Genomic DNA, 108,373 nt, shown 5'->3' on the forward strand with positions numbered 1-108,373 from the left:
ATCGAAGAATGAAAATAAACGTTTGCGTACATAACATACACATTCCAATAATATTTACGACTGCATTATACATGTTATACAGTATCGATAGAGAAAGGTGTGTGGCCGACGCACGCAAGGAAAAACGCGCTTAAAAAGCGTCACTACGTGCTCGTTACATACGCGATGCTATCACTACAGATAAGACATCGAAAGAAGCATAGTATAAACTATACACAACCATAGTTTGTGAATCAGTGGATAATTACTAGCAAGATCATGGAGGTATACGTATTAACACCTTCTTCAGTATGTCTAGTAAGGCAGTTGGAAAATTCTTGAGGTTGTTGGATTTGTAACGACCACGCACCTAATTAAGCATTCTGTTCCAGAACTTCCGTAAGCTTGTTCATAAAACCTGCATGGATGACGCGATTTCTCTGATCCTTGCTTCCCACCAGCATTTCAATTACTACCGGGTCAACGGTCACGATGAATGCCCGAGAAACTTTACCAGAAGAATTCTAAAGAGATGAGAAATAAAGCGAAAACATCAAGATACCTCACAGTGTTCATTTGATACTGATGTGATGAAGCGTTTTGGACGTGCTCAATTCACAATAACCCAACTACAAATACACCTGTATTGCAATCATTCAAAATGATGTCTGAAGAGTCTGAAAGGTAGGAGCTGCGGGTCTTAGTTAAAATGTTTTAGTATGATGTGTTTGGTTCACTCCCTGATATGATAGACCATGTCGGTCCACAGTGGGTGCGCTGTGGTATAGTTGATAAGTCTCTCGATTCCCAATCGGAGGACTCGAGTTCGAATCCCGCCCAGTGCTTACGTCCTTGGACAAGATGTTTTTACCCACCATGTCCCTCTCTATCCAGGTGTATAAATGGGTACCTTGCAACGCTAGGGTAATAATGATGATGGCAGGGCCCTGTGGTAGAGTAGTGCCAAAACTGAAGAGGCTACCCTGGGTAAATACGACCCTATTGTTATTATCATTATTATTATTATTATTATTATTATTATTATTATTATTATTATCATTATTATTATTATTATTATTATTATTATTATTATTATTATAAAATGTGACGTGGAATGAGGGGCCTTACTACTTGCACAGCAATCTCGTCCTCTGTGATGGACCAACTCCTCCTGGTCTTCGAACGGAGGCAGGTGAGGCCTTTGCGCAGACAGCGCTCGATGAGAGCCGCCTCCTCGGGCGAGGGACTGTCCCCTGTCTCCTCGATGTACTTGGAGAGAGGGAGAACACGCTGGGTGGCGGAGGGTAGGTTGAAAGGTGTCAGTAGGCACTGGGATGTGAGGATGCGGTGAAACTCCCGCGTTCGGGTCGAGTCATCTCGGTCCACTGTATTCGCAACCCGAGACACGAGCCCTGGTGGAAAGACAAAAAAAAACAACAACAACCCCAAAACAACAATTCAAAAACAGGAAAAACAATTCACACCCAGAGTGCAATAACTTGTCAGCATGCTGTTGTACATGTTATTATTGAAAGGTTGTTAAAGGGATGTTATAGTATTGGTTGAGGTGAGGATTCAGCTTTAAACTTTTTGCGAGATACTTAGAAATAGCTTTGTGAAATGCTAAAAAGCGTACAATTCTAAAAGGATTTAAAAGTTTATTTGATGAAAATCGGTTTTGAAATGGCCGAGATATCCGCAAGCAAAATAATACACAGCGATCCTAATAAAATGTTGAAAAGCACGGTTCTACATGACACTACAGGACGTCCTACTCGGTACCCTGCGTCACTACGAGGCGCAAACAGGACATTACAATGTACCGAGGCAGGATGTGTCACTACCAGGATGTGCTACATGACGTGACTATGGAGTTTCAGTATAGTATCTAGCTCCATGTATAGGGGACCTCCTGTGAAACGCTTCTACCACTTTTACGCTAGTCACTTGGAGAATCACCCGGAAGATTCAACTTAGAATCAGATAAGGAATACCCGCCAAAATTTCTTTCAAACAAGCGAATGAGCTCCCGATTCAAATTCTCTCGTCAGCTCTTCTGCAGTAGAAGTATACCTTATGGCGCATGCAAACGACCCAAAGGACGTTGTTGGATACATGATGCTGACCACTTTTCACCCGGGAGTTTTTCAGGGACGGTTTGCAGGTTAGATTTCTAAAAGGGCATTTCACCCAGCATTTTACCCGCGACGCCTTTCCCTCCACAGCATCATCATCCGGGAGATCCTGGGAAATAGCGGTGAAATTTGCTAAGAGTGAAAGGAATATAGTACCCCTCTGACCCTATAGTCACGGATTTGGGGGGGGGGGGGGGTAACAGGGAGATTCAAAGGGAGAAAGCGAATGAGCCTCTGGTTGACTATCCCTAGTCTGATCTTCTGTAATGCAAGTACACATCATGGTGCATGTGCGAAATGGCCCGCAAGACGTTGTTGGCATGCTGACCTTTGCTTTTCACGCGGGGGGAGTTTACACGTGATGTCTTTCATGCTACAGTGTCACCCGGGGACTGTTGGGAGTTAACCAGGGACGGCTCGGTGGCAAGATTTTTAAACAGTCACCCTCATTTTACCCGGGGTTTTACCTAAGATGCCTATCATGCTACTGGGAATTCCCAGGAGATCTCAGGTTAAACGTCAGCGATGTCATGGACTCCTTCGGACCTACGAAAACAACTAAGCATCGGTATTCTGACAAACCTTGCTTACATGACGAGTGCCACGGAGAAGTCCAAAGAAAGCACAAAGCCTATAAAACGTGGCAGAAGGATCTTACAAAAGATTCTTGGGTCTTCGACATTATACTTCAAATCTGAGTGCTCTTCGACGCGTTTGCGTGCAGTTCTTACAGCAGCTACAACAGCAACTCAAACATGTAGGCAGCATGCAGTGGTGGAAACTTGCTAAATCTATGCTGGCAGTAATAAATTCTCTGCTGTTCCTCCACCAATAAGTGATGGTCAAACTCAATGAGAGACAGTCAAGGCTGAGCTGCTGAACAACACCTCTGCTGTTAATGCTCATCGGCAGCTTGATGATACTAAAAAGTGTACCGACAGAAGTCCTCTTACCTTTAATACCACTGAAAGTTAGTGAATCCCTCCTAACTTTGCAATTCTTTAATACCCCAAAACATTCTCCTAAACCTTCGTGGCCGCTTCCTTTGTGGCTACTTCCAAGGCCAATGAGATATCAGCGACTGTACTTAAAGAAAATGTGCATCCCGGCTTGCCCCAAACTTTGCCAAGCTGTTCCAGATTTCTCCTGAAACATAGACATGGAAATCTGCCCTTGGATAGCCGTACCTAAAAAGAAGGAAACAAACGAGACCCTTCAAAATGCAGGCCCATATCTGCTGCCAATAATTCCCGGATGGAAAGCCTCGTATACGTGACCATGTTAGAAAACCCCTTGACAAACGCTAGCTTCGTTGCGACACTCAGCATGCATTTCGTGAGGTCGATAAATGACATAGTTTCTCATATCACCCTGCGGTGGAACGATGCTCGTGACTCCCAGCTAGAATGCTCGCGTTAGATTTTAAGAAAGTTTTTCATCATGTTCTACTCCTGTCAAACCTGACTTCTTTTGGTTTCCAAGGAGACCTAGCTACATCGGATCTCATCGTTTATAGCTGACAGACAACAGTTCCTTGTACTTGATGTATTCACTTCTTCAGCAATACCTCTATCTGCAAGAATGCCCCAAGGGAATCTTCCTGGTACTTTACTTTTTCTGATGTATATTGATGACCTAACTTCGCGCTTAGAGAATGCCCTCCACCAGGTTGCAGATGACACAACTCTTAACGTTGCAACTGAAAAGCTCAGAGACACCTTTGCCGAAAGTCTACAGCGAGACTTGGATGCAGTTGAGAATTGGGCTTCTGACTCATTCAATGTCAGCAAAACTCAGATGATCATCAGCACGAAACCGGTACAGATACGATACACCCTACTTCAAATACAAAGAACTGATACCAAGCCAAATCTTAACTCTTCTTGGGATCATCATCTATCAAAACACACACTATTGACGTGGACTTCTTTCATCAAAAGCTTTGTCAGGAAAACTGCTAGAAGATTAAACATCCTGGGGGACCTACAAAAAACCTCCTCCTACTCCAAGCACAAATCACCATCTAAAAGTCATACATAGTACGACACTCACGGAGTACGCTTCTCTTATGTCATAGCAAAAAGCCCAGGAGGCACCACGGCTCTCACACTATTAGAAAGTCTGCAGAGGAGGGCTCTTTGATTTTTGAAAATTGAAGATCCAACTAAAGCAGGAATTCCGCAATTGAGTACAGGAGGAAAGTTACTGTAACTCTACTTTACTTTGCTGTAACTTCTTCATGAAACTATCCACCAAAGGTAGCTCGAATCCTGCCTAAGATCTTCTGCGAATAGCAGACCTATGTCACTCCTTCCGCTCAACATTCCCAATATCACCCATCTCCATCTCCTACTCTTCTTGCATCCCAAGAACCGCCAGGTTATGAAATTCTCTCCAACTAACCTTGTTTCCTAATATGGACTGTTTAAAGTCAGAAGTGCACATTCGTCGAATGATGTCATCGATGTCATCAAATGAAATAAGAAATTGGTTTCTTGAGATCTGCATAGTCATTGAATTAGCTTGTATTTAAAGGTTTTAGCTAGACGATGGCTCCACTAGGCCCAGATTCTGCCACTATTAAAGAAAGAAATGCAAATGACTCGGGAGAGTAGCTGCCTTGGCTTCGATGTGTCAAATATTAAACACGTTATGCCAATTCATGTAACTGTTATTGTTTTGGGTTAATCTTTTTCTCAGCTATAATACGTACTTGTCTCCATAACGCCATCCGAATCAGTTTTCAACTTTGCGCGCCGACGCACTCGATGGCGTTGCCAAACAGAGGATAGAGTGTAGAGATAGGGATTTAGCGACGAATTGAGTGGGAGAATGAAAACAGCTGTCCAGGCGTAGACATCTGCAGGGATCTCGACAACTCTGATGGCCGACAGGAATCCCATGATAATGATGGGCATCCAGCAGATGAAGTCAGTGCCTACGATCAGCGCCATTTTGGCTGCCAATTTGACCTGTACTTGCATACCACGCCTACAAAAAGATGAAAAGCAGAGAAAATGAATAAAGCACAGTTAAAGAACAAGCATATTCAATTCGTTATACTGAATTTCACATTTAACCCTTCCTAATCCCACGAAAAGATCATCATTATAGAAAGGCGTCGATTAGATTGCGATTTGCTAAATTCTTTTAAAGACTACAACTTAGGAGTAGAAATTCATCCCGAGTATAAATATTCATTGAAATGCTTCTTTCTCTATTCAATGTTACATTGGTCATTGATTGATAAATGACGACATAGATGACGACTCTCTATGGATGAAGCAAATCAGCTTACTTGGTATGTCTCCCATGATCTTTGCTCTTCGAAAAAGTGGCGGCGGATCTGCGAACAGCCACGAAGATAGTGATATAGCAGAATGCTGTCACAACGAAGCATACTAAGTTCAGACCAAGAAACAGAGTAATCGAATATTCCCATCCAGGCAGTCGTTCTGTCGTTAGAGGGAGCCCTAGGCACACGCTGGATTTGCTGTAGAATTGCTGAAAGTAAGGGATTGGGACCACTGCTGGAGTAAGTGATATGACAAGAGAAATTATCCAAACAACTGCGAGCCATATCTTGCAAGATTTATTGGAGAAATGGATTTCCCGATGGTTGACAAACACAATACACAGGATCCGATCTAGACTGATTAGCATGATGATGAAGACGGATACTTCGCTGGATAAGGTGGAGATGAACCCTGCTAAGCGACACAAGATGCTGCCTCGCCACGCATCAGCATGGATTGCGTAGTCGCCCCGGAAGTAAAAATCTGCCCCCGCTATGACCATCATGTAGCAGCCCATGAAAAAGTCGGATATGGCTAGATGAGTGATCAGTCGTGACTGGATTCGACTGGTTTCAACCTGATGTCTACGGATTGCGCGCAGTCCGATAACGAAGATATTCCCCGCCATGGCGCTGATGCCCAATATCCACATGGAAATACGGAGCACAGTGTCCTTCAGAAGGTCACTGCATGACGAAAATTCGTCCACCGGTGCGAAGCAGCCAGTTGTGTCATCCGAAGCGGCCGGTTTCAAATCCATGATGCAGCATATGGTGAAAGTATCTGCGTAACTGAATAAAAAGTGAAGCAAATCAACTTACTATGCTTTTATCTTCTGTCCGCTAGAGAATAATAATAGCGGTTTGCAAAGATTTAGGAAGCAAAGTTAGAGTTCTCATGACATCTTTTACATTTTATCTAATCTCATTATAGATTATCATGGACCATTCCAAATTATTTTTTTATTTAATTTACCATTTGGTTACATAGCGAATCATCTCAATTCCTCGTTTGAAATTCAAGATTCAAATTTGACATGATTAGTGTGGCGTTAACTATGACGAAAATGCATGAGTAAAAATGTAATCACTTGGTGTTTACATTGAATTGACTATAAACATGCACACATGGAAGTGTAATTACTCGATTCTTTTCAATCTGTTGGAAAACATCTAAAATTTGCTGTAAAGCAGAGGTTTTCAAAAATGAACTTACATTGAATCCAAAGATTTTATTTCCTGCAGAGCTTCACGTGTGTCGCTGTTTATCGGTAGGTCGGTGTCGCGAAGGTCCCTAATGTAGATTTAAAAAATACACAAACGCAAAATTGCGGTAATTTTACCGGAAAAGGATTTAAACCTGGACCAGAGCCTAATTTCATAAAAACTACTCTATATAGAATGAAAACTGTAATTATGACAACTCTCACTACAAAAATATGTAATTCGTCTTTCTTTCTTTCTTTCTTTCTTTCTTTTTTTTTTTTTTGGGGGGGGGGGAAGGGAGGGCTATAGTGGCTTGTGGCAAATGTGTTGTCCTTCCAGATAAAGAACATGATCATGATGATCGTTTCACAGGGGAAACAACGGAAAGCCAATGACAGGGTAATGTCTTGAACAAAACCTTTAATGCCTTGCGTGTTCGATCTAGTCTCTACTCTTTACGAGCACTAACACCAATTCATCATAGCGCCGTTTTATAATTGCTAATCCCTCCCAGTAATTCAGCTGTTATTTTTTTTTTTATTCTCAAATACGTCCAGCCAAAAAGCGTCAATAATCAGATATCCTTCGGAAGAAAAGTGACAATATCGTGGCAAGGATGAGAAGATACAGTCAAATATATCACTTGCATTCAATTTGGTTTTCGATGTATTTATATAATATATGCCATTTTACTTTCTTTGTACAAATAAAAAAAAAAACCATTGAACATTTATTCAACATCTATTGAACTGAAGTACAACCGCAGCTGCAGGATGCAGTCATTTATACGCCGTCATCATTCCTCCTAGTCAACCGTGTAAATCTTACAGTTTCCGTAGATTCTTAAGGTTGCTAAATGCGCCTTTCTCGATTTTCGATATGGGGTTTCCGAATAATGATCTGAAAAGAGAAATAAGAATTGAAATAAACGTTTTTGACATTGAATTCAGTTCACATTTATTTCCACTATTACGTGTAGAAATGATGATACCATATCAACACACTGACGTCTGCATCATAACCGGCAATGGTGGGGTGAAAAGCACATAACAATACACTTTGCAACTGATTGACAAATTGCCCTACATCGACGTAAATAAGCACTGAATTAATCAGTGTTTTAGTAGTAGCCATGATAAAAAATCATGGGCGTACATACTCGAGCAGGATTCGAACCCACGACCTCCTGATCACCGAACAGGCGTCATCTCCACTAGACCACCGAGCTTTCGCCCGACAGCAAGTGTTGGTTCTAATCCTTATAGCATGCAGCGGGTACTGCTTTTGTTATTCAAATTTATGAAGTTCTTCCGTCGTGATGTTTTCATTGCAACTGATTGACAAATTGCCCTACATCGACGTAAATAAGCACTGAATTAATCAGTGTTTTAGTAGTAGCCATGATAAAAAAATCATGGGCGTACATACTCGAGCAGGATTCGAACCCACGACCTCCTGATCACGACGGAAGAACTTCATAAATTTGAATAACAAAAGCAGTACCCGCTGCATGCTATAAGGATTAGAACCAACACTTGCTGTCGGGCGAAAGCTCGGTGGTCTAGTGGAGATGACGCCTGTTCGGTGATCAGGAGGTCGTGGGTTCGAATCCTGCTCGAGTATGTACGCCCATGATTTTTTATCATGGCTACTACTAAAACACTGATTAATTCAGTGCTTATTTACGTCGATGTAGGGCAATTTGTCAATCAGTTGCAATGAAAACATCACGACGGAAGAACTTCATAAATTTGAATAACAATACACTTGTTATCATCATAGGCAAAAGTAGAGTTTCAGTTTCAGTTTCAGTAAGTTTTCTTTCTCCACTTATTTAAAAGAATAAGTATGACAATATGAAACATTTTATTCACAAAATATAAAAAAGAGTTCACATTACAAATATATAATCATGTGAAATGATGATATATTTCACAGCAAATCTTTAAATCTTTAAAAACAGGTGTAGAGATTACTAGTCTTGAGCATATTCAACCTAATAGGTACATAATGGGGGTAAAGTATCAGAAAATATCGTGTTCATGAGATTTCTTCAATACTACTTATTTCTATTTCTACTCATTCTAGTGAAATTTTACTTTTAAAATCTAATAACTTGTACAGAACTTGTTCGAGATAAAATAGAGGTAAATAGATATCAAGATCGAAAGTATGACCTCTCCTATAACAACAGTCATTACGATACTCACAGACTGTACAGATCTCCATTGTTGCTAAATGCCGCAGCGGGTATGAGTTCGATGTTAGACGACACAAGTTCCCTGTTCATTGATAAACGATATGAACATCGCTGTCACAGACGATTAGAAAAGCAAACATTTACTTCTGACAAACTACTACATGTATCAAACAATTCAAGTCATTCTTGTAATATATCCCTGGAAAAAACACACTGTCCCACAGTGTGTTCACAATGTGTTCACATAGTTGACTATTTGAAAATGTTCCAATTTAACAGTGTGAAGATAATTTCACACTGTGATGTGGTTTTTCACAGTGTTCACATAGTGATGTTCTGTTTCACACTGTGAATTGACGATTCACATTGTGAATAGATGATTCACAATGTGTTCACAATGTTAAAACGCTCGAAATTAAGAGTGTGAAGAGATTTCACATTGTGTTTCACATATTCTTTCACACTGTGGCATACTGTGTTCTTTCCAGCAGGAATATACTTTAGACATTACAAACAAGAAGAGATTACTATTCACAGAGAGCCAAGCGAAAATTGCATTCTAATGAATCAGAATACTGTACCTGTTATAGCACAGAATATCCCCCCTTTTTTTAGTCAAAAGTTTCAATCGATCTCCCTTTCAAAAGACACAAAAAGAAAAGAACTCACAGTTCGGCAAGGAAAGGGTAGCGTGTGGGTGAAAATCCGGCCAGCCCATCAACGGACACAATGCCCTCATCGGCAGTGTGGATTGGGGCTGTGCTTCCGTAGACTGAGGATTCGTTCGTCAGAAATTGCAAGAACCCACACCTGATGATGCTGGCGAAAAAAATTTATTAAGTATTAAGAGATTTCTTCCTTAGAGTATCTCGCAATGCGCCCCAAGCAGAAACTCTGTACCAGCATGTAATGTATCAGTCTGTCATTCCTGAGACGAGCAAAACTAAGGTACTCTACATGTAGGATTGATAGAAATGTATCCAAGAAAACATTTTGCACTGTACAATTATGTAAGTAAACATATACGTTGGAATTATAGTTTCATATGTTTTGTCCAAAGGGTATTTTTCCATAGTTTTGTATTGAAATTAGAAGTGATCATCGTATGATTTCATTTCTATTTTCCATTTATTAGGAAAAATATTTATTTAACGAATGTAACAAATATTTCATAACAAACAAGTCGCAATTTCTGTGACAAATGAACATGTTAACGTATCGAAGTTTTCAATTCTCCAATTTATCTGCATGTCTGACATTGACATCATTTCTTACTTTATATTTCATTGTAGGTTGAACTTAACGAATCTGATGCACAACATAATACAATTATTGGAAATGAATTTGCCTCGTTTGTGATAAATGTTCCAAATATATCTCGCAGTAAAATGTGCCGTTTTGATTTTGTTAAATGTAAATACATTTTCATATTTTTTTGAATTCATATAACAAGTTCGCTTTTTTAACGGGACTGCAGCCCCAATGCCCAGTCCCCTGCAAACAGATATAATGAATCATTTATTTTGTTTTAATTTATTATATTGCATAGTTTTAAATTATGATTGTCAAAGCTGGAGTCTTCTGGCCTTAATGATAGAGGATAAGGGTAATATTATTACCAATCTTTTCTAAAGAGGTCAGTCAAGTACTCTTTTATAATACTAGAAAAGTGAAAATATTTTGAATTGTCTTTGCATAATTCTCTTCATGTCATTGTTGTGACGTAACAATAATTTTGTAGTCTTCTCATCCAGCGATGGCTGTAACGAAATTATAAAATTTCACAACTTTTCAACGGATTTTCATAAAATCTTTCACTAATGTGTTCTCCTGATTTTTCTGCATTCAGTCAAGCCACATGTTTATTTATGCTTAATTCACCTTTTAACTCTTTGGATTCTTGTTCTTTTGATATTAGACGCATATTCAGATCGACGCAGAGAGAAGCAATTGAATAATCTACAGGATTCCTTTGTTGCTCACATAAGTAGAGAAATTAAGGTCCTCCCACAGGACGCGTACAAGAGGACGAGTATGCAAATGAGGAGACGAAAAAATAACTTACATTTTCTTCGCAGATTCTGGCAAGAGTATTTCTTTGTCGATGTTCGAGCTTCTTGGACTGATGCAGATGAACGCAAGACCAATGCAAATGCAATCTGGAGGGCAGTCCACACCTAAGTATACACGCAAACAAACAAACATACCCTCATATACGTATGTTTGTATTATACGATTGTATCTACAATTAAAATATGAATTTAGAAAATACATGTGATTCAGTAAAGTTCAATATGCCGTATAAAATATGGACACATTTGTTAACTGAGGAATTCACAGCCAAAAATCATTCAACTTTAAGAAATAAAGTTGTCATCAATCCTGCTTCGCAACAATAGTCACATTGGAAAATAAATGTAATTAATAATTCGTTATTCATATTGAGCATTCCTTCTCGGATATCATAGATTACATCAAGTTTAATATCCTAAATAGACAGGCACTGTACAAAAATACAAATAAACACCTCTGAATATTATTCAAAATTAAGACTTTAAGACTTGAATTAGACTTTTTAAAAAGTCATTACTTCATGATACATGGGCAACATGACTGAATTAACTGAAAATTTTCACTAAAAATGTTTCCAATACGGTGGCTGTAACCATCCCAATGAAAATGATTGTAATATTTCTCAACAATAATTGCTTACCACAGAACTTTTCGTCATCCCTGTCAGGGCAGTGGGCGAAGCCGTCGCACACCTCGCTCTGTGGTAGACAGACTTTGGACGAGTGGCATTTGTAGGTACCCCTCGGACATTCCACATAGTCTGAATTTACGATATGGACATATGTATGCTCTCTCTCTCTCTCTCTGTATATATATATATATATATATATGCATAATATACATATACATATACATAAAATAGGCCTAGATATATATACGATTAGGCAAGTTTCATGATAAAAGAGTAGCTAACAGAAAAATATCCAATGCAATGGCATAATTTTGCTTTAATGACGAGGTATTAACTGCATGAGAAACGGTGGAATACATTTTCTTTTTAAATCTATATATTAAACTTTCAATTCTAATCAAGTGTATACTGATAACCCAGATTTGTATCTAATTATCGAAGTTAGACTTCAATTTCTTGTGAGACTAAAGCTGGAGTAGTGTGAAACGACGCTATTGCTTTTTTACGTGTCTGAAATGTCAACAATATTCATCACCAGCATCTCTACATTATCATGCTCATCATTTCATTACTGTTATCCCAAATTATAACTATTGACATTATAAGTTCTAGATTATGCTTTCATTGAATAGATACAAATCAAAAGTAAAGTTTGAGAAAGTCTCTTTTTCACTGAATGCTTTTGATACTCGCCGGCAGCCAATGAGGGGGATGGCGTATCACAGTTCAGCTCATCTTCCCCTGCGATGCAATCCCAGCGACCATTACACCTGAAGCGCAGAGGTATGCAGTACGAGTTTGGACATTTCAGCATGTACTCCGGACACTGAAAATCCTCTGAAGGAAGCATGGATTCAAGACTAAGTCTTCATGATTATAACCACCATCATCATCATTAACTGTCACAACCATCACAATCTTCGATATCGTAGCCATGGTTAAGACATTACTGACAATGAAAGATGCAAAGAAACATGACATAAACCATGTGGAATCAGAGCCATAGTAATTATCTGGGAAATACAGAATATAACAATATGGCCACGGTGATTCTCCAGTGTGAAGACCGCGGTTTGACATTACATTGTAATGTCCGTTCTCCTGGGTTTTCTTTCTCTGTGATGTATTCTCTTTCTAACACAATGTTTATTTATCTTTCAGCGTTCGCTCAAAACTTAGTTTTGTAGGCATAGAATGCAACTATACTTGCCACATGATCTGAGGTGAGAAAGATCCCGGCAGCCTTTGACGTAGCCACTCTGACTGATATCGTAGATGCAGAGGATATCTGCACTCACACAAGCGCCGTTATTGCATTGCAGTTCTCCTTCCCCACTGCATGTAGGCCTAAGATTCTTCTTGCGATAGGCTGTTAGGAACAAGGCGTGAACATATTTTTATTAAAGAATACAAACCAAAAGTGTAATTTGTCAAGATACAATAAAGGGCTCAGTATACATAGTATTGGATCTGCAAGCGACGCTCATTTGTCTGTCTGGCGTATACATTTAGAGGTGCGTCCACATCAAGATTCCCTCTTCCAAGGATCATTTAAATCACTTAGTTTTAAGTGACATGAGTTCCGCATTGGATAAAGGCATCGCGGATACGGATAGGTTAATTGTTTCAAAAGTTTATTTTCTGTTATCAATATTGCTGTTACTACAACAACAACAACAACTACTAGTACAATCCCTTCTCATCCTACTGCTACTGCTACTGCTACTATCACCTCATGACTCCCTCTCTCTTTATAGTCGAGACAACCTTAAGAATGTATGGCAGCTGTGTAAAATACTATAGCTATTCTGTACTTGCAGAACCATCTTTCCTGAGATAGCCTGCTATAGTTAATGAGAATGACGACACTGTCAAACACCTAGAAGGAAACTGTTCCTCTTTTTTTTTATCATTGCGAAAAAAGTTTGATACTGTTTACATTGCAGGACGGTATACTGACTATAAAAATACGTTTTAAAATTGTCCTTGCCCAAGGGAAAGGATTATTCGTTGATACAGTTCGGAAAATTCAATAACATTACAAAAACGTTCACGAGCTTACAGATTCATCAGGTCAACATTTTAAGATAAGAAATACATTTTGTCTGAGAGAAATACGAAATTGGCAAAGTTGGTGAAGGAGCCTACCACAATCTTCCGGCTCATCTTCGAACGAGCCACCGATACAGTCTACAATACCGTCGCACTTGGCCCATCGCGGATGGATATCACCATTGTAGCATGCAAAGGATACGTTTGACGCTTCTGGTGTGCATTGGAAAGATATAAAATTTCATGTTATTCATCGGCTCTTATCAATTAATGAAATGGCGCAAAAAGAAAAACAAATCGGAAGTGAATTGATTATTAACAAAATGAGTGAAGCAGTGTGGTACAAGCATACGTGGAATCACACCATCCTAACGTAACAGGCAAACGTACCCGATAGTTGAGTTGGCTTGATGGAAAAATAAAAATCCTTAACAAATCACAAGACTATAGTCTTGTGATTTGTAAATTATTTGTAAATCATTTATAAATGCTGCAATTTGACTTTCTGTGAGTTTTTTTTTAATCAATAGCATTGCTATGGATGTATTATCTAAACGATTTGTACCAATATCTGTGTAATTAATTTGATTTGATTTAATTTTCATTTAATGAATTCACGTTGCGTTTCCTGTTCAATTTCAGAATTCTTGCGGTAAAAAAAAACTACGCGGGTTCAATGGAGTAATAGTGACTACATACGCGGACCACTGTTAAGTGCCAAGAGATGTTTAATGCAGTTCTCTTCATCTGAACCGTCAAAGCAGTTATCCACCAAGTCACAATATTGACTGAATGGGATACATCGACCATTGTCACATCCAAATCCGCTGCAGTTGTACGGTTCTGAGATTATGGAAGAAACATTCAGAAAAGTCTAAACACGCAAATCACTTGTAAAATATACACTGTACATATACATATATATATGCCTACATATATATATACATATATACAGTACATATACATATAAGGCTACATACATATATATATATATATATATATATATATATATATATATATATATAGTGTGTGTGTGTGTGTGTGTGTGTGTGTGTGTGTGTGACTTGTCATAATTCCGGGAGGTGTTGTCCATTGTCATAGGCCCACTGGAAGGCGTTTTGCTCCACTCCAATCCATCCATTCATGACAAATTTTCTTTTCAAAAATTCCACGCTAGCCATCAGCCAACTTAGACCACATAAGGTAAAGAATATACCAGAGAGATGGAAAAGCTCATGAAAGAAAGGGGAATGGATAAGTATAAGTTAAGTATAAAGATAAGACATGTAAAGATAAGTATGTGATATGCAGAGGAGAGCAAGGCTCTACATGGAAAGAGAAGGCAGTCATGTAGATGACTAACAAAATGGAAAGTCCCTCTGAGAACTCATTTTGTTTGGCGGCGTATAATAGAGGAGACTTTATTAAACCGAAACACGTTTAAAAATTTCACGGATTTGGGTATGGTGGACCATTATGTTTGAAAAAGAAGTAGCCGTGTCATGTCATAATGTTTCTTTTAATCGTGCTGAATGTTGTGTTCTTTCTTTGAAAGAGCAGACTTTCGACACGACGACATTTGACGATGGGGGAAAACTAGTTTGAAAGAAAGAAACTTACCACAGTTGTGTTCGTCTGAGTTATCTGCGCAGTGTTTCACATTGTCGCAGTAGTGTGATATTGATATGTTGGTACCATCGTTACAGAAGAACAGTGTGTCTGACGTCTTAACTGTAAAGGAAAGATAAAGAAGGGATCAGTTATGACTGACTATTCTACAGCATGATACGTTTAATCATAGGGGAAGTTATTCTGAATATGTGGGTTCACTGACTGCATGCACATATACACATCAGTAAAGTTTCAGGAAAAACCGACCACATGTTCAACAGTTATTTCTACAGATCGGCGCGGCGCAGCTCCAACTTTCTGTTGGGCTACTACAGCACACTGCTATCTTTTATTCCAAATATTACAGATTCTAGTTGCGCAATCAGAGAAAAATAGTGGTTTAGGAAATTCGAAATAATAAAAGTACAACATTAATTTTAATTCATCTGGACTTACTGTTTTAGTTCCGAGGACGGTTTCACGTCCGATCGTGGACGCTTCATCAGCTCGTCTGATTTGATAGCGGGAAGGCGTCGTTGCCAATCGGCGCAGACGCACTACCGACGTTATTGTTCGAAGTCAGTAGCCGAGGAATTCTCCGGATCACAGAGCTGTACACCCGGGAGGCGTTTTTTTTTTTTTTTTTTTTTTTTTTTTTTTTTAGACGGCTCAGATTTGGGCATGGCGCGTATTAAACTTATGGGAAACACGTTGGGTTAGGATTAGGGTTTAGGGTTAGGGTTAGGGTTAGGGTTAGGGTTAGGGTTAGGGTTTGATGGTTAGGGTTAGGGTTAGGGTTAGGGTTAGGGTTAGAGTCCCCAATCTGTGCCGTCTTAAAGAAAAAAAAAAAAACACGCACCCGGGAGAGGTTGTGTCGCAGTCCCCCACCCTTGTTAAGGGAGGGGTTTTCGGAGTTGACGTAGACGGCTTCCTGGACCCCCTTCTCAAACCACCGAGGCTCCTTGTCTAAAATGCGCACATCTTTGTCATTGAAGTTATGTTTGAAGGTCTTCAGATGGGAGAAGACGGCCGAATTGTTGCCCAATGTACCTGGTCTTCTATGTTGATATAAGCGCTTATGTAGCGGCTGCTTGGTTTCGCCAATATAGTTCTCTTGGCAACCTTCTCCTTGACACTGTATGGCGTAGACCGCGTTGCTTCTCCTTTCCTTCGGTACCTTGTCTTTTGGATGTACCAGTTTCTGTTTGAGTGTATGTGAGCCGGTTTGAAGTAGACAGGAATCCGGTAGCCTGAAAGAATCCGTTGGATTTTTTTCAGAAAGTCCGCTGACGTAGGGTACCGAGACACCTATTTCCTGGCGCTGATCTGTTGGGCGTGTTTCAAGATCGCGATATTGACGTTTACGTGGGCGGATGGCTTTCTCGATGCTCCATCCGTGGTAACCACAAGCGCGAAGTGCTTCCCGGAGATGTTCCTGTTCTTTATCTTTTGCCTCGTCAGTGGAAGAAATGTAGGACGCCCTGTGAAAGAGTGTTCGTACTACAATGTACTCCCAATTTGTGAATGAGGGGGTGGTGTGAATCAAACAGAAGGTACTGATCTAGGCGCGAAGTGCTTCCCAGAGATGTTCCTGTTCTTTATTCTTTGCCTCGTCAGTGGAAGAAATGGAGGACGCCCTGTGAAAGAGTGTTCGTACTACTCCCAATTTGTAAATGAGGGGGTGGTGTGAATCAAACAGAAGGTACTGGTCTGTGTGAGTGGCTTTTCTGAAGACAGAGGTAAGGAGCGTCCCGTCGTCTTGGATGGTGATAAGACAATCTAGAAACGCTAGTTGCTTGTCTTTTGCTGTCTCAACCGTGAAATTGATACACGGGTCGCAGTTATTGATGTGTGTGAAGAAGGCTTCTAGTTCTGCAGTCTTGATCTTAACCCAGGTGTCATCCACATACCGAAACCAGTGAGAGGGTGATTGGCCTGCGAATGAATTCAGAATTCAGAATTCCCCGGCGACTGACTTCGAACAATAACGTCGGTAGTGCGTCTGCGCCGATTGGCAACGACGCCTTCCCGCCATCAAATCAGACGAGCTGATGAAGCGTTCAGGATCGGACGTGAAACCAACCTCGGAACTAAAAACAGTAAGTCCAGATGAATTGATTTAATGTTGTACTTTTATTGATCGTTACCTGGATGAATCAGAACTTACACCATTTGGTTTAGAAATACACACAGTGGTGGTTTTTGTAGGATTTGCAAACTATTAGTCAGTTATGAGGGCAACTATCAACAGCACTACCATCAGACCATGTTTAATTAGGAGAATTACACAAAATCACATCCAAAACACAATATTGCGCTGGAATTTCAATCCATGGACAAAACAAGAGCGAAATGGGCGGTTACATACGTACATACCATGCATATACACATGTATGCAAGCCAGTTTGCTTTCATTATTGGATATCTATTGCGTTATCGAAATCTGCATAACGTATGGGTTGGGTTTACACTGCCTGTGTGAATTCTGGCCTATGAAGATCGTAGCCATCTGTCATCACGGACATATGACTTTCCACCTGACCTATTAGGAGTCATCAATCTTTACCATTCTCGCATGATTGTTCATCGCTCCCATCCCGACAATCCGTGAAATTGTCACATTGATAGAAAAGGTGAATACATTCTCCCGAGTCGCAGCTCAACATTGACGGTGGGCATGCAGGAATGCTTGTGGGCTGTGTGACGTTTATCATCTCTTGCAGCTCTTCTGAAAAGTCAAATCCATAAATCCATAATATTTGACTTGATTCAAACAAGAAACTTGTATGGGAACAAATCACTATTATGTTTTGTTTACTCCACAGCTTTAATCACTAATAAAGTCTATTTTTATTTATCACACAGAGTTTAGCCATATCGAAAACAGACCACTAACTAGGATATTCTTTCCCCCTCCGGATGACTTTCTCGTTAAAAAAAAGAAAAAAAAAAGTATTTCTAGTTGCAACGTCATGTGGGAATTTCCATTGGTATTATATTGTACTTGCAGAAAGTGTACAACTGATCTATATAAATTTGCAGTGGTGAAATAGCAAAGTTTAAATCCAGACGTCAAAGTACTTAAAATAGAAATTGTATCTATCTGTAACGACACATGTAGACGACTGCATTCGATTCCTAGTAACTTTATGTACTAACCGGATGTTGAGGCCGAAGTTGCAGCCAACTCGCATATGAACTGGTCAGTGTCCTTGGAAAGGCAGGGAATATCATTCCACAGAGCAGTTGACCGAATGCTGGTCAATCTGATGGTCACACAACCGTCCAAGCGTCCTCCATCTGGCTCATTGGCCGGCCGGTCGCTTGTACTGTCAGCTGACCAAAGGTCGCTTTAATAGAAGGGACAAGAAGAAGCGTCAGGGGCAAGGGTTTCATTTTCTTAAAATGTCAGTATCCTCTCAAAAATTTAGCAAATACTCCAAATGATTTTACTTTTTAAGTTTTAGGGTGATAGAGATTTCACAAAGTTTTACAAAACAGTATTAAGTGACTACTGCAGTGTGAGTAAACTGAATATCATGGCATGATCAACACCTAGATTGTTATTGTTAATTACAAGTATCTTTCTTTATTTTCTTGATTTTTTTATTATATTTTTGTCATATCTGTAATTCCATACGATGTTTATACTTTTGAATACATGAAAGATTTTGTATTGTTTTATTTATATGCGGTATATATTTGTTTGTTTTTGTCTGTTTATGCTGATCTAAATGTACTTAAGTGATTGTTTCTGTGTTGCTAAGGCCCCTGAATCTGAAATAGACACCCATATGTGTATGCACGATATTTTTTCCTTTGCTGTACTGGATAAGGATGATTTTTGTTCTTTGTTCCCTGACAACAACCAATCACATCACCAGTCCCCTATTTCATTTTGTACTTTAAAGAACCTTGAATATTTCACATCCCATTTAGCAGATAATGAAAGTGAAAGTAAGTTTGATTGTGATTATATAGATTTTGATACAAATATTGATACATGTGATTATTTTCCTTCAGACAGTGAATTTGATATTGATTGTAATTCATTTAATGTGATGCATTTTAATTCTTGCAGTTTACATCATATTTTTATTTTTTTTTTGCTATTGATGAGTTTATGTCTATGTTACCTTGTTCATTTTCAGTATATGGATTTTCAGAAACCTGGTTACACTCTGATAATGAACACCTAATTCATAAAGACGGTTACTCGTTTGTGAACTTAAATAGATTAAATGGCAGAGGTGGTGGTGTGGGATTATTTGTTAAGAATAACTTGAGTTATAGTGTTCGAAATGATTTGATGGTGGTAAGTGATTTATGTGAAATTTTATTTATTGAACTTGATTTTCCTTGTAAGAAGAATATTGTTATTGGTATTTCATATAGAAAACCGAATGGAGACATACAAACATATATTTCATTATTTCAAGAGATTATGGACAAACTTAACACTGAAAATAAGATAATATATGTAATGGATGATTTCAATATAAATTTATTGAATCACTCACAAACGTATATATGTGATTTTTTGGGTATGATGAATACAAATTCTTTAATTCCATTGATAGATAAACCAACACGAGTAACCCGACATTCGGCATCATTAATTGATAATATATCTACCAATGATTATAATTCCCGTATCATTCCCGGTATACATTATTCAGATATTACGGATCTTTTTTCCTATTTTTTCAATTAGTTCAGTTGACATCATATATTGTTATGAAACCGCAACAATTTATGATTCTCAAAATTCATGTCATAATACCAACTGTTTGGAATGTATTAGAGAAAAATTATGTACAATAGATTGGAGTGAAGTGTTGAATAAGGAAGATCCCGATATTGCATACGATTTATTTTTGTGTACTTTTGAAAGCACTATTAAAGATGCATCTCGCCATCTTTCCTTTAAGGAAAAGAAGCATAGTAGTAGAATTAGGAAACCATGGATTTCATTTGAACTATTGTCCCTTATTAATAAAAAACACAGATTATTAAAGAAAAGTATTAAAGATAATAGTGAGAATGTAAATAGGAAGTATAGAGAAGTGAGAAATAAGGTAACTACTTTGTTGAGAAATGCCAAGAAAAAATATTATCATGATAGACTTCACAAATATTCAAATGATTTAAGAAAAACATGGTCCGGGATAAATGGAGTGTTTTATAGGGAAGAAAAGGTCAAGTTATCCTTCATATGTATTACATAATGGTCGGCAAATAACAGATGAAAGAGAAATTGCAAATTGTTTTAATTATTATTTTGTTAATATAGGAAATATTGTAAATGAAGATGAATATGGTTATCTTTCAGATCCATTGACTTTTGTTTCTCATCAGTCAAACAATTCTTTTTTCTTTTTTCCTGTCAAAGATCATGAGATATATGATAACATATAGTTAAAGGGATGAAAAATTCTGCAAGCACCGGAATCGATAATTTATCGATAGTTTTGATTAAGCAAGTTATATTTTTATTGTTGAAGCCTTTAATTCATATATTTAATTTGTCATTAGTAACAGGAATTGTTCCAATGAAATTGAAAGTTGCTAAAGTTATTCCAGTATTTAAAAAAGAAGATAAGCATTTTGTTAGAAATTATCGACCAATATCAATATTACCATGTTTTTCAAAAATCCTTGAAAAGATTGAATATAACCGTTTGCATGTATTTTTGTCATACAATATTTTATGTAATTCTCAATATGGATTTCGCTCTAATTTTTCAACTGAAATGGCTCTCGTAGATCTGCAAGATAGTATTCTTACTGCGTTGAATGATAATTTGCATGTTATTGGAGTTTTTCTTGATTTGTCTAAAGCTTTTGATCTGATAAATCATGAAATATTGATTAAAAAGCTTGATTGTTATGGTATTAGAGGTCATCCATTAAAGTGGTTTAGAAGTTATTTGAACAATCGAACACAAGTTACATTATATAAAGATACTTTATCGGATACATGTGATATTTTACGTGGAGTCCCCCAGGGTTCCATATTAGGTCCATCGTTATTTTTGATATTTATTGATATGTGTGATATTTAACGTGTGGTTAAATTTGTTTTATATGCTGATGATTCTACTTTATTGATTTCTCATTCTGACTTGAATGTGTTGATAAATAATTTGAATAATGAGTTATTCAAATTGTCGAAGTGGTTTTGTGACAACAGATTAATTGTTAATATTGAAAAATCAAATTATATGTATTTTTTTAAAGGTAGGAAAAAGATTCCAGAATTGGGACTTTATGATGTAAAAATGAATGATGTAAAATTATCTCGAGTAGAATATACACAATTTCTAGGGGTTTATGTTGATTGTAATTTGAACTGGAAAAAACATATAACGATAATGAATAAAAGAATTTCGAGAAATATTGCAGTAATTAATAGGTTAAAAGGTATTTTACCAGCAAAGGTTTTGATTTTGTCATACAACAGTTTGATCTTATCTCGTTTAAATTATTGAAATGCTGTATGGGCGAATACTCCTCAATCAAATTTACACGACACTTTTATCCTACAAAAAAAGCAATACGACTCTGTACAAACTCCCATTATAAAGCGCCGTCAATGCCTCTGTTTCTGAAAATCAATGTTTTGAATATATATCAATTGAATAAGTTTAATATTCTTATGTATATGTTCAAGCATAAAATGAATTTGTTACCTGAGATGATTTCTGGTATGTTTAAATCTAATGATCAAATTCATAGTTATGATACTCGCATTAGTAATAAATATCATTTATTTAAGGTAGATAAGATGTATGTAATGCACACACTTAGACACTCTAGACCCTCATTGTGGAATTCTTTACCAGATACAGTTATAAATTCTCCAACTACAAATATTTTTAAGAAAAATCTGAAAAGACACTTGTTAGAAAGTTAGAGTTGTTATATTGAAATACACTATGATTATAGATAATTTATGTTTTTTTGTTTTCTAGGGGTGATATGAGTAAACACTATAATTTCATTAATGATCACATATATTTTGTGTATGTTTGTTTGTTTGTTTTTTGTAATATTTTCACCTGTCCTATATCTTGATCGTAATGCAATATTATTTCCTGTTATTCTGTTCTGTTCGGAACTACCCTGATAAGACTCCTGTCTTTTGTAGTTTCCATGTTTCATTTATAGTTGTTATTATGTTACGTATGCATATTCATGTACTCGTTTCCTGTCCTCAGTTTGTCATTGTACAAATTATATGTTTTTTAAATGAAACAGAATAAAGTTCAAGTTCAAGTTCAAGTTCAAGTATCTTTCTGCTACTCCTCCCACCCCGGCATTCCACTTGGTAAGTGCTAGAAGATATTGTTCTTTCCGTAAATGTATTTGCACACATACAGATGCATAGACAGACAAAATATAAGGTAAATTATCTTTCATTTAGAATGCAGAAGAGAAAGTCTTTATCGTATGTGACTACTATAGGATCATGTACATGTACCTTGAAGGTATGTGCCAGTCTGTATAGGTCATGGGTGAGTCATCCGTCCAGCGAAATATTCCTTTTGTATCCCGATTTCCAAGACCTATATACCAGACGACAGGCTATATAAGTTACCCTGTCAATTGGTCATTTGATGAACATAATCATTATCAATAGATATAAAATCTGTGTATGAATTGCTTGTATCTACTAGCCTGCAACATCTGTAGTCACAATCTGCTAATGATCTAAGACACAAATCACTGGAATTGCTCATTGTCTATTTAGAGGTGATGTAAAATATTGCTTGATTGTAACCAGGAAACTATTACCCGCAGAATGAAGACAACTGTATACCTTACATTTGGGTTTTATGCCGCATGCATTTTCAATACAATAGCAACTATTTGTATATCCCTGTGCTTACGCTAAGTGCAAATTGCATGTACTGTGCTATCCTGTTACGCTTTCAGTACTTCTTGCCAAAGCTACAGAGAGAAACTGTCGCAATTTGTAATGCGATACCATGTTAACGTGGATATTTTACATATTCCCTACCTTCGGAATAATAGCGGTCTCATCAAACTAGGTCGTAAAATGATAAAGTTACGGAATTATAAAGACTCATATTTTTTTTTATCAGATAATGAAACAGGAGAGGCGATCATGTCATCACCTCACAGATCACCGGTCCCTCTGAATGTTACACAAATGATTCTATAAAATCATGTCTTTGGTCAATGATTTCGCAACTGCAACCTCTGTTCTTCAAAGAGCTACATATCGTTAGTTGTCGGCCAAACTTACGATAATGTCAAACGAAGCACACCTGCAGTTCTTCTCGATATCATACCACGAAAAACATTTAGTGAAGATTTGGTTGCAGTTCAGCAATGTTCAGTGCTAAACTTGTGAGATGAAGACATCATTACTCCCGTGATTTGAGTATGTGGCTGCGACTTAAACCACTGACATTAATGATTCGTGAAAACGTGACCAGTTTGAAAATTGTATTGCTTTCTTCTTAAAGATATCATTTTCCAACATTCTAAAATCATATCATTCTGATTTTACATCATTCATGTTGTGACATATTATTTCTGACCGATGTACGTGCTCGTCCCGCCTTCCGTCCAGTTCTTGACCATTTTGGCGTGGATGAATTTCATCTCTTTCTCGTGCCCAATGCTAACGAGGTGACATCCGGGTGCCAAACTCCGACAGTACCGATCAGCATCCGCCCATGTCAACTTCTGAGAGTAGTTTATAAATCGATAACACGAGTCGGCAAACTTCATCCAGCTGGGTCCATCGGCGTCAGGACAATACCAGCCTAAGGGAAAGTTATTGCAAAAGGTAGTTTCATACAATTAAAAGAGATGCTGCAACTAAATGCCCTGTTGTTGCAGTGGAAAACAAAATCAAATATGATATAATGTTGCCCTATCAATGATTAATATGGTTTTCAACTCGCAGTTTCTGGCAGTTAGCGTTTGATAAAACTTGCGTAAAATGCTCAACTTGATGCATATCAAAGATATACAGTCAAATCCGCCTCGGCGGCCACCTGTATGTATAGTACGTAGTAACCTAGCTCCCCCATCCCGACAGGAAAACCGTGTTAAAGACACTGAGTGCAGTAGCCATCGGTCTAACGTTCGTAATCAATCATTTTAAAATTTGCAAGGAACCTTTTTTTCCTCGAAATTAGAATACACCCATTACATACTGTCGTCCACGAGTGAATACTTTTCACCAGATAGCCACTTGTTGGGAATTCAGGTAATCATTCAAAGACAAGTCTAAATAAGCTTTTTAGTTTCTGTTTGTAATAAGCTTTTTAGTTTCTGTTTGTTTGTTGTTTGTTTGTGTGTTTGTGTGTTATTGTTTTTTGCTACAACAAGCACACCTCTCATGAGATTCTCCTGATGTTTCTAAGTGGTGATCGATACCTTTAGGCTTGTTTGGGATGTATGGATGTGTTACCCTGGATTATGATGATCGGGGAGAGTTATTTTACCCTCAAATGTGTCGTCGCTAGGTTCCTCCAAACTTGCAGCCTCGAACTCGACCATAATCACCACGTCGGCGTTGCTGTTTAGCTCAACATCCACTTCGTTTAGGAAGCTCTCGACCACGGCAGTGGACTTCGGCCTCCTATCTCGGCAAAAGTGGCCGTGAACGAAGGAATCGCCGTTGATGACTTCAGAAATGCGAAGATATGAATCCTCGCATGAAGACATGTTAGAGAAAGTGCTGTTGGTGATCCGGAAACGGATGAAAGAACCCTTTGGTGTGCGAACATTCCAGTGGCAGGAAGCGTGGTCGTGGGTGGTCCACGGGTAATTCGGTGAGGTAATAACACCAGAAGTTCCCTCACAGTCGTAAGGTGATGAGTCGCAGGTCTCCATTGGTGTGACGACACACGCGGGCTTTTCTGAAATACGCAGAAATATATATATATATAGGAGACGAGTTGGTCCTACTACTTTAAACTGTCAATAGCTCCATATGCCTAATGAGACATTTTAAACCCCATTTTCCAGCACATTCAGAAACAGCAATAGAAGATTTTTTGCTATTGTCACATTGTTTTGGTCTACTATAGGTTTCCGCGGCCAATTTCGCACTTTAGTCAGTCCATCTGATAGAAGGTTCATTCAATTTAGCCAAAATCCACGTTATCACACAGTCTGTCTTTAAAAATTGCAACTTGTGCGTTCAATTTAGCATTTCGATCAATGAGATTGCACAGGTGTCTTTCGAATTCGTAAAAAGGGTATTCAAATTGGCTAGTACTCTACGTTCATTCAAATTTGCCATCACTCGCCGAAAAGGGTAGTTGAGTCATCCAGTTTCGCCAATGGGCAGTCATATTCCAAACATGTTCATTCAAATTTACGTTTTAGTTTTTGTTTCATCCACATACTGTTTAGCAATAAAAGTATCGTATTTTATAGTTGGTTAAATTGTTCTGTAACGCCCTTTTCTTTCATACATGCAATGTCATTATACGCGTATACATGTACCAGTACTACAGATAAACTTCATCTTCTTACAGTCAAATCAGTACAAGTTAGAGACAAACGTATAACTCTAGAAGACAGGGAAAGAATTGTAGAAACATTTAAGGATCACAACCTTGACTTCTTAGAACTAGCCGACACACTCAGAATAAAGAACTTAACGGGGAGATTTTTGTGGCCACATGCACTATCTTTGGAAAGGGAGACTCAATAACACATTGAAAAAAAAACCGTCGCCAAAAGAATGTTACGGTGCTTACAAAACAATAACTATGATGAAAGAAAATAAAGAAAGAGCCAAAGCATAATCATGTCTACTAAATTGACTGCAGATATTGTTAAACTGGATGCCCAAAATGAATTTGAATGAACGAGCGTACCATTTACATGATCACCTGACTATATCATTCTACATTGAATGAACGAATAATGAAATGGTGCTTGTCTTATGAATTTCAGTTGAAAAAGAATTATTTAGAATTGGGTCAGAGGTATTTCAATGCTCCAAAATGAATTTGAGTGAAGAGATCATAAGACTGAAATACCGAATATGTCATCTAGGCTAAACTTTGCTAAATTGAATGCAGCAATAATGAATTGGATTGAAAAAGGTGCGAAGTTGGCCGGGAAACCTATACTAAAGAAAGCTCATAGACTCACCATAAAATTTGACCTCAGCCTTAAAGCCACTGGACACCATCTCGAAACCAGTTTCAAGCTTTACGTAGATCTTGCTGGCGTTGGTGAAGAAGACAGGCGGCCGATCGTCCCGACACACGAACTTGATAGGATGGCTCCAAACTGGGGAAGTGAAGATGATCTTATCTTCACATTTACCCAAGGTGGGATCGCGAATCTGATTTTAAATACGAAAACAAAAGATAACAACCTAAAATATAACAAAATAAAAGAGTGAGCAACCTCACATTACATATTGTAACACAGAAAAAGGTGGTAACACGTTTTAAATATCTCACTATGGTCATTATTGTAAAAATGTTACATCGATATAAACGGGCAGAACTTGAAACAATTTAGAGATTAGTGTGAAATTACTTCCCAGTAACGATTTGTGTTTTCAACATTCCCTGTTTTTCTGTATGAGGTAGATGAAGTTCTATCTAGTCATCGGTCTAGTGCACGTCAATAGTGCAATCAAAGGAATATATAAATCATCGAAAATGTAATTTTGGTAGGTACAACGCTGTCTAAAGTATGAGCAACCCTTCAAGGACACACATAAGATGAATTAATTGAAGTAAAGAAAACTTATCACCATACCCATTATCAATCACCGTTAGCTCTCGCGTTCCATGGAAATGTACCCCTGTACTTTTTATTGATCTGATATTATTTGAATGTTATCTGAATTGAAACATTACACCTCAGTGGATGAAGATATACAGTCCGAATAGAAACTCGTGTTGTAGCTATAGTATTGTAAAATAGTTGCGTCAGCATTCGTGTGACGTTTCAAGTGGATTTCCTCTCCATTTCAAGATGACCCAAACAGTGACCCCCTAAGAGATTTCATTAAAATGGGTCTAGTTTATAAAAAAAAAATAATGGGTGTTTCATTTTGTTTTCTATCAAAAAAAAAACGATTAGCGGCAAATACAAAATAGTTGAGGAAATCGTATCATAGACTCATTGATTTCTAACAGACATAAAAAGGCTCTTCTGGAATTTCTGGTAACTGATTTTTCTCTCCTCCTAACAATGTCAACGCCGGGTGAACTGTTTCGATAGCAGTCATGAAGACAACGTCTATTGTGAGAATACGAACAAATCGTCATCTTTTTCCCCCCGTAAATAGGATGTTCAATGCAGGCCACATTACCTGATATTCAAGGAACTTTATGGCGATGTATAATGTATCCTGCGGAGCATCGATGGTAGTATTGCAGGCGCTAAAGGCTTGTAACTTGGAGGGAAAGTTCAAGGTACGTAGAACTTTGTCTGATGGGTTGTACTCAAGCGAAGTCGAACCGCAGCCAGGAGTGCACTCAATCCGTGAACAATCTAACGTTGGATATTAAACCGAAAACGCATACACCAAATTATGATTAATATGTGATTGATCAATGCACTTAACCTAACTCATGTTCTGGTGATGATGTTTCATTATTTTACCTTCATGTTCAGCAATTCAGTTTTCTTTTTCAACAACATTGCAATTCAAAAGTTTTGAAATGTACGTTTATGGGGATGATAGTGAAGACATGATTTTATATCTGATTAACTGATGAACTGATTACAAAGCATAACACGAAGAGGTATAATATGAATTCACAAGTTTGGGCACTATTGAAAAGGCAGAAGCGCATTAAGATATGATCCTCGTGGGACTTTATGCTCACCTCAGCTTCAAAATGATTTTGATATTGATGCAATATCCCAGTGTATATATACATTTTGAAGGTTTTTTTTTTCTCATAAACTTAATTGTAACCCATTCTCTATGTATAGTTGCTCAAACAATTGTAATGTATGATTCTTTGCCATTATGAACATTTCAACAAGCAGGTACAATTCTTCATAACTTGCCCATTGCCTCGAATATCATGCTGAACCCCATCGTGTCCTGCGCTCGATCAGTTCTCAAGATGCCCATCATGCCAATGGTGACGTTGATGCTTACGTTACGGGAGAGAAAGAGGTTAAATCCTGGCGGAGAGCCGCAGATGTCTGCGTAAATGTCTGATGAGGGGTCAGATATTTGGAGATGGTCGATGCATCCTCCCTCTTCATCAGACAAGAGGTTGATCCAAAGAACATTCAACCTGAAACAGATTATATACAATGCACGAATTCACTTACGTGGGTAAAGTCCTTTAATATATATTTCTCGCATTCTCTGGCTTTGTATATAAAGAGCTAACGGCATATCATGGTAGGAATTTGTCCCTTATCATTATTATGAAAATTCATTTTCTTTAATGTTACGACATTACTTGTGTACTTACCTTATCATGTTAATAGTTTATTCACCCCCTCTGCACTTATAGTAACACACTTTGCACTCCCCTTACTTGCACTATTGTTAACGAATGGCCATTAGGAAGCAATATGCACTTTTCAAAGGAATTCATATTTAGGCTACATGGTCTCTTTGAATAGTCAACATAGATTTAAAGGTTGTCAATTTTACACTATTCAAGAATTTTTTTCCTTCCCAGGAAAGATACTGATTTAAATGGTCTTAAAGATTGTTCAAATAGTGATGATCATAGACTTTTAAATACCAATTCAATAAGTATTCAAAAAGAATGGCACTCATTTGAAGCACTCCCGCATTCCCGTTTCGTTATTAGAATATTCCAAACCTGGCTACACGCAATTCCCTCAGTATACACGAAATTTTATATTTTGATTGAAACAAGGAAAGAGGAATGATAATTTCTTTGTTTGTCAAAAGGAAAAAAAAAACATTTAGAGTAAATAAAAGCCATACATATTGACAGATTCTGATTTTTTTATAGAAATGAATAATTAGTTGGTAAAAATATCATATGTGGACATTTATAGGGTGCACGTCACGGCCGACACCCGCGAGTCATACAGCTCACGAGTCATAGAGCTCACGAGTCATACAGACAATAAGTTATATAGTTCACGAATCATACAGCCAATGAGTTCGACACTAAGCTAACAAGGCACATGAGACCGTCACATTAAGCCCCGTGTTGTATCTGTCGAACTCGTGGGCTGTTTCTGTATGACTCGTGGGTGTCGGTCTTGCGGGATGACCATCATTTACATAGGCCTCCAAGTAAAATGATTTTTTTTCTTGGGGGGGGGTGGGGGTTGATGAAACCTTGGATGAAAATTCCTGAGGAAATAAGCATATCTTTATCCTGCAGATTTTAAATTGACTTATTGAAATCTGACTTTCGTTCCACAAGTCTATGACAATAATTCAACTGGACAAAAGCTAATGATAGGATTAAAGATTTTGCATGCATTATTAGTATTTGATTTAAACTATTGATAAACTAAGCAGGATAACCACATCATTTTCATCACATATTGACAATATATTTACGATAGGCCTACTTTTCATAAAGATAGTTTTAGTGGTATTCTTTATTATGATGTATCCGATTACTTGCTATAGGTTTTGTTATTATCTTCACAATTAATTATTTATTGTTAATCAATCAGTAAGAATGATACCAAACTAAAATCAGCAATGCATAGGAAAAAAGTAGGCTAACTGAAAATGTTACGACTGTAAATGATGATTGAGTATGATATGAAGAGTGGTTGGATGTTTATGACGAAAACAATGTAAACAGGCCAAGAGTGTACTATTAAATTAAAGCAATGTTATGATAAGAATTGTACTTCTGGTAAAATTAAGACTTTAAATCCACACTGAAAATGTTTTTACCTTACCAAAAAGATGCTGAAATTGTTATAAATTCCACCTTTATAACACCAACTGATCCTCTCTTTTAGTAATTAAACGTTCTCAAATTAGATGACATGAATACCTTACCTTTCAAACAGCAATATTTATGTTTTTACCTCAAGCATTTAAAGATCATTTTTCAAACATCAAAAATATTTAATCCATATCCATCCTGCACCTGCAATAAAATTAATTTAAATAAGCGTAGAATCATGTTGCCTTAGAATTAAGACAATGTATATAAGGAGATGAGGTATGGAATGCTCTCTCTAATCATCTGAAGCAATTCATATCTTTCTTAAAACCCTTTCGAAAAAAAGTTCGAGTTATTTATGATAGATGAATATTGTTTTTAGATGAAAGATTATTAAAAGATATTGAAATTTAGTGCGGTATTCACAAGTATACAGAAATGCATAGTAATGTTAATCTATGATCCTTTGAAGCAAATCGTGTTCCTTAAAAGAGTCAAATCAAATCAAGCCATTCGTGATTCCTCCCTCTCCCCTCCCCCTGCACTTCCACCACCTCCTTTTTTAATCCTTGAGAATATTGTTTTGGCCTTTGTGTCAAGAGGAAAGAGCTACTATCTCATCAAACATTATTACGCATGTCTATTGTGATTGTCCATGCAACGTGTATAGAAGATGTCATGAAAGAGAAAAATGCAACAATTCTCTGTATTTTGTATCTCAATGATTTATTGAATTTGTTTCTAACATTGATTTTTCCTATGAATACTAAATTCTATCTTGCAAAAAAAACCCTGAGTTATAGCTGCATTCTGGTTTGTCGGTATTTTTCAAAAACAAAGAAGAGATGCAGAAATAGATTGAAATTTGAATTAAAAATTGAAAAAAAAATGACTGGATTCAGAATGCTATACCTTCTATGATCATTTCAACATTTGATCAAAAGTACAAACACACACACACACAAAAAATACACATTTTTTCTGATGTCATTATGATATAGGAATCAAACTCTACTATCAGTGTCCGTGATAAATCCACAAAGTTTGTAAAGAAAATAGAACGCATTCAAGAATTTAGATTTAATTTTTGAGTTTGGATCCTCATAATGATAAAATCAAAACGATGACATCATGCACATTCAAAAAGTAGACAACCCGTAAATTGCGATTTTCGTGATACACTATCTTGAGGAAAAAAAATAGCTATCAAAAAGCAATCAAAAGCCTGGTTATTGAAATATCTAATGCAACCAAAACATTAACTCGAGGAACTCTCGTAAAAGGTTAGTCAAAATCGTTACCATTTTTCAATACGTATGTAATAATGATTTATATTAATAATGATAATGATTTATATCAATAACCCTACATTTTGCAAAATCATTCCATCAATGCCAAATATACATCTCAATTTTATATCTAGATTTTACCTTGCGGCTGTAGATTATTAAAAAAAAATCTACATACAGACAAGAGAATGCTACATACAAGAAAAAGGAAGCAAAGTCTGTGCACAATTCGTTGTGAATTTAACTGATTAGGCATATATTCTTACCAAATGCTCAACCTTTCTTCAATCGGGAAAGATACATGAAAGTGTGAGTTCGTTTCAAACCACGGGGGATACTGGTGTAGGGCGATGTAACCGAACTTTTCGGTAAAATGTACCGAGTGTTGTCCTTCCTGCAGCAGTTCCTCAATCAGGATATAAGACATATCTGCATGGCGGCAATGAGAAACACGTAGATATACGCAACACGTGCTTATTGCAACGGATTGGCAGACAAATTGGCCTACAACGACGTAAATAAGCAATTTGTTTACGTAAGACGCCTAGCTGTCCAGATATTAGGAGGTTGTAGGCTCGAATCCTGCCCTAGTATGTATGCCCATGATTTCTTTTATCAATTCAGTACTTATGTAAGTCGATGTAGGACAATTTGTCAATCAGGTGCAATAAAAACAACTCGATCGGCGGAAGAACTAATTCATTAATTTGTACACTTCCCACAAACTGCATGCATGTATGCAACTTTTTCTTATTACAGAGATACCAGTACCAGAATGTGTGAATTGTACACAAATCCACGGCCGACGCCACGTTTTTATTACATCACTTATAGTCAAAAGAATGAAATCATGATGACGGTATTACATCCCTCGATAGTGAAATCCTAATCAGTGGTTTGTCTATGATATTTTGTCATGCGATCGATCGTAACGTCGCTCTGGTCTTGATGGTGCTGAGGAAAATGCGGATGGAGTAAAATGTGCTACAACGTGTTAGCCATTCATGGTATACAGTGTACTTCACCATGCTATCGAAAATGTTTCATCGATAGTGATATCGGTTTCGGCCTCATAGACTATAGTGTAAATCACGTCCACCGCGGTATAGTACTGAACGTCTGTGCTGCACTAAACGTTAAAGATGCGTTGAAGGGCTATAAAAAGCCACTAGTGAAATTATTGATTCCTCGGCGACAGGAATCTGAAGAAAATTGGGCACTTTTCCTGCCATCTCGAAATCCATGATTTCAACCAGAGCCTTTCAGTGCATGGTATATTTGTTTACTAGTCTCGTCATTCAGACGCATGTCAATAAGTTGCGTGAGTGATAATAATTAAGCAAAAATAATTACTATTAGAAATAGATATAATGAAATCAACATTAAAAGTGTGGATTAATACCAGTGCATTGCAAATTCCCGATCGAGAGGATGTGATGGTTCAAATCAAATCAGGAAAGTTAGGCTAGATTTATATTTAGATAATCCATGAACATGAAGATGAAGATTTTGGGATGTTCTATTATTTTCTTTTTGTCATAAAAACGTGGTCTAATCTACCCAAACTTTAGAAACAGGATTCCAAAAGTAAGTGCCACATGATGATTAACACCATCAATACAAGGAACGTTGTATTAGCGTTTAGAGACTTGTTAACATTAGGACCTACTGCTTCCAGCATGTCCAGCGTCCTTGGCCTTGTCAACACCAGGACTTGCTTCTGCATCCAGGGTCAAATTTACTTCCCCTTTGACATTGTTTGATGGCGGACTCGGAATGAATTGTTATTGCTGCCCTTTCCCTCTGTAAATATTATGTCTGTGAACGTGCCTTACTTTTTATACACACGTAGTTAAATTTGCGATTGCATTGTTGCCTCCGAGCAGAGGAGCTCCCGTCTTGAGAACACAGGACTGCTGAGTCGAACGAACTCCCCTCTGGTGTAGATGTCGCCGCAGCACACGCCATACAGTGGTTCTCCATCGGAAGGTGTGAGGACTCCTGTAGTGTGGAATAATACAAATTATATGGAATGGTTTAACAAATCAGTGTAGAATGGCAAAAGCTCCACGGAAACCGAGGTATGTTTAATGTGTTCTACAATTAGCGTGAATAGTTTATAGACACAACGCTCCTGCTGTCTGTGTTTTCACCAAGTTTATTTCTGTTCTGAATTAGAAGTAAAGAGTTAATGTCGAGACATTTGTAGTTCAGAGATTAACAGGCAATGATGCAAAACGGCTTAAAGCACTAAGAGGGGACTGTGGAGCCGGGAAATGTGCAAACGCCGGGAAATGTGCAAACGCCGGGAATTGTGCAAACGTCTCGCCGGGAAATGTGCAAACGCCGGGAAATGTGCAAACGTCTTGCCAGGAAATGTGCAAACGCCGGGATATGTGCAAACGTCTCGCCGGGAAATGTGCAAATTTCATCAACGGGAAATGTGCAAACATGACGCCGGGAAATGTGCAAAAGTTCGATTTTGCCGGGAAATGTGCAAAACGTCGCCGGGAAATGTGCAAATCATTTACTTTAGCGATATTGTGTATAAAGATAGTAGATAAACTCCATATCAAAACTGCCCATGAACTTCCACCATTTAGATTTTCTTAATGAAATCCTTGACAGATTTTCAACAAAATTGGCAGGTAGCACGATTATGGCAATGGGATCTCAATTTGTTTATATAGTAGCCACCCCCCCCCCCCCGAAAAGGGGAGGGGGCCTCAAAGTCCCAGAACTACGGTATTATCGAAATTCTTCTTGTATTATATAACCAAATAAGAATGAGATAGGGTGGTTCTTTGAAGATATTGATGACAGGAGTTCACGTTTAATGGCAGATCCAGGGATGCAGGGCACGGGGCCATAAGTGGGGAGGAGTCTTCAAATTGAAGCCTCAGAGTCCCTAAACTAGTGCTATGAAGACATTAATGACTGAAATTGCATGTTTGATTATGACGGATCCAGGGGTGTCCGGATCGCAGGGGGGGGGGGGTGAGGAGAGGAGAGGGATTTTCTACATTGTTAGTATCTTCTTGAAAAGTCTAGGACAGATTTTCACTTAACTTGTCAGATAGCCTCATTACGGTGATATGATCTTTATGAATTGAAATTAGCCCCCAATCCTCCCCCACCCCACCCCCGGCCGAAAAAAAAGGGGGGGGGGAGTTGAAGCCTCAGAGTCCCTAAACTCTGGATTTTTAAAAATCTTTTTCTGTCGAACAAAAGAAAAAAAAGATAGAGCTAAGTTAGTGCCTTGAAGACATTAATGACTGAAATTCCATGTTTGATTATGGCGGATCCAGGGGTGCCCTGATTGGGGGTGGGGGGGGGGAAGTGATGGAGAGGAGGGGGATTGTCCACATTTACTGCATCTTCTTGATAAATCTCAAGAAGGATTTCACCAAACTTGGCAGATACCATCTTTACGGTGATATGGTCTTATATGGTAAAATGAGCCCCACCCCCTCCCACCGCCAAGAAGGGGGGGGGGGGGGAGGAGGAGTTGAAGTTTCAGGTCCCTAAACTCTGAAATTTGTAATCTTCTCCTGTTGAGCCGAAGAATATGGAACTACGTTATATGAAGACACTATAGTTACTAAAATTTCAGGTTTGATTATGACCATGATGACGGGTCCAGGAGTGCCCTGATAAGGGGTGTTAGGGGGAGGAGGGTAATTTTCCACATTTTCTGCATAGTCTTGTAAAATCTATGACGGATTTTCACCAAACTTGGCAGATACTGTAGTATATTTATGGTGATTCGATCTTAATTTGTTAAATTGAATCCCCCCCCCCCCCCCCCGCCGACGAGGAGGGGGGGGGGGGTTGAACCCTCAGAGTCCCTATTCTCTTGATTTTTTTTTTTTTTACTTCTGTCGAACCGAAAAAGTTAGTGCTGTAAAGACATTAATGACCGAAATCTCATGTTTGATTATGGCGGGTCTAGGGGTGCTCTGATCGGGGGTAGGTGAGGGTGAGGGGGAGGGGGTGCTGTTCATTATTCCGAAGGTTCGCTATTCCGAAGGGTCGTTAATCCGAAACACGCAAAGTCCTTATACCTAGAGGTTCGTTAATCCGAAAATGAAAAAGGGTTCGTTATTCCGAAGGTTCGTTATTCCGAAGATTGGTTAATCCGTAAATGAAATTCGGAACAATGAACCTTCGGAATAACGAATCTTAGGAATAAAGAGCCTTCGGAAAAACGAACCTTCGGAATAACGGGCTGTAACCAGGGGGGAGGAGGGGGATTTTCAAAATTTTCTCCATCTTCTTGAACAATCTAAGACGAATTTTCAACAAACTTGGCAGATAGCGTCTTTATGGTGATAGTACTGTAAATACAGTTAATGCATGATGTAGGTTCAAGTTTACTATGACAGATGAAGGGATGCCCAAAAAGGGGAGTGGGTAGGAAGGAGGCTTGATTTTCACATTTTTTGTCTTTTTCCTGAAAACTCAAGACGCATCCCTCGGATAATAAAATCATATATCAGCTTTAAAAAAAAAAAAAAAAAAAAAAAAAAAACCTTCTATGCAAAAATGATGGAGCTAATAGAGTGCTGGTGCCTGTTATGGTAAGTTAATTCATGAATTAATGTTAAGTGCGGCGGAGGCAGATTTGTCACATATTCAGCTTCTTCTTGAAACCCTTATATAATAGATATTTGCCAAGCTTGAAACGTAGCGTAGCGTATTTATCTGGTGATATGACCTCAATTTGTCTAAATGAGCACTGTCCCAACCCCTAAGGTGGAGGAGATGGAGCCCCCCCCCCCCACCCCATCTCCGCCCCTTGAACTTGAAAGGGACCAAGACGAGGGGGTGGGGTCGTTCGGGTGGAATTCAGAATTTGATTGAAAACCCTATACATATTCAATTCAATTCAATTCAATTCAATTTTATTTCCATTTCCATTGAATAAACAGAAAAAATATATACAATACATTTACAGAACAAATTTATAACAATTTCAAAGAAAACGTACAAAAAAAAAACGTACAAAAAAAAAAACCTTCTATGCAAAAATGATGGAGCTAATAGAGTGCTGGTGCCTGTTATGGTAAGTTAATTCATGAATTAATGTTAAGTGCGGCGGAGGCAGATTTGTCACATATTCAGCTTCTTCTTGAAACCCTTATATAATAGATATTTGCCAAGCTTGAAACGTAGCGTAGCGTATTTATCTGGTGATATGACCTCAATTTGTCTAAATGAGCACTGTCCCAACCCCTAAGGTGGAGGAGATGGAGCCCCCCCCCCCCCACCCCATCTCCGCCCCTTGAACTTGAAAGGGACCAAGACGAGGGGGTGGGGTCGTTCGGGTGGAATTCAGAATTTGATTGAAAACCCTATACATATTCAATTCAATTCAATTCAATTCAATTCAATTTTATTTCCATTTCCATTGAATAAACAGAAAAAATATATACAATACATTTACAGAACAAATTTATAACAATTTCAAAGAAAACGTACAAATGGTCACGAGTAACAACAGAATTTCGTTTCTAAGGTATATACCTAATACAAAGATTAGAATGGAAATGGAGGGTCCCACTTAAAAAGCAAAGCTTGTAGGGTATGGGACCCTCAAAAAATACGTACACAAGGTCAAAGAAACCAATGTCAACTGACATGATGAAAAAACGGAATACATACTTTTTAAAGAAATTTTCTATACAACCAAGAGTAATAAAACACAATTTTATCACATTTTTAGAAGGTAGATCTATACTTTGATGCAATTTCACGTCTGCTTACTAAATGACGTGGGGGCTACCCTGGTCTTATCCCTAGCTTTGGGGAAGAGGAACAACTTGGACTTGTTGCCCCTTCGAACAAAGTGGGATTCTATTACCCTAGAGATGCTACCTCCCACGTTCGGTGAAAATCCGTCAAAGATTTCTCAAGAGGATGCAGAATATGTGAAAATCCCCCCTCCTCCCCCTCACCACCCCCCCCCCATAAAGACACCCCTCGATCCGCCACAACCAAACGTGAAATAAAATTTCAGGCATTAATGTCTTCATAGCACTAACTAAGCTCTCTTTTCCGGTTTGACAGAAGAAGATAAAAATTGAGTTTAGGGACTCCGAGGCTTCAACCCCCCCCCCCCCCTTAAGCGGTGTGTGTGTGTATATATATATATGGGAGGGGGGCTCATTTTAACAAATTAAGTGCATATCACCGTAAAGAGGCAATCTGCCAATTTTGATGAAAATCCGTCGTAGATTTTTCAAGAAGATGCTGAAAATGTGGAAAATTCCTCTCCTTGCCCTCACCCCCCTCGATCTGGAGACCCCTTGATCCGCGCCATAACCAAACATGAAATTTCATTCATTAACGCTGTGTCTTCATAGCACTATCTTTATCGGTTTGACAGAAGAAGATTAAAAATATTCCAGAGTTTAGGGAGGCTGAAGCTTCAACCCCCCGCAGCCCCACCCCCCCCCCCCTTCGGCGGTGGGGGAAGGGGGGGGGGGGGCTCATTTGAACAAATTAAGATCATAATTATTACCATAATCTTGCTATCTGTCAAGTTTGGTGAAAATCCCTCATAGATATTTCAAGAAGATGCTAAAAATGTGGAATATCCCCCTCCATCCATCACCCCCCCCCCCCCGATCTGGGCACCACTTGATCCGCCATAATCAAACACGAAATTTCATTCATTAATCACGTTAATGTCTTCATAGCACTAACTTAGCTCTATCTTTTTCAGTTTGACAGAAGATTTAAAAAAATCCAGATTTTTGGGATGTTAAAAGTGAAGCTTTCACCCCCCCCCCCCTTCGGCGATGGCGATGGAGGGGGGGGGGGGCGCATTTTAACAAATCAAGATTATATTACCATAAATATGACTGTATTTCACAAGTTGGGTGAAAATCCGTCCTAGATTTTTCGAGAATGTGCTGAAAATGTGGAAAATCCCCCTCCTCCCCCTCACCCCAGATCAGGGCACCCCTGGGTCCGCCATAATCAAACATGAAATTTTAGTCATTAATGTCTTCATAGCACTAACTTAGCTCTTTCTTTTTCGATTCGACAGATGAAGAAACAAAAATTAAGCGTTTAGGGACTCTGAGGCTTCAACTCCTCCCCCCCCCCCCCTCCTTAGGACTGGTGTGTGTGTGTGTGGGGGGGGGGGGGGCTCATTTTGACAAATTACGATCACATCACCATTAAGATGTTATCTGCCAAATCTGGTGAAAATTCGTTGTAGGGTTTGCAAGAAAATGCTGAAAATGTAATGAAAAAAAAACAACAAGACAGATGGTCGCTAAGACAGGTGGTTAAGATGGTAATGGTTTGTGCGCAGCTTTGATTGAGAGTTTCTCTTCCATCTCTACATAATATAGGTGAAATGAATGGTTTGCACATTTCCCGGCGACGTTTTGCACATTTCCCGGCAAAATTGAACATTTGCACATTTCCCGGCAAGACGTTTGCACATTTCCCGGCGTTTGCACATTTCTCGGCGAGACGTTTGCACATTTCCAGGCGTTTGCACATTTCCCGGCGTTTGCACATTTCCCGGCTCCACAGGGACTTGGGAATGGACTCTCTGAACTTAACGCCTACAGCACAGGTGATCTAGAGAGGGTTTTTTGTTGTTGTTGTTGTTGTTTAAGCACGTGTATTGTGTTTGCGTTCATTCTTACATGATTCTACTCCTCAAAGAGTCTATAGTGACTCCCTGTCTACCATCATTCCCTTTTTTGTTCATATACTAGTCAAACGGATCTTTTTACAGGATCGAACAGTTCGATTTGTATTGAATAAAGACAATTTACAAACCTGCAAGTCGGCAACCTCTTCATTCGTCGGTAGCCGCGCCTCTAAGGCCAAGCAGTTCTCAAGAGCATCCTCCAACTTGTCAGCCAATCTGTACTCGGACACACACTTTCTGCCGCCCCGTACAGTCCATTTATGTTCTTCTTTCCTGGCGCTCGCACAGACATCTTGGAAGTTATCAAAGAATACCTTATCAGATCAGCGTCATTCACATGTATCATGTATCATGAATTATAATAGCGGTTCATGTTATCACTTTGAATTGAATTGAATTGAACAGGTTTTATTAAAAATCATGTCTGGCAGCCAAAGGCTGAATTGCACATGTTTTACAATCATAGTCATAAAAACAGAGAGATTATTTCGGTGCTCTGTACAAACAATGATATAAAGACATGATATTAAAGAAGAACAAATACTATAGTGGTCACATGTGGCAAATCACAAGAAGTGATCAATCAATGAGGATACCAGTGCAATTAATTCTAAAATTGCTTTTACAAAAACGAAGAAAAAAAAAGGAGAGATGGAAATATCCTGTCAACACGGCAACACTGCTCAATACTGGAAAAATAATATCATTACTATTACAACTGAAAATTGAAACTTTATCAGAGAGGGTACCAGCCCGATCAATACTCAGATTACTTTATCAGAAAGAAAAAAAAAAACGAAAAAGAAGAAATGGGGGAAAGGGGAAAAAATTCACCATCGACATATCATTGCACAGCTAATCATTAAAAAATATCGTTACTTTCATCTACATAATATATTGATTTTGATTTTTAAAAAAAATAAAAATCACACACCTGCACATCATATTCATCACATATGCCAAATTTCAGTAAAAATGAACAATATTTCTTTTTTTTTTGTCATAATTATCATCATAACAGCTCATCTTTCTTTTTATGATTATTATCATGACAGTGATTCTTCCAATGAATAAAACATATCTTTTAGGCCTAATGAATAAAACATATCTTTTAGGCCTATATATAAAAAAAAATATCCATCGGAAAAAACTGAATCTCAAATCAAAATCTGAGATATAAAGAAAAATATCAACCCAATCCACACTCATTGTTTTTCTTTAAAGAAAATGTGGTCACCATAAAAACATAATATTCAAAATTGAAAAAAAGGCGAAAATTACCCGTCTCTGCTATATCAATCAAAACACTTATGGCTCAAATACTGATAAAATCAGCTAAATCATTACGATTGTTTCATATATACCAAACATCCGGTCATTTACCCAAATCCACAATATACTTTTCAATTACAAATAATACCATACATTATAACAAACAACACAGCCAAATAGACTGATTATGCCAGAAAGATTATGCTTAAATGGCTACTTATACAGATGCATAAAAACGTCTAATCCTTATTATTCAGTAGATTAATGAAATGGTATTGCACTGTCCTGAAACCGTTTTGTTTTACATTTGTATTATTGGTACCTTGTGTTTGAACGCAATGCGTATTGATGCCCTTGGTGTTTAGCAGGGAGCCAGTGGGAGACGAGTGGGTTATTAACCATGCGACAAGCAAATTTTAGACTCAGCTGTCTTCTCTTGTCGGCTAAAGTGCCCAACTTGCAGGTTTCAAGAGCAGTAATGTACGATGTGTAATTTTTGCCTAATATAGGTTTTCCCGCTCAATTTTAAACTTGTTTCACTCGAATTCACATAGATGCATTCAATTTCAGACGCTATCGCTTAACGATCAATATCGTTCTTTCAAATTTTACATCAAGTCATTGGAATTCATTTCGAGAACACGCGAATTAATTTATGAGCATCAAAATTCATTAAAGGGCAACATTATTTCAATTAAGATCGTTCCAATTTTCTTTTTCCTCATTCGATTTATTTTTAGAACATTCAAATAAGCGATTTTTTTTTTCTTACGACTTCGTTTACGTGTTATACGGTTTGACATTTCTTGCATTAGATTTCAAATTCGTGCATTCAAATTGAGAAAGTACCCCAGAGGAGCCTGTTTGGGCATTCAATTTCATTTTGTGGATTTCAATTTGATTTCATATGTTCTTTCATAATTTTTAACAGATTTTGTGGTTTACAGTGTTGTGTGTTTCTTTATCTCTGTAAGTATAATGGTGTCTGTAATATGTTTTTAAGAAACAGTCTTGAATATATTGATAAATATATATATATGACTTTGTGTGCCATATACCTATTTCTCTATAATGTATTCATGAGTGTGACTTTTTTTCGCATGATTATACATTGATTTTATATATATTCATATTGAATTATGTCATAGAATATATATATTTTCTTTTTTTTTCAGCAGTTTCTCTTCTGCCGTCTTTTTTTTTTCAAAACGATAACATGACAACGTTAGGCCTATGTCTCGTAATGGATTATAATTATATATCTAGACATAATCGTGTTTTTTTTTGTGTTTAAATTTTAATCTAGTTTGTGTGAAAAGGGTCTTTTCTCTTCTGTTTTATCTTTACATCCTTTATTTATTTTCATATGGGACTGACAGTCCAGGGTATACAACATCATGACATATTATCATGATTACGTCTGAACTATGGAAAGATGCACCTTAAATCTAATGCACTTATTCAAAAGATGCTTGCCCTTTTATGAATTTGAATGTATGAACAGACGTCTAGGCAGTAGGTTTGTGAATTTGAATGAAGATTTCTTAAACTTAATGCTTTTTATTTGAATATGAATGATTTGTTTAAATTTTCTTGTAAACAAATAATACATTCGAACTAGAGAAAATTATTTTGTAAGCACATTCTTGAAATCGTTTGCTTTTACTTAAATTTTGGGTGACTCATTCGTAGAATTGTTTGTACCGAATACATAATGAGAATGAAAGAAAAACGAATTTGAAAACTCATTCCTTAAATTGTAAGATTGTTTTCGAACTTTGGATGCTTCATTCAAATTTGTCTTTGCAAGGATAACAAATTCGAAGGAAAGAAAACGAATTTGAATGCTCATTCCTTAAATCGCAGGCTCTCAATGCAAATTCGCCTGATCAATTTAAAGAGGCTCTTGCACGAATAACGAATTCGAATAAACGAAAAAGAATTTGAATGACGATTTAGCGAGCCGATCACAAGTCTCGTAAATTTGGATGCTCTGAAAGCTAAATCGAATGACAAAATATCAAAATTGAACGGGAAAACCTATCTTATTCTGCAGGCTCTTTTCTGAATTATTTCCAGTTGACTTTCAAGTTTCTTTGTGAGGGAGCCATTGAACACTGGGCAGCCATACTCAAGAACAGGACGTATGTCTCCTGGGTATACAGTAACTAAATCAGCTGTGGAGAGGTTAAAACGTTTAAGGCAGCGTAGCATATATAACTTTTTGTTGCACGTTTTCAGGACCTGAGTGACATGACCATCCCATTTCAAGTTTGACTGAATCACAACACCTAATATTCTTGCATGAGTGACAGTACCTAGTTCAACATCTGCAATGGACAAAGCATTCTGCAGGGGGGGGGGGGTTACAAAAAGTTATTGTCAATGCTACACACTTTGAGGGGTTCATTTTCATATTGTTGTGTCTGGTCCACTGGCTAATTTCATCCAAAGCGTGCTGCATGTTGGATGGTTGAGTCATTTTCCTACTCTCAATCAAAGTCATATCATCCACATACTTTAAATGCTGGACTGGCACATTTGAACATGCATCATTGATCATTATCAGAAATAAGATTTGGCCAAGTTTAGTGCCCTGGGGGACACCTGCATTTATGTTTTTTCCAGTCCGATAGCTTTCCATGGTACTTAACACATTGAGTACGGAATTCAAGAAAACTCACGATCCAAGAAACAAGGCAGGGTCTTACGCCGCGTTCATGCGAATTTCGTAGCCAGAATCACAAACATGAACTAGAGAGGGGCCGTCAAAGGCGGCAGACCCACGCCTAAGTACAAAGTCGGGGTAAACATAATGTGCATTCGGTCATCTACCAGAATTCGGCCACTTAATTGCCAGTGTGCTTTATCACCAGCCAGTGAGTTCTACCAAAGATCGTACACTGAAGTGTACGATCTTTGGTTCTACAGTCACATCACACGCAAATCACATAATTACACATACGGTATTAACACTCATTCACGTACAGGAAAGTCCTTAAGTCTCCTCCAAAAATCCATCGAAAATCCCAAATTCCACCGTCAAAAGTGCAGAATCGGAACTTTTCCAAGCGCGCGCGAATTAAGTCCAGTTTTAAGAGTATTGTCTACGCGACGGGTCGCGGAAAAAGCGCTAAAAATCGAGAAATACGCCGTTTTCTTGCGGGATATTTTGATTATAGCAAGCCGAGAGTGTGATGATATCAAAGGTCGTATGAGTGTACGATCTTTGATGGTATCCACAAAAGCAAAAAAGAAAAACAAAATTTACGTACCCCCTAGGCAATTACCCCTATGATTAGTGTCTACGGGAATTATTCAATGCAAGGGTTGAATGCAAATGTCTACTGCACCAGTATTCGGCCACCAACGAGCGCCGCAACGTCCCCGGTGCAATTTTGCACCAACAGTGTAGAGCGCGATGCATTTTCAGCGGCCTTGCACACGCATTGACATTGAGCACGCATATCGTGCAGTGTGACTGCGACCGAGCAAAATGCTCCTCCAACGAAAAAAACAATCAATGTTAATTTGAAAAATCATCAAATATCAAAGGTCGTATGAGTGTACGATCTTTGATGGTATCCACAAAAAGCAAAAAAGAAAAACAAAATTTACGTACCCCCTAGGCAATTACCCCTATGATTAGTGTCTACGGGAATTATTCAATGCAAGGGTTGAATGCAAATGTCTACTGCACCAGTATTCGGCCACCAACGAGCGCCGCAACGTCCCCGGTGCAATTTTGCACCAACAGTGTAGAGCGCGATGCATTTTCAGCGGCCTTGCACACGCATTGACATTGAGCACGCATATCGTGCAGTGTGACTGCGACCGAGCAAAATGCTCCTCCAACGAAAAAAACAATCAATGTTAATTTGAAAAATCATCAAAATACGGGCCAGTTTGTGATGACGGAGAACGAACTTTCATAAATCTAGAAGGACATAGTCCCTCAAATAGGCCTACACGTAAATTTCGGAATTCTTACGAACATTTGAGCAGCGAAGTCGGATCGTTGGGGAGTTTATGTCTTCGTATGGTAGCGGAGAAACGGGAAATTTTCGGAATGGTCACTATACCATGGGGTCAAAACTTCAAGGTCACACAGAATTTGCAAGGGTCAACCGATTATCACCAAAATCTAATCGATTCTTTCCTGTCATTATCCAAACATTCCCTGAACATTTCGTGCAAATCCGTTTACCCGTTCTCTTGTTATCTTGTACACAAACAAACAAACAAACAAACAAACAAAAAAACAAAAAAACAAACAAACAAACAAACAAACAAACAAACATACGGAACCCTTTACATAACCCCCTGCCGATTTTCATCGGCGTGGGTAATCATGATTCAAAACGGCGTTTCAAATCACGGTCTCAGCGGAAGAGCGTTCATGCGGGCTTTCGCAACGCTGATTCTGGCTCTGCTCATTCTTTGCCATTGCGCAAGCATACTGCGCAGTTTGACCTTGTCTGTGCAACTCGAGCCTGACCACCTTATGCCAACTGATCAGTCAGTTTATTATAGGCATTTACGTTTATATTTCGGTGAATACTTTCCAATAAGCTGTGGCATTCAGGCTCTGCCCACAGATCGAAAAATCTTAATTCTTCGTCTCTCCAATTGTTTCCCTTGGTAGACACAGCGCTACAGCCATTACTATTATCAACTCAATCGGAGAGTAATTACATGAATTATTATATTAAACAGCTAGATACTAGCATAGAATCGGTGTATGGCGTTGATGTAAACCAACAAATGCAAATATGGTACCGAAACACACGATTCATAAGACGTTACACAAGCGCGCGAACAGAACAAGAAGCTGTGGGATACCCCATGAGACACGCATGCGCACAGCGCACTATGACGTCATAAAATCATGATTATAATCACGGTTGCGTTCATGCGGATTCTGCGATCGTGATTCTTGCAGAATCATGATTCAAAACGCCCTTTTTTCCGCGTTTCAGATCGGCGTTTTGAAACGCGGTTAATTGGAAAAATCGCATGAACGCAACGCAACTAAACACGTTTCAGCGACTAAACGTGTTTAGAAACGCAATTCTAGTTTCGAATGAACGCAGCCTTACACTCATGTCAAGCAACTTCTGTACAAGGATGTTACGGTCAATGTTATCGAATGCCTTGGAAAAGTCGGTCAACACAATCGTTGATATCCCCTTTGAATTTTCAGCATTTGTCAGTATTTGGTGAAGCAACTGGATGAGGTAGTGATTAGTTGACAAGCCTTTCCGATTACTGTACTGGTTGGGATCAATATGCTGAGTTATGTCTTCAACTAACCATTTAGTAATGAACGATTACTATTCTGCCCTCTGTGATATAGAAAGTATGCGCATGCAACATTAAAGCAGCTTGACACTACTTCCGAAATTCTACTAGGGCAGATTAAAAAAAGCAAAAACTATTTATTGCTTACAATATGCCCTCTGTGATATAGAAAATGTACGCATTCAATATAAAAGCGTCTTGAATTCATTTCTCAAATTCTAATAGGGCAGATTTAAAAAAAGAGAAACAACGATTTATTTGTCCATTTATACTATGTTGTTACACCATTTTTAAGTGAAAATTGCACATTCTCTGCATGTGAACGAATCACTGAATGGGTGAAAAGGAATGATCAAAACGAAGTTCTCACCTGTACATGCAAACTTTCTTTCAGAGTGTTCAGTGCGATATCCCTCCGGGCATGCGCAGTGGTAACCTCCATCATGATTCACACAAGTGTGATTGCATTTCGGAGTGTCCGTTGCACATTCATTTATATCTAACACAATTTAGAAGATATGATAAAGACAAAAAGTATACTAAGGGCTTCAATCCGTCTTCACTGTTGGGGTATACAAAACAGAGGATAATATTTGAAATCGAACGAAGGGAGCAAGCTGAAGAGGGTGTGGAAGGGAGCATCCCCTCTCACACGAGGAAGCGTTACTTGTCATAAATGAAATCAAACGATCTGGAGCACATTTTCTTGTGAGGAGTAATTGGAAAATTGTCAATCAACGGGTTAAAGATAGATATTCAGGAAAAATTTGAATGACTAAATCGTTAATTTTCATTCTTTTAAAATAGCAAAGTGATACCAACTTTAGAAAAATAAAATGATGAGAGATCACCATTCATTTCGTACAAATCACTGGCCCATATCTATCTTGCCATATATTTCTAAGAATCTTGTATGGAGAGGATTATTCACGAGCATGAGTTATTCATTTTCCTAGATTTCAATGATTTGTTTGCTCCCAGCCAATTTGGTTTTAAAAATAGAAAATATTCTGCTGATTATGCAACCATTAATGGTCAATTATTAGATAAGATGACGTATTGTTTCGTGAACAAAGAAAAGTCGATTGAGATTTCTATGAATTTATAAAAAAGGCATTTTAAGCCATCGATTACATTACATTACATAAATCGATGATATTATGGTATGTGCGCTATTTGTGCTTTATCATGGATCGTTGATTATCTTCGTATTAGGAAACAATTTGTAGTATCTCGTATTCCAAAAGCTGTTTAGAGACATATTGCTAAACCAATATATGTTTAACGATCGCGATTAGAGCATGTCGCTAATTATTCATTAGGTTTATTCAAAGGCATGATTGGCAGTGACGTGAGTTCATGAGTGGTTTAGGAATAATACCCGTATCTCTAATTAAGTATACATCGATAAATACAGTGAGAAAGTAAGAATATCGCTGTGTCGGTTTATGAACGAACTAAGGGGTATCTCACCGGGCTTGACACTAGCTCGCGACTGCAGATTTTGCTAGTTGCAGATATGTCTCCGAAGGCCTACGACTCTGAGACGTCTATTGTGAAATTACGGTGTCGCGAATTAGTTTCAAGTCCGGTGAGTTACTGCTTAATTCGTTCATAAACCGACACATCAACATTCTCAGTTGTTACTGTATTCATCAATGTATACTTAATTAAAAGTACGGGTTTTATTCCTAAACCATCTATTGCCTGGCCCGTTACGCAGTGATAAAACCTTTGTTCATGATTATTGTACTGTCATGGACCTACTACACATGGACGTTCATCGCTCGTTAATCAATTCATGCACTTGTTTCTGTCAAAAGTGGCACAAAAGCATTTTAAACATGCTTTCCTGCTTTGATCTTATCATTTTCGCCGACAGTCAGCCTAGATAGAAACAAGACAAAGTTTTGAGAATGTAAAAACTACATGCGCAGAACCTAGTTATCCTCTTAAATCAATAAAAATGCATGTGCAGTTTTAGTGTACATTGAGAAATTATCGCTCAAGTAATTTCATTTGCGAAATGCGCGTACTTTACAAGAGAAAGCAATTATTTTCGCAGGTTGGTTGTGATTTGTAATCTAATTTTTCCAATTTTTCGCACATTGTTCCAGAGTTAACATGGACATTAACCGTAGCCATGTTAAGCCATGTTACATGCTTGTCCACAAGACAAGTGTCCACTTCAGTAATTTTCAATTTTGTGATAGGAAAATTGTCATGCTTTTGGGTTTGCTGCTCCCTTTCATCGGTGTTTATTCACAGGCAGCTGAGTGTGAACAGGCACCTCAGCAAAATAAGGCCGCAATGAGAGAATTCTTTCTTTTGTCAGTGTCGATGCACGATGTCACAATCGTCATTATCCCAGCACATGAACATACTAATTAAGATGCACATAATCAGGTGAAGGCGGTGATGATGGGATCAAAGAATGACCTTCCTTACTAGTCCATGTGTGTAGTAGGTCCATGGTATTGTATACGACTGAAGGGTTACCCACCAGCTTGACATATCGTTGACCGTCCTGCCGGGAGGCAGTTGTACAGCTCCCATTTGGAGCAGGATAACACGTTGATGTACGCGCACTGCTTCGTCGCAGTGTCCGCGTTTGCGTCCGAATCATATCCGGATGCAAAGTTGTTGTATGTATATAAAGCTGACGTATTATCAGGCCATCTGCGTATAAAACACAGGTGAACAAACCAACCAATAAATGACAATCGCAGCGAGTCTTTACTTATAGATTATCTAATGATATCGACCTAATACTACACATGGACATTCATCGCTCGTTAATTAATTCATGCACCTTGTTCTATTAAAAGCTTCACAGTATTATTTTCGACATGCTTTCTTGCTCTTATCTCATCATCAGGGCCGACAGCCATCCTTGATAAAAACAAAACAACGCTTTGAGAAATCTAAAAACTATTATGCGCAGAAGATAACTCTCTTATACAAGAAAAAAACATACATGCAGTTGAAGTGTATACTTGAAAATTATCTCCCAAGCATTTTCATTTGTGAAATGTACGTACAATGTACTTTACAAGAGAAAGGAAATATTTTGGCAGGTTGATTGTGATTTGTATTCTGTTTTTTTTTTCTTCAATTTTTCGAACATTGTTTTAGTTTTAGAGTAAACATGGACAGTAACGGTAGACACATGTATTCCTCACCATCAAGCAACGGTACGTGCACACGTGTCCACAAATGTTCATTTCAGTAATCACCGTTTTGTGATACAAAATTTGTCATGTTTTGGGGTTTGCTGCTCCCCATCATTAGTGGTTATTCAAAGGCAGTTGAGTCTGAAAAGGCACGTCAGCCAAATAAGACAGAAATGACGGAAAACTGAGGATGATTATACAATCTTCAATTTTCCAAACATCTGAATGTACCCATTAAGATTCACTTTATCATCAGGTGGTGACGGTGATAATGGATCAAGGAAAAACCTGCGTTCATAGTTCATTTAGGTAGTAGGCCCATGATCGGAAATCACCTGGAGTTGTTTCCGGTCACCGTGTAACCGATGACCAAATTTGAAGAGTTTGCTGCTAGTGTGGTAAGATGCATGTCCAGAAATTCTTGCATTTTCTTCGTCTTTACAGCCATCGCGTAGCTGCCCGGTCGGAATATCTTGTCACACGACCCCTGCGTGTCGTTCTTAATGATTCCCAGACAGTAGCCTTCGTAGAAGACTTCATTCGATACACACATAGTCTTGGGGGCTTCGGACAAAGCATCAAGACAATACAGAGATGTCAAGCGCAATAACAATCGCGCTAGAGGTATCACGCGAGTGCGGTTTGAAACCTAAGAGAACAATGAGGGTTTAAGCAGGCAGGTAGAAACACCTCCCTGGTTTAACAAATCCCTACGTTTTTATTTAAAAACAAGATACAGAAACAACTCGATACAATAAATATTAACTTGAATGAATAAGTAGTGCCCACTGCAATGAAGGGTTAAAACCATCACTTGAAATCAGCTGGAAGCTCTGTGGGTTCGTGGATATGACGCCTTTCTAACATTAAGGTCAAGGAGCTCATGTGATTCGAATCCCACCCGAATACGCTTCTTTTTTTTCAAATCAAACACTGAATGATCGAAACAACAAAAAACAAAAATATAAAACTCATGAAAGAACTTTTCAATTCCAGTTAGGCTTACGTTGTTCCGGCAAATTTTGTCTGTGAATATGTATATTGAAAATGATAATTAAATGAAACTGTTATATCGCTCCTCCATGTTTACATGCTTTTTGCGAGGTAGAAGCCATAGAAACGATATATTCTTCGCCCATATCACCGCTTAATCACTAAATCAATATAGAAACGTGTGTATGTCATTGTGCCTTTTTGACAAAGTTGTATTAACTTCAGCTATACTGAAGTTAGTTTTTGACCGATGTACCGAAAAAAGCATTGTCATGGTCAAGATGAATCGGAGGGCCCATTCATTAATATTGAAAGTATATTAAGGCAAATAGGTATTGATATTTTTTCTTTGGATGAGCAGACTACTTGTGATTTTACGTTGTACTTCGTATAACGATATAAAGAGAGAATTTCCAAATTTTTTTAACACGAAAAATACACATTCCCTCGACCTGTTCGCTGAGATTATTCCCGTGCCCTTAAGTCAAGCGAAATATGAAGAGATTATGCTGAGTTCTGTTTATATTTCCTTAACATCGTTGTTCAGCAGTGACGTTACAAACTGTAGATTTTTGCCTTTTCATCCAGCGATGGCAACAGTGAAACTTTAAAACTTCATAGCTTTTGAAAGGATTGTCCGATTTTCCTCAAACTCTCACCGATGTGTTGTACTCATGCTGCTACATTCACTCAATCCACACATAATCATATTGGGTTAACTTGTTCTCAACTGGTTATTTGCCGTTTGTACAGTATTTATTTAAAACAAAATACAATAATTTTCTTTCATTTTCTTACTCATTATCACATGTATTTTGTTAATTTACGTTTTTGCAATTATTGCAACATATGTTCTGCTTATACATTGTATATATTTTTCTTTGTTTATTTGATGGATATGAAAATAGATTTGAACTTTGAACTTCGAACTTAGGCCTACATTATGCATGTTATTTGGTTATTTGCTATTTATTTCATGTGCATATAGTGTATACGTTTACATTTCATTTTGTGATATCATTATATGTCTTATCACCTGCTTGTGCATATGACTATTGTTATTTTGTAAGAATTTCATATTATTTGAAATAAATGAAATGAAATAAAAATAAAAAATATTCAAGTTAGATGTGCAACCCCCTCCCCCCCAAAAAAGCAGATAAATGCACAGTATTTGCAATCAATGCCCCATAAAATGGTCATAAATACATTAATCACAATAAAGAGTGAAACCTGTTTCTTCTGAAATATCAGGAATTGCTGCAGAAAATTGACAAATTTATCCATCAATATTGATACTCCTTAACATCCATAATTCTCAATGTTAAAACATTTGTAAATGCTCATATATTTCACACCAAAGTGATACTTGTTAATGTTATGCATCTGTCGCAGTTCATCAGAATGCTCACAATATCTCATACAACTGCATGCTATACCACTACGATTGTATCACCTGTGACAACATATCGGTGCTTAGTTGTAACATTCTTTCATGAAAATATTAAAAATCAATAAACGTTGAAGATATAGAAAGACTCAACGAATCTAGACTACTATAATTACAAGTACATCTACAACTTACCACCTAAATTACAGCCGAGCAGTTGGAACCGGACTCCACCGGAAACATCCATTTCACACTGAAGGAGAATCCTCAGTTTAGTGGCTAGGATGGGATGTAGCAAGTGGTTGATTGTCAGCGAAAACGGGTCTTTAAGCCCTGTAAAGACCTGTTCGTGATCGGATAAGGCCAAAAATGACAGAGTTAATTTATCTGTTAAAATAGCTTGTTCCGTCAAAGGAGCAAATTATTCTGTCGTATCTGACTGCATGTAAAATGTATATAAAAATAATAATAATAGTGAGACTCCTATAAAGCGCACATTTCTACCTAAAAAAAGATACTCAAGAAAATAATAAGACAATAATAGATGCATAGTAGATGATTGAATACACCGTAAATTATGTATATATATTATATATTATATATTATATATTATATTTGTTCTAGATTTGTCATAAAATTCGGATACGGGCTTCAAATTGAAAACTGTAAATGAAAGGATTGATGTCGCCAAGGATCTTAACGCTTGATGAAAGAAAAGTAAAAATCTACTGAAACACATATGCACTTACATAAGCCGTCATTGCAATTTATTTGTGCATCAACGGATGAGCTCTCATTTTACTTATCTAATCAACAGTCTCATACGTTTTAAATGTGTGTATACACTTATAAATACACAAATAGATAGATGTGTGTGTGTGTGTGTGTGTGTGTGTGTGTGTTGTTACGACCAAAATCACTCCAAGAATGATCGCACAAAAGAAACAATCAACTGATGTTCAGGCGGTTTATTAACAGTGATATTGTAGGTACAGACTGGTAATCGGTTTCACATCAGTACAATAATGATCAATAGAAACAAATATAAGTCAGTAATGGAATCACTTACGTACGCATTACACGCAATATCCCTGGAAATGTCCAAATACGATGCTCGATGCACAAACGAATGATCCGCGATGCACCGATGAATAATTCCTCTGACGTAACTCCAGAGGCACAGGTTACGATAGTCCACGGTATAGATCCGGGGTAAAATCCACGATATACGTCCACGGCGAAACGTGCAGAGTCCAAATGTTGTGACGACCACATCCAGTTGATGCGTTGAATGATGATTCACTTAATATTGTCCAGCTAGGAATCCAGCCCGTCACAGCTTTTCCATAGCAATGTCCATTGACATAAAAATGGTGTCTATCCCCAATGAAGGCAAATTAATTATCTGCAGGCAAAATGTCTCTCAGGCCTTATCTCCACAAACATAACAGGTCAGCAGGTAACACAGGACTGACTATAACAAGTCGCTTCAGAGCCAGAAGTGACGTAACTCTCAGAGCAGAGGTGTTGGGTACTCTGCCTACTGCAGAATTTCTCTGGCTTATATACTATCCATTCACCCCCTTCTAGCACATTCTATAACTCTCTCCAACCTACTAGCCAGTCCAAGTTCTAGGAAACCTGGATGACTCACTGCCTAACTATGTACAAAACATCATTACCAAAATTAACTACCAATCACATTGGGCTACAGGGACAGTGCCTCACTCAGCCAAATATGTAAGCACTTCCCAGAAAATTCTGGAAAGGGTGAAATCATTCTAGATTGAGTGAGTTATAATGTATTTCCTCTTACATGCATGTACTTGTGTAGTTACATTGTATACCACCTAGAAAATTCTCCACTGATCTGGTCAGCCTGTATGTACTATATCTATACCACATAGAATGTTCTCCATTAATCTGGTCCACCTGTGTACATACACATTAAAACAGCCAGGCATACAGTACATCATACATGTATGTGTACATAACTACTAGTGTGTACATTTGTGACAGTGTGTGTGTGTGTGTGTGTGTAGTGTATAATATGCATTCAAGGCTCGACAGATATTACCATTTTTTTCCATTTTTTCTTTCTCACTTCATTGTCACAGTACTGATGCACTTTATCATGCATGTAAAGTTTTACATAAATATTGCTGTATCGTAATAGGCATTATTTTGATACTTCGATTGATTAATTGTCATCTGAAAAAAAAAAAATCACTTGTTAATCAGAAATAAGGCAACTTATACATTTCTGGAAAGCTCAGCCCTGTGGGAAAATGAATAATTATGTTTCCGAACCTGTCTTTTTCGTAAAGAAGCTTTAGATTGAGAGCAGGTTTTTGACACTCCTTACTGAACGTTAGAACCCAATCTGAAGACTAATGTCATGAATGTGGGAACGAAATATGACCCCATATCATTCTGGGTACGAAACCGCACTGAGCTGCTGCAGTGATTCAACCAATAAGCACGCATGACGAATATGGATAGACACATATTATGGTGCAGTGAGGTGATTGAACTGTAATGTAGAACACTAAATAAGCAATAATCAATGATATGTTACCTTCTTCACAGACTCAGATACATGCACATTGTCCTTGAATTTTTGAAGCTCTTGTTTATTTCGTAATCTTGCTCAGAACTAAGAAATGTAGATTTTAGAGTTGTAATTATGAAGTCTCGACTCTCGAACATTCGTTAACTCTTACTATCGTAGATGTTTACACCGACGTCACGTACCGAATATACTCTGTCAGTTTAAGTATTTTCCCCAAAAAGAAATTCACATATCAGCTTTTACAGGTATAGGCCTACATGTACATACTTTAAAAAAATAACCGTTTTTCATTCGGCCGTTTTTGGAAGGATGTTTATGTAGTTCCGACATTAACAACACTCAAATCACTTGTGCATGTAAGTGTTTCTTCTTGTTTTAATGCATGCTCTTATTAGCATATTTTATTTATAATTTTGAGCACATCTTCTGTTATAATTTTGAGTCTTATTTATCATATTTATCATATCTTTTGTTTTATGAGTCTTCCCGTTGGAATCGCAGACGCTAAATATTTTTTCTTGCAGTTTCAACACTCGACTGAAGTGCTGTGCAGACAAAGTAAAAATCGTATTTAGGAGCAAAGACACCAAATATTAGTCTACTTGAAAAGTGTTTCAGATTTCTAGTAATTCAACTTAAACTAAAGTTACCAGTTTCCTAACATCTGTCTGCTGAAATTTGTATTTTCAGCTGCTAGTAACACAGCGTCGGCAGTGCATGACTGGCCCCTTTCGTTTCCTTCTACCTTCTCGACTTTGCTACTGTCATGTTTGGTGTCGTTTTCACTATCGTCATCGAATCAATTTTCGATATCAAACTCAAAATCTACGTCAATGACAGAAATGAATATATTGATGCTTCACCAAAGAAACACATACCAAACATGCCCAAGAAGCACTGCGCAGAGACTCGCTAACACTACAGGCAAATAATGATCAACTGCATTACACCCGCGCGGAGATTTGCGTTCACAGAATGGCGTGACTAATTTCGGCTCGCCAAAGTCAGGTGCTCCGGGGCAAAAATGTAGTAGGGAAACCAGTAAGTTTTCACACGCGATTTCGTCAAGGAGTGAATTTTCCCCCAAAAATGTATGTTATGAATAACATGCTTTCAGAGACTTTTACCTTTCCTCTGACATCCATTTTCAATAATAATTTTCATCAGTTTTGCCGCTTGTCACAATTCCCTTAAATTATTCTATTTCATGTTTGCACATTTTTCTTTTTTTTTCGGGATACCAAAAACTACAATTCTATGAATTTGGTGGCCTGAACGGGCAACCAAAGAAAAGCAAAAAATGGTGCCAAGCGTTGACATACTATGTTGACATAAATATTTGCTTGTGTGTACATAAATGGCATGCGTGTGTAAGTGATGAAAATATCACACCCTTTGTTTTCCTGAGTCAGAGAGATAAGTACGCCACGTCTGGCTATTCTCAGTCTGATATTCGATGACAAACTCGTCGAAATCCCTATCTTCCTCAAAAATGACACTAGAGGCATTTTCAGACGTCCCGCCCTGGCTGATTATACCTGTGATGATTTGAATGCTAGCGAAGTCCATTTGGAGCCACTCTACACAAACATAAAAGCAGAAACATTTGAATCAAACTATTTCACTTGTAAAGAGCCCTTAATATCACTCAAACTTCAAATTATGCAAACTTGAAATTGAATGATCCTTTGTACAGTTGCCTCGAAGAATATTCACTTAGACTTTTTGAAATTATCAACAAAATCGCATCCGATTTCAAATGCACTAATTGAATTATACAAAGGGCTATATTATTAACCCAATACGTGCTATAGCAGGAATGAAATTGCCTAAGGGCTAATTGTTATACATTCAACGGGTTTCTATTCCCCCCCCCCTCGTTTTTTTGGTGGGGGGGGGGGGGGGGATATAACGTGGTATGGCAGAGCAAGCGACATTTTCATTACGTTATACAAGATGTATTTGTATAGTAGGCTTGCTAAGGGCGAAAAAAGGGGTGATCGCTGCATTTTATAGTACAAATGTCCTGTTTGGCACACATGTTCCTCTGTACAATTGGAATTTTTTCATCTAAAGAGACAATCTGTATCTATGCAAATAAGCCTTAATTTGCATAATTTATGCAAAAATACATATACAAATTATTAAAAAATATATGTGCATCCAGCGGAAATACCTAATTTGGTAAAAAATTCTATAGAGTATGTGGTAACCATTCCTGCAAACGTTGATTTCATACCTATGTAAATAAACATAAAATTTGCATAATTATGCAAGTTATTGTGTGCAATAATCTGCATTTTTCAAAGAATTTCTCAACTATTAAGCACTGGATCTTGCAGTACAAAGTTTGAACCTGGGATGGATGTTCCTTGGGTCAAGAGTAAATGATTCATCTGAAGAGACAAACTGTCTCTACGCAAACAACCTGTTATTTGCATAATATGCATATCAATACCTACACATCAATAGATAATCAGAACAAACAAAAAGCCTTAATGAAGCTTTAAAGAAACTCCCCTTAAATCTCATTCTAGATAGATTTAACCCGTTAGAGACACTTTATGAAACAAAATGAGAAAAGAAACTGAATTCATTGAACCATCATTACCAGCTAATTTACATAATTACTAAAGAAAGTAAAGTAAAAACATTATTTTTTAAGTTTTCTTACAGTCAAAGGACTGCATTTTATAATCGAAACTACGAAAGTAGGATAAATTTCCTTTAGTCAAAAGGAAATGGTTTGTAATATCAAAAGACTATTTGTCTAGGCAAATACCACCTAATTAGCATCTTATGCATATTAATACCCGAATGTACCAGAAGTCAATGGTCAAGGTCGACTTAAGAAATTGTATCAGTTTACGCGATAACTCGAGACTAGACTATGCAAATTTCACCAAACCTGGTCCAAAGATGACGTTTGATGGGGCAAGTGATTAAGCAGTTCAGTAAAATCAGCAAGAGGTCAAAGGTCAAAAACTTCAAGGTCAATGCTAAAATTTAATTGTTTTCCCCATATATCTATGCAACGTCTGAAGGTACTTTCTTCAAACTTACTGACTGCATACAATGTACTACCAAAATAAGATTCTCCAGAGAGTTTCAGGTCAAGAGGTCAAAGGTCAAAGTTCAAGTGAAAGTGTTTAAATTTCACTTTTTTTCTATGTATCTCGCAAATGGTTCAAGGTGTCTTCTTGGAACTTGGTACTGGCAGGGATTTTGTAGGGAATTTAGGGGTCATTTGTCAAAGGTTAGGGGTCAAAGATCAAGGTCAATTGGGCCCTCAAAATTTCACTATTTCCCTCATGTTTTTGCAATGCTTGTAGGATTTCTCTTGAAACTTCATATATACATGTATTATCTAATGGATATTCTCTGGGAAATTTCCTGCCAAAATGTCAAAGCTCTGATAAAAGTGCTATATTTCACTTTTTCTTTCATATCTTGAATGTGAATCAAGGTGAGATAATGAAACTTAGTACATATTTGTGCATGTTCTACCTGACAGTGATACCTTTGTTTATTATCGAAAAAACGTTGAGCCCTCCCCTCTCAAGTGTTTTTGTTTCCTCTTGATAAGTAGGAAAGGACATGAAATTCAGTGACATGGTATAGTCATCACCGTCATTACATTTGATGTACGGGTCGCATGGAAGTTAATTTTGATGCACACATGTATAACCTCTGACATTCTTTATAACTTTTACATTTTTACCTGTGTATTTCTTTTAATTTAACCGTTGACATCTTTACACTAAACCAGTTAACATCATTATTTTTTGGAAAAAGCTTCAAGATCATGTAGGTCATGATCATCTATACAGGTATTAGCTGATATGTGGTGGAATATAACATTCTTTGGACCGCCAGGGAGTTACATTTTCCCAAGGGAAAACAATCACAACCAGGGAGAATATGACATTTACGATTCACGGAAACAGTAGCCTGTGACGATCTGTTGACGAATCACATCCTAGTAATTGTAAAAGCCATCGAATTAACTCTTTTTTGGCTATGAACATAGTATTTCTGTTTGATTTATGGTTGAAATTGACTGATTTTAAGTCAGAGACTGAGATTATTTGACTTAAAGTACATTAATAACATCTCTTTATTGTTCGCATGACAAGTTTTGCATATTATTGTCATATCAAAATGTTATTGTGTATAAATCTCCGAGCATAGTTCCCATGCAATAGTAGATCATAGTATACTGAGTTAACATATTTTTTTTCCAGAAACACTTTGTTTCTAACTCAAGCTTGTAAGTTCTTAATGTGTGCAGCTACCCTTGCATCCACATAATTTGCACAATCAGTTTGATGTAAAAAGCCTCTTATTCGCTTGATTGCCTAGAAAATACAATGAAAATTAGAATTCACACTTTCACTATGGTATTATTTTTTGTAATGACTTTCTAACCATGACCTCAGTTGTGTACTGTTTGCAAGGGAAACACAGTCCTTTTGTAAGCAATATTGTTCCAATTTGCATCTGTTCATATGTAGGCTCTACTGTTGATTTGCATAAACATATTTAAAGAGTGTCACTATCGATTGTTATTTTTACCATCCTGCAAAGCATTTATGCAATGAGGGAAAGTTGCTAGCAAAAATCATTTCAAAGATCAATATGTTTCGAAATTTCACGTCTGGTGTACTTATTTACATAATTTATGCTTAAAATGCCTAAGTTAATTTATATGGAAACAATTTAAGCAACTGAAAAGTGTTGTTGTGAGAATATTGTCTTATTCTATTAGCTTTTTGAATATAAAGTTCAAAGCATTTTAAGACATTGTCACATTAAGGCTTATTGTTTGTTCTGATTATCTGTAGATGTGTAGGTATTGATATGCATATCATGCAAATAACAGGTTGTTTGCATAGAGACAGTTTGTCTCTTCAGATGAATCATTTACTTTTGACCCAAGGAACATTCATCCCAGGTTCAAACTTTGTACTACAAGATCCAGTGCTTAATAGTGTAGAAATTCTCTCAAAAATGCAGATTTTTTTTTGCACAATAACTTGCATAATTATGCAAATTTTATGTTAATTTACATAGGTATGAAATCTACTTTTGCAGGAATTGTTTCCACTTACTCAATAGAAAAGTTTTACCAAATTAGATATTTCCGCTGGATGCACATATATTTTAAAATAATTTTTATATGTATTTCTGCATAAATTATGCAAATCAAGGCTTATTTGCATAGATACAGATTGTCTCTTTAGATGAAAAATTTTCAGTTGCCCTAGGGAACATCTGTGCCAAGTAGGACATTGTACTAAAAAATGCAGCGTTTACCCCCTTAGCAAGTCTACTAATAACGTAGTTCACTATCCGATTGCAGACAGAATTTCCTTTTGACAGAATGTCTTGCGATAGAGGAAGGTGATGAATTTAGCGAAACTCACAGTTGTCCCGAAACACCATACCGATACGACTATTCACTTCAAATCCTATCCTATGCATTCCCAGTTTTATTGGCCCGATCCTCTACTACTCATTTCAGAACAAATGCTTTATATGAATTATTTCTTTTCTCATTGTCAAATTAGGGGAATTAAAGCAGAAAAGGAGACAATCTTATTTCTTTTTAAATTTTATCAGTATATTAATATGCGTATAGATCAATGTTATTTGCTTAGGAGAGTTATCTGAAGTTGTTTTCCCTTTGAATAATATAATCTCTGCGAATTATTACCAAAGTTAATGACATCGAGGGTGGTTCTAATGCCAACGTTAATCTTTTATGACGTAATAATGAGCGAAGCTGAATAAGAAATATTGTTCGTCGTGGTTTGCTTCGGGATTTTCCTGCCACCACTTGAACTTAATAAGTGCTGCCGATAGTGTGTAAAGTATAATCAGTCTTGACTTGAATTAATTTTCATACATGAGTCACGCAGGTAGTTGATTCAAACAATCTGTGAAACTAACTGAAATCATCAGCTCTTACATGATACAATAATTAGTTATCTAGTGATGATGATACATACATATACTTTTACTGACAGACACATGCGGTATTTTGTTTTTTCATGTATTACTTATGCCTTCACCGCCGCTGGAACCCTTCGAGAATTGAACACCACTTGACCCGTTGACATCGTAGACGTGGAGACGCCATTTCCATTCTGTCCCTCTTGTGCACCCCTTGCAAGATATGTTCAGGATGTCGTTCGCGGCGGCCACGAGATGCAAAGGACTGGAACATTCTGCGTCGAATTGAAATAATAGGACACATAGTACACTAGAATCCTCTCGATGTTTATACTCTCCAGTCACAGTGCAACCGTAGATATCATTAAGATGCATAAAACAGCGATAACACTACTTCGTCGTCTGACTGGTAAGCGTACGTACCACACATATAGTACAGAATAATATACCTGTTTCAATTCTGTTCTGCGGGTATTTCTATCTCATATGCCATTATGTGACGTTCCAGCATGAATATTGCATATGTTGCGCTCAGTGAGGTTTGAACCTTGAACGTGCAAAGTAAGTTTTTTTTTTCTTCTGATAATACATGCATGCCCTCGAATGCACTAATGAGGTAGATCGTAGGCCTTATGCAGGGAGGTGGTAGAGAAGGAGAGACAACTACTGCTCTCCTTTGAAGTCATGCGTTCAACTACAGGTGTTACCCATGTGCTTTGACAAAAGAGAGCATCAATACTCGGGAATAGCGCTCTCACATCTAGAAATATTTGCCCCTCCTGCAATTCGCTCTCTCTTTCAATGTGATGGCAACAATGAATTTGTGTACCTTGAATTGGAGCAGCGAATCAAAATGCAGCGTAAAACTGACAATTTTAACAGCAAATAGTTTAAAAGCACGCTGGAACACGCTTTAGTGGAGTACTTTATTTGAAAGATCAAAATATACCAGATTAAAAGATAGAAAACAAACATGCAAAAATGTGGGCATTATAGAAAAATATTGGGTGTTTAAGATGGCTTAATTTTCATTTCATTTCGATTTGCGCATTACGAAGAAACTAGAAATGAAATACATGTTTGTAATAATGAATTCTTTCCTAAACTATTCTAAATCAATTCGAGTATTTCATTTAAAATTTTACGGTGAAATAAAGCTTGTAATTCAACGAAAGGTGAAATGCGCTCTTCGTCTCCGAACTTCGTCTTGCAACTAGAGCGGTGCCGAGCATGACTTCAAAGCGTATAATGGAATGCTAGACATCCCATAGTAACGCCTTGAACCCAAACATGTGTTTGCATGAATTACGAAGAGTTGCAACTCCATCTCTGTAACACTTCCCTGCCCTATGCATAATTGAAGCCTTATACCAAGCATACAAGGAAAAGGGAAGGTGTGAACATGACAAATCCATGTCAAAAGTGACACGTTAAACACTATTCATATATGACTTGTGGTTCTTTTTCAACCAATAACACACCATGCAGATTACAATGTTTTCGTTACCACTACTATGCTGGGAGGCTAGGAACGTTTCGTTTTTGTACTCACGAGAGATCTCGCAACCAATGAGCTCCAGCATCATGCAATGATAGTCTCCACCCCAGCTGGTTGGGTAAATTTGAACCATTCTCGATCGGGTTATCACTGGATCAAGGTAGAGCCGAGCCAAGGAACTATTTCCTTCATATGTGAGAGTGAGCTATTCCATAAGAAAAGATAAATATTGTGATTCTTAATCAACCTTTTTTTCCGAAAGAGAAAGTCTCTATTCACTACAAAAGCTGATTCCATCGTTCCTTTGTCAAAAGTCCATTTATGATGGACTTTGTCTAGATTTGTTAGATTTTACTCATTTTTGACATGGGAAATGGGATTGTTTTTTTTTTTTACATGCCCTATTCACGAAATGTAAGAGACTTAACTTTGGGGATCACATCAACAGTGCTAGCGGTAATATACAAAACAAAATTAAATAAAACCAGTGACAATAAAGCATTCACTGACACAAGGTGGCAATAAATCTGGGTGACCCATTTACGCTGACCTACATGAGAAGGTGGAAAAGAGATCAAACGAAAGTCACACGGATTTTTTTTCCAACGATCATAAGAACAATAGAGAACAAGCAATAGAAAATATGTGTACACACACACATATGTATGAAGAGCTTGCTTCCAAAAGGCGCTAAACCCATTGAAAATAATGAATTTAGCTCCTTTTGGAAGCAAGCTCTATAAATTATATAAGTCTGTCGTGTCTGTTTGTGCATACATTTTACCGATCAATATCAGTGTTACCATTATCACCATCACCATCGTTATCTAAAATTGGACTTACGTTGTCAAGGCGGCTCGGTGTAATGTTTCCCCATTGTTTCCATGACACGTCAAATTGGTCCATCCATCCCTGGCGACCGTTGGGGTCAAAGCACTTTCGAGTGATGATACCCATAATCTTATGGTTCGATCGAATGGTTAGCTTTTGAAACAGGAAAGCAAAAGAGATTAATATTGCTTGTTCGACTCTGGTGAGATGGTCACTGGAGCAGCAAGAAAAGTCAAACTAAGCAATTTCATGAATTCAAATCGCCTTAAAGTTGACGACGGATTGATGCGATTGTAAATATGTTAGACAGATTCTCAAGGCATTGTGTGAACTTGTCACGTATAGACGTCACACCAGCACCGTGTATTGAGTACGTAAAAGTGGGCAATTACATTCAAGTTTTTTCTTAGATTTACGCCAATTTCGCTCTCATTAAAGGACAAGTCCACCTTCATATACATAAGGATTGAGAGAATGCAGCAATATTAGTAGAACACATCAGTGAAAGTTTGAGGAAAATCGGACAATCCGTTAAAAAGTTACGAATATTTTAAGTATCTGCGCAGTCACTGCTGGAAGAGAAGACTACTACAGTGTATGATGTTACATGCGTACAACTTTTATAAGGAAAATAAAAAGAGAATTTCACAAAACTTTACTTTTTTGATAAAGTGCACATTTCTTCGACTTGCTACTGACGTATGTTAAGGGTAATATCATTCCCCTGCCTTCTGAAAGAGAGAAGTCAAGTGTTCTTTTGTTATGCGAGAAAAATGGAAATAGAGTAATATGTTGAATTTTCTTTATTCTTTCTTTATATCGTTGTACTCATGTGACATCACAAGCTATAGTAGTCTTTTCATCCAGCCGTGACTGAGCAGAAACTTCAAAAATTCATAACTTTTTAACGGATTGTCCGATTTTGCTCAAACTCACACTGATGTGTTCTATTGCTGCATTCACTCAACCCACATGTCTATGAAGGTGAACTTGTCCTTTAAATCGATTTCCTGTTAATTTTCATCATTATCTTTTTCATTTTAGTTTATTTTTTTCTGAGTCTACACTAGTAGGTTTCATTTTATCTATTTATTTCAACTTTCTTTCCTGCAGGTATCTGTTGTTTTGAGTGTGTGTGTGTGTGTGTGTGTGTATTATTGAATTAAAGATCTGCTGAATTTTGCTAATAACAATATCAGGGGCATGTTTAATATTAGAGGAAATGATATCATGAAGATCGTACTGTGCTGCGTACACAAGCACTATAGGTTTAAAAATCATAGAAATTCGCATATTGATGGAATAGATCTGATATCCTCCCTTTCATACTCTTTCAACATAGGATTACACGAATTTAGATACCCCACTTTAACTTTAACACCTTTTTTCCAATGTGCGCTTTCCGCGCCACTCATATACTGAAAAAAAAAACCAACAGTATTTTGTCGCGGGGTGGGGGGGGGGGGAGGATTCAAGTATTAAGGGGTTTCACTCATATCATATATCACAGGATAAAGTTCACTGCATTCCTCAAGATGTACAGTTTTATGCCAAATAATTTGATGCACCTGACCCGCCAAGACAAACAGACAGGCCGCTGTTTGTTTGTTTTTTTTTGTTAGCTGTCGATTTTATTCATAAATGAGAAAAACGACAAAAATATTTCGCCCGTAGGGAAGGAGCGAAGAAAACAGATTAAAAAAATACACATAAGAGGGGGACAAGAAGGCACAATGAAATCTGACATAAATCAATTGTTGTTGTTGTTGGCATCCATCTGTCTCGTGAGACAATGGGATACAGCCTGCATAAAACACCAGTTTATTTCTTGCTGGAGCATTTCCTGCTATGACTAAATAGGCCAACTCTTGAATGGCAGTCTCGGCTACACTTGCTGCAAATGAAAGAGGTCGGCTGTGGAGATGTTCTGGGCATAGCAGCTGTCCTCTGCTTTCGAGCTTTCCTGGATTCCAGGGTCTTCTAATATCTCTGTGTTTCCTCATGCATGATGCCATCACGAACAACAAGTCTCCACCTTGTACGATCTACAGCAATGGTTTCCCAACTTTCCACTTTCAAACCAGTTGCTTTCATATCGCGCTTGCAGACATCCTTGTACCTGAGGTTTGGCCGACCAATAGCTCTGGAACCAGTAGCAAGCTCTGCTTATAGGATGTCCTTTGGGATACGACCATCAGCCATTTTGCACACGCCATCGTGGACGCCTTTATGTGACTCAGCAGGGCAAACATGCTTGACATCTTAGCATGTTTTAGGACATCAGTGTTTGGGACTTTATCCTTCCAAGTTGTGCATAGGTTATGTCGGAGGCAAGGAAGGTGGGAACTATTCAAAATTCTCTCCTGGGCTGCACACAGAGGCCAGGTCTTGCTGCTATACAGCAATGTGCTCAGGATGCAAGCCTGATAAACACAGACTTTGGTGTTTATTGTAAGCTTCCTGTTCTTCCATACTCTCTTGGTGAGCATAGCCATAACAGTAGAGGCCTTACCTATACGTTTACCTAGCTCAGAATCCAGAGAAATGTTGCTAGTAATGGTTGAACCCAAGTATGTGAAGCGGTTGACAGCATCTAACTGGTAGTTGTCAAATGTGATGGAAGGTGGGGTTTCAACTCCCTGGCACATGACTTTGGTCTTCTGCAGGATGATTGTAAGTCCGAACTTCTTGCATGCTTGCGAAAATTATCCATGATAGTTTGGAAGGCTTCCTCTGTATGAGCTGTGGATGCTGCATCGTCTGCGAACAACATTTCCCTGATTAGTACATGACACACTTTGGTCTTTGCTTTCATACGGGCCAGATTGAACAGCTTGTCATCAGATCTTGTATGTAGGCAGATACCCTCAGTAGCATTCTCAAAGGCATATTTATGACAACAGCATAGAGAAGAAAATACCAAACAAAGTTGGTGCCAGTACACATCCTTGTTTCACCCCGCTACAGATTGGGAAAGGTGCGGAAGTTGACCCATCATATCGCACTGTACTGCACATGATGTCGTGGAATGAAGAGATGATGGCCAGGAGTTTTGGAGGACAGCTTATCTTCTGGAGCAACCTGAAGAGCCCCTTTCTGCTGACTAAGTCAAAAGCCTTTGTAAGGTCTATGAAGGCTTTATAAAGTGGTTTCTCCTGTTCCCTGCACTTTTCTCGCAACTGTCTGAGAGAGAAGATAATGTCAATGGCATATCTGCCTTCCCTAAAACCACACTGGGGTTCAGGGCAGATGCGTTTGGCCAAGAACGGCAGCCGGTACAGAACAAAATGAGCAAAAACTCTGCCAACTATATTCAGCAAAGAGATTCCACGATAATTGTCACAGTCACTGCGATCTCCTTTGTTCTTGTACAGAGTACTAATACAGGCATCACGAAAGTCCTGAGGGACTGTATCTTCCTCCAAGCATTGACAAAAAAACTCATGGAGGTGTTTAAGGAGAACATGTTTTCCACATTTGATGACCTCAGAGGATATACCATCCTCTCCTGGTGCTTTTCCATCCGCAATTGAATCAATGGCATCGCCAAGCTCCTCTACAGTTTGTTCGGCATCAAGTTCATGCATGATGGGTAAGCAGTCAACAGCATCTAGGGCAAGCTCAGAGACAACATTTTCCCTTGAATACTACTCAAGATAGTGTTCAATCCATCTCTCCATTTGCTTCACCTTGTTAGTGATTATTTCACCTGTTTTCGTTATAAAAGGGGCAGTCTTCTTAATATGTGGGCCTATGGCTTTCTTGATTCCCTCATACATTCATCTCACATTTCCAGTATCAAAGGAAAGTTGGATATTGTGACATAACTTCACCCAGTAGTTTTTGCACAACTTCTCGTTGATCTTTGTGCGGCACTCTTGGCGGCTTTCAGGACAGATAGTGTTTTCCTGTCTGGGTTGAGTTTGTAGTTTAGATAGGTTTCACGTTTCTTATCAAGAACTGCTTTCATTGTACTTGCATTTTCCTCAACTCAATCAGGATCCCTCCTTACTTTCTTCCCAAAAGTAGAGAGAGCCGCTGTATAGATAGTGTTACGAAGGTTATTCCACTTTGAATTGCAGTCTTTGTCCTTTTCTTTTCCTTTTTCCATGCAGTCTGAAAGGTCTTTCCTGAGTGTATGGAGGAATTGATGAGCCAACATTGGGATACCAGTGTTGCAGGTGTTGATGCGAGGCTGGCCTGTTTGTGAGGCCAGTTTTGAACGAACTAAATCTGTGAAACAGCAGCTATTTGTGTAGTGAAGGTAATCGTAAGACTACATCACGTTAATACACAGGCTTGTTGTTGGATGACACTAATCATTCAATTGTCCTTTTCCTCAACCAGATTTCTTCTGGGTAATTCAAAGTGTCAAGACAGCCTTTAGTTACAGCACATGGTATATGAGCAAGTGTCATAGTGACTGACACGGAGAAAAAAGAGGTTGACTCTACCTTCCACCATGGGTTCAGATCATGCGGTTCGGGCATCCACCCGTCCCCGCCTCTTCGGAATGGGTTTAATCCTGCGTAGGCTGGATGGTGCTCCATATCAACGTAACTAGATGACGTCAGCTGGTCGTTTAGTATCTGATTTCCGCCGACACCCAGTCTGCTATCGCATTCTGAAGAGAGATTATAAGAATAATGAATTTAGATTCAAATTTTCATGGAACGGTTTCTGTATTTCACCTATACCTGTACTTGGTTTCAGATCATCAAAATTCCTTTAACATGCTATTTACATGTTCAAAACAACGCGTATGACACTTATTGTTTTGGAACTGATAGTCACAGATTTTAATTTCGTGCAACCTTTCGTCTTCCAGTGTTGGGGAGAAAAGACTATCTAATTACACTTCCTTAAGACAGAGAAGAAAAAAATTCTGCATCATTTCTATCCGTCGTCGAGCAAAGGTTACATAAAACCCACATCCATTTTATTTTTATTACTATAAGAAGACAGCGTTTACCTTTTTACAAAGAATTATTATAATCAATCATCATTGGGACTGAGACTGTCAAGCTGTAAAAAAGGCATCACTTGAGAGATTGGACGAAAGTCAACAAATTTTTAATCAAAGAAGTATTGGTGCCAAAAAAGGAAAAGAAAAAAAAGAATTGGTAGAATGATGAGAAAAAAGACATAAGAAATTATAAACTATTGTTTGTTCCAAAAAAAAAATAATGTTCAGGATAACTCGTAAAAAAGAGATGAAACATATAAATCATAATGAAGCAATTGTTATCGAAGACGTATTGAAGACACCCAAAGAATAAAGACACAAGTTTACACAAGAGGAAATAAAAGTTCAGACAAAAATATATAGTGTGTGATATAAAAACGAGTTCTTACTCCATCTATATTTAATTCTAACTAACTGGCAATTGCGTATTCGGTTAAGGAAATCATGGTCTTTGCAGTATTTGATCTATAATCTATTAGGACGTCAGTACCGTTGTCTTTGCAACCAAGGAATTCCAATCTCAGAGAGATGGTTTCATTCTCCGATGTGCTTGGGAACAGTTGTAACTCCGTTGTCCAGATGGGTTTTTGAAATTCAACGAAAGTTACACACGATGGATCCACAGCAACATTGAAATCCTAGAGAGACAGAAAATGATAAATTTCTTGATAACATCAATGCTTATCTAATCTGTTTGGTTTTAGTTTTTTTTTTAAAGAAATTCCCACAGTAAAATACGTTTCCCCTTATGGTATGTTAATGCGCGATCAAGTCTTATTCGAGTAGAACTGATTGTATGGTTATTTACTTTCATTTTGAATTTTGTTTCAGTTTGAGCACTACTTTAGGCCACAAAACTCGAAGTAGCCTAAGGAAAACAGCAGGAAAACATTGTTTGAGACAAAACACAGTGGCCAACCTCTAAGTATAATAGCGTTCGGAGGACCTCTTAGAAAATCGTATTTATTCAGGACGTAGTGGAGGCAATAATAGCGATATCAGGCAACATTTTATTAACAAAATGGCCCAAGAAATGGAAAAGACAGCAAACCCCAAAACAGCATTCCAAATTGAAGAATGAAATTCACATACAGATGAGCAATCTAGTCTATTGCAATCCTCCATGTCCCATCGAAACTGAAATAGATAGACAGCCCCAGACAAAGTTCTCATGAGATGAAAATATCAAGTACATAATAATGACAAATTTGGATGACCATTAATAAATCGAAATTGTGCAAACCTCGCTGTTTGTTTGCTTTATTTGTCATTTCATTTACCGGTATTTACTCAATTTCCAATACCAAATGGGATATGGAATATCGCGACACATCCATGACATCGTAGGAAAAATACCATGGCAACATAGTCTGTACCGCATCACCATATCAATAGAGGATACGATTGAGATACTTTGAACGCCTAAGACATATTTAACCAAATAAAAAAAGTAATATTCATGTATGTCTTTCTTTGTTTACCTTCAGTTTCCCTCCATGTACAGAATACATTTTTGGAGTGTCATAGCCCATTAATCCGAATGCCAGTTGAAAGTGTAGTGTATACAAGCTATCATGGTCTCCGCCATCTTGAATTAGGAGACCAGCAAGAACCATCCGCTCACCAAAAGAAACCTGTGACAGAAGCAAGCAAGCAAGCAAGCAAACAAACAAACAAACAAAAGAGGAATCTTGTGGATAATAAAAAAATGACGATATAGACATTTATAACGCGTAACATAATCCACTCAAAGATGCTCAAGGCGCTGGATGACATGCATCAAGACTGTTTGAAAAATCAAATCAAGAGTTCTCACAGCATACCAACCCAGAAGTCAACCTCTATTTTGTTTTTCTTAGGTTTTACTTTCAGATATTTTAATGAATTGTCAGGGTATTAAAGTAAAACCCAAATCCCGATTACCAATTATATTGCTGTTTTGTGTTTGTTTTCCGTCAGATATGATAAGCTAATCTGAGAAATATCAATCTAACAATCATAGAAGATTATACGCCAAACCCTTTCATTATATAAAATGGGAATTCCTCATTAGACGAAACATTTTTTATCATATATATATATATGTATATATATATATATATAGATATATGTATAAAGTTATTCAGGAGTGCTATGGTTGGTCAAAATGCTTGTTTGCTGCAGGGAAACTCACAATAAGGGGCATCTTTCTGGAAAAAGTAACTGTGATAAAATACTTCAGTATTATTTTGTTGAAAACGAATTTGATACACGCGCATTATTGTGCAAATATACTGGGTTGATCTCATGTAATAAATTTTGTCTTATGCCAGGAGATTCGTATTGGCCATGAAGTCTTTTTTTTTTTCTTGCATGGATAACCTTGATGTACGGTCTCTCATCGTCGGGGTTGGGTATCCAGGAAGAGTTGCCATAGAGACGCGCATTATGTGGGGCGTGGTCCTCGTCCAGAAAACTCGAAGCTACGATGTCATCGTCGCCAATCCAACCCGCCTCCATTCCAAGAGGAAACACGCATTTGCTTGCAGCCCACTTGTTATTGTTTTCTTTGTGAAAGAGATGACGGAAATTTATTTTTAAATGCGAATGGTGTGCATACACAAATATGCCTAAACATGCAGTATGTAACGCGTATACACATCGTATATTTACCATGTATATCGTGAATGCATTATTGTTGCACTGGCTTATACAAGCTTAGAAAATAATGTACACTAATTTTTATGTCCTTTCAGGAACTTATTTCATTTCTTATGGAGTCAATTCCTTTCCTCGCAACATTATATCCATATGTATACAGAATGCAATCGATACGTTCAAGATACAATTTGACCAATTTCCCTTCATCGACTGAAATATGCATCGATTGTTCGGGGTTTATAGCAATTATTACCATGGAAAAAATTCACGAAACCCGATTACTATAAATCCAATATTGCATGTTACACACACACACACACACACACACACACACACACATATAAATATATATATATATATATATAGAGAGAGAGAGAGAGAGAGAAAGGGAGAGAGAATTGGATGTATTTTTCAGGAAAAATATATATCATATATGATTTCAAAAAGTATGGTCGGTTTTAAAATGCAAATCCCAGACCCTGCTCAAATTGGCTACATTAGTTGAATGAGATCAGATCAGACTCAAAATGACAAAGGTACTGTTTTTCTTTCCAAAGCAGCGGTATAAGAAACAATGCAAATCGTTAGAAAACATGAATTTACCAGCAATTGCAGTTGTTATAACCTTTGCATCAAAATATTGATTTTTAGGAAAGGGAGTTTGTAGTTCATAAATTATCTTTTCAAAAATAAGTTAGGTTAAAATTATTTTTTGTACAAATCAGTGGGAACGCCGTGAAGTGATACCATCGCCACGTCTTCGCTGTTAGGTGTTAAGTGTATGCTTATGATCATTTTTTTTTTCTGTTGTTGAAAGAGAAACTTAAAACCTAAAAATTATATAATTTTCTTATTTGATGGCAGGCATGACAGGTTTGAATAAATTTCTTCCAGTCTTGACGGTCTGATTTTGATGCATTCATTATTGTCAACTCTAGCTTGGGTGATGTGAAGGTGTTCCGATTCATACTCATGGGCCCGAGGTTACGAAGGTGGTACAAATGAAACCATGATTTAAACCATGGACAAAAACCATGGAGCGCCAAGTGTCGCATAGAATATTTCGTTACGAAATCAGTCATTTCGTCGATGAAATGATTATTTTGTAACAAAACAACAATATTCTGTAAACAAATGAACATTTCGTCCACGAAATGATAATTTCTTTAACGAAACGGTCATTTTGTCGACGAAATGACCAATTTCGTAACGAAATATTCCTGCGACACTTGGCGCTTCATGGTTTTTGTCTATGGTTTAAACCCTGGTTTCATTTGTACCACCTTCGTGAATTCGGGCCATGTAGTCGCAGTTACGGATATTTTCCTCTCATTTCTCCTCTGAGGTCCCGATGACTAGCTTTCTCATCCACCAGTACATATTCAATAGACATTGACCTCCACGTGGTCCATCCTGGAAACGATCGACGTCCGACGGCTAACGAGTTGCATACCTTTCGGTCTCCTGACCTGATCTGATCTTCTTGAGACACCCGAGTCTCTGTACACGCTACTACTAGCCTGTTCGAGGAACTCTTGTGAACTCCTTTGTAAATATTGTATATATTGTTCCAATTTGTGTATGTTACTGCATGACCTCACATGACAATGCCTACTCCTGGGGTCCTACAACTCAACGTAGAGGGCCTCACTCCTGCAAAGAGAGATGTCATACATCATCTTGCCTCGCAGCATGAAGCACTTGTGATCCTCCTCCAAGAGACACATCTGTTAGACTCAGACAAGTCCTGTGCCAGCAATCCAGGCTTCCTTCTACTTGCCTTTACAGGCAGCCGGCACCATGGTATTGCGACATATGTGAAATCCTGTGTGAAAGACTGCAGCGTCATTGCCACCTGCGCCGAGAACGCTGCCGTCCAATGGCACCACATTAAGGTGCAAGGCCTTCACATCATCAATGTCTATAAACCTCCTCCTACACAGCTTGTCCCCAATGACCTTCCCCACGCACCGTCTCCGGTTCTGTATGCCGGCGACTTCAACTGCCAGCACACTGACTGGGGATATAATTACTGCACCTCGAATGGCGAAGAGCTATGCAACTGGGCTTCAGAACTCGACCTTAACCTGCTATTTGACAGACGTCAACCTGCCACTTTCTACTCCAGTCGATGGGACTCCTCAACCAACCCAGACCTTGCATGGTGGCAAAGTGATTCCTCTGAGGCCCCTGAAAGACTAGTGCTGGACAGCTTTCCTCACAGCCACCATAGACCTATCATTATCAGAGGTACACCCCTAGTGACTCCAACCATGACACGCCCAGCAAAAAGATGGAACTTCCGCAAGGCAAACTGGAACATCTATAAGGAAGAGACAGATAACCTAGCAGCCAATCTTCCTTGCCCATGGACCACGGACATCAACAAGGCATATAGTGCCTTCCTCCAGGCAGTCAGTGCTTCATCAAAAGCAACCATCCCACGAGGCTGTCGGAAAGAGTACATCCCTGGATGGGACGAGGAGTGTGAACGGCTCCACAAGACTCTCCAAAACTCCCCAAATGCTGAACATGCCGCAGAGGTGGCAGCCCAGCTGAAGTCCCACCTTGACGATACGCGGAAGGCACGCTGGCGGGAAGCCTGTGAGAGCATCGACTTTACGCACTCAAGCCGGAAAGCTTGGCAACTAATCAACAGACTCACTGGGAGGACAACCAAGAAAAAGGCCTGCCCCGTCACGCCAGATGCAATAGCACGTACTCTCATCAACAACGGAAGATACCCTTTCCCTGACAAGGACTTCTCCCGCGATGTCAACAACAAACTGAAAGAATTGAGAAACAGCCCATCTGCTGATCGTGGTCTCACAGCAGCCTTCACCATCTCCGAAATGAAACAAGGACTAGGCACTCTCAAGCATGGGAAAGCCCCTGGCCCTGACAACATCCACCCAGAACAACTGTTACACATTGGCCCTCGCCTTAATGACTGGCTCAGACACTTCATGTCACGATGCCTCTCTGATGCCAAAGTCCCCCTGCTGTGGAAGAAGGCCACTGTTGTAGCCATTCTAAAGCCGAACAAACCCAGAAATGACCCTATGAGCTACCGCCCCATCTCACTTCTGTCGGTGCCCCTGAAACTGTTCGAACGACTCATTCTAAACAGGATAGAGCCTATCCTTGAGCATTTCCTACCAGATGAACAAGCAGGCTTCAGGAAAGGGCGTAGCACTGAAGACCAAGTGCTTGCAGCAACCAACCAAATCGAAGCTGCCTTCGAGGACAGGAAGAAATGTGGAGCTGTATTCATTGACCTCTCAACTGCCTACGACACAGTCTGGCATCGAGGACTTACCCTCAAGCTCCATCAAGCACTACAAGACAGACAGATGGTCCAAGCCATCACAAACATCATTTCAGACCGCTGCTTCAAAGTAATCATTGACGGCGCATCCAGCAGAACAAGGACCCTCAAGAACGGCGTCCCCCAAGGCTCGGTTCTTGCACCGGCACTCTTCAACCTGTACACAGCAGATATCCCCCACATCAGCTGCTCTAAATACGCCTACGCTGATGACCTGGCTATTCTCTCCACATCAAACTCCTTTGAAGAAGCTGAACACACCCTCACCCAAGATATGCAGACTCTGCAGACCTACTACCACCAATAGCGGCTAAAACTTAATGCACAAAAGACCATCTCTTCTGTGTTCCACCTGAACAACAAGGAAGCAGACCGCCAACTCCATGTCAAACTTCAAGGAACTGATCTTCCATTCTGTGCTACTCCAACTTACCTCGGAGTGAAACTCGACCGCTCACTCACCTTCCGTGACCATGCACTGAATGTAGCTGGGAAAGCATCTGCCAGAGTGTGCCTTCTACGCAGACTATGCGGCCATGACTGGGGAGCCGATTTTACCACCCTCCGCTCCACCGCCCTCGCCCTTGTCTACGCTCCAGCGGAATACTGTGTCTCTGCCTGGGGGCGTAGCCGCCATACCAAGAGAGTGGACACCCAACTCAACTCTGCTCTCCGCACCATCACAGGCTGCCTGAAACCAACCCCCACCCACCAGCTCCCTGTGCTAGCAGGCATTCCACCCCATCACCTCAGAAGAGAAGCCGCTACAAGACAGGCAGCACTGAAGGCTGACACGGAAGAACACCATCCCCTCCACACCAAGATGCACGCTGCCCTCCCTAGACAACGCCTCAAAAGCAGGAAGCCTTTTATCAGGACTGCACAAGCCCTCTCCTCAGAGAACAGGAACCTCAGTCGGAAGGCCTGGCTCAAAAACAAATGGAAGGAGCAACAGCCTGCAGGCAGACTCACTGACATGCTGCCACTTACATCTCATCCCTCTGACTGCGACCTCCCACGAAAGGACTGGTGTCGCCTTAATCGACTCCGCACTGGAGTCGGGCGCTTCCAAGCATGCCTGCACCAGTGGAAACTGTCAGAGACAGACAGATGCGACTGCGGGGAAATACAGACAGCAGATCACCTGGTAGAGGACTGCACCATCCATCGCCTGGCGGGAGGATGGACTGCCCTCCGTAGCCTCACCCCTGCTGCCAGGTCCTGGCTGAGGGACGCAGTCTTCACTGCATAAGACTCAAGATGACAGATCAGACAGACAGACCACAAGCAAGAAGAAGAAGACATTGATAGATATTCATTAAATTTTGCTTTATATTTATTTGCACTTAAAATCCACTAGTTTGCTGCTATTCAAAGTATTAAGTGCCAGTAAGTTTGGTGCAAAACTTCTGTCAGGAAATTTCTTTGTAATAGAGTAGACAAAAAAAAAAAGAAAATCTGAATATGTTAGGAAATTGGTTCATTGCACTGTGAAAGTAAGTCTGTATTCAGAATTCGTCGGCGGTCATCCGTATCGTCGCATATGCAATTTTCGCGTAAGAATGATACACTGTATTTCGAGAAAATCGCGTTTGAACTTCACCTATTTTTCAATCACGATTACTACACCTTTATTTCGGGCATTTCCCATTATTTTTGTATTACGTCAGCGTTTGATGTTTTCGTCGAATTGCATGGTTAGGAGTTATGCGAGAAATCATAACAGAGTTATTGGTACATGTATGTGTTTCCGGTTTGCAAAGACCGTTGTCATTACATTGTATACGACAATTTTGTTGACCGCCACACAGTACGTGCAGTCACCGAACCGACGTAATACTAGTATACGAGGGTTTGATTGCACTGTCTTTTCAGTCACCCGAGGAGGAGAGGATGGTGATATCGGAAATGAACAAAATGAAGTGACAAATTTCTATAATAGTGATAATTACTCAAAAATTACCTGAAATTAGAAACTGAAAATTTCAAAATATGTACAACGGAATGCCTATTATCGAAATGAGTGAAAATCTCAAAATCGAAAATTTGACCGGAAATCGGGTTATGGACGACGGTTCGGGTGACCGTGGACGACGGTTCGGGTGACCGTGGAGGCCTCACGCTCCCAATTCAACTCACGCATTGCCTACCGGGAAGGCAGTACAAAGATGAGGTAATGTTATTTTTTACCAAAAAAAATCATTAAAAATCAGTCAAGTAGAAAATTGCCACTTTTGGTAGTGTTTGACATTGCTTGAGGACAGGAGCTTCTGCAGGTTATAAAGAAGTTGAATGAATCAGGGTTTTTGTATTTTTAATGATTTTTTATTGATGTATGAGGTAATTTGCTATTTTTATCATTTTTGAGAGTGACTGGATGACTAGTGTCGTATGGAGGCTCTTAACTTTTTTTAGAGCTGGACAACATCCCAAAATATGTTGTTTGCTTGAAAGCAGAGAAAATTTCCCTTCATCTGCTTCAATTTAAAAAAATTCTATGATTCGATTGATTTTTTATGATTCATGGAATATGCTGCATTTAACACAGGTTTATATGGGAGCCCGGAAAAGGAGCGTGAGGCCTATACTGTGAGACTGGTAGGCAGTGGGCATGAGAGTCGTCTGCTAGAATGCGATGTTCTCGCCAGCAAACGGCGTGCAGAGTGTACGGGAAGGTTCCCGGGGTTACTGCCATGGTACCTGCTAGCTTAAATTCGGAAATATTCTTTAAGGGGTAAGTCAGGCCACAAGTAAACAAGTGTAGTCCTATTTCTAAGGTAGCCCTTGCCCTCAACTCTTACCATAGAACTAAAGTTGAATCCATTGCCGACCCAAAGTTAGATTTCAGCCCCAAATCAGATTCTAATCCCAAATTTAACCCTAACATTAGCTTTTAAAACCCTTACCCTAACCCTAACCCAAACCCAAACCCTAACCCAACTCTAACCATAGCCCTAAAGTTGAATCCATTGCCGACCCAAAGTTAGATTTCAGCCCCAAATCAGATTCTAACCCCAAATTTAACCCTAGCTGTTAAAACCCTAACCCTAAAACCCTATTAACCCTAACCCTGTACTAACCCTAACCCTAAACCCTAACCTAACCCTAAACCCTAACTAACCCTAACCCTAACTAGCCCTAACTAGCCCTAACTAGCCCTAACTAGCCCTAACCCAAACCCTAACCCTAACCTAACCCTAACCCTAACCCTAATCCAAACCATAGCCCTAAATGCCAACCCAAAGTAAGATTTCAGCCCAAAATCAGATTCTAACCCCAAATTTAACCCTAGCTGCCTAGTAATATGAACAAGGCTCAAATCTAACCCAGTCTAAGCTAGTGTAGAACTCTAGTCTAAAGTTAGACCGAGTAACTTACGCCCTAGCCCTCACCCTGCCTAGCTTCCCCTCGTCCTAACTGTGGGCCTATATCCTTAAGTTTACTTGTACACCTCAAAACTAGCACCCAGTGACAGTGTAACTGTATTATTTTCACTTTTACTGTGAAAAATGGAGAGCTATGTGTGTAAAAACTGTGATGGACGTGCTTGGTCCCATGCAGACAGTGGTTTTTTGTGTTGGAAGTTTCCTTGCTGTACGAATTCATGTTCACGCACCAGCCATGTGCCATTTATTCACCACTCATGGTCTACACATTCACTCCATTGCATTTCATTCTAACAACGAACTCAGCATCATTCTCTCAGAAAAATGTAGCAGGACTATCAGTTTTCAAAGTGACATAGTCATTTACTGACATTTAATGAATAATATATCTGTGTTGCAGGTTGTCATACACAATATTCTGGTCCTGGATCTGAGGGAGCCAGCAGGTTTGTTCATGAACGTTTTTATACAACAGTGTTTGTTTGTTTGTTTGTTTCTTTCTTCTTTCTTTCTTTCTTTCTTTCTTTCTTTCTTTCTTTGTTGTTGTTTTTTGAGGGGGGGGGGGGTGTTTTATGGCGACAAGCAAGAAGATTTGGATATGAATGCGGAAGAGTGGAGCAAACATTATTCCAAACAGTTAGAAATTAAGATGGACAAGAGTGCGGGTGATGATCCAGTGGTATGCTGGCTTTTACAGGTCGAGTCAATAAGGCTGTGACCATGTAAATGTGTTGGAATAATAATACTGGAGAACAGTGAATAAAGAACACTTGCATTCTGACTCCAGATCCAAGCAATCAAGCATCTAACTAACCCCACAACACATAAAATGTATAAACCTGTACTCATGCTCTCTGTTGTTGCCCTTATGTAGGGCCATTCTGTAGGCATGTCCTGGAACCCCCCCCCCCCCCATTTCCCATCCTACAAGTGTATCTTATTCTATCCTTCATATTCTAACCTCTGTGAACTCTAATCCCTACCTTATATCGAGTTTTACAGTGATATATATTTTAAAAGTACATCATAGTATATTTATGGCCTGGTGGTGGGCTCAAATGCTCCATGGAACAGTGAAATTGAACTTGCCTTTCTTGCTCATTGAACTTAAATATTTGCCTTGATATAATATGAATGATTATTTTGATATTTTGGGAGGTTTTCAGGGTATCCAGCATTTAAGCCTTCAAATTGGACTGAATGAATGTCATTGAATTATTGTCTATTTGGGCCCTACATCCAATTTCACCGAACCCAAGGTATAATGCCAGCAAGGGTGCATTGATTGGATTTCAGTACATGGTGCATTGTAGCTTGATGGGGTCCACTCTGCTGAAAACAAGCATGAAATGTAGAAAGTTTTATATCGTTGTAGTCGGAATTAATATCTCTACAAGATGAAAGCGTTCAAAAAGTGTTTGGAAGCACTTGACTGCTCTATAGGCCTCACGCTCCCAATTCAACTCGCGCATTGCCTACCGGGAAGGCAGTACAAAGATGAGGTAATGTTATTTTTTACCAAAAAAATCATTAAAAATCAGTCAAGTAGAAAATTGCCACTTTTGGTAGTGTTTGACATTGCTTGAGGACAGGAGCTTCTGCAGGTTATAAAGAAGTTGAATGAATCAGGGTTTTTGTATTTTTAATGATTTTTTATTGATGTATGAGGTAATTTGCTATTTTTATCATTTTTGAGAGTGACTGGATGACTAGTGTCGTATGGAGGCTCTTAACTTTTTTTAGAGCTGGACAACATCCCAAAATATGTTGTTTGCTTGAAAGCAGAGAAAATTTCCCTTCATCTGCTTCAATTTAAAAAAATTCTATGATTCGATTGATTTTTTATGATTCATGGAATATGCTGCATTTAACACAGGTTTATATGGGAGCCCGGAAAAGGAGCGTGAGGCCTGGACGAATAATCACGTAGATTTAACGCATTCCACCTGGAGACCTGCAAATGCCTATGTTTTGCAATACTAAGGCAAAATCTGTTTACAGATAATAAACGATTGAATAATTTCAAAGAGTCGCAATAATAGGCAGAAAAAAGAGTTGAGACTCACCTAGATCAGGCAGAAACCCGTCGCAGTCTGTGAATAACCGCCAGGGGAAAAGAAAATAGCAAGATATCAATGTTCACAATCATAATGTTCCACAGTTCGACATGATCTCAGTTGGAGGCAATTTCATTGTCCTTCCTCAACACACGTCAACAAAACAATGCATCTCTTCTTTTCATGCCGTCCAATAATTGTTTTCTGCGATTCCAGAGATAACCATGAAGTGCCCATATACAATGTACTTAAAGTGTACTAATACCATCAGTTTAATGCTTGCTATATTTGTAGAATATAAATGAAACATGCCCTCTGCAAACTAGTGGATTTTTTTTGTGTGTGACTCCAATTTTTATTTACTGATATTGGGGTTTAAATGTAAATTTTAGAACGCGCACATATCAGCACCGGTGCTAATTACAATATCTTACGGAGCAGAACTCAATCGCGCGGAGCACACGTGCCAAACTGTTATGGAGGTATATGATCTGATTTATCGAAATATGTATCCTTTCAGGGTTATTATAGGTGAATTGTGGCTTGTTTGGGTATTCTAGCTGTACACAAGATAGTCATTGCACCAATTAAGGACTTACGTGTGGATTTCCTGAAGAACAGTTCACTGTGACTGAGATTGTAACCCGTAATTTGGTCCCCTTGGTAATATTGGCCAACTTCCAAGTACATGCACATCTTCCACACGAACGAAACGAACACTTGCCGGCACACGAAATCGGTGCGCTCGATGCACTCGCGCATGCATCGTTCTTCCATATCCAGCTCGAAGTCATCGAAGAAGTGGTAGTGGATTTGCAAAGAGCGACCCCACACCTGTCGAATGTACAGGTCCGGGAAACGGACGAACTCGTCCAGCACGCTGGAGTTACCTGTAATGGGAAGTTGTGATTTCGAAATACCGCAGCTGAATAAACATCAATTGTTGAGAAAGTTCATGTTTTGAAGAAAATGTACCTATTAAGTTAGGGTTTATTGATATGTATCAAAAATAAGAATCAGGCAAGGCTCTTATTTCTATAGTTTAGTATTCCAGAAGAGACTATTGGTCCTTTAGTTGCATACTTATTATTGACATTTGATTGCCTCTCTTAGTGTTAACGTAAAGTGATTCTTGGTCAAAACTCAAAGTGCGAGCAGCAAAAACTACCCAAAAATATTTTTTGAATGTTACACTACAAACTGAAATGATTATGTGAAATCATACAATTGATTTGCCTTGTTTACGCTCTCAATTTTTAAATGATTTCTGAAATAGTACCCTTTCGTATCGCTCATAATGATAGCAGACCCTACCAATGGTAAAGATAGCAAAAACGTCCAAGTATGCACAATGGCAGTAATGAACATTTCCACAGAGCTATGAAAATATGATCTTTCAAGGCCTATTTCAATTATCTTTTCTATCACTAAAAGAACAAGAGATCTGGCATTACACAAGGAAGAACATAATACACATTTGCACACAAAACCATTCTTTTACATTTTGTTGAAAGGGACAGCACTATATCAATGCTTCTTTACATTTTGGTATTAGACAGTAGCTCCAGTTTACTGCTCCGTTCCAGTCCTCGTATACACACCATGGTCGGTCGTAGCCCAATATACTCAAAGGGTTTCGGCAGTAATTTTCCCTCAGATCTTGAAAGGAAAAAACGATATGTATCCAGCTAATTAATGAGTGCACACTACATCGAAAATGTCTTGTCTATTTCCTAAAGTGTTTTTGCCACTCCAAGATGAAGTTTAACCAAGGAAGCAATAAGGTGAAGTATGATGATCTCATCGGATATGAAAACACACGAACATGACGAATTTGCACAACATATCCTCTTTTCCCCATGTCATGTAAAGCTTTTATACTTTACGAAAGATCTATCAGTTCTAATCTTTAAAAAAATGGCTTTAGACACTAAAAATCTGGCTGAAAATTAGTAGGATATCTATCATCGCAAATTATTTTGTCATTGCAGTAATATGTAGACTCTGTCGTTGTAAAGGATAAGTGTCGTGTTGAGAACTCGTACCATGTTACGGCACATTTTGGTAACTGCACATTTTGGTAAATTTACCAGCATATGCAGGACATTCACGGCACATTTTGGTAACTTTCTGCTCCTCCACAATCATCACAAAAACAAATTGTAAGTGCAGTTTGTTTTTGTCTCCACCGAATGAGTTCGGTAACCTTAAGGTCGTGTCACACCTTTCCCGGCAAGCTACGCGGGCTTATTGCGAGTAAGGTTATTCCAGCACGCAGGAAAATTTTCTCGCCCGTAGTTGCCCGGAGCTGCGCAGGCAATTCCGATTTACCCGCAGCCAAGTTTTGAGCAGCACCTCACAGGCAACTCCCACGCAGGTAGGCCTACTTCGCATTCTCCTTATGCGGCCAGAGCTATCAAGACTTCTGTCATTTCTTCAGATGAATTTCTGAGTTGCCAGCTCCCACGCGCTTGACACGTAGGTCACACAGAATACCCGCAAAAAGAACATAAGTAGAACGCATCCAGCAAGTAAGACACATGCACAACTCGCCCAAATCCTTGTCCGCCCTCAGAAATTGTCATGGTTACGGGTAAAAAGGATTTGCGTGCACACCTCGGGGGCGACTACGGGTGAGATACGTGCTAGGTACTGTTATGTGTAGGTCATGGGGGGGGGGGGGGACCTCCGGGTAATCAAATTGAACGTCGCACGCAAGACTTGCCCGGAAAGATGTGACACGGCCTGTAAGGCCGTGTCTCACCTTTCCGGGCAAGCTACGCGGGCTTGTTGCGAGTAGGGATTTTTCAGCATGCAGGAAAATTTTCTCCGGGCGGGCAAGATTGTGTGCGAGTTTCGCACTTGTGTGTTATTTGCTAGACGCGTGCTACTTACCTTCTACTTGCGTGTATTCCGTTTGACCTGCGTGAGAACTTTGAAACCGATCCGTTTTCTGTTACGAGCGACTTACGGGTACTGCGAAGTACCTGCGTTGGAGTTGTGCAAGGTGCTGCCGGTAAGGGTCTCCTACTGGTGTTCTGCGTGTATCCTCGCGTCTCACTCGAGCATCTTTTGAACATGCCCTTAGCGGCAGCACCTCGCAGGTAACTCCAACGCAGGTACCTCGCAGTCCCCCCTTTTCGGCCAAATTAATGACATTCTGCGGGTTTTTAGTTCAGTTACCAAAATGTGCAGATTGTCCAAAATGTGCAGGCAAATCCACTTTTAACTGCACATTTTGGTAACAGTTGATCCTGTCAGGTATAGGTGCACTATATCAGCACATTTTGGTAAATTACCAAAATGTCCAGTTACCAAAATGTGCCGTAACATACCCCCTGACGAAGTTGGAATTTCTACACTAAAAGTTAATTGAGAAATAACGGTATTGTCTTCAGGAAAGGGGGTTTAGATTGAAATATTCTGGCGTGCAATGTCATAGGCTTACTCATTCAATCTCTCCATGAAATTCCTCGAAATTCATTTGCTGTCATCACAGTTACAATTCTTCAAACTCTTATGTCTAGAGCTATAGGCACGGCCAGACTGAGCAAAAAAAAAAAAAAAAAAAAAAAAAAATCACCGTATTCCAAGAAGGAAACGTCCTTTAACTCTTCCAATTCAAAGTCCGTCCAGTGCAGACATCTATAACCATTTTCTGTGTACCGCGCAGCTCCCCTATAATCCGTGCCATAGGTACCTTCGAAATAACAGCCTGCTCTCTCTTTAAAAAAACAAAACAAAAACAAAACAAACATGCATATTCACAACAAAAACTAGGACAACACATGACAGATCAGTACCTTTGCAAATAGAGATCAAATAAAAGTCGTGCCTACAATCTATTGCCTGTGTTAAACTGACGGTAGGATTTGTGAATGAGGTATGTGGATTTTTCAAATCAATATATCGGCTGACAACAGTTTTTCCTGTACTGAACTTGAAAATGATTCAGGTGTCATTTCAGAGTTTGGTCTAGTGTATTTTGTAGACCGAAGTTGCCGTGGAACACCCCCTGTAATCCTGCAAACAAAACTATTTCATGAATCACTTTCCCTAATCAGTGGACTACTCTTACAACAAGGCCAAACGTTATTCCGATAGAGAAAAAAGCTAACATACACACACAAACACACACACAAAAGACAAATCAAACGAGGTCTCGCCTCAAACTAAACAGCAAATACAATGAAACACAAACGACTGCAAAGGTAATGGGGACGAAGTAAAATTATTTTGATCATTGTGATGGTAGTTACATTCATATTGAAATAATCGTTGTAATTCTATCGTTTCCTATCAACATTGTAATGTTCTGTTCACCTGTTTTGTCTTTTACGTAAGTCACTTATCAACATTCATCAACGCTCATTACAGTTCCATTGAGGTAAGTACTAAAAACGAATTTCATTAAATCAAACGATACGGTCATTACCATTACACAGTGGGATATCGCAGTACTCTCTCCATCCGTAGCTTGAATAACACTGCGGCAAAATCCTGTCATTATAGAATTGGCATTGCGTGCTGTCCGAATTGTCTGAAATGAAGAGAATCAACAAAGACTATTCAAAACCCTCAGATTTTTAATCGATGGAATCATCTTGAAAATAATCACTGAACATCAGAAAGATATTTCGCTGAATTCTAGAAATGCTTTCACCGTTAGGAATGTCATGTGCTTTTCCCTGAAAAATAAAGGAAGATGAATTAGTCAGGAGAGTTTCTACGCTCAGATATGATGGATTCGATGATGCAGACTGAAACAGGTCGAGGAGGTCGTTATCGAGACAGTAATAGGGAGCTTTAGATTTTAGACGCGCGGACGTTCAGGGGGGAAAAAAACATGATCTGAGCGTGCGCAGAAGCGTGCGTCAAACTTGACCCGCGCTACTGCGCACGCTCAGATCATGTTTTTTTTTTCCCTTTGAACGTCCGCGCGTCTAAAATCTAAAGCTCCCTAATAATTCAACACGGAGAACCCCACCCTCTATAGAGCTTTACACGAAAATCCGAGATTAGAAGCTGGACGGTGATTACCTAGCAATGCACCATCAAGGGTGGGGTTTTCCAGTTTGTTTGTTTGTTTGTTACAGTTCCATCCGACAAGATGGCTTAATAGCTTATATTCAGCTGCACAAGCTGGTCTTCCATGGGGTATAGCGATGTGAGCCAGGGCCACTTCACCGGGTTATGCAATCTGCTCTTTACGACGAATGAATGAAGCGGGAAAATTTACGTGCATGAGTTGTTACACATAACATTGCTCAATTAGACTTCGGAGTCGAACCCGGGTCCCTTGCATCTGGAGGCAGACACTTATGGCCCGCCATTTGCCTAATAATTCCGAAAAACTTAGTTTATCAGTCTGTAAACTAAGTTTTTCGAGAGAAACTCTGTTTATCGAGCGATAAACTAAGTTAACTAGGTTTATCGCGATAAACTTAGTTTTTTAGTCGATACGCAGAGTTTCTCTCGAAAAATTGAGTTTATCGACTGATAAACTAAGTTTTTCGGCGATAAACTCAGTTTATCGCGATAAACTCAGTTTATCGCGATAAACTCTGTTTTTCAGTCGATAAAGTTAGTTTATCAACCGATAAACATAGTTTTTCGGCGATAAACTAAGTTTATCGCCGAAAAATTTAGTTTATCGATAATCAGAGTTATTCAAGATTTGTCAGTAGTGGGCGCTTTGAGCTTTGAATAGTGTTGCCAGAGTGGCTCTGAGCGTTGCCACTGCTCGTGGTCGTGTACAGGACCAGTTCATAGAGGATTTACCGCATCCTATTTTAAGGCTTGACAGACAATGTGCACTTTGTGTTAACGTTTGCGTTAACGTTTCACGTGGGATGCCGTCGTGACTACTGGGTACTGTAGTCGCAAGTCTGCGGCTAGTGCGTGGCACTGCGTGCCAAACTCCACGCCCTAATCCTGCAGCTAATTTCGAACGTACTAGCGCCCCCTTTCGCCAAAGCTGAAATAACCATGATTATCGATAAAATTAGTTTTTCGCTTGATAAACAGAGTTTATCATTAAACTTAGTTTTTCGATAAACTTAGTTTATCGAGAAACTCTGTTTATCGAGCGAAAAACTTTATTTATCGATAAACTCTGTTTATCGAGTGAAAAACTAGGTTTATCGCGATAAACTTAGTTTTTTAGTCGATATGCAGAGTTTCTCTCGAAAAATTGAGCTTATCGACCGATAAACTAAGTTTATCGGCGATAAACTGAGTTTATAGGAATTATTTGGCAAATGGCGCGCCATAGACGCGCTACCTATTGCGCCAATTCACCTCTCTTTTGTTGAATCTAATCTTGACAGTCCAGTAAAAGATAAAGGTGTGCCGATTTAAAGACAGAAGGTAAGCATGCCTGATCAATACTTAAGTTGACAATCTGTGAGTTAAAGGGATAGTATAGTTTTGGTTGAGACCTAACTTCAGGTTTCTAACATTTTTGGTGAGATAATGAGAAACCTCTTATGAAATATAAAAAAGCATATACACTGTAATTCAATGATGAATTCAACGTTTATTTGATGAAAGTTGGTTTTGAAATGGCTGAGATATCCAAAACAGAGCGATCCTAATAAAATGTGGGACCCACCTTTTGTTACGATCGCTTTGTTTTACATTGTTTTTGGACATTTCAGCCGTTCCTAACCCAATTTTCATCAAATAAACTTTGAAATCCTCTTAAAATGGTATGCTCTGTACTATTTCATGAGTGTTTTCTTGGTATCTCACAAAAAAAAAGTTAAAAGCCCAACTCTCATCTCCACCAATACTATACCACCCCTTTAACGGAGGCTAAAACAGAGGAGCAGTCCCTAAATAAAAGAATAGTGTGGACAGGTCATGTTGACAAGTGGGCGGTGAGTTGGCTCAGTCGGGAGAGTGTCTGCCTCTATGGAAGCAGGAGTCCGTCAAAAACACGGATATACGACGCGTAATATTCGAATAACGACACGACGTAATTATTTACGTCGCGTCGCAATTCGAATTACTACGCGACGTACATCCGTGTTTTTGACGGGCTCCTGCTTCCATATGCCTCCGACCCAAGCGACCCGGGTTCGAACCCGAGTCTGGACTGAGCAATGTTATGTGTAATCATACCGTTCCCTCTAGCAAGAAGCAGCACATTCTGTCCCTCGGATAGGACATAAAATTGAGGTCCCGTGTGCGAGGGAGTCTAATCTCATGCACGTAAAAGATCCCGCTTAATTCATTCATCGCAAAGAGCAGGGTGTTTTATCCAGTGAAGTGGTCCCGCCTCACATCCAACTGGACCACATGGAAGACCAGCTTAGCATATAGCTGAATATGGGCTATCCAGCCATCTTCTCAGATGGAAAATGAACAACAAAGAAACAAACAAGTGTTGGCTAGCAATTTACACTTAGAGCGGAGAAGTGATTGTATTTGACCAGGAGTACGATTATAAGCTGAATCGTTTCTGGGGATGCCGATGTTCAGGTTCAGGCGTAGTTAAGTCAGGAGTGAGACTTTCCTGAATCTTCAGTGTGATCTTACGACACTTAGAGCGGAAAAACTGAATAAATCTTTGGGCCATTCCTTCGCTATCTGCATTTTTTGGAAAAGGGGGAGGGGGGTTGGGGTTCTGTTTCTGGTTCAAAAGACTATTGGCCGTAAAGAAGAATTTCTTGGAGTCATTTCCGCAGTTTTCGATAAGTCCAACAAGGCAACAAAGTTAGAGCTCTTGTCCCGTTAGATGAGGTAGTTCACGAGATCCCGTTGTGCTCGGGATAACTCTCGGCCGATGTAACATAGACGCTCAGGCGGCCTACGCTTACGTTTCTAAGCAGTTATCTCTTGTCGTACCACGGGTTGTCTTTACTTTTGTTTAATCCGTGGTTTGATAATCATTGATGCATAACTTCAATCTCTTAGTGAAAATATAAGACAGTGAGCGCACTGGAGACCAGTCCAAATCAGTTAAACGTTCTTTTTAAAATGCGAAGATTTTTATCTGTGAGTTTATACCTGGGGAACGTGGTAATTGTGAAAGGATGCCTGTTGGCAAATGGGCGAATACTGCATGGGTAATGATCAGAAATATGTCATATAAAATACCGGTTTTAATGGCTGTGGATAAATTCGTGAAAATATCATCGAAAATTTTTGTGGAATTATCCGTTATTCTTGTGGGTTTTTGCAACAACTGGCACTAAGGATGAGGACAAAAATACATCTAAGTAATATTCTTGAGCTGTCTTAAACAAAGAGTGTGCAAATATGGAAGATTTTAATACCGACCTCTTCATATAGGATGAAAACATGTTTTTACTACATGCGATGAGGTTGATATCAAAATCTGCCATTATTACACAGTCTTTGTTTGCGGTACGAACAGACATTTTATTCTGGATTATTTTTATTGAATTCATTTGAATTCGATCGAGATGGTCAATATAATCTACAGTGTCATTTATAATAGATGTACAGGTATCATGTTTTATAGAATATTCCATGAATTTTGGAATGCATGTATATAATGCAACGACAACCCCCCCCCCCCCCCCGTTGTTGCTGTTGTTGTTGTTGTTTATTTTTACAATGAGTTGATGACCTGGCAGTGATTACACGTTACTGTATGAATCAGAAGACCAGCTTATCTAGTTATTGTTGTTTTTCTTCTCAGTGAACTTGTGTCTTTCAGGATAGAAAAATCACACCAACCTACCTTTCCAAGGTGGCCAGTTTACGCAGGAATGACCACAGCCTGAGGACGTGCAGTACTCGGAAACGTTGCCGTAGTATTCCGTCGCATTTAGACCACTAATGCAGTCCCACTGAGCGAAATCTGCAAGATAAACAAGATTCATGGGTCTTTCTTTAAAAGGAAAGAACATATGGGAAAATGATAAAGAACTCATTGTCTCTCTCAGGATTCCACCGGAGAATATTCTATTCTAAACGGGGTGAGGTTAGGGAGGGGATGGGGATGGGGGTGGGGAGGTGAAGTAGGCTACCATTAACAATTGCCTCCCGGCCTCCCCGGTCAGTAGCCCCACAAATATATACATTAGCATTTACACATTGGTGGTAAAAGTTTCGATTGTGAAACAAACTAAATTTTCTCTGCTTTCATAAAGTAAGAAGAATGCACAACATTTTTAAAAATACAAATCAAAGCAAGCGTTCATGGTTTACATTAAAACCTTGACAGTTATATACGTGGTCACGATCTATCTCTTGAAATTGAAGAGTGCTAATTCGGTCTATTTGCCTGTCATGACTCGACAAGGGAAGGGATACGGAGGGCACAGATGTGGATATGGCATAACTGACTCTTCTTTATTAAAAACAAACAAACAAAAAACAACAACAACAATCAATGCAAAAGATCAAAATGCTTAGGTAATTTCGTTACCTCGTTATGTCAGTCATATTTCCCTATGTCAGGTCTTTGAAAGTGGTCTGTCTTGTAGAGATCCAGACCCACACGGACGTACACTAATGAGACATAGTCCCGCAGAGCTTGTTTGGGGCGTTCAATTTCATTTTTAGATGATTAATTTCCAATTTCATGCAATCAATTCAATGAAGGAAATAGAGGTTACAGTTCGTTATTCCGAAGGTTAGTCCGAAGGTTCGTTAATCCGCAAATGTGATAAGGTTTGTTATTCCGAAGGTTCATTAATCCCAAAATGAAATAAGGTTCGTTATTCCAAAGGTACGTTAATCCGAACATGAAATAAAGCTTGTTTTTCCGAAGGTTCGTTAGGGACCTTATTTCATTGTCGGATCAACGAACCTTCGGAATAACGAACCCTAGTTCAGTTTCGGATTAACAAACCTTCGGAATAGCGAACCCTAGTTCATTTTCGGATTAATGAAACCTTCGGAATAACGAACCTTTGGAATAACGCCACAAATGTTCGGATTAACGAGCCCTTTTTCATTTTCGGTTTAACGAACCTCTAGGTATAGGGAATATGTGTTTTCCGGATTAACGAACCTTCGGAATAACGAACGGCACCCGGAAATAAAACAGATTTTAGAAGAATGGGGCAATGGAGTGAAGGTGGAGGCAGAAAGGGGCGAAAGTTTCTTAAAAACAAGCAAAGAGGTATGCACACCCAGGCCTATAATGCATTCAACTATGTTTAATGCTTCTGTATAGTTCTGTGTTCATGCACTCTTTGTTTTTCATTTCAAGAAATTCTAATTAGACCCTGTGAGGTCCAATCAGCATAGCATCTAAACAACACCTTGACAAATTAATCTTATTCCTTGATGACACCGCACTTTAAAAAAAAAAGGACAACGCCCCAACACTAATCATACAATGCGTCAATTTGATGACAAACTGACACACAACAATCTCACATGCTCCTGCAAAAGTAAACCAAACAACAAACATTGACAAACAAGACGAAGACAATGTTCCTGTATTCAGTATCAATGTAGTCAACATTGTTTTTTTCGAAGGTGTCAAGAAACCTTTCCTATTATGCTCGTTTGTATATACAGGCACATCATGATGTGCATGTGTATGGCTGTCATTTTACCCTCGTCATGCTCGTGAAGTTCACATCTAAAATGAATAGGGAGAGTGAGAAAGGCACACATACACGGCCCCAAGTTAACTAAATGCGAGATTTTATTCTTTTAAATTGAATGCACTTATTTAGAACATGGCTGCCTTTTTAACGAATTTGAATGACCGACGAGATTTCGTCGCCGGCTTAAAGTGGGGTTCGCACTATCACGATTGGCGTCACGGTTCAAATCGTGGTCTTAATCGTGGAGTACTCGTGGTGATCTAATCAGATCATATCAGATCTTGAAGTCGATCGCCGTAATCGCGGCATTCGTGGAAAAATTTTGGACGGTTCAAAATTTTCCACTAATAGCGGTCATCGCATCAGATCATATATGTTAACAAATCGCAAAAGATCGCATCTAATCGTGACTTTTAATGGTGGTTATCGCAATCAATCTTAGAACCACTGCTGCCTCCACCATACCCCTCACAGTGTCAGGCTTCTGCTTTATAGAGTTCTGAGGAGACATCTGAATTTGCTGGCAAGGATCCCGAAGCCATTTTCCATCACTCTCCTCCCCCGTGAGGGTCTGTAATTGAATATCCTCTCTTCCCTGGATATCTTTCTTCTGCTGTACGGCTTCATGAGGAACTTCGTGAGTGCAAAGGCGCCATCACCAAGAATGAAGAAGGGCATGTCTTGGAGATCATCAGAGCTTGTAGTCAGTGGGCAGGCTGGGGGGAGTCCTAGGACTTCTCGTTCCAAGAAGTTGAACAGCCTAGAGTCACCAAATATCTGAGCATCTGACATGTGCCCTTTTCCACCAAATTCGATCCACACAAACTTGTAATCTGCCTCTACAAGAGCGAGCAATGGTATCGCAAAGCAACCTTTGTAATTGTAGAAGAGGCTGCCAGTGTGGGATGACTTCTTGATAGCAATATGTTTGCCATCCAGAGCCCCAACTGCGTGGGGGATATTCCATCTCTGCTTAAACTGGCTAGCAGCGGCTCTCCAGGCTTCAGGAGTCACGGGTGGGCTGAACACCTCATCTTTGTATGCTTTCGGAATCATCTCCGAGATGCCGGAAACTCTAAACCTGAAGGCATACGCAAAAGACCAATAGCTGTCACCTGTTGCAGGGTGCCTCAGTGTTACTGCCAGTTTCAGTCCAGGTGAAAGAGGTTGCTTGAAAGTGGTGTGTTCCCTCTCTATTGCTGGGGTTACCCTGTGCAAGACTTCATTGAAGAGCCGTGGTGTAAGCCTTGTGTGGTTTTGGAAAGTTACTGGATCATCCAGTCTCAACTGGGTGTCTGTAGAAGGCTGGCGAACTGACCAAACTGTTGTCTCATTCCCTCTGCGAGCCACTGTCGTACCCAGAACTGCCTGGCTGCAGCTCTCCTGACCTTTCGTGGTTTGGGTTGTGGCTGGTCTAACTGCTCATCTTCTTTCTGTAAGAAAAAAGTAACACTGTGACACTGCAAGTGTTACGTTGTCTTCCTCGAGTTCTGTCATTTTCAGGGTCTGCTGGTTGGGATGTTAACTCCATAGAAGTTTTAGTAACAAGGAAGTCCGTGGTCAGTGGGGCTGTATTTATACCCGTCAGGGTCCAAGCGTGGCTCAAATCGTCTTTGCTTCCGATCCCGATTGCCATAGACATCGTATCCTATCGCAACGGAGCGCATTGGTTCATGATGATCGTACTGGAACGTATCCGGACGTGTCTGGCACGTAACAGATCGGGAACCCTGATCGTTATGATCGTGTGAGATCGGGACCCAATCGGCGAGTCAATCGGGATAATCGTCTTGTATAATATCAAAGCGGGAAACCAGATCGTGGCAGATCATATTGCTTGAAATAGACCAATCGTGACCATATCGCATCAAAGTGCACCAACTCGTATCGACTCGCATCTATTCGTCTCCAAACGTGAAATTCACATGATTTGAACGAAAATTCCACGATCAGTTACGATTGGACAATCGTAACGTTCGTAACGGATCGCACGATATTGGGAACCCCGTTTTGAATAATTCAAATACTCATTGCTGAAATGCATGCTCCAGCCTTAGATTTAAATGACGCAAATGAACAATATTGATTCCTCCGATATATAGTGCATTTGAATGACCAGATTTTGAATTGGATCGTTGATTGCTGGGAGCGTGGAATGCGTGAAATTGAATGCTGTTTTTTGTGAGTTTTTTTTTTTAAATATGAAACACTGACCTGGTGTCAAATATCCGGTGCTCATTTATGGTGTTAGATTAACACCTCTTGCTGTCTTTCAAAGTATAAAATTGTTTTTTGAATAGTTTCTTAGTTATTGTTCTTTTTATTGATTTTGAACTTCAACAAGACAATCAAAAATTTTCCGATAAAGTACTTGATTTTTGAAAAAAAAAAGAGAGGTGTAAACACATTTACACCACAGTAACACCAGTTGGTGTGGTCTCCTATTGAAGCTGGACGGATGTTATACCATTGACATTAACACCAGCAGTATCAAATCATCACCATGCGGTGTCATTGTTGAATTAACACCAGCGCAGTGTCAATATATCACCAGCTACAATGAAATGAGAAAGGGCCACGTGAACACTTTTCAACACCATAAAAACGTACTTTCTACACCTGTCGGTGTGGTCCTCTATTGACACTTGATCGGTGTTAGATTCAACACCCGTGGTGTTAGATCTAACACCGCTCTTTTTGCAGTGTGCATATTGACAACTATTTCACTTTCGTTACTTTACCAACCATTGTATATGATGTATCCTTACTGTAAGTTTTTAATAATTGCTTACTTTGTATGAAACGTATATGTATCATTTTTGTCACTGAAGAAAGTGAGATTTACGTTTATATATTATTCCATTGTGAAAAAACGAAATAAATTTGAACTGACCTGAACTTAAGTTAACTGACCTAAATAGGAACTTGAATAATAAAGATTATGAAATTGAAATACTATGAGAAATATAGTTATTGGTTCAAAATTGTCAGGACAAGGGCACAACACTAATGTTAAGATCGATCCCTAATCTAAAAACAAAAAGAAAAAGAGGGGGTAGAAGAGCACCAACATATCATTCTATCTCAAATTGTGTCGATAGCAGATAGACCTATGCTGATTATCATTATCATGTTATTGTTATCATTGTTATCAATATTATAGCTCCCCCCCCCCCCGTTTCATCAGATTTGCATTCGAATTAATGAAAAGCGTTCAATTCAAGCGATTTGGGTCACTGCGTTCTACTCTGACGGTTCATTTCAGTTTTTTTGAGAATTCACTTCCGTTTCATCTCAATCTGTTTAGATAGTAATTCATTCAATTAAAGGAGGAATTTATTCAATTAATCGACCTAAAGTTAGCATTTAATTTCTCACCACCTGTTACGGGTCAACAGCCAATTGCCGCCAAAGATCAGTTGGCCTGATGAAGCGTGGAGAGGACGTGAAACGTCGCTATACACCAAATTACAAGTAAGGCCAGTTGACTAGATGTACTGATATAATTCTTGATTGTGCTCGTTTTAATTTTCCATGTGAATGAATCCTTATTCAAATTATTATAATCTTTTTATATTTTTTTTTCTATTTTAGTGCCGAAATATCTCACTAATTTATTTCTTCAGTAAAATGGGTTTCACACTACTTAATGAATGTATTTCTTTCTCTAAGCTGTAGAAAATATAAAGATAGTATGTGTTTAATGCTTCTGTATAGTTCTGTGTTCATGCACTCTTTGTTTTTCATTTCAAGAAATTCTAATTAGACCCTGTGAGGTCCAATCAGCATAGCATCTAAACAACACCTTGACAAATTAATCTTATTCCTTGATGACACCGCACTTTAAAAAAAAAGGACAACGCCCCAACACTAATCATACAATGCGTCAATTTGATGACAAACTGACACACAACAATCTCACATACTCCTGCAAAAGTAAACCAAACAACAAACATTGACAAACAAGACGAAGACAATGTTCCTGTATTCAGTATCAATGTAGTCAACATTGTTTTTTTCGAAGGTGTCAAGAAACCTTTCCTATTATGCTCGTTTGTATATACAGGCACATCATGATGTGCATGTGTATGGCTGTCATTTTACCCTCGTCATGCTCGTGAAGTTCACATCTAAAATGAATAGGGAGAGTGAGAAAGGCACACATACACGGCCCCAAGTTAACTAAATGCGAGATTTTATTCTTTTAAATTGAATGCACTTATTTAGAACATGGCTGCCTTTTTAACGAATTTGAATGACCGACGAGATTTCGTCGCCGGCTTAAAGTGGGGTTCGCACTATCACGATTGGCGTCACGGTTCAAATCGTGGTCTTAATCGTGGAGTACTCGTGGTGATCTAATCAGATCATATCAGATCTTGAAGTCGATCGCCGTAATCGCGGCATTCGTGGAAAAATTTTGGACGGTTCAAAATTTTCCACTAATAGCGGTCATCGCATCAGATCATATATGTCAACAAATCGCAAAAGATCGCATCTAATCGTGACTTTTAATGGTGGTTATCGCAATCAATCTTAGAACCACTGCTGCCTCCACCATACCCCTCACAGTGTCAGGCTTCTGCTTTATAGAGTTCTGAGGAGACATCTGAATTTGCTGGCAAGGATCCCGAAGCCATTTTCCATCACTCTCCTCCCCCGTGAGGGTCTGTAATTGAATATCCTCTCTTCCCTGGATATCTTTCTTCTGCTGTACGGCTTCATGAGGAACTTCGTGAGTGCAAAGGCGCCATCACCAAGAATGAAGAAGGGCATGTCTTGGAGATCATCAGAGCTTGTAGTCAGTGGGCAGGCTGGGGGGGGGGGGGAGTCCTAGGACTTCTCGTTCCAAGAAGTTGAACAGCCTAGAGTCACCAAATATCTGAGCATCTGACATGTGCCCTTTTCCACCAAATTCGATCCACACAAACTTGTAATCTACCTCTACAAGAGCGAGCAATGGCATCGCAAAGCAACCTTTGTAATTGTAGAAGAGGCTGCCAGTGTGGGATGACTTCTTGATAGCAATATGTTTGCCATCCAGAGCCCCAACTGCGTGGGGGATATTCCATCTCTGCTTAAACTGGCTAGCAGCGGCTCTCCAGGCTTCAGGAGTCACGGGTGGGCTGAACACCTCATCTTTGTATGCTTTCGGAATCATCTCCGAGATGCCGGAAACTCTAAACCTGAAGGCATACGCAAAAGACCAATAGCTGTCACCTGTTGCAGGGTGCCTCAGTGTTACTGCCAGTTTCAGTCCAGGTGAAAGAGGTTGCTTGAAAGTGGTGTGTTCCCTCTCTATTGCTGGGGTTACCCTGTGCAAGACTTCATTGAAGAGCCGTGGTGTAAGCCTTGTGTGGTTTTGGAAAGTTACTGGATCATCCAGTCTCAACTGGGTGTCTGTAGAAGGCTGGCGAACTGACCAAACTGTTGTCTCATTCCCTCTGCGAGCCACGGTCGTACCCAGAACTGCCTGGCTGCAGCTCTCCTGACCTTTCGTGGTTTGGGTTGTGGCTGGTCTAACTGCTCATCTTCTTTCTGTAAGAAAAAAGTAACACTGTGACACTGCAAGTGTTACGTTGTCTTCCTCGAGTTCTGTCATTTTCAGGGTCTGCTGGTTGGGATGTTAACTCCATAGAAGTTTTAGTAACAAGGAAGTCCGTGGTCAGTGGGGCTGTATTTATACCCGTCAGGGTCCAAGCGTGGCTCAAATCGTCTTTGCTTCCGATCCCGATTGCCATAGACATCGTATCCTATCGCAACGGAGCGCATTGGTTCATGATGATCGTACTGGAAAGTATCCGGACGTGTCTGGCACGTAACAGATCGGGAACCCTGATCGTTATGATCGTGTGAGATCGGGACCCAATCGGCGAGTCAATCGGGATAATCGTATTGTATAATATCAAAGCGGGAAACCAGATCGTGGCAGATCATATTGCTTGAAATAGACCAATCGTGACCATATCGCATCAAAGTGCACCAACTCGTATCGACTCGCATCTATTCGTCTCCAAACGTGAAATTCACATGATTTGAACGAAAATTCCACGATCAGTTACGATTGGACAATCGTAACGTTCGTAACGGATCGCACGATATTGGGAACCCCGTTTTGAATAATTCAAATACTCATTGCTGAAATGCATGCTCCAGCCTTAGATTTAAATGACGCAAATGAACAATATTGATTCCTCCGATATATAGTGCATTTGAATGACCAGATTTTGAATTGGATCGTTGATTGCTGGGAGCGTGGAATGCGTGAAATTGAATGCTGTTTTTTGTGAGTTTTTTTTTTTTAATATGAAACACTGACCTGGTGTCAAATATCCGGTGCTCATTTATGGTGTTAGATTAACACCTCTTGCTGTCTTTCAAAGTATAAAATTGTTTTTTTGAATAGTTTCTTAGTTATTGTTCTTCTTATTGATTTTGAACCTCAACGAGACAATCAAAAATTTTCCGATAAAGTACTTGATTTTTGAAAAAAAAAGAGAGGTGTAAACACATTTACACCACAGTAACACCAGTTGGTGTGGTCTCCTATTGAAGCTGGACGGATGTTATACCATTGACATTAACACCAGCAGTATCAAATCATCACCATGCGGTGTCATTGTTGAATTAACACCAGCACAGTGTCAGTATATCACCAGCTACAATGAAATGAGAAAGGGCCACGTGAACACTTTTCAACACCATAAAAACGTACTTTCTACACCTGTCGGTGTGGTCCTCTATTGACACTTGATCGGTGTTAGATTCAACACCCATGGTGTTAAATCTAACACCGCTCTTTTTGCAGTGTGCATATTGACAACTATTTCACTTTCGTTACTTTACCAACCATTGTATATGATGTATCCTTACTGTAAGTTTTTAATAATTGCTTACTTTGTATGAAACGTATATGTATCATTTTTGTCACTGAAGAAAGTGAGATTTACGTTTATATATTATTCCATTGTGAAAAAACGAAATAAATTTGAACTGACCTGAACTTAAGTTAACTGACCTAAATAGGAACTTGAATAATAAAGATTATGAAATTGAAATACTATGAGAAATATAGTTATTGGTTCAAAATTGTCAGGACAAGGGCACAACACTAATGTTAAGATCGATCCCTAATCTAAAAACAAAAAGAAAAAGAGGAGGGGAGAAGAGCACCAACATATCATTCTATCTCAAATTGTGTCGATAGCAGATAGACCTATGCTGATTATCATTATCATGTTATTGTTATCATTGTTATCAATATTATAGCTCCCCCCCCCCAGTTTCATCAGATTTGCATTCGAATTAATGAAAAGCGTTCAAATTCAAGCGATTTGGGTCACTGCGTTCTACTCTGACGGTTCATTTCAATTTTTTGAGAATTCACTTCCGTTTCATCTCAATCTGTTTAGATAGTAATTCATTCATTTAAAGGAGGAATTTATTCAATTAATCGACCTAAAGTTAGCATTTAATTTCTCACCACCTGTTACGGGTCAACAGCCAATTGCCGCCAAAGATCAGTTGGCCTGATGAAGCGTGGAGAGGACGTGAAACGTCGCTATACACCAAATTACAAGTAAGGCCAGTTGACTAGATGTACTGATATAATTCTTGATTGTGCTCGTTTTAATTTTTCATGTGAATGAATCCTTATTCAAATTATTATAATCTTTTTATATTTTCTTTTTCTATTTTAGTGCCGAAATATCTCACTAATTTATTTCTTCAGTAAAATGGGTTTCACACTACTTAATGAATGTATTTCTTTCTCTAAGCTGTAGAAAATATAAAGATAGTATGTGATTGCTCATCTGTCACTATCAAGAGTTTTAGACTGCATTAGTTCACTCTGTACTACCCCGATGTGTCAATATGTCTATATTATCGACAGGAGGCAAAGTCAACATTCAACGAAGCAAAAGAAGTGAGACACTCAATGCAATAACACTATATTATTGAAAAGTTAGTAAAAAAAACTAATGAACACTCTGAGGCCCATTTCATAAAAGATTTTAGGGTAGCAACTCTTGCTGGAATGGCAACTTCGCATAGCAACAACCAACCAGGAAGCTGGATTTTTGTCATTACCATGATAATTACCATGGCAATTGTTCTGTATGCAAATTATTAAGATGTTACTCATGTGATTATATCACATATGTATTGTATAACTGATGAAAATGATGATGATTGTTGAAAGTATACTACCATTACTTTGTACTTTGTTAATGAAATTGCAGAAAGTTTATGTATTTGAAAAAAAAATGGCATAGAGAGAATAAATCAAATCAAATCATATCAAATCAAATTAATTGGCATTCCAGCAAGAATTGCGATCATATCAACTTTTTGTATAATGGGGCCCTGGTGTCTCTTGTTGCAAAATCGATTTTACAGGACTTTATACGACTACAAAACTAAGAAAAAAATGAAATGTAATAGTTTTACCGAGTCCGAAGAAGCTGAGCAAAACAACGCCACACAACAACGGATCCAAGGTCATTCTGGCATGATTTCTTGAGCCTGGACCTATAGATCCTAACTGCCCAGTCGGGGGAGAAAAATCCTGTGGTACGAGTGTGATTATAAACTGGTAGGTAAGTACGTGTTCAGCTCTCCGACAGCAATGTGAAAAAGCACTTTGCATCTCGCTAATATACAGATACCATGCGTCCACTGGTTGGCTCTCTAAATCATCGCATAGTTACCATTTCTCTCGCCCCATTCGAGGATGTTATACCAACGAGTGGATGCGTAATCGGAATCCGCGAATGAGAAGGCTTCAGATCTGACAACCCAATTTTTCAAGAAGCATAATTACCTGGCGATAGTCAACGTATAAGGGATTGCCTGCATCTCATAGAAATGGGATGATTGGGTGTTTAAGCAGTGATGCGTAGCGTCGAATAATTTGTAGGATTCTATGAAAAAAAGTTTTCAACATGAACGAAACAAATATTGATATCATTCTTATCGCCACATTTGTCATTGCCACTTTCATAATCGCTTTAATTCTGTATAGTAAGTGCTACGATTGTTTATGTATGATTTTCACATTATTATTGCTGCTAATGATAATAATACTTGTGAAACATAAAAGATATCTCGTAGAGCCCACGAAATCTTGCATAAACTTGAAGGACACATAACAGGTATACATTCTTTCTGGACTGTTCCGATTCTTCACATTGGCAGTGTGAAATAATGACACAATCTATCACGTGATTGTGATGTATATATATATATATATATATATATATATATATATATATGTTTGTTTGTGTGTGTGTTTTTTTTTCGTAGCGGGTTAAATTTAGAAAATGCATAGTACTTTTTTAGCCTGACATGTTTTGCAGGCTTGTGCACTGAAAGATTATCATGAATAATAGATGAAATGAATGAATAAATGATTTCTACAAAACAATCAATAGCCTTTGACACGCTTTGTAACACTTTTATTTTTTCATATATTCCTTTCAAACGCAATTTGAAATAGACAAAATCAATACAAAATTGCAATCAAACAAAATGCTAAAAATTAAAGTGCAATAAGTGTTATGTCTTTAATGACAAATACAAATATTATCATTAACATTGTTCAGTGTTGTTTGGAAATGGACGGAACTGCTCGAAAGCAGACCTAGTATGGAAAGCAGTCTCCTCTAAAGCAATAACTAATAATAACTAAATGCTCAACTAACATAGGCAAAATTCCAAAAGGAAAAAAAAAGTCAAAAAGAAATACACGCAAACAAACAAACAAACAAACAAACACAAGGGAGCTCCTTAAAAAAAGGGGGATTAGCGTAGAAAGAATGAAAAAATGAGAGTGACAAAGACAGGGAAGAGTGGCAAAGAAAGATGAATTTAGAGTCAAGACTAAAGGCCCCGTCACACTACAGCAAATACACAACGAATGCCAAGCGAAAGCCCAACGAATTCGAAAATGTGAAGACAGTTTGCATGTCTGACGTTCTTTGAATTCATTAGTTATTCGTAGGGATTCGCAGAGATACGCTGGAGATTTTGGACATGTTTAAAAAAAAAAATCGGCTCCAGCGTATCTCTGCGAATCCCGACGAATAGCTAATGAATACAAAGAACGCCAAGCATGTTACGAACTATTCTAGTGTTACCAACGGATGTTAACATATCTTCAAATTTTCAAATTTATTGGACATTTGTTGGGCATTCGTTGGGCATTCGCTGTAGTGTGACGGGGCCTTACAGCACGCTAGGCACGAAATGCAAGGGCTCACCAAGGTATAGATAAGTTATGGAAGATTAAAGGTTATGATAGAAAAAAAGACTGAAATTAGAGCTTTCAAGGGTATACCTTAATCAGCTAGACAGGGAATTCCAAATAAAAAAACAACACTGTTATCAAGAGAATGTCAAAATTTAGGGCCAGATACGGAACAAATGGATTTTGGGGGAAAAAAGAAGAAGTAGTCCCGGTCAAAGGCAAATGAAATCCGCTAGATTGTCGTCAAGGATACCCGTGAATAGATTTGTTTTTAATGAACATGAAACAGAATACAAGAGGGAGAGAATGACTGGTGGATTCATGCTTAAATTGGCCTAGAAAGTGCAAACGAGTGAAATCATCAATCTTTAAAATGTTATTTTCATGAAATAGGACGTCAGTATGACATCTCCATGATTCGTTATGAATACATGTAAAGCGAAGGGCTTTTTTTTTTGTATGAGTAATATTTTTTTTTTCTACAGGGTGAGTCAAAAAAAGTCCCATCATTTTGAAGTTGTCCTGTAAATGTTGGTAGTATGACCATTCTAATCGTAGGGTAGGTTTAGATTTATCCTCCCAGCAGTTTTTAGCACCCTTTTCATCTGAATCGTTGCATTATTACTGAATAACAGACAATCTTTAGAAGATGCAACTCACTTGCACCAAGTGACTGGATGAAGATTAAAACAAATTTTGAAAGATTTTCATCGATAGCTTGTGTACACACAAAAAGACACACACACGCGCGCGCGCGTGCATACACACACACATTCACACAAATAATGTGCACTTGATGACTAAGACGATGATTATAATGATCATGATGGTGGTGGCGATGGTGAATGTTCTAATTCCAGAAGAAAAAATAACTGTCAGGAAATTACCACTTAAGCATTCAATGATGATCTTGGTAAAAAAAAAGAAAAAAAAGAAAATGAATCTCAGAATCGAAATCACTAGAAAAGGGGCAGGGAGCAAGAAAGTGTTTGTGTTTTTCAAATAAAATGTTGCTATCTACAGCATGATACATTTCTTGAGCTCTGTTCTATTCTAAGTATATATTATGGCTTAAAGATAAGACCGAAAGCTTGGCAATAAACCACGTTGAACTAGCTACATCCTTTGAAACACTTCATCCTCTCGCGCTATATACACACACACACAAACACACTCACACACACACACACACACACACACACACTACTATTATATATATATATATATATATATATATATATATATATATAACGAAGAATAAACCGGTAATGCAATATTTCGCCAATATAGAGTTTATTGAGCAACTCAAATTTTCGGTGGCTTCCATCCACCTTCTTCAGGAGTCTCGACGCGCCGAAAATTTGAGTTGCTCAATAAACTCTATATTGGCGAAATATTGCATTACCGGTTTATTCTTCGTTACATTGGAGCCAATACGTGAATTCGCAACATGTTGGGACCTAGACTATATATATATATATATATATATATATATATATATATATATATATACACTTGTGCTTTCAGCTTAGGTGACATTGATGTATTGTGTATGATATGTAATCTATCTATTATCATGCTATTCTGTAATCCAGTTGTAAAAAAAAAAGAATAAATAATGGACATTAAGATCAAATTCTATTCAAAATAAATAGGCGGCGGTTTTCCGAGCGAGCTGGCCAAGATCAGTGGTGCATACCTTGAAGCTCATTACATGCGTTCTACTAATTACCGTCATCTGCATTGATAACTATAAGTCTTTTTCGGCTCATCGGCTGGACAGAATGCCTTATAATCACCTAGAGAGATGAATTGATTAATCCCTGTCAAGATATTGTGACAGGTCATTGATTGTCGTGACAATCGAGGGGTGTTTCGAAGAAATGCGCCATGTTTTATTTGATAATGATACAGTTGAGTTCTGATGCAGTCAGTAGAAGTCCAAATGTTTGACGAACTGATTAATTTGTGATCATGAAAATAACGTCCTTATCATCGACGTATAGAGACTCTTGATTACCATTATGTCATTATCACAGATCAATTTTTGCTTTGTTTAAGTAGGGCTAAATGTAATTTTATGCTAGCTTAAAGAGTGCTGTGGGGGAAAGTGACGTAAGATGTCCCCCTTTAATTTCGATTCATGTCATTCTTAACCTAGATGGATTTTCGAAATTGAGGGGTCGGTGCAATATAGTACTAACCCGCACTTTTGTCAAAATTGAGTTACATGCATTATCATAATCCTTATCCTTCACTCTGACGTCCATAAAAATGTCATATTTGAATTCAACCAATAAGATGGTGAACAATGCATGCATTCATGTTTTATTTAATGTTCAATGTATGGACTTTCCAAACATTCAACAGCGATTATCTCAAAATGGCTATTGTGTGGGTTAGCACTATATTGCACCGACCCCTTCAATTGTTCTTTGATAATTTATATTGTTGCCGCATGTTGCTATACCCATCCACGTTGATTAAATCAGATTAAGTTTTTTTTTATCTGCATAAAATCCATTGTTATCATTATTATCATTATTATTATCATTACTATTATTATCATTACTATTGTTTCTAATCATGGGCCGTTTAACCAAGGCTCGGATAGTAGAGCAAGACTAGCTTTCTCATTTGAATATTCATAAGGACTGGTCAAAAACTGTTTTCCAAAAAAAATGTGAAATTTCAAAATGTCATATTTTCCCTATATCTTATCCGATTTATGTCATTTTTCTATCGGTGTGTAAGGAATATTTATGTCTTTCTTTTAAAGTTTATTTATTCTTGGGGTGGATTTCTTTTATAAGAAGAAAGCCAATTCTTTTACCTAATGTGATCATCAGTGGTCATGAGATTTTCATTTGCATTTACACACGTTTTGTGTTATGTCTGTAATAGATGACCAAAAAGAGAAGATTCAAATCACTGAAACAAATAGATTTATGCTGTCCTTTTTGGTAGACGCGAGATACTCAAGTGAAATAATCAATGAACACCTGTCATTAGATACTTTGGGGAAAAAAGAAAACTAAAGAATGTATCACACGTTAGGTTAAAAATATTTCATGGAATGCTTCTAGAATATGTATTGCAATATTTTGAAGAACCCATGACAAAGTGTCTTTTCTTTTTAGAAATGTATGAAAAATTTGATTTGAGGTAAAAATGTAAAACGGAATTTTGAAAAAGAACGCTCTCTTTTAAAGCCATCTGTAGCTGGAATCAGTTAACTCATAATTTCCAATGTAAGCATTCTTTGTCCAGTTTTAAACCAACCCTTGATATTTCTCTGATAGTTTAAAAATGCCCAGGGATTTTTTGGTACCTTCTTAAAATCTTGTTCAATGTCAGTTTAGATATTTGGTGGTTGTTTTTTTTTTGACTCTGTACTTTGATGTTTTCTTCTGTAACTTGAATTATTAATGTTGTTCATGGATTTGTAGGATAACTTTACTGAAACAATTTGATTAATCAATTAAATAGAATAAACTGAAACTGCATGGAAACTGAAACAAATGTAAAACAAAATATTCATGCCAAAATATTGATTATCTATTTGGCTGATAACGCTCTAACATGAAAATGTACGATCGTCCGAAATCAAATTGAAGCATTTTTAGACAACCTGAGCCCGACGGACCAGGCTTTGTTGTATTAGTTCTAGCCAAGCATATTCACTGCTTTTTCCAGCTTTTAGTCTGCCGAAAGATTCGATGTTATGACGTGTCTCTATACGACATAATGTATGCTGCATACGGACAAACCACAATATTTTGCCAAAGCTTTCTTAAGACTCACTAAGTATACCTCAGCTCATCTCAAACTATAGTCGATTGTCTCACAAAAGGTATGCAATCGAAAGTTATTGTTTTAATCGGAAGCACGCATTGTTTGAAGATCTATAAAACGACTCGAAATGACAGGTACACGCATCATTTATTTTATCCGCAAGGTTTGACATTTCATCTTGTTTTTATTTCTTCTCTAGATCACACAAAACAATCAGTACACTGCACTACACAAGCACTTCTGACACAAGCATGACGTGTTGCAGAGTATAATTTTTGAACCCCTTCCCAATAGAGAATATGACGTAAAACTTGTGACATTCAGATTCATAATTTCATGCAAGTACCACGTGGTGAGTCTATACTGACTATTAATAGCCATAAAACATACGTTTTAACAAACGTAATGAAAATTCATTATCAACTAATTTTCTTTTAAAATGCAAAAAATGTTGGTAAAGCCTTGATTTTTGGAAAAAAATCGACATTAATTGATCTGGGATTTTCTTGCTTTGTTTCTGAGGTCATAAGATAAATTGCAAATGCATTCTATGAGGAGATATTTGCAAACAAACGCCATAGTGAAGTAGGCATACATTGTAATGGGACTGGCACAACCGCGTGAATACCATCGCCAACCCAGTTTACGTACAATGTGAATTGAGTCTCGAGGTGCAGCATGGTCCTCGGAGGGCTAAACATGAAATTTGTCAGCTCTGATCTTGGTTGGTTGAAAGAATTTTAAAGGGCGGGGTATATATTCAACTCCGTTCTACTCCTCGAAATAATACGGACTTGTAATGAAAGGGTAATGATGATCTGTTTGTCGAAATTTTGGGGGATACACGGTCAGTTTTACTCCTCGCGAGAGAACCAAAGTGCGATATTATTATAGCCATCCATCGCCGTGGAAACTGGTTGTAAACAACCTCACCTGGCTCAAACACTATTGCTGCTAACCATGCTCTTTCACTCCGAGCTACAGCAAAAGACTGTGACATCATCATTTCGATACTATAACATGTTCTAAAGTACAAGTGTCTTGGTGAGTCAAACACCTTAGTGTTATCGGTATCACTATTCACTAATATTACTTTATTAACCCTTTGCCTATATGGGAAACCATACAAATCGTGAGCAAAGACTGCGGGGGTTCCCACTCTCACTGTCAGGGAATTAGTTGCTTGACTTCTAGCTTTTTGTCAAGGCCCTCTCGCTGTCACATGAGAGCGAAGCGAGCCCAGCCTAGCGCGCCAGCGCTCGGCTGGGCTCTCTTCACCAAACAGCGAGAGGGCCTTGACAAAAGGCTATTAGACTTCGTGCTATATGTGATTTATTAACAAGCAACAAGAAAACAGTAACACTATTGTAAGCAACACCTACATTCATCGGTATATCGTGGTTCGTCTGATACCATCAAAACTGCTCGAGAGAAGCCTCGCTGATGTGCACTGGTTTTTAATATTCGACTGATATCACAAACACCAACCCCCTCCCCCGAAAAAACAAACAAACGAAACGCAACAAAATAAAACCGAAATGGCACCTTGGTAGAACTAGAATTGAAAAGGCATCATATTTCAGCATTTTCATCCTTGTGGAAACGGCTATGATACCTAGTTTATTTGAAGTTTCGTCTGAAAACTTACCATCTCAGCCTCATTCATTGCTATTGTTATGTTCATTCAGCTGTTCAGTGTTATAAGGGAATTTAAGAACGTTTTCGAAGAATGCAATATAAGCTTTTCAGTACATACAGCTTACAAAATTCAATGTCGACAGATTGTATTATATCAATATGTGTGTGGACAGTGATTCATAGGGTCTGTATGCAAAACGTTCTGTGATAAATTCCCTCATTATACGTGCTCATTGCTCATGAAATACAACCACTACCAATTATGAAACATTTATACATGCTATAAAACTATAGTTTGTCCAATATGCAGATGTTTATTCGCAAGATTATACAGTTAACACTTCTTTTTCAGTATGTCTAAGGCAGTTGAAAACTTTTGAAGGCTGTTGGATCTGAAATGATCATAGACCTTATTCAGCATTTTGTTCCAGGCTCTCGGTAAGCTTCTTCATAAAACCTGCATGGATGATGTGGTTTCTCTGCTCCTTGCTTCCCACCAGCATTTCAATTACCACCGGGTCAACGGTCACGATGAATGCCCGAGAAACTTTACCAGAAGAGTTCTGAGAAGATGAAATAAAGAAAAAACACCAAGATACATCACAGTGTTAATCTAACTTAATGCTGATGTGATGGAGCGTTTTCGTTGTCATTATTCAAGGACAGGTGTCCCTTGGTATTAACAAGGATCTTGCAATCGTATCACGCCACTGAAATACATGTAAAAGGCACTGTATGTGCCTGATAGAGACAACTTTTGTCTTCACGCGACTGGAAGACGTCGTATCTATAATAAATGAACAGATGTGTCAAGACCCAACTTTCTTTTCGCTAGATACATGCCTGATTCAAGCTGAAACTGACAAGGTTTATTTGAACGAGAAAAAAAAATTAGAGGGTTTACAGAAGAAAGTAGATTTCAAAGTCCTGGGGCTCATAAAGATTGATTATACGATTGATCTTTTGATTAATGCAATTCAAAACATGACATTGCAATCAAACCTGTGGAATAAAGCTTAGGTATCACTACGAAACAGACTTAAGATCAGTTTTGATCTTACGTTCGATTTACTGCGTATTCTTATACGCTCGCTTCACTGAGTAACGCCCAATTATTGAGCGAAAGATTAATCGAAACTCTTCAAGAAAGAGGCCCCTTGACTCAGTCGGTGCGTCTGTAAAATGTGCTGCAGAATAAGGTGCCTTACTACTTGCACAGCAATCTCGTCCTCTGTGATGGACCAACTCCTCGAGGTCTTTGAGCGGAGGCAGGTGAGGCCTTTGCGCAGGCAGCGCTCGATGAGAGCCGCCTCCTCGGGCGAGGGACTGTCCCCTGTCTCCTCGATGTACTTTGAGAGAGGGAGAACGCGTTGGGTGGCAGAGGGCAAGTTGAAAGGTGTCAGTAGGCACTGAGATGTGAGGATGCGGTGAAACTCCCGCGTTCGGGTCGAGTCATCTCGGTCCACTGTATTCGCAACCCGAGACACGAGCCCTGGTGGAAAGGCGACAAAACAAAACAAAACAAAAACCGCTCATAACTCCCATGTGATGTTCACTTCACAAACACTATTACGCACGCTGTTACAAATGTTGCTATTTAGAAGAGCTAATTGCTTACCAGGCTATACCTTTCTCTCAAAAGGGCAAAATGCCAACGCATCACGTAATTCTATCAAGGATAATTAACATTAGCTATTCCATTAAATTGTAAAAGTTTTCAAAACAGCTAAACATCGGCACTCTGACAAACCCTGATTCAATGACGAGTGTCATTTAGCAGTCCAAAGAAAGCAAAAGGTCAATGAAATGTGGTAGAAAGATCATACAAAAGATTCTTCTATATTGTACATGATTATAATCCAAATCTGAATGCCCAGCGTTCTCTACGACATGCTCATGTGCACTCCTCACAGCATGCAGCTAGAGCAGACATTCAAATCTACCGGTAATGCAGACAACGAGCAGTGATGGAAACTTGTTGAATCTTGCTGACAATAATAAAGCCTATGATGTACTCCCCCCAGTAAGTGATGGTCAACCTTTCAGTTAGGCGGAAGATAAGGCTGAGCTGCTGAAAAACACCTTTATTGACGCTAATGCTTATCTTTGTGTTGGCAAGGGTCCTCCTGGCTTTACATTGAAAAAACTAGTAAATCCCTCTCAACCATGAAAGTATGGCCCCGAAAATTCCCAGAAACTTCGTTTGCTATTGGACCTTTCTGAGGCTAAAGGCACAGATCAACTCTTCATGTTTTGAATAAAAGAATAAGAATTATTAAAACTTAAAACCATAAAAATCCAAAGCTAACAGACATCCGAGACTTGGACAAATGAGCTTCTGACTGGTGCATCACAGTCAATTACAGCAATACTGCTGACATGATTATCGGCAGGAAACCGATGCAGAATTTAATACGATTCCCTCTATTTGAATTACAAAGAAATGATGCCAACTCACAGCATTATTCTTCTCAGGATCATCATCACTAACGCACGCTAATTTATGGACTCTTTCATCGAAAGCTTTGTCAAGAAAACTGCTTTAGGAGATCATACATCCTGCATGGGGGACCTACTAATACTCCAAACACAAATCACCATCGACAAGCCATACATACCACCACTCACGGAGTATATATCAAGTTCGAGTTCAAGTTTGTATAACATTTATTTTCCATCTTTTTTTCATGTAAGAAATCACATGCATGAAATTATTGTACAGGAAGGCAGAACCTCAAAAAGCAAAGCTTGTGGTGAGCTGCCTTACAAAAATACATTACATCACAAACACAAACACAAAAAACAAACAAACAACGAAAACATGATAATAGTTCCCATGACAACATTGAAATGAAATATTCCTCAAAGGGAGTAGTACAGAGAGGCAACAATGAGTATGAAAATACATTGTAGTGACAAGCTACAGGCTATGGCAAATGTTGCATATACCTGGGTACAGCAAACCTCGCACGAGCCGAAGCTCTAGGGACTGAAAAAGAAAAAAGAAAATGCGACTTTCGCGAGCCGATTTTTTTTTTTTGACTCACAATTATGTACATGTATAGTACATTTGCATGCATGCATGTGTGTGTGTGTGTGAGTGTGTGCATACATGTGCTGTGTCTATAGTGCAACATAGGTAGCCACTGCTGGCATACATTCTCTCAGCTGTGTGCTTTCATCCCTGCCGACCCTGAAACAAAACACTCTCCGAGACCCCCGGTACCCAAACTACAGTATACAGTATATATATAAAGTATATATATAAAGTATATATGCTTCTCCTAAATCATAAAACGGAGCAGAGCAGGTTCGATAGCTCTCACACTATACAAAAGGCTGCATAGAAAAGCTCTTTAAAATTGAAAATTGATCTCCGAAGATAACTCTAAAAACATCCGGGTCAGTCTGACCAGGAAAAGGGTCTGTTGGGGCCACACTCCGTTCCGGGTCAGAAATGACAAGGAATGGGGTCAGATACGACCCCATTCAGAGTCATGAATTTGGTCAGGGTGACCCCATTCCGGGTCTTCATGACCAAAGTCCAAGTCATTTTTGACCTGGAACGGAGTGGGACCCCAACGGACCCTTTTCCGGGTCAGTTCTGACCTGGAGTGAAAGCTGGAATTCCCCAGTTGGGCAGAGGAGGAAAGCTGGATCCATTTGCACCTTTTATTGCAAACTTTTTCATGAAACCATTTATTGACATAGCTCGAGTTCTGCCAAATGGAACAAGTGTACGCATAACTCGATCTTCTGCGAGTAG

At 38.7% G+C, this 108,373-nt stretch overlaps 1 protein-coding gene across 1 annotated transcript; it reads right to left on the reverse strand.

The window, feature by feature from the left end:
* Window positions 1-353: 353 nt before the first annotated feature.
* LOC139743743 (uncharacterized) lies at window positions 354-69,475 on the reverse strand. Its single transcript, XM_071654198.1, has 31 exons — window positions 69,338-69,475; window positions 67,467-67,614; window positions 66,465-66,634; window positions 51,350-51,497; window positions 49,107-49,335; window positions 48,102-48,277; window positions 39,154-39,317; window positions 33,186-33,351; window positions 31,677-31,779; window positions 28,221-28,456; window positions 27,514-27,695; window positions 26,334-26,529; window positions 24,668-25,084; window positions 23,761-23,980; window positions 18,342-18,532; window positions 16,233-16,432; window positions 16,071-16,191; window positions 15,192-15,302; window positions 13,668-13,784; window positions 12,730-12,888; window positions 12,193-12,356; window positions 11,529-11,586; window positions 10,881-10,992; window positions 9,485-9,634; window positions 8,826-8,897; window positions 7,444-7,515; window positions 6,626-6,703; window positions 5,413-6,201; window positions 4,828-5,105; window positions 1,108-1,391; window positions 354-503 (listed from the first exon to the last, which is right to left on the reverse strand). Exons 1-31 carry the CDS (start codon window positions 69,473-69,475, stop codon window positions 354-356), a joined length of 5,799 nt encoding a protein of 1,932 aa, XP_071510299.1.
* Window positions 69,476-108,373: the final 38,898 nt, after the last annotated feature.

The sequence above is a fragment of the Diadema antillarum genome, unplaced genomic scaffold (genome assembly GCF_040938485.1).
Source record: "Diadema antillarum isolate AM-2024a unplaced genomic scaffold, OU_Dant_1.0 seq00001105_RagTag, whole genome shotgun sequence".
NCBI lineage: Eukaryota > Metazoa > Echinodermata > Echinoidea > Diadematoida > Diadematidae > Diadema > Diadema antillarum.

Bases quoted from the DNA above. Each gene is read 5' to 3' on its own strand.
- LOC139743743 (XM_071654198.1), bottom strand. From the start codon at position 69,475: ATGGAGGCGGGTTGGATTGGCGACGATGACATCGTAGCTTCGAGTTTT. The intron at 51,498-66,464 runs GTAGAGTCAACC...GATCACGAACAG, and splicing joins ATCTGAACCCATGGTGGAAG to GTCTTTACAGGGCTTAAAGA. The intron at 33,352-39,153 runs GTTTGTAAATTG...TCCACACTACAG, and splicing joins AAGAGGTTGCCGACTTGCAG to GAGTCCTCACACCTTCCGAT.